The sequence below is a fragment of the Lottia gigantea genome (genome assembly GCF_000327385.1).
Source record: "Lottia gigantea unplaced genomic scaffold LOTGIsca_27, whole genome shotgun sequence".
Taxonomy (NCBI): Eukaryota; Metazoa; Mollusca; class Gastropoda; family Lottiidae; genus Lottia; species Lottia gigantea.
Window position 1 is genome coordinate 2,175,937 of NW_008708846.1, and position 144,179 is coordinate 2,320,115.

At 32.4% G+C, this 144,179-nt stretch overlaps 12 protein-coding genes across 12 annotated transcripts in view; 8 read left to right on the forward strand and 4 right to left on the reverse strand.

The window, feature by feature from the left end:
* Window positions 1-334, forward strand: part of LOTGIDRAFT_95290 (hypothetical protein) — a gene marked incomplete at both ends in the record, with an annotated part of 690 nt that extends 356 nt beyond the window's left edge. The window contains one exon of the mRNA XM_009056327.1: window positions 1-334. This exon is cut by the window's left edge and continues 356 nt beyond it. Within this exon, the coding sequence (XP_009054575.1) occupies window positions 1-334 (334 nt within the window).
* A 13,504-nt stretch (window positions 335-13,838) lies between these two features.
* LOTGIDRAFT_117895 (hypothetical protein) lies at window positions 13,839-48,699 on the forward strand (the record flags this gene model as incomplete). Its single annotated transcript, XM_009056328.1, has 2 exons — window positions 13,839-14,585; window positions 48,454-48,699. 2 exons carry the CDS (start codon window positions 13,839-13,841, stop codon window positions 48,697-48,699), a joined length of 993 nt encoding a protein of 330 aa, XP_009054576.1.
* A 6,121-nt stretch (window positions 48,700-54,820) lies between these two features.
* LOTGIDRAFT_215365 (hypothetical protein) lies at window positions 54,821-66,064 on the reverse strand (the record flags this gene model as incomplete). Its single annotated transcript, XM_009056329.1, has 23 exons — window positions 54,821-55,076; window positions 55,833-55,969; window positions 56,233-56,332; window positions 56,860-56,995; window positions 57,115-57,288; window positions 57,490-57,584; window positions 57,829-57,932; window positions 58,492-58,591; window positions 58,928-59,033; window positions 59,572-59,632; window positions 60,066-60,271; window positions 60,574-60,650; window positions 60,947-61,120; window positions 61,724-61,833; window positions 62,175-62,325; window positions 62,797-62,915; window positions 63,167-63,293; window positions 63,496-63,605; window positions 63,923-64,007; window positions 64,297-64,371; window positions 64,695-64,860; window positions 65,161-65,309; window positions 65,957-66,064. The coding sequence occupies 23 exons, from the start codon at window positions 66,062-66,064 to the stop codon at window positions 55,044-55,046; spliced, it is 2,703 nt and encodes a 900-aa protein (XP_009054577.1). The 3' UTR covers window positions 54,821-55,043.
* A 2,964-nt stretch (window positions 66,065-69,028) lies between these two features.
* Window positions 69,029-69,307, reverse strand: LOTGIDRAFT_79495 (hypothetical protein; the record flags this gene model as incomplete). Its single annotated transcript, XM_009056198.1, has 1 exon — window positions 69,029-69,307. A coding segment is annotated over one exon (279 nt), but the record flags the coding sequence as incomplete, so codon positions are not given.
* A 330-nt stretch (window positions 69,308-69,637) lies between these two features.
* Window positions 69,638-85,811, forward strand: LOTGIDRAFT_232269 (hypothetical protein; the record flags this gene model as incomplete). The annotated part of the gene is made up of 13 exons (XM_009056330.1): window positions 69,638-69,800; window positions 70,293-70,359; window positions 71,025-71,165; window positions 72,306-72,419; window positions 73,180-73,310; window positions 73,935-74,157; window positions 75,763-75,902; window positions 76,460-76,606; window positions 76,721-76,840; window positions 76,955-76,996; window positions 77,111-77,152; window positions 77,434-77,573; window positions 85,745-85,811. Exons 1-13 carry the CDS (start codon window positions 69,717-69,719, stop codon window positions 85,809-85,811), a joined length of 1,458 nt encoding a protein of 485 aa, XP_009054578.1. The 5' UTR covers window positions 69,638-69,716.
* Window positions 85,812-97,246: 11,435 nt separating this feature from the next.
* On the reverse strand, window positions 97,247-99,171 carry LOTGIDRAFT_232270 (hypothetical protein; the record flags this gene model as incomplete). The annotated part of the gene is made up of 3 exons (XM_009056331.1): window positions 97,247-97,366; window positions 98,408-98,464; window positions 98,865-99,171. 3 exons carry the CDS (start codon window positions 99,169-99,171, stop codon window positions 97,335-97,337), a joined length of 396 nt encoding a protein of 131 aa, XP_009054579.1. The 3' UTR covers window positions 97,247-97,334.
* Window positions 99,172-103,796: 4,625 nt separating this feature from the next.
* On the forward strand, window positions 103,797-112,319 carry LOTGIDRAFT_232271 (hypothetical protein). Its single transcript, XM_009056332.1, has 5 exons — window positions 103,797-103,859; window positions 105,845-105,978; window positions 107,271-107,429; window positions 111,419-111,572; window positions 111,797-112,319. The coding sequence occupies exons 3-5, from the start codon at window positions 107,303-107,305 to the stop codon at window positions 111,897-111,899; spliced, it is 384 nt and encodes a 127-aa protein (XP_009054580.1). The 5' UTR covers window positions 103,797-103,859; window positions 105,845-105,978; window positions 107,271-107,302; the 3' UTR covers window positions 111,900-112,319.
* A 3,479-nt stretch (window positions 112,320-115,798) lies between these two features.
* Window positions 115,799-120,350, forward strand: LOTGIDRAFT_189089 (hypothetical protein). Its single transcript, XM_009056333.1, has 4 exons — window positions 115,799-115,965; window positions 116,832-117,182; window positions 117,433-117,603; window positions 117,911-120,350. Exons 1-4 carry the CDS (start codon window positions 115,876-115,878, stop codon window positions 118,169-118,171), a joined length of 873 nt encoding a protein of 290 aa, XP_009054581.1. The 5' UTR covers window positions 115,799-115,875; the 3' UTR covers window positions 118,172-120,350.
* Window positions 120,351-121,906: 1,556 nt separating this feature from the next.
* Window positions 121,907-127,764, reverse strand: LOTGIDRAFT_189091 (hypothetical protein). Its single transcript, XM_009056334.1, has 5 exons — window positions 127,696-127,764; window positions 125,253-125,381; window positions 123,918-124,052; window positions 123,023-123,128; window positions 121,907-122,077 (listed from the first exon to the last, which is right to left on the reverse strand). The coding sequence occupies exons 2-5, from the start codon at window positions 125,367-125,369 to the stop codon at window positions 122,049-122,051; spliced, it is 387 nt and encodes a 128-aa protein (XP_009054582.1). The 5' UTR covers window positions 125,370-125,381; window positions 127,696-127,764; the 3' UTR covers window positions 121,907-122,048.
* A 1,115-nt stretch (window positions 127,765-128,879) lies between these two features.
* LOTGIDRAFT_117952 (hypothetical protein) lies at window positions 128,880-131,065 on the forward strand (the record flags this gene model as incomplete). Its single annotated transcript, XM_009056335.1, has 5 exons — window positions 128,880-129,041; window positions 129,474-129,551; window positions 130,025-130,222; window positions 130,475-130,555; window positions 130,829-131,065. 5 exons carry the CDS (start codon window positions 128,880-128,882, stop codon window positions 131,063-131,065), a joined length of 756 nt encoding a protein of 251 aa, XP_009054583.1.
* A 4,645-nt stretch (window positions 131,066-135,710) lies between these two features.
* On the forward strand, window positions 135,711-140,215 carry LOTGIDRAFT_232275 (hypothetical protein; the record flags this gene model as incomplete). The annotated part of the gene is made up of 6 exons (XM_009056336.1): window positions 135,711-136,164; window positions 136,818-137,068; window positions 137,620-137,857; window positions 138,060-138,316; window positions 139,488-139,611; window positions 140,017-140,215. Coding segments are annotated over exons 1-6 (1,485 nt in total), but the record flags the coding sequence as incomplete, so codon positions are not given.
* A 462-nt stretch (window positions 140,216-140,677) lies between these two features.
* The window catches only part of LOTGIDRAFT_232276 (hypothetical protein), a gene marked incomplete at both ends in the record, with an annotated part of 21,167 nt that continues 17,665 nt past the window's right edge, over window positions 140,678-144,179 (forward strand). Inside the window, 6 exons of the mRNA XM_009056337.1 lie at window positions 140,678-140,776; window positions 140,823-141,149; window positions 141,799-142,113; window positions 142,697-142,855; window positions 143,353-143,438; window positions 144,050-144,179. The exon at window positions 144,050-144,179 is cut by the window's right edge and continues 45 nt beyond it. Of these exons, the coding sequence (XP_009054585.1) occupies window positions 140,678-140,776; window positions 140,823-141,149; window positions 141,799-142,113; window positions 142,697-142,855; window positions 143,353-143,438; window positions 144,050-144,179 (1,116 nt within the window). The remainder of the gene's footprint in view (window positions 140,777-140,822; window positions 141,150-141,798; window positions 142,114-142,696; window positions 142,856-143,352; window positions 143,439-144,049) is intronic.

Below are 144,179 nucleotides of genomic sequence, written 5' to 3' on the forward strand. Positions count from 1 at the left end.
ATCACGTTCAAAGTATGTACTCTTTACGATATGGGTGGGTGCAATAGCGTTATCGTCTGTGCAGTTAGTGGTCAGCCGAGCTGAGGATATATATGTTGGGAAATATCATATTGTGTCATGTGACGAGGTGTGGCCTTCGGAAAACGCTCGCAAAACATTCACGTTTTTTGTTTTGTTAATAACATATATAATACCCTTGTGCATTCTGTCTGTGACTTACTCTATAGTTGGAGTATTATTGTGGCGACGAACGGCTCCTGGAAACGCCGACGAAGCTCGAGATTCCAATCAGCTACGAGCTAAACGAAAGGTAAGTTTTATGACTCTGTGTATACACTTATTATTAATCGAAGTTCTGTTATTGCCCAGGAAACCAATGAAATCGTTTAAGTTTTGCACATAAAAAAAAATGAATCGAATACTGTTACCTTTGATCCAAGAAATGTTACTTTCAAATACAAAATTAAGCCCTTTCTCGGATATAACTGCTCTTATCCGCGTACTAAGAAACGGTCTTCAATATAGCTTTTCGATTCATTTCGACAGTATAACCTATCTTTGTGTTAAAACGCAGTGATGTAAATTTATTAGAATGTTAAAGATGGATTCCCTTTATGAATAGAAAGTGGAGGTGCTCTAATGACTTGAAAAAATACCAGTTTGTCTCTCCATATTTAATTCATAATTTGCTAAATTAGAAGAGAATTACCAGCAGAATTCCAATGAGTGGCCGATCAAGAAAGGTCAAAAATACTTTTTTTGTTTATCCAGACTGTACATACATGGACATTTCTGATTGGTTAAAACTCTTAATTATATGCAATAAGTCCTTTTTCTGACTCTACTCACTGTCAAAATGTCGAATAGAGGCTAAAATAAAGACAGATGTTTCGGACTAGAACAGTGCGTACAGATAGCATTAAATGTGGATTATTTATAGTCTGCAGTAATAGTGTAATAATAGTGACGTCAGTAGAGCTAAATGTGGATCATAAATATGAAAAGATGTGATAGAAAGTCTTTCATCTTCCATTATTAATAAATTATTGACATAAGATAATGGTGATAGATACACTGTTACTTCACGGGTTTAGGCAATAATTATGTAAAGCGGGATCCAAACAACAGAAGACAGATCCTTCATCTTTTGTAATTATTTTTCGATTGAATGTACGCCTTCTTTAAAATTTACAGACTGGGCGCTACATAACAATTTTGGTGGAAGGGAATCGACCTGTCTTATGTTTGGTCTTGGCTGTGTTGTTTTTTTCTGTTTATCTATTTGTCTGTGACATGGAATTAAAAGATAGCTTGTAAGACAATGCCAACTGTCTGAAATTATCAAATACAAATCTTTTCATACTGACGCCATAAGCATGACTAAAAGCAGATAAAATGTGTAATTGTAACTTTTTAACATTATACCAATTTTAAGGTTTAAATTTAAGGTTGTTGCCTGTAAAAGTTGTTCTCGTTTCTTGATCTAAACATGTTTTTGACTGTTATTTAAACCAGAACTATACATTAAAATATAAAAATCAAACTCTGAATTCTCATCTATATTCATATTCTCTCTTATATTTAAAACTATTTAAAAACTGTATTTTATTATAGATCATACTATTACAATACATATACAATACCAAGGCGTCATAAACATAATTATAAACATTCTTTAATTGTGTCTACAATTTAAATTTGCAATTCATGATGGGATTAAAACTATACTCACCGTCGAAATTTATGGTGCCTAAAATTATTCGCGTTTGAATGTTAAATCTTTTTCCATATATATACAAATGTTGATAAGGAATTGTGAACCAGGCAGATAGCTAGTGGACAAGATTTTACCCCAAATCTCTAAACTACTAGTTTCAAGCTCTTTAGTCATGGTCCAAAACCTTAATTGAATTAAAACTCCGCTATGATGAGTGGAGGGTGTTTCTAGAGAGGTACTGCAAGTTCAGTCTTCTGGTTCACAATTTACTATTTTATAATATATATACATGTAGTTAAAACTTTTGAAATGCTATGTATCACTTCAAAATATTATATAACATGTGTTGAGAATATCGATACAAATGTTTTTGAAAAAGGTAGAAAAACGTGTAAAATTTGATGTTTTTCATCAAAGACATTTTTATTTTTCTGACCAAGGAGAAAACCTGTTATTTCTGTGTATGTAAATGTTCCAAAGTGTTAACACCTGAACAGGTGCATATAATTGTAAACAGTAGCAAATAATGACGAGATGGGTTAAGTATATCTTATTACGTTAAATAATCGTGCGATGAGATAACTATTGTTGGTTGGTCTATTGTCGTACAATAACGGTGGCTATGTAGCTAAATTTGTTCTGGGTGTGATCATTGGTGATTTGGATCCTTTGCTATTGATTTGATAATGAAACTTGGCGATAATTAAGTCATATAATTTCAGAGAGTTTGTCTTTAAACTGAACAGATAGTCAGTTCTGATAGTAAAAACGCCATGTTATCTGTGTCTAACATCTCTTTTATGAAATCACTTTCAAAGTTAATGGTAAACAAAAACTTGCTTTGATATAGTCGATGATCGTATAATCAAACATTATTTTATCATAATAAGAGATAATGTGTCTATTTACACTGGCGGTAATTATTAATATACATATATTAAAATTACTAGGTCTTCTTTCTAGCTTCTTCTTCTTCCGTCATTTACAGACCTTTGTTCTCGACAGCCTGACAATAGTATTTGTTCGTTTGGAAAAAAGACAGGAAAACGTCCATTACGTTTAAGGATTAAAATAGAATCTACTAGTGTCGGTGTGTTGGTGGTTTGGTACCTTGAAAATCGAGAAATTGTGTAAAATACATATATGGTATATATGTATCATTACTAACATTATGACCCAAAGGTGTCTTAAAACTGACCGAGCAGGAAAACGACCTCAAAATACTTTGCGTTAAATTTTAAGCAAGCTTTATATGACAAAATTGAACTCCCTGGAAAATATGAAAGACGTCTCCCAATAATAGGTCAATGAAGTGCACTCTTCCCAAATGCACATTTTCTTAAAATGAAGTACATGTTCAACCTGATTAGCATGCGTAGAATTCATCGCATATTAGTTTGAAGTTGTTTCCTGTCGCTTCCTTGTCATTTCACATTTTCGTCGGTCGTTTCACGGTTCATGCCATTTCATGTTATAGTAAGTACAGTCACAATGACGTGTGGAAACACAAGGGAATATAATATTATGGTATAACACACGTCTTTAATAACAAAGAACATAACGTTTCAACAGAATGTACCGTCATCAGATGAAATGAAGTAGGAGGTTTGGTTGGTTATTTGGTAGTAAAATGGAAATATAGAGCAAAAAATAGGAGGGGGGAACATGAAGTAGAAAGGCAGGTAATAACAGAACAATAGCAATGAATAAAAAATAGATAAAACAGACAGGTAAAGGATGAAAAAAGGCTAAAAGTTGAGGTTAATGAAGCCATATTTTGAAGATGTAATGTCCAGTTTCACGATTTAATTCAGGAAAACGTCGGTTTATTTCTAAGGCTTCACAGATTCTTCTTTGCTTGTCTTCAGTTCAGTTTCTGGCAAGAATTAACTTTTTGTCCCAGATGATATAGTGGAAGGGGAATTTGACGAGGTGTTCTGAAAGAGCTGAAATGGAATCTTCTTTCCTGGTTGATGCAGCATGCGCTGTAGTGCGGACCGATAGAGGGACTGGAGGTTTCTCTAATATTGGTAGCACGTCGACACTAGAAAAAGTTAGAAAAGCTATATAATAGACATGCTTTGTTAAAAACAAAATTGAAAATATCCGTATTTCAATAATGATGACGCCGCTGATTTTCCGTCCCGAATCATCAGCTTCGATCTGTTGGTCCGCTATATCAGCTTTACCGATATATGTGTAAGTTTTTACTAAACAGTGCGGTTTGAATCTAATAACAAAAAAGTTTCCAGATCGTGATTCTGCTAATGAGTCATAACTGTTCCTTGCTAGTAAATGAACTTTTCAGTAAGAATTACAATGTTCAAGTCTGTTTTTATTTTCATAGTCTCTTAGTTCTTGAATCTCTTTTACTTTTAAAATACGTTTCGTAACTTTATCTTATGGTCTGGTAAATGTTTCGAAATATCTTTTAAGATTTATGACATTCAATAACACTTCTTGATTGGCTCTACTGACTTTCATAGGTTTTAAATTATAAAAAGCTTGTGAACTATTATCATCTATCGTTTCTGTAGTGTGATATTCAATTATATTCTTTAAAAAGTTGCTTTGATTTGACTTTGCAAGCAAGACATGAGTCGTCCAATGTGTAAATAATTTTGAATATATTTTGCGGCATAGATGTCAGATATTTCTCGGTTTTTCGAAGAAAACGTCTAGTCCAGAACAGAATAATGATAAATCACGTATTTAGCCTTGGCTACTTATTCTTGGCTTTAATAAATGAATAAAATATGAGACATAATGGCATGTTTGAATAATAATCACAACTATAAATATATCATGTTTGTATCAATACTCATGAAGTCGATTCAGTTAACGTATTCTATAATCGTCAGATATTTTGAGCATATTCAGAGGCCTTTTTCTCGATAAATCCAGAATTTACGAAATATAGCAATCTAATTGGAAAGGAAAACTCAATTTTAAATCAAGTTTAATGATTGACCAATTAGATGACCGGATCACTAAAATCATTGTCTGTCTGCCCCAGGACAGTTCAAAAGAAAACAGTCTATCACACCATGTATCAATTTATCATACACACACACTACTGATGTATCATACACCTATCAATGTATCATACATACAGCTATCATAAATACATTTAATCATACATAAATCTATAAATATATTTTACACACACTATCAATAAATCATACACACATTTAGCTATGAATAATAATGCTATTTATGTGTCATACATACATCTACCAATGTAGCATACATACTCAAATTTATGATACCTGTCAATGTATCATACATACATCTATTGATATATCACATATTTTTCTATGAAATATAGTAATATACATTTATGTATCATACTTACATCTATCATGCATATTGATTAGAGAAATTATTCCTAAAACTTTTGTCAAGTTATTGATTATTATTACTTTATAATTATGTTATTATTGTGTTACAATATTTTATGCAATCCTTAACTAAGCAGGTGTCAAACACAAACTGTTGTATTTATGAACGAAGCATCAATTTCAGTAATGTATTACTGCTTTGCCTGTTACGCCAACTTGATGAATGTGGATTAAACTGACTTGGAAGGAGAGTAGGTGGGGAGCTAGGTTTATTCATGCTATTGCATCATTATGGAGTAATTCGATAAACATTATTGAAACTTTGACATTCTTGATGGACATGTTTCTCTTTCTTTATTGTTTTTCTCTGGCTTTGTTGCAAACCCGAGTTGTTTGAAAATAACCACAAGAATTGTATGTAACAAGAGATTAAACGTACTTGATAAACCATAAATCTTATTACAAAGAAAATAGTTTTGAAATTTAAATCCGCTCAGAAGATAAGAAAAGAGTGTTAACTCTAGTAGTCGTCAGTCAAGGTTTACGCATCAAAGAATAATACGGTACGGAGTTTTGGAAGTGCCATTTTTTAAAGTTACTTCTTCTTGTTTTCGAGGGTCGGCTATGAAACAACCGAGGTCAGTTAATATAGAATTATGTAACTACCAATGCCGTCTAAAAGATTCGACTTAATTTATCAAAGTAGAACTCGCTCAGTTCGTAAGGTCAAGGTAATACTTTCAACTGGACCCGGTTGATAAGACAATAATCCGAGTCCATGTTCACGCAAGGCTGTGCATTTTAAGAATCCTCCACAAAAAATTAAGGGTAAACTGCTTCCAATATTTTTACCTGATCTTACCTGGTCTTCGATCTGTATTAAGCACTTAAAGATTTTAGATCCTCAGCAGACATATTTATTTGTTCTGACCTACCTTCCATTGTAACATTCATTGGTTTTCTTCTCAGGATCCGATAAGTAGGACGTAAACCTCTATTCCATTTCGTTGAAATAGCACTATGGTAGCAAAATTCAGACGAAACATTCGCTCTTAAAATCAAAAATAATCTTACTGCTAACTCAGTAGATTGTTTGTCCTCATTAACCCATGGAAGCATTTAAAATTCTTTCATTGTAAAAATATCATCGTCGAAATAGGTCAGTACTGTTTATTGAGGTCTAAGATAAATAAATAAATAATGTAATCAAGAGCAAGTTAATTGATACTTCCCTCGGTGTAAATATCATGTCGATACTATCATTAAAGGCCAGTTCAGGCCTAATGCTTAAATGGAAGGTCAAGTAGAAAAACAAAATGATACTAAAAGCTTGATCTATCAAATTCTTGCTGCCCAAATGGATTTTTTCTGATAGCCTTTCAGCTGGAATTGCGGGATAATGTTCAATAATAATGATGATATATCATACTCATACAGACGTTCTGTTTCTTATCTGCCGCTCAGTGAACAAAAATTTCTACATGATTGCCTTTTTCGAACGTATTTTTTAGCTATTTCTTTTGAAGACATCAATATACATATGGTTGTGCTAGAGGGTAATCATGTTGATCTTAATACACTACTATTTTACAAAAAAAAGGTCCGAATTGGCTTGTTGACCATCAAATGATGTTTTTTTTTTTTAAAAAAAACTGAAATTACAAAAGTATTATAGCAGTATTTGTGAAGGAGTATCGGAGTTTAGCTTTTAAATTACGGCTATTTAACTTTTCAGCAACGTATTGTTTGCGATAATCCAGATATTGTACGCCTTCGCACACTCTTGTCTTTATACTCTCCTACAAAAATTATAAGCAATTTTCGGATCGATAAGCAGCATTGTAAACTATGCCTTAGTTTACTATAGATCTTTAGATGTTATTGATATGAACATTCCGTTTGATCAGTCAATCGGTTATTAATCTGTATTATTCATCTGTAAGATTGCTATCTTTGTCCATCTTTACATATTGTACCAAGGTCACGAGATACAAACGTTAGTTACACAAATGCCAATAATAGGGACTTTTGTGTTGAATTTAGTAGAATACTTGGAAGTATTAGCCTTAATTATTTCTCAGAGAGCGAAAACCATCTTTAAAATTGTCCGTTACAAACATCAAGTCATTTACAGCCGACCTTTAACAAATTTCAGCAACATTATTCAGAATTTCATATCTAATCTAACCATTAGCTTGGGCATGACGACATCTGACTAGCCTTGTAAGTAATAAAATCGTTTTTCTCACTAAATGCGATGTGCCATGTTGATAATAAAGTGAATATGGTTTTCATTGGCTAAAGGAAAAACTAAATTTCCTAAAATCTACACAAGTTTTTTTTTGCTGAACTGTCCGTGTAAACCTTTATATCAAGATATGAGCAAGGTTACCGCCTGGCTGACTGTCCTTGTTAACCTTTATATTAAGATATGAGCAAGGTTATCGCCTGCGTGACTGTCCTTGTTAACCTTTATATTAAGATATGAGCAAGGTTATCGCCTGCCTGACTCTCCATGTTATCTGTATGTTCGATATGAGCAAGTTTACCGCCTGCCTGACTATCATGGTTAACCTTTATATTAAGATATGAGCAAGACTATTGCCTGCCTGACTGCCCTTGTTAACCTTTACCGCCTGCCTGGCTGCCCTTGTTATCTTTGTTTATTTAAAGATTATACCGAGTGTCCTTGTTAACCTTTTTATTAACATACGAACAAGGTTATAGACTACATTTCCTTGTTAATAGTTTAAGTTAAACCAATGTAAAAGTATTGTGTTCCAATTAAAAATAAACTAGGTATACATTTGATTTACCCCACATGTAGAATTATTGTGATTGGAGATATTCCAGAGAGAGACCAAGAGAGTTGTGTTTTGATTAACTAATAGATTAAACATATTTAACTCTCAGTACTTATTTCATACTATACTGAATTGATGTACCAGATAGACAAATTGTTTATGTCCTTTTCACTTGATGTCTACTAATATTCGAGGTATAAATTCTAATGGGTTCCGTTTTATTTGTGACGACTTTGAAGTATATATTTTAATGATCATTGCAATCAATTGATCAACTTAATTCTATCTACTCCAAATATATGTATATGTATATTGTAATAAGAACATTTAGAAAGAAAGACGCAGTGAATACTGTTCAAATACTGTCCATTCTGTATACCTGATACCATTTTTTCATTAGGGAATACTTCCTCATTCATGATTTATATACTTCATCTATGAATAGTTCTTTTTCTGCAACCAATGTTTTGAATCTTGTTTACTTTTATTTTTTAAAGGGACATTCCGCGTTTTTCTAAATCTAATTAATTTTTTGCTCTAATTTGTGAAAAATATACACCAAAATCTGGGGAAATGTGCCCTTTAATGTATCTGAAAATATTAACTAACAACATCCAGCCGTTTATTTTCAAACGCCAAAAATATTTAAAAAAAAAATTACATAAGGTTTTTAAGTTCGTTATGTTTTTTGAAAGGTGTTAAAAAACTAGTGTACGGATTTGAGTAAAATAAACGTCTAATTGTAGAGAAATATATCTCCTACGCATTCTAGAGGTTTCAACTAATAATATCAAGCAATTATAATGCCAAACACCAAAACTATGTGAAAATGTTTAATTAACAATTAGTACAGTCTGTTTTTAATTAACCCTTTTAAAATAAATTCAGTTTGATCAAAAAGATACATAGATATAAATAACATACTATTTCCGGTATAATTTACGATGTTTGTGATATTGAAAACTATCTTACAAAAAAAGCGGAATTCCCCTTTAATGCAGGTCTGAGACCATTTGACATGTTGCTAATCAGTATTCCTTTATATTTCAGGTAAGAACAGTAAGATATTACATTATAGTACAAGAAAGTGACTAAGATCTAGTAAGTAATATTGTTCAAGAAATATTTCTGTATGTATAACTTATGTTTATACCTAAACCACATTTTTTATAGTGAATGCTGAAAACAAAATTCAGCTTGCGTAGTTGAAATGACTTTCATTCCCAACTCAAAATCAATTGCAAGAAATATAATAATAAAAACAATAATATTCGGCTAATTTGTTTTTTATTACAACCATTACCACATATCTTACATTTATATAACAATTAATACATGTAGATAAACCGTTATTAATTATATTACTTTCATAAACATATGTAGGTAATTTATCTTCCTCAAATTGATATAAACCAAACAATATTGTTAGTCAATTTCCTTTATACGTCAACAGAGTTCAGTTGTATTAACAAGATTGTAATATTCTTAGGTTTGTAAGTGAAGCGAGTTAAGAGTATGCTTGTTAACCTTACGAGAGCTAACTGAAAAAAAACTCTAAGCTGACTTTGAAGAGCTCATACCAGGTCGATGGTTTTCATAATATTTCTGTACATAGTCCCTTTTCTGTTTTACACAATTTGTTAGCAGTGCTGCAATGTCTGGATGCAGGTCAAGAAAGGATTTTTTGCAGCCATCCTAAAAAAAAGTCATTCACAGCGGAAATGATGTTATCATTAAATATATAAAAAATTTATTGTCACGGGGCGCCAGGAAACTGTCACGTTTAAGATCCGATATCAAGAGCTTTGGCATTTATCTTGCAGATGAGTAGGTTCTTAAAATGGTCTGGTACAATGACAGTTGTACTTCTTATGTCTATGATTCATTTAAAGTGAACTTGGTGGTAGTAAAATATATATATCCCCCTTCCCAATCCACCCCCAATTGGAAAGTTTAAGAGTAAGTTGAATACAGAAAAAGAATAACAATTAAATTGATATCAGACAAAACTGAAAAACAGCCGTCGAACATTTGCATATTATTTCAACTTATTGAACTTATGCAAATCTTGAATGCAAATCTTAATTTTGTTTGTGGTCTGGACATTCCAGCCTATTCTTAATCAAATTCCAGCAGCTCCAGTAGTAACAAATACACACGAGACCGGGATTCGAATTGGAACAAGTATAATTCATTATTTGGTCTAATTTCAAAAAAGGAAGGAGCAAAGTTGAAAGGGCCGAAGTAGGACAAAATGGGCAAGGGGCGAACTGGGAAAGGGGCTTGTTGGTAAGGGGCGATATGGCAAAAGGACAAGATGGGAAAGGGGTTAAACGGAGAAGATGCGAAAAGAGAGTAATTTAGATAAGGATGTAGGAAGACACCGGAAAAAGTTTGCTTCAATCCGAATGTGATCGCATACTTCGGCCTAGAACTCTTCCGCCAACACTCGTATTAATTCGAGAAAGAAAAGAAAAGAACACCGTTAACAAATTATTTTAATGTTATAGAGTTCTGAGATAAATTTATATACTCTAGTATGCCATCTGACGTTTGAGATCCGCCCAATGCTGTTGTTTATGTCAATCAGTAATATTATTACTGTTGTTCCCAAATGGTCTAATGTCAAGGAAACGATTGAGATGTAGAACACAAGATAAATTTATCATTATTATTATAGTGCTAGAATGATGTTGATATATATTTCTGGTATTGTCTTAACTAATTGTCTGACCTTTGAGAATAGAAGCGGTGAGGAAGGCGGTAAAGATGAAAGATTTATTATTGCTATCCTGTGACTAACCTTTGAAACATTGATGACAATTTTTTTAAGTATCGCAATGGGTGATAATGTACTTACTAACACTAATTACATTACTTTGTTGACTAGTACTAATGGGTGTATTTCGATACGACCATCGACTACTATATCCACCAAGTTATTGACGAGTTACTGAAGGATGTAGACAAAATTAACTACGAAAATGTCGTTTTTTGTTTCCACCGTGGAACAGAGTTTGCACTGTTTGTTTGTTCACTTATGACATGTAAATATATAAAAAATTCGCCGAAATCAAATTAAAGTGTGATCCTTTTACTAGTACCCGGATGTGCATAAATACTTTGCTCGACTGAGCAGAATGTGAAAAGAAATAATTAATACCATTTAAACTTTTAATATCTCAATCGATTTACGTGATGATATGGAAACCAATACATGTGAATGAGTACTGAGCCTTCAAGGAGGAAGCGATCGATGTTCAAGTTTTATATGTTTGGCTATAGAAAATAAAGAAAATATCCAGCAGCATCAAATTATATAATAAAATATTACAAAGAGAAGTTTATTTCCTTTCTCGTTTGATTCATGTTCAAAAAATGTTAACATTTGTTTTAACTGTCATATGTTGTTTCATTATTTTTAAAAAGAATTGGCAGAACATAATGGAACAGTCAAAAGAAATGAATAATTGAATATCAGTAATTCCGAGATTAGATATGTATAAATTGTTAAATTGTACTCAATCAATGTCAAGAATAAGGAAATTAAACAAAACTCGATAAACACTATGCCAGATTATGTTAAGTTAGAATGGTTAATATTTGTAATTCCATGCAATATAGCCAACGTTGAGCTGCATGCTCCACGATGTTATTCGTAGCTTGTGGAGGTAGATTGTAAATGCGCATTCAAATTGTCGTTAAAACTATAATCAACACCGCTAGTTTTATCGTCAAATTGTTTAGATAAATTTGAAAAAACACAATCCTTTACATTTTGCTTGTGAACTTTGAAACGTGTCCCTTTATTTAACTGATTATGAACGTTGAAAATTGAGTACATGGTCTTTATTTTCTTGAAATATCTTTAGAAACTTTGGACCTTTGGGTTTTGTGGTGTTTTAGATTGATCATCTTGTCAGCATATTGCATGTTAAATGAGAGTACGTTGTTCCATAGTGTCTTGTCAAAATAAATCTTGCCTATTTTGAAACTCATCTTGTAATTTGATTCTTATTCTTATTCGCAGTCATCTAACAAGTTCGATGATTTGGCTTCAGATATTGCCATGTAGCTGATTTATTCTGTAGACATATATAAGCATAATTTCTTACTATAGGACCGTATTAGACATAGCACAATTTCTCTTTTTCTGATCGTGTAAAAAGATTTTTCTTAGTTAATTTAGTATCGGGTGAATTATCCCATTTCTGTATGTCAACAATATTGTGTTAATACTCACTTGGAAAATTGTTTTCTCACTATGATTGCACGTTGCTCTTTAATATCGTTATTATTTTAATTCCACATGCGACGAGTTGATAAACAACGTAATAGAATAGTGATCTTGCAACGTAACATAATCAATAGCATGCGGGACGTTGAAATGGATCCTGATGTTGCAATGCTATGAAAAATCAACCGTATGGACGTGGAAAAAATAGATTTCTGCTTATAGATGGGTTGACGCCCGTCCCTGTGTGGTATTATGTCACTTTTGTGTTTTATTATGTGCATTTTGTTACCTAAAGACATCATTGCGGAGAACTAAACTATTATGGTGATAATGGTAATTATAAAGGTACTACAATTTATAAGAGTTTTTTAAGTGCGGAATCTCTTTCTCGTTTGTTTACGTATTCTGATAAATATTAAGTGCAATGTGCAAATTTTGACGTAACACGTGCGATTACCGGTTCTTTTAACGTAAAGTAAGATTAAAAACAGAATACTAAAAAAGAAAAACAATCAATGACGGCATCTAGTATTTATTTTTTCTTAATTTAGGATGGTGATTAAATGATAAATACTCTTTGGAGGCTTTTAATGAACAATGCCAATTCGACCGAGTTGTGGAGCGGAATTTGTTAGTTAATTTAGATAACAAATCATAACATATGTATAAATAGATAACGATGATGACGAATTATGAATTCAGTTCTGAATTTTAACACATAACGAGCACGAGAAAAAAAGAAAAATAAATAGGTTTATGAACTGTTTTTTTTAGTAAACCAAACGTTTAAGTTTTTCAACAGAATCTTACAGAAGGAGTATCTATCTTTCAAATGTTAACGGCGAAATTCAAGTGTGACGTGATATTGCAAATTATGGAATTGGTTATTCTTCTAATGAGAACTTTTCCATTTGTAATCGATTCATTTCCAATCAATTACTCTCTAGTGGGCTCATAAATGGAATCTGTCATCCGTTCGATCACGGTGTAATCAGTTTTTAATGTTCCAAATTTATATTGTTGTGGTCGAGAAAACTTACTGATAATTTGATATAACTAGTACTCACGAAGGAAACAGTTGGATTTAATTAAAAAATGAATCTGAGGAGCAACTTTTGTTGATGGAACCCCTTTTGATTGAAAAATAATGACTTAGATGGATGTTATAAACAGTTTCCTGTTAAATGATATTTAGCATCTTTGAAGCTCGTACTATAAATACTTGGAATGGGTGTGAAGACAGTTACAGAATAATGTTTCGTTTCATAATATTGTGTAGAAAAGTAATTGTCGTGCAGAAAAAATAATTTCAAAGTGAAATTTTTTCCTATAGACTTGTCTACTTGAGTATTTGATAATTATATTAGCGAATATACTTGGTAAACATGCTATCATAATATATTCAATGTAAGTAAATATATCAATTTTACATTGAACTTTAGCATTGCTTAGGAGTTTGGAGGATTTCATAAGTGCATTTAAATAAGGGATTACAAAAAAAAATTGAATTTTGAAGTGTGAAGGAAGCAGTGTTACTTTTGTAGAGACTCAAATGGTGTTCAGCAAATAAACGCAATGCTAATTAACACTTGGATGGTTTTCGGACTGAGAAATTTTGAGATTAAGTTTCGAAATTACTTATTCTTGTTCTCTTCTCAAAGTGTGGAAGCCTAGTTTTAAATTTTCATATGGGCCATATCAAATTCGTAACAGCTTAGGGAAAGGTTATGAAATTTTCCATGGTGAACATTTCCAGTGAAGTTGGCAATATCTCGGGGGAACTTGTGAACAATACAGCTACCGAAGAAGTACCTTTTTTCTTTATTAATCAAACTTCTCAAATTGTATTAATTCTATTATATACGGTCACTGTGATGTTGGCTATATGCGGGAATGTGCTGGTCGTTGTTGTCTTCACCAAGGGAAAAGGGTGTCGCACTGATATTCGACCATTCCTCATCAATCTTGCTGTTGCAGATTTGATCATGGCGGTGTTTTGTTTGCCTTTCACATTCTCAGCTACAATGTTAAGAACGTGGATATTCTCAAAACCGATGTGTCCAGTTGTTCTAGCTTTGCAGCATTTATCAGTATCTGCAAGTGTGTTCACGAACATGGCCATAGGCACAGACCGTTTTTTGGCAGTGACGTTTCCACTGCGGTCACGATTAGCAGCGTCCAGAGCTAAATTGTTTCTAGTGGCTATCTGGATATTTTCTATAGGCCTTGCTTCTGTGCAACTGTTTGTAAGCAGGGCCAATGATGTGTTTTTTGCGGATTATCATTTCATTGTCTGTGATGAAATATGGGAAACAGAAAACGCTCGGAGAACTTTCACATTGTTTGTACTTTTTATTACGTATATTATTCCGTTATGTATTTTATCTGTAACTTATAGTATTGTGGGAATATTGTTATGGCGACGGACATCTCCAGGAAATGCCGACCAGACTAGAGATACTAATCAACTACAATCCAAGAGAAAGGTAGGGATATAGTTCCATTTGTAAGAACTCAAAAATACGGAATTTTCCGACAAAGATTATTAATTTTATCTCATATTTGAAACAGTTATCAAATATAGTGGCCTTCTGAGTTATTTTTGATATTGGTCGTTTTCATTTTGTCGAACAGTTCTCTATTTAGATCTGGTATTTTGAATGGATTGTCCACGGCATCATAAGGAAATTTATGTAGGAGATTTATTAGCATTTGTCCTTAAGTAGGGTTATTCAATCAATATCAATCAGTACCATTGTTAAGTCGATTGGTCAGCCGGACTAGATTCGATTATAAACTTCATAAGGATTGAATTGGGAATTTAACTGCTTTTTGCGTATCTTGGAGATCTTAAACAAACTGCAAAAACTATACATTCCGAAGTTTGAATTTGACAGATCAATGGCCGCACCTCTGTGGGTTTTTGTGACTCCTGAGTTCGTTTTTCTCATGTTTACTCTACTCACAGTGAAAACCTGTAGAGACAACCTAGATGAGCAAGTGCACTAGGTACAGGGAAGCACTACTGAACTAGTCGAACTATTATCTGACAGATCTGATTTGTAACCACGTGTAATGTCATTGTAACTTAGTCCAGGACAGTTTATGTCGACACTATTCGTTAGAGGACTAGCAATAACATGTCTGAAGAATACCATCGGGAACACTTAAGACTCTCTTGATAGACCTAACAAGATTTTCTTGGGATAGAAATACGTGACGATGTTTCAGATATATTATCATCGTAGGAGTGGAATTTAATCCTAACCTGTAGGCCTATAATTTATTCTACTATACATCTTTACCTTTTCAACCTACCCGAGCCTTGGCTGAACGACATCGAATCCAGGTCGTTTTTTTTTGTTTACACCATTAAGAGATATCACCCGTTGTATTCTTTTATATCGTCAAAATTTATACATTATACAAGAACCATATAAATTGTGCACATTTTGTCAGCATTCCGCTGATGCTAATGAAGATGTTTCAGTTCAGTAGCTTAGTATTGTAAGACAGAAAGCTTCATATGTTTTCTTTCCAAAAACAACTAGGAAATGCCAATCCTAAAGCCTACAAGAGCTTCTTTAAAGAGTAATTAACCAGTTGTGCACCTGACATATCCCAGCTGTTGATAACGTAATTACATTTTAAGATATAATCTTGAATTCCCGAGAATTTGTATTTATTTAAGTGAACTAAAACTAAACATTATTTGCCCTGAATACTTAAAGGATGATAGTCTACAAATGTCAGTTGTCAAAAACTTTGGTTATATTTTTGTCTATGAAGAAAGCTACCTTAAGAACTAGTCAAATGAATATATCAATGATATTCCCTTTGGGGAAGAAATTATGGGGGTGAGAAGGAAATCTAATTTTTTGTTTCGTTTTTTTTATCCTAAGGACACACCAAAGGGGAACGTTTTAAAGGTCTTGCCCATGACATTGTGAAACCAACATGTTTCCATGTGAATTCCGCATCTGACAAAACTAGATCAGATGAAAATAGTCTTGTAGTAACTTATGGAAGAGAATATAGAAAAAATTTTAAATGATTTTATTTACGTATTCAATTGTCATGGCAATAAGCCAGATTTTTTCACGGTGGGTATGCGCATGCCATAAAAAAGTAAATTGGCCCCTACGAATACAGACAATTCTCCTGTTAAATCAGGAAAGAAATGAAGATGCGAATAGACGATGTACTGTATTATTGATACAGTTGAAAATAGAAATGAATCGTGTCTGTACCGTATCCGGACTCGTACCTCGTGTGTTCACTTCTGCTATTTTCGTCTGCATTGATCATTCCGCACCGTACACCACGCCGGAGACCGTACCTTGTCTTTTCGCGGCTTTATACGGCTGTGGTCGTGGTAATATCCTACGAATGGGTACAGATATACAATGCTTTTTTTCCAATTAATTTCAAGCTTCAATCAACTGTAGTAGCACCTACCAGAAATATGTACAACTTAATTTTCTCTTCGGTCGTGCTTTCGTAATTTCAATTACATATATTTTTACAGCCACTTTCATCTTAAATACAAAAGCATTGGTTAATTTCATGTCTCTCATATTATAAATAATGATTATATGGTATTTTATTAAAGACGATGGTCTAGACTCTTATTAGCAATATGTTTATAGTTCTAATTTATTCCCATCTTCATCTGTATACTGGATAATTACATTAGTTTACTTTATATTTTACCATTCATAGTGCAAGTAAAAACGTAGTGAAATCGGTGATCAACCTTTTTAGCACCTTATTGGGCAAATTACTAACTAAAGGTACTAACCTTTGACACATCATTAAGCAATTTCACTACATTTTCTTTCCTTTTTATATTTGACCGGGGGATGGGGTTGTACCCGTAGATATCGGATCTTCGGAACAGAAGAAATGAAACGAAAACATGATGGTTTTATAATTTCTTCATAAATATCACTTGATAGTCACAGACAAAGCCCCACGGGCTTGAAATGTAAGGACTATTTCATTAAAACATCAATGCTTTTTTTACAGGAACTTGCCGGATTACAGAAACAAGACTCCATAAATAGAGAGTAATTTAATAAAAGTTGCAGTCGAGCAACTTGTAATCAATGTGCTTTAGTATGTAAGTCGACATTATATGCCTTTTATCAGGTTTACCAAGATAAATTTAATATTAATCTTTTATAGCTTACAGTAGAAGCTGAATACTAAATTGCACTCGAACATCGTAAAAAAGTTCATGATTTTAGAAAATATTTTAAAATTTTTTCTTGGAAATTGTAGTTTTAATGATTTAAAATGAGTCACATCTATATATTATGCAATATAATTAGACAGTTTACACTTTTCGTACATAAGATCCGCGCAATTGTTAACGTGGGTTGTGTCGATGTTTGTGCTTTGTACACAAAGTAAGTGATATTTTTGCAGTGTTTATATTATTATAACTGGACTTAGAATTGTCAGATTAACCATAATTGAGAATTGCCCTCCGTTCAGCATGGCTTTGACTTTCTTCTTTTTAGTGTTTTGCACGAAATTCAAACTTTTAATAGTTAAACGAAACTTTTAAAAGACATGTATAGCGACAGAACTTCAACAATATGGCCGCCATTCTCAGTTTTTGGCTGATTGTTTAATGATAGGAACAATTTTGACTTCCCTACACGACATTAAGTTATATAAACGCGGAATAGACAAACCAGACACCGTTTATCAAACATTAACCCATTATTACCATCAACTTAATCTATTGGAAAATATTAAAATAGCTGCCATTTTTCTTTGATTATGCCGTGTAGTGGATTGGAAATGACTCTAAGCAATTTTCTGATGAAGTCTGCAGACCGGGCCATAAATCATCAAGATACTTAAATTCGATACCTAATCTTTATAAAACTGGCCTGTTAAATGTGTTATCGTGGCATATTGTGGGTTGAATCAGTCATATCTTTGGTTTTTACTCTTTGTCTTCTTTGCATATCTGCTAGTAAATTCCCCTGTGGGAACGAATTTGTAATGCTTATGAAATTACCTTTTCTGGGAAGCGAAGACTTATCTCTCTGAATCTGGAAGATTATAGATGAGTTTCCGCATTGGGAACGATAACCAACGATAATCCTTAAAATTGAATAAAGTGTGGTTGTGGGTTCTAATCTTAGTTGAGAGTCAAAAAGTGTGTGAATACGTCATTTTTACTCGTTATTCCATATGATCTAGCTGTAAATCAGAACGGATAATCGGGGAATGATTAAAACCAATGTCAATGACCAACTGGTATTATTAGTTTGTGTATATATGTATGTTCTTTATTACCTGAATAGCAGTTAAGAATACCAGGACACAAAACTCATTTTTGAAACAAAAATATTAAAATGAAAAATATATAGGCGTATATAAATGCCTTCTGAAAAAGAGACTCTTATTTATTATTAACAAGTAGTAAATGTCCGGGGAATATGGTAGAAAGATACTTTCTGCACATAAAAGATTCTTGAAAGAATCCTAACATGTTAAGAATACATCTACTCAATCTTTTATGTATATTGAAACCATTGAACTGAAACTATAAGTGAATTTGTTTTGAAAATGAATTGAAATTTGACAATATTATGAACCTAAATTGATGTAAGAACATAATTTACACTATAAAATGTTCGCATATTCCATGTTTTATGATGAAAATGTCATATTCGCCGTGTAAAAGTATGATGTATAACAACTTGAATTGAATATCAATAAAATACAATTTCTGCAAGTAGGAGATGGAAAATTTTATGGTAATTGTATTCTTTAAGCGATTGTCAAGTATTATTCATTATCGTCTTTTTTGGCTTGTTTGAATAGTAGTAGAGGATTATTACACTGTTCTTATCTAACAAAATCAGAATCCGATTTGCTATAGACATGTTGGAAGTTGACAATATTTTAATGAAGAGTTATTTCCTGTAATCAAATTCATTAGTGTGAGCACAAAGATAGTTCTGCTTGAGTGAGTAACATTATTAATTGAAGAATTTGGTCGATTTTGATGTCCGAGAGGTCATAACGCTCGATTAGATACAATTAAGACATCATTTCATTAACCCAGTAACTTACATGTTTAAAATGGATTGACAGGCAGTTGGTCGATATTACGAATACATTTTCATATCAGTCACTGATGAACCCCTCGCTACATTTGATAAAGCGAACATATTCTCTACCTGATGATGTTGGCCATTTTATCATGGGACATCGAATCCAATGATTCATTCCATTGGCCCAAGGGCATTAAAGGCTACTTCAAGAGATTGAAACAAACGCAAGTGATATATTTACTAATATTACACTACCTAATGTCAGAAGTTACTAGTCAGCATTATAATGGGTCATTTGAACCAATCCAAACTCAATCTGATAAACCTATTGACATACTTTATTAGTATCTTGCCTGATTGAAACAACTGCGTGACCATTTCAGGTTAGTTGTCTATGATAAATGCTATTCTGTATCATTGGGACCATTACATTAACCCATTTGGTATTTGTGCAAGATATATAATAAGATATAACATGACATTGGCCCGTAGTGAGTAAGACGCTTGCTCGCTGACCTGAGGGTCAATGATATGGTTCCAAAAGAGGTCGAGATGATAACCGCGTTTCCACTGAGAATTGTAAAGTAAATCTAGTTTAGAGCCAGTTTTACTGCCGAACGCATTGTGTTTACACTGAGTTCATCAGGTTCCCAACGATTTTAGCATCGATCAAAAAGTCGCACATTATTGACAACTCATGATATACAAGACTACTGTTTAGACCAGTAAGAAATGCAATAGACCGGACAGGCCAGTACGAGATAAAGCTTTTTTGAGACGGTAAAGGTGTCTAGTCGTTCATAAAATAGGAATAATCACGGGCCTCTTCACCTAAAGCTGTGCAGGTGAATCTACAGTTGAGAGTCAGTCTTTTGTTTCTTTCTTGACAAATTTTCCACCATGGCATATTGCATGGGCAAATCAATCATTAGCCCAATCAGCAGATGATAATACACAATTTCAGGTGATCGCTTACATCAGAAACATCATGCGCCGTCCATTGTCAACTGAGAATTGGTTATGCCTGAATCACACATGTTGTCTTGTAGCTGTATTGTATGTATCAGATGTCCATCTATAATTATGTCAATTGGTGCTAGGTACAGATCAATCTATCGCACTAGCTATCAATATAGTTGACAGCTGATCTGGTGCGAACTAATAATTACAAGTAACAAACGTGTGCAATTGATGAAAGGTCACTAATTACGACTATTTATAAACATTAAGACAGAATCAATAACCAATCTCTCATACAGAGTTGGTGGTCCTTTCAGTTCCCTTTAATCTCTGGATGACTCGGTGGGTTCAATCCCGGCATAGGTCGAGATTTTCAACCCCGTTTCCCTCTGTCAGTTATGGAGGTAAGAGGGGATGTCGTTCAGATGGGACAATAAACCGAGGCCCCGCGCGCTACAGGCTGTGCAATTTAAAGATCCCACGACAGAAAGAGCAGGCTAATGCCGCTGTCCCCGCAAAATTTCTTTCATTTTATTTTTACCCTGCATGACGTTGCCCGTCTTCATTGGCCCACATGGTGCAGAAAATTAGGACGTAAAACTCCATTTCATTTTTTTTTCAAACTCTGGAAATGTCTCAAAACTTTTGATCATGTAACCAACGTTCATCTGTTTGACTACATGGCTACAAGGAAAGATACCTTCGTATGAGATATTAAACTAATAATACAGACTCACTCCAGTAATTGATATCTCTTTCCATCTGAAATCACGAAATCACGTAACTTTTTCAGAAACGTTGTAAAAATCTCAAATATGTTTAATGAAAGCCTGACCATTGCTTATTGTCTCATCAAAAACAAAAAAAAACAAGTAGCCTACTAACGATCCGAAACTGCAAAACAAAACTCAAATCCAAAACAACATATTGACAGCAGATAATTCAACACGTCATACCTCAGGTAATCTCGTTATTTAACAATTGAATGCTTGCAAATACTGATCCATGATACAAATATTATTGAAAAACTTGGCGGTTGATGGGTGTGGTTACGAGATTCGCAAAATTGTAGGAAGCTGTTTGACTTGATTTGTTTATTGCATAACATTTCCAGTAAATACACATTGCATTTCATAAATGAGTAAACTTCAATACGTCTTCAATGTTTTCGAAAGACTTTTGAATTGATACCACTATTCATGGTTCTTCAAAACAACTTCAGTATTTCGGGTATCATCTTGACAATCGATTTACATGTATTCTGGTAATCGACAGTTATGAATGAGAATTGATTGTGCACTTATTTATATTGAGTACGTGAAGCGAGAGTGTTATTTTATCAGTCAGTATTTTGTATTGGCATGTACTTTCATTGCAGTAGTTCATTAGAATAAAAAAAATAGCATAAAAGAGTGTTACATAAACCTACGGAGCCCCTAAGGCACAATTGTAAACATATTTATTTATTATTTCGTTTAAACGAAATAATTAATTAAATATAAACCAGTAAATGAACTAGTTAATGCTAATTTGTGAATCCACAAATGAACATAATCCAGAAAGGATAACAATTCTAGAACGGATACCAAGACACCGACAATGTAATCAGATCGTGTTTTCACTACACACAATGGAGTGTTAGGAAGCAAATACATCTACAGATCTATTTATACATCACCATAACATGTATTAAGTCTGTACTGAATAATAAACGTGTTCGATCCCACCAACACTTTTGTCAACCGGGTTTTTCATCGGTGATGCAGGTCGGGGACATTGGCAAGGAATAACCGTTTGGATGTAACAATAAAGCCTTAGTTTCAGGCTGTAAGATCCATCAACAGTTGGAATCGATAAGAGAAGACTAAGGCCGCTGCAAACTTTTTCTCATTTCACACCTCATTGCGTTTCCTGTATTCATCTGACTCAATCAGATGCAGAGAACTTGGACGAAAAAGTTAATTTAATATTTACATTGCATTGTGCATTCCGGCTAAAAATGACTTTGACGTCGTGTGACTATAACGTTGTTTACCCATACCAACATCCCAAGATAATACGTTATCTACGTCAGATTCCTAACATCAAAGTAACGGTTTCCAATAATTGGTAACACTTGCTTGCTCAACATCAATCATTGCCAACCTTTCATCACTTGAAAACATTTTATTTGCTACTCTATTACTGATGACTGACTGACATGACATACTAATTGATTGACGTAAGAAAATGGTATTTTAATTGGTAAAATAGGTCACGCGGTGATTAATAAACGGCCTAGTGAACTGGTCATTGGCTATTGATTAGAGGCTAACTAAAATTGATTGAAATAGTTTCCAATAGTTGGTGGATCTCCGTAGAGATCGAGATAATACCTTCGGATTTTTCAACATGCCTTCTTCTTCATTAGTCTAGTTAGGTGCAGAAGAGAAGGACATAAAAATTCATTTCATTCTCATTGCATGTCTTCATTTTTATACGCCTACATGAAATGTGGAGCGTATATTGCCGTCACCCATGTCCGTAGGACCGTCCGTCCACAATTGCTCGTAAACACACTACAAGGCACAATTCTTGACTGATTTCGACGAAAATTAGTATGGTTGTTTGTAATCACTCAAGGATGAACACTCTAAAAGGTGCAATTCATGGCGGATTTTGATGAAACTTGGTGTGAGTGTTTCTTATCACCCAAGGCTAAACCCTATCGAAAATCAGAAAAATTGAAAAATATTTAGTATTAGTTATTGCCCTTGTTCTTGAAAACGTGTTCAATTTTAAGTTAGTAAACACTCTAGAAGGCACAATTCTTGACGGATTGTGACGAAACTTGGCATAAGTGTGTGGTTATCACCCATGGATAAACCCTATTGAAAATCAGAAAAATTTAAAAAATATTTAGTATGAGCTATTGCCCTTGTTCTTGAAAATACGTTCAAATTTTAGCTTATAAACATTCTAGAAGGCACAATTCTTGACGGATTTTGGCGAAACTTGGTGTGAGTGTTCGTAATCACCCAACGATAAACCCTATTGAAAATCAGAAAAATTGAAAAATATTTAGTATTAGTTATTGCCCTAGTTCTTGAAAACTTGTTCAATCTTTAGCTCATGAAAACTCTAGTTTCGTCAAAATCTGCATAGCTGATATTAGTTTGTCAACTGGACATCGTCTTCTTGTACTCTGCATAGCTGGTATTGGTTTGTTAACTCGACATCGTCTTCCGAAACTCTGACTAGCTGATATTGGTTTGTCAACTCGACATCGTCTTCTTAGACTCTGCATAGCCGATATTGGTTTGTCAACTCGACATCGTCTTCTAAAACTCTGAATAGCTGCTATTGGTTTGTCATCTCGACATCGTCTTCTTAGACTCTGCACAGCTGATATTGGTTTGTGAACTCGACATCGTCTTCTAAAACTCTGAATAGCTGATATTGGTTTGTCAATTCCACATCGTCTTCTAAGACTCTGCATAGTTGATATTGATAATAAATTGATATAATTCAGTTCCATGAAAACGTGTCGTATTTCACGATTATAACAAAATACCTTTCATTCATTCACATGAAAACAACCATGATTTATGTCAGTATATCTTAACACTTTTACTGTTCTGTTGAATATCACATATCTCTGTTGAATATCATGTATCGTCTTATCTACAGCCTTGTGATAACAAGTTTCTGGCCCATTAAATATTATTCAGACGTGGTTAATTGTTATATACATTGCATGGTAATTTAAATAGATCAACAATTAACGAAATTGAGTTTCTCAGCATGATACTGCATTTTAAAAGCCCCAGAGAATTTATTATTCAACGCCTTTACCTGGCAATGTACATAAAAATAAGATTTTGTGCTGGTTTTCATTTAAATACCAAGTCTTACGTTTACTTCAATTGCAGGTTCGCTTTCACATACAGTTTCAGTACAGATTATCAGCGTAAGTTCAGCTTTTACTAAGGGTTCAGATGAAGGTCCTAGTTGAAATTATAGGTCTAGCATAATAGTGAAAATCCTCGGCAGTTCCTCGTGAAAATAGGTCTCACATATAGTTCTATTACTGATTCTCGTCGATGCTGAGATGAATATCAGGTCCCACAAATAGATCAGTGCTGGTTGTCGTTGGAATACCAATACCAAGTCCCACATATAGTTGAAGTGCAGGTTCCCTTTGGAAACCAAGTTCCAGTAAGATTCTCCGTAGATCATGCCAAATATACCCGAATAATAAATATCATTCTGGATATCGTTGTAAGTACCAATCGTCGCATGTGAGATGAATACGTTAACGTTTTTCCGCTTGAGATACATTATGCTCAAAGGTCAATTGCTAGTAATGATAATTATGCATTACATGTTAAGCGTGTAGATACCTAATGGATAATAGAGCCACATAATCTGAAATTAGTTTCAATAACACTATTGCTACCTATTGCTAGGCAGAAATATAAGAAAGAGATGTGATACTGCACTATGGATATATTATACACCAAGCAATCTAACAGGAATAATTAAATTCCTGCAAATACTATGGTCATAAATTTCAATACATTGAAATTGAAAGCTTATTCATAATAAAATGAATAATATGTCGTATTGTCGTGATGCTGAATAACTTGGGTCATCAACACAAGACAATATTATGGAATAAGCACACTTCTTTAATGAAATATAGCGTGTGAACACAAGTTACACGTGTAGTCATTAGATGAAATAATGAGAGAATAAACCATAACAAAATATATAACAAGGAAGGATAATAGAGATTAACAGAGTTAATACATCAAAGGGTAATAACAGTAATATTGCCTTGTGTTTTTGATTATGTACTCCTCCGCATTTCTAAATGTCGTTCAAATCTGAAAAACTTTTGTTGAATGTTTGGATCGATGATTACATGCAATACCGTTTTCTGTATATCCGTCCACTTTCGATTGGTGCAAATATTTGGTTGACTTTTAGTACCAACTCCGATGTGAATCTAAATACGGAATATGTTATAGGCTTCATTATATCCGCTCGCTAAAATGCTGATTTCAACCAGTTTTAGTCATGTTGAACGTTTTAGCTTATTTGATCGATTCGTCTGAAATGTAGATCTACCTACATCTTTCCACTCCTTTTCCATTTAGTCAGCATTTAATGTGGTTTATTGTTTAGTAGAATCTTAACTATTTCTTTGTAATTATTTTTAACAATAAATTTATGCTGATAATTGCAGGTGTACAATTGATCCTCGCCATTAGTAGAACAACATGAAAGGTTTTACGATCCTATCATTCAGATAAAGTTGGTAGCGGGGCATGTGAAATTAATTTTTTTTTTTTTCAGATACAAGTCTGTTTTAATTTCCTTGATTTGGGATAGGCAACGACCAACCTACAAATAGTTATAACGTATATCACTGCGAGGGCTTCATGTTTTAGGTTAAGGAGCGATTAGTACGCCTACTGTTTTGTCATTCCAACTACAAGCAAGAGTATCAGAATTAGTCAGATAACTTAATTTCGTTTTATGAAGAAGAATTCATGGTATATATTTTTTTTCTAAGATACATCACTTTTTGAACGGCGTGACTAACTGTCTCTTTGTGTGGAAGTTTGTTAGGGTTCGCGTACTCATAACATGTTGTCAAAATGCCTATGTCCTGTACAAATTTGTCATGCAGCACATTTTCTTTCAATAGAAAACATATAACAGAAAACACGGGTATTGAAAACGTCTTGTAATAGCACTGATTTTCTGCGTATTTTAGGTTATTGTGTTAAAATAAATGTCAAGACTAAAGGCTACCTTTTTAAGATCAAATCCTCAAACATGTGTTGTATGTTTGACAACGCTCTTACACATTACACATGAGTTGATAGTCTAGAGTTGTTTCTCATCGTCGTTGATTGTTTGTTTCTGTTCAGTGATGTACGCATACTTGATCAGAAACCTTCTGTTGTGTGTTTAACAGCTTACCTCCTTTTTCAAAAGTACCTAATAATTTTGCACTCAAAAGACATGTCGGTAGCAACTTTCCGATACAGAATAATGGTTATTACAATACAGAACTCTGTGATGCAAGTTAAATAACTAAACATTATTTCTCACTTCCCTTAAGCCATTAAGGATGTATTATGTGAATGTTTTCTTTTCGAAAATGAAAGTTATATTTTTGTTTTCCTTTTTCTGTTCGCTTATCATGGTTTTCATATGGATCGAGTGTTGGTCAATGAGATACGTACTTAAAATTATCAAAGGAAATATTTGTGTCTCTAACGATCTCTTGGCAGCAAGCCTCTGTCGTGAGCGTCAGTATGACTGTTGTTGGGTTTTTTTTCCTTTAATCTTTCGATATGGATTCAATCGGCAGCGGTTGTGATCTTTTCGTCCAAACATATCATCACAAAAGCACGTGGCTAAACGATAAAACATTAACACAAACATTACAAGTAAATTGATAAGATATGAATCAATTCTGTGTTTTTATAAGTCAATTCACAGTTTCTGCTTAAGATTTCTGTCTCCTTTCTTTTGTAACTTTGTGGCATGTTCCATGACAATTAGAGAAAGATGTTGTGATCATGTAAAGACAAACGTCTCGTTATTTTGTCAGTTTGTTTTTACTATACAGAACCAACCATAGATTAGATGTTTATTAAGGTCTTCACCAGTAAATTTCGATGCGATTTGTTTCCACATTTATGATAAAAATTGTTTATTGCATTCCATCAGTTATACGATTAATTGGCTGTTCATCTTTGATTATTAAATACCATTCCACTTGGACCTTAAAGCTGAATGTACCTCGTAAATAAACGGAACGAATCTGTGTGCCTTCTGCGACGCAACTCTTTACCTGGCACATGATAACAAGGCGATTTAGTGCCTTAAAGAGATAAATCTGACTATTCTGATTATTATATGACGTCTTAACAACTGCTTATATTCCCAATTTACCAGAATAATTATGTTGTTTGAAAATTATATCATGTGAAAATCTCGAAACATTACCGGTAAAAGTGACAGCCATTTAACACCGTGATATTACCTTGAAGAGCGCAAGCTAAACTTTCAATGAGGACAGTTTGATGGCGTTATACCATTACCAGTATCTCACTGGGCTTCTCAGATGTACCGACTAAAAAGATAATTAAAATCGGTTGGACAGACTTTGTCAAGTCGTGGAGTGATCGGATGGAGTCGTAACATGGTCATCTGGGTTGGGAGGGATGCCACCACATCTAAACTAAATGTTCACGATTAAAGTCGGTACTTGAAAGCTGAGAACGACTTGAATCAGTCGTGATGCAGTCGGATTTGTCATTGCGGGGTCGTTGACCTTACAAGGGTTTTGTTTCTCAAAAAGATACGGACATGATAAATCAGGGCTGTGTCGTGGTGAAATTGGATATATTGTGGCCCTGTCTTGATGAGAACTTGACGAGTAATAGTTCTAGTCTTGAGGCTCAGTCGTGGGTGGTAATATTCTGGGTATAAGTATTAAATGAAATACGCAATTGTGCAACAAGTTTCCTGAAATAAAATCATACCATTTAAAACCTACGTGTCAAAAACTCCAATATTTATAACGAGAAAACTGACAGCTTTATGGCGTATGTATATATAGCATCTTTTATAGTTAACTTGCTGTTAATGGTATTTGGTAGTTTCAGTATAGAAAAGCGACAAAAAGTCATTCGTGATAGTGAGAAAACTATATTATTACGTACTCTCCTTAGCGAGACAGAGATAATTGGTGTTCGTTAAAGTCAGTCAATATGGGGATTGGTATAAACAATATTTAATGGTAATTTAGCATGGTATTTGTAGACAGTGACGATACAAGCCTGGAGAATAGAGTCAGTTACTCATTATATCAGTGCCATCCACACAAATGTTTGGCGAAAAATATCTTACGACCTAAAGCTTGCATCTTTCCATCAATATTTTCAACTTCAAGCTTTTTGGTCTCGGCCAAGAGCATTCATAATCTGTCGATTGAAATTATAACCGTGTTTACATTTCAAGAACCCCTGATGTCACTCTGCTATCTTCAATCATTCCTCTATACGATACGTATCGTGTATCGCGATACAAGAGTCACAATACGATACACCGCGATATGGGTTAATGGGGTAAAAATTAACATTTTATCTTCAAAGTTTCTATATATATTAATTCATAACTTTATAACAGTGATATTCGGTAATATAGTAAAAAGAAGTGGTTAGCGTCCACTGTCTTTTAAAAAGTTTCTAACAATTTCAGTGAAACCCAGGTATCGATACAGGATATCGCGATACAATACGCGTATCGTGGCATGTCGTATCGCGATACATCAATTCACCAATATATCGTTCCAGCACTCCACTTTACGACTGGATTTTAAATAAACACAAAATTCATATGTTACTTCAAACGCATGTTTATAAAATTGTGCGTGCAATTCAAGTCACAATAATTTAAACAATTACCAAGAACTATTTGAGTGGACTTGTCTACACATGTTGTCAATAGTAATCGTTAGATTCAGTCAATCCAGTCCGTCTGGAATGTATAGCTTCATTATGTCCTAATCAGATAATAGAATAAAGCAGTGAATGGTATAATTACAAATAGACTGACCAAAACGAAGATTAGACAACTATCATTGAAATACTATTAGACCAGATGACCTATTGAATTACGAGTTTTTAATGGTGAAGAATGGCTCAAACATATGTTGGTAATTGAATGTGGCTTGCACGGATAATGTCGTTTGTACTGTCTCGAGAAAAGGTTTCTCTTTACTTACCGTAGATGGCTAGTGGCTTATTAGTTTCCCATCTGCTTATTTTTAAGATGTTTTAAGTAATGTATGATTTTCAACATGCACTTTGACGACAAAAGACAAAATAATATTTTCAACTAAACATGAAACGCCAAGAAGCTGGCATCATTTTGAGAAGGTTCATTGAGGTCAAAATCGTGACCCAAAATTAGGTTGCCTAGCAAAATCGAAGAGCGATTGTTATAGCTAAAACATTGATAGCAACTGGTTGCATCTTAGACAATCATGTCATAGCTCAATCTAAAAATGTTAAAAGCGTCTAGTTGTTCCGATTGAGACGGAAAACCGGAACCCTGTTAACTTAAGACCATAAACGTGAAAGATCTCTATAAAGTTGGGGATCGTAAAATAAAAGAGTAATACTTAATTTTAAAGAGAATCGGAAGTCTATAAATAGTTTAGACACAGTTTGGAACCGGCGTACATTTGTACTCTCATGAGTTGCATGTTGTGAACATCATCTACATAACATCTTGATATGGTTTTGTCTTTGACAGGTTGCAGATATGATCCTCGTCGATGACATTTGTGTATGTGATTCTGGCGTGATACGTTGAGCAGGAGTTGATAACCCGCACACTTATGGATGACACTGCACGTGATAAGGACTGGATAAAAATCGAATTATATAAACTATGGAAAGTTGAATAGCAGTTTCTTTATCAATTATTGACGCCAATACGCACGTTCTTCAAGTATATAGTTTGCAGAAGTGCGAATTATCTTTGCTTAGTTTGCTTTTGATATTTTTATTTGGAATCAGTTTCAACACCTTCCATGTTATTATATGTGCGTATCCGTGTAGACTACACAGGCTGTTTATTTTTTTTTGGCAACCGGACATTTTCCTGTGAAATCTGATCTTGATTTCCCCTTGAGCGAAGCCAGAAGGTCGCTATATTGACATGACGTTTTGCCTTTCAAATACATTTTTTGGTTTTTCTGATGATTGCCATAATATTACAATGAGTTCTATCACAGAACTGTAATCCATATAGAACTACACTTGATTGACAGCTGAATGTTTCAACTTCAAGGGAGGTAATTTAAGAGAGAAAAACTAAAACTACAAGAACATTAAGGTTTAACACACTTCAAGGGAGGTTATTGGGTGAAATATTACAGTTTACTGAATACGAGATCGTTTTTTATATTTATAAATTTAATTTTTTTTTTTTTTGTATAAGTCAGAAAATCAAAAATTTACTTCAAGAGGGTAAGTTGGGGAAAAAAACCAATATTTTGATAAATTTAGGTTAGAATTATCTTGCTTAAATTAAGGGAGATAACTATGATTCAATTCAAATTCTAAAAGTAAACAAAAGAAGTACGTTAATAGACCATGGCTGATTAATTAAACACTTATAAGAAGTAATTAAGGGATTATCTGATTATCGGGTTGATTATGAAGTTATTATTATGACAAAAAGTGATAGATGGCTTTCTATTTTTATTACAGAGATATATATTTTTCTTTGAAAGACTTCGACATGAAATAGCTAACCTGTACTCTTGATGTCTGACGGAGGATATAGACCGTCGATCATTTGAACGTCCCCGTCGGTCAAAGTAGGCATATGGAGCCAAATCAACTTTGAATTTCAAAGCATAAACACAAACATGGGCCATGCCTCCTCCCCTCTCAGGCTAGTGAAAGGTAAAATTTTGAGGTGAATATTAAGCTCTCTTACATTAATGCATATAATTCAACGTTGGTTTCTGGGAGGCCTCTGGCAAGGGGAATTCAAGGGATCCGACATGGGGGTCCAGCTCTTGGAAAGACGCATCTCTTTTTGGCCTTTTTTTTCCACCCATTGACCAGTGCTCGTGGTTGTCAGACTATTTCCTAGACAAGTAAAGATATACCAGTTTCATTATTTCATTTTTGTTGATGTATTATTATTAGCAGGAGGTGAAAATGAGACTTGTCAAGCAATGTTGATTGATGGAATAGTGGTATGAGCGTGTCTTTTATGATCGTACTCTTCTAAGAAAACGGGGGTGATTGGGTTAATATCCTCATTGCTCAAATTTTTACGAATATCTTGACTACGATTTTTATTACCATCGAAACATGATTTACAAGCAGTTTTATTCGATGATTTACTTTCATCGAGAATTCGGGCAGATTTTTTTTCTTTTTTTATGGGCATAATTAACTAGGGATCAGCTAATGTTGTTGAAACGTGTTAGGGAAAATATCCCACACGGGACATTTTTTGAAAATATAAGTTGGACTTCGGTATACGTGCAAAGTAAGCAAACATGGATCTACCCACCATCATGTCAGTCGACCCAGCTGTAAAATGGGTACAGATAATCCAGGAAAGATCAATGCCTATAGGTTTGGCCAAGAACCAGCTGGTAGAAAGGATCCTTAAATGTGAACCTAAGATGTTATTCTTGTAAAATATAGTTGTTTCTTTCTTTGTTGCCGACCGAATACCTTATTTATTGTTAATCAGGGCATGGAACGTCTTAAATTAATATTATACGCAACCCTCGCTAATTTGTCGGTTTTGTTGGTTAGTTTGCACACTCCAGAAAGTCGTGGTTTTTTAAGCCTTCTGAAAATCCTTTTACCTGTAAAAACGAATTCTATAGTACTTGGACCTTCAGTTGCAGTGCCTTTACACTTCAAACAGAGACTTGTATTTTCTTTAAGCCGTCGTATCCGGCTTTTCCCTAATTCTTCTCAGCAAACGTTACTATACATCAACTCAAACCAAGTTATTGACAGAAGATAAGGTAACTGAAAAAATACACGTCTGGGAATGTTTAAATAATATTTGTTAGAAATATCTGCAATTTGTCAGATTTCTCAATCTTTTTAAGATTAAGAGTTATGATATGTGTATACATATTTACCATTCTGTTATCCTATGATATATGATAAAGTTTTGATATGAGTGATGAATGACCTCAAGGAATCTAACCACCTTTGATAGATTTAGACAGCTATATTTCGAATGAAATAATCGGGGATCGGTTTAATGAAATATCAGTCGTGTTTCTTTTACTATTCCATAATCCACATAGAATTTTTTTTTCTTAAACGCAACACCAACCACAAAAAGTACAAACTTCTTAAAAAATAAATGATTTTTGCATTTTGGCCGATTTATTTCTTCAGGCATGAATGGATCTGGTTGTATCTCACGAATTTGACCAGTTTGTAGTGGCGGTTGTCGCGCACGAAGCAGGTCATGCCTACTCTTATCGATACACTGATGGTACTACTTATCTTTGGAGTCCACGACTATACACTTTAGACGATATTTCATATTGACGCAATCGTCTTGCTTTATTATAAGCCACGTACACAGCACTAAGTGACATTACAGATTTGGCCGAGTTTATAATATTAATACTAACATCTCCCTTTATTTATTTTTCACCTTTGAGCGTTTCTGACCATGATCATGTTAAGAACAACATATCAACTTTTGCTTTCTGGTTATCGATTCTTAATATCTATTACCATCTGAAATAGATACTCAGTTAAATTTTATGAACTAAAAATCTGTTATCACTGTCGAATAATTGTTGACTGTAAAAATCAAATTCTCTTCGGAAAGTGGTTTTTCGAGCTCTACCTGAAATTTTGATCTATGAATTAATTGAGTCAAATGATATTTTATCACCTCTGGGGAAATCTATTCAACGTCAAGCCGCCCTCCCCCCTCGCAGCCCCAAATGCAAGTTTTTCGAGCATGACTCTCATAACTTGGTTAGAAATTCGGGCAACCTCAGATAATTTGTCCCCTCTCGGACGTCAACCTGGCTCCGCCACTGTTTCTACGCTGATCATATTAACGATGAAAGACAGTTTGATTGTTATTTTTTTTCACACGTATTTATACAAAAAGCTATTCACTAATAACTTGGTTAGTTGATCATACCGTTTAGTAAGCCAATTGAAGACAAAATGATTGGCAAGTTAAATGCTGATAACAAGACTATTAACCGATCTTAACTGGAACTGTCTTGGCTTAATGTTTAGTGTTAAGAATTTATCTTGTTGGTTTCGCCAAGGGGATATTTGATTAGACCACCAATTTAGTAATGATATAGGTTACCAACACAAATAATCAATGGCGTTGAAACAGTTTCCAGCGACTTTCACTGATTTGTTCGTTAGATAAACATTTTTTAACGTCAGCTTTTTCGTTCTAATTCTCGATTTTTGGTCTTATTAGTTATAGGATGTTAAGGTTAGTCATTATTGTTAAAGGGATACACTCGTCATTTCACTGATTTCATTGAATTTATGTAAATAGCCCTCAAAAGTACTAGAAATGTTCGAAAATCACACAATTCCCTCAAAAATACCCCAAACTAGGAATTTCACTTGTCTTTTGCTGTATATGAGTCTCAAGAAAAGACGAGTCGTCGTTTTAACTTTCAAATCCGTATAATTCTGGACACACATGGATTTGAAGGCTCCAATTTCTACGGTGAGCTTTGAACACTATTACTGGTAAGCTTAGCTAAATAATTCCCGTTTCTGAGACTAAGGTACGATTGGTAAAACGGACGGGGAATCTGTCCCTTTTAGGTTTAGACAGTAAAAATTGTGGGCTTTTCCTCATGATGAGGTAAATTGGGCCCTTAAATCACATGGGTGACGTCCTTTTTATGTGGGCGTATAAAATTGAGATGGTACTTACAGTCCGCATCCTGGACAGACCTTACCTCATGATTTAGAGGTATAAGTCCTTGACCTGTTATTACTGTTTAGTCGTGCTTAATTATTTCTTTTGTTGGAGTTAATCGACTGGTAAACGTTTGGTAGAAATATTTTGAATTGAACTAATTCTCAGATTGAACGAAGTTAATTTTTCCAGGATGTGCTACAGATCGACGTTCATCACCATTCTGGTATCTGGAGAGACTACACGCTAACTATTGATTCTGTTGTTTAAAGTGTTAATTTATTTTTTCAAGAAGAACAAATTGTCTTCATCTAAGTAGTATTCGTTTCTTTTTTAATCTAGATGAAATACTAAATCCTTTTTTTCATGCTAGGAGATCATTTTGATTTTTTTTTTGGTTTGATTATTGGAAGCGTAAGACGAACATGGGCATAAAACGACTAAATCTCCCAGTTTGTTTATTTAAATTTAAATCACGAGATTCCTGTCTGGTCCTTGGTCAAACCTCTTTCCCGAATTATCATTACCATTTACAGCGGGGTGGACTTGAAATACTATGAAAGATGATTTTCATTGTCACCAAATATCATACGCTGACCGAGATAAGAACAAACGACCAATTACTGTTCTACAACCCTTCTGAAATCGATATAAATGATTTGGATCTGTTGATGCAGCATTATCCATATCGAGTATTTTAGCACTTAAAACGTTACTTCTGTTTGTCAGATATTCAGAATAGGGTGGATATAACTATGAGATTCGTTAGTCACCTTAAGAAAGTTGATTACTATTTTGTTGTATATTTGGAATTATCTGCCTTTGTTTACATAGTTCTGACAAATAAGTTATGAAAACTTGTTAATACATATAGGCTTATATTGTCGGCTATTATGGCTTGTTCCCAGGCGTTAAAAATTCTTATCACTCTTGATGTATAAATGTCACTACATAGTTTGTAAGAATGCCCGTCTTTATCTGAATTTAGACGGATATGTTATCAAACAAATGTTATTGTAAGCCAAGACAAATTTCAAGATGTAGATCATTTAATTCTGTCAAACGAAACAATCATATTAACTTCCATAACCATTCATTTCATTACGCTTCCTGATCAAGATATTTGTCTTCTTGTGTGTATCTATAAAACAGTCGCATACAACTTCGTATACATGTATATAAAGAATGACCCAGACTAGCTTGACAAGGGAGATTACTAGCAATGACTTTAAACCAATGGATCTTGGTTGTATAGAAACAAGAAAGAATCAACATGTTCAATCTAACTGGAGTAAGATTCTCTCCTCAGAAACTTTCATTGTGCCAAGCTATTGCGAACTGTCTTGATGGGATTGTACGCTTTGCTCTCTACAAAAATTATGTATACAGTAAGGTATAAGACGAAGTTCGAAGTTCGCTTTGATGTGAAGATATGAAATCACATGAAAACTTATATATGATATGAACATTATCTCCCTATATTGAGTTCAAAATTTGCTGGATGGAGCTCAGCTAGACCTTGTCCAAACCTCTTGAGACGAATCTTTCTCGAATTATCTGTTCCATTTAGAGCTGGAAATACTATGAAAGATGACTTAAAATCACTAGAATTTCATTTGCCGATCGGGATACTTACGACCACCAATTGTTCGACATAACAATACAATTGAAGCCGTGTATAGATTGTAACGCTCTAACCCACTGTTCTACGACCCTTCAGGAGTTGATATGAATGATTTGTATGATACTCTATATTGAGTTCAAAATTTGCTCATAATACCACTAAATCAATTGGATTTTGCAATGAACAATGGAAGATTGACTGCTGAGTTGTAAGTTAAAACACCATAGTTCCATAATCCAGCCCAAAAGACCGTTACCTTGTCCGACATCTACACTATTATCTGACCGAAGGGCTTGATTAGTAAATTATTAAATTTGTCGTGACAACGTTGATTAAGTAAAGAGTTTGATGCTTTTATGGTCGTGACAATATTTGAGAATCGTGTAGACGCCTTATCAAGACACAGCCGCTAGCACAGTTCTGTAAAGTTGTTGATGTGATATACATGTAAATTATTTAGGTACTCTGTCTATAATTTGACATAGTATAATGGAAAAATGGAAATTAAGAATTTATCATGAAAAGTGGTTTTAGACGACGGTAATCGCAGCAAAGGGACAGCAGAAAAAATCTGTACGTACGAGCACCAGTCACTGGGCCTACCGAAATTTCAATAAGGTGCAAAATCTTTTTCCTTGTATGATGAAGGTTCATGGTTCATAAAGTTATTCCTCCCCCCGCTCTCCCTTACTGCTTTTCGTGAGCTTTCTACTTTTGAGCGAACTCCGCTATAGCTCATAATGTAATTTTTATACGCCCACATGAAATTTGATGAAACTTGGTGTGAGTGTTTGTAATCGCCCAAGGATAAACCCTATCGAAAATCAGAAAGATTGAAAAATATTTAGTATGAGTTATTGCCCTTGTTCTTGAAAACGCGTTCAATTTTAGCTGCAAACACTCTAGAAGGCATAATTCTTGATGGATTTTGACGAAACTTGGTGTGAGTCAGAAGAATCGAAAAATGTTGAGTATGAGTTATTGCCCTTATTCTTGATAATGCGTTCAATTTTTAGCTTTAATACACAATTCTTGACAGATTTTAACGAAATTTGGCTTGAATGTTTGTTATCACCCATGGATAAAGCTTATTGAAAATCAGAAAAATTGAAAAATATTTAGTATTAGTTATTGCCCTTGATCTTGAAAACTCGTACAATTTGTAGCTCGTAAAAACTCTAGAAGGCATGATTCTTGCCGGATTTTGACAAAACTTGGTTTTATTATTCAGTACCGCGCTGAAGATTGAATATTTGTCTTCTAGAGTTTTCACGAGCTAAAGATTGAACACGTTTTCAAGAACAAGGGCAATAACTCATATTCCATATTATTCAGTATCGCTCTAAGGAGTTCAAAAGAAGTGTATGACTGAAGGTTGAATTTTTCATACTGGTGATTGTTACTGTACTGCTAAATATTTTAATTCAAAATCAAAGCTGCGAGTGGGCGTATATTACCTTGCCTGGCAAGCTATCTTATATAAAGCGACTGTTGCCTTTATTTCTTTACATGATATAAGTACTGATCTGAACCTCGAAAAGCATTCAACATTCTGTTATCATACCGATAGCTATCAGCGAAATTGTTTATTTCATCTGCATGATTTACAATTACTTTGCCTGTTATGCCAATGGAATTTTATGATGCTATAAAAAAAGGTTATTTTGTCGTAAAAATAAAGAGCATCTAAAGTGGAATTAGTCTTTTATTGGCAATATCTTGGTATTACTAAATAAGATTACATAATAGAATGGCATATTTGAGTTTTTAGGACATTTTATTGTCAATCTGAAAAGTATTGTTCATGTTTATTTTTATTCTTATTATCATTTTATTTGTGTCTCTGCTTTTATAATATGTTATTTGTACCGTGACCATCTTTATAATGTCAAATTACGAATCTATCTTCCACATAAGTTTGTAAAAGCACCGGACATCGTTGCATGATTTTTCGTAACGTTCAAGCAATTTCGAACTGTGTCTAATACCTTGACTGTAATAACCACCTTTTTGTATCACGGTGGTTTGTTAAAGCAGCGATTTGATTAGATTGTACGCTAGCGGATACATTCAAGTAGAGCCCACTAGCGTACAATCCAATCAAATCGCTGCATTTATATTAAGTATAAGTTATTGCCGTTGTTCTTGAAAATGCGTTTAATTTTTAGCTCGTAAACACTCTAGAAGGCACAATTCTTGACGGATTTTGACGAAACTTGGTGTGAGTGTTCATAATAGTATGAACCCTATTGAAAATTAGAAGAATTGAACAATATTTATTATGAGTTATTGCCCCTGTTCCAGAGAACGCGCTGAATGCTGAAAATTTGCCTTCAAAATTAAAGCTGCCAGTTTGGCATATATTATCTTGCCTGGCAAGCTTTCTTTTCCCCCTGATGATCAATATCCATCATGTTCATCGACTAGTTTAATGTGGATTTAAGCCGATAAGCATTAAAAACAATCGGATTAAAAACTGTTACCTTCAATCTGATAAGAGGTTTTACGTCATTTATTTCGTTAAATTGGTAAATTATCGTTTCAATTACATCAAAACTTGTCAAATTTATCATTTCATGTATTTTGTTTGATAGGATGTTTTTTTTCTTTGATCAATACTTTTCATGCCACTGGACATTTTAATGTTGATTTAATATGTGTAGAACAATAATTATAGCTTATTTATGTTTTGTTGGGATTGATCACACGCAAATTCATAGATCGGTTGTTTTTATTTAGAATAAAATGATATTTAAGGATGTTTTTCCGTTACGACAATCATTGTTCCCCCTATCAATACATCTATCATATTTAATTAAAATCATGATCAGTTATTCACAGGTCTTTAAACTCTATTTAGCCATATTCACTTAATCAGATCTATAAACTCTATCGAACCATGCTCAATACTTCATATCTATAAACTCTATTGAGCCATATTCACTTATTCATATCTATAAACTCTATTGAGCCATATTAACGTATTCAGATCTCTAAACTCTTTTGAGCCATATTCACTTATTCAGATCTCTAAACTCTTTTTAACCATATTCACTTATTCAGATCTTTAAATTCTATTGTGTCTTATATTTCGATCTTTAAGCTCAACAGAACCATGTTCACTAATTCAGATTTATAAACTCTATTGAGCCATATTCACTTATTCGTATCTATAAACTCTATTGAGCCATATTCACTTATTCAAATCTATAAATTCTACTGTGTCTTATATGGACTTTTTCAGATCTCTAAACTCTATTATGTCTTAAATGGACTTATTCCGATCTTTAAACTCTATTGTGTCTTATATGGACTTATTCCGATCTTTAAACTCCATTGAGCCATATTCACTTATTCGTATCTATAAACTCTATTGAGCCATATTCACTTATTCGTATCTATAAACTCTATTTAGCCATATTCACTAATTCAGATCTATAATTTCTATAGGAGTCATATTCACTAATTCAGATCTATAATTTCTATAGGGGCCATATTCACTAATTAAGAGCCGATTCACCGATTCAAAGATCTATAAACTCTATTTAACCATGTTCAATACTTCAGATCCATAAACTCGATTTAACCATGTTCAATACTTCAGATCTATAAACACTATGTAACCATGTTCAATACTTCAGATCCATAAACTCTATTTAACCATGTTCAATATTTCAGATCCATAAACTCTATTTAACCATGTTCAATACTTCAGATCTATAAACACTATGTAACCATGTTCAATACTTCAGATCCATAAACTCTATTTAACCATGTTCAATACTTCAGATCTATAAACTCTATCTATACATGTTAATACTTCAGATCTATAAATTCTATCTAACCATGCAAGATTTGAACGACATGTAGAAGCGAGGAGCACATCATAGAATATAACACTTCTTTAATAAGGTTCGGCACATAACGTGTCGTCATCAGATGTTATAGCAAGAGATTGGTAGGTAGGTAGATGACAAGTTAACGTTCGCTTCCAGCGGATGCTGATATCGCAAACTAAAACAAGAGAATAAAACATAACAAAAAAAAATATATAGCAACAAGAAACAATATAGAGATTAAGAGAGAATTAACAAGTAAGGTAACAATGCGAAGTCATTGAGCAGGTACTGGTAGGAAAACGTAAGCTAATGAGTTTATTGTGAGGAAGACAATGGGAGGACCTCACCTCACCATAAACTCATAATTTCTATAGAAGCTATATTCACTAATTCAGATCTATAATTTTATATTGGAGCCATATTCACTAATTCAGATCTATAAACTCCATCGAATCATGCTCACTAATTAAGATTTATAAATCCATCGAAGCCATATTCAATAATTTGGATCTATAAACTCTTATCAACCCATGTTTAGTAATTCTTAGATCTATAAATACTAGGTGCTATATTCAATAATTCATATATATATTCGAATTTAGAATTGTATAACCGAATTTGGAACTGCGTGCTGTCGTTTTAAAACAGGTTGTAAACGTACTGCAGGTTATAATTAGCGTGTATAAGAAGTTTGTTTAAATAATTCTGTTTCGATTGGAAAAACTCCAAAACGAATAAAGTGAAGTATAAAAACACTGGATTAGTTTGAAAACATCTGTTTAGTTTACAGATGTTAGTTTCAGATACTGTAAATTACTTAATAATTTGCATGTAATAAGATTTATCGTGGTTTGCTTATTTATAATGTACATTTACGCCCAACTTCATCTCTTTTTAGATGAAAATGACATGTTTGCAATTGATTAAATTTCGTTTCTTACGAGGTTTTACTCCCTTTGATCTGACATTTGGGTCAAATCAATCATATTTTCAATTGTCAGTTTTAAGGCCTGAGAAACGAGTCGAAAGTCGCCTATGCTATAAACATAAATGTTTATTTCTAATTTTTAATTTGTTCCATGAATATCTGTAAACATGGACCTTTGTCCAGCGAGGCAGATTCAAATAAGCATTCTGCTTCTTTCTGTATCCCATATATGTACATTGTAAATTTATCTGTAAATAAAGAAATACTGTTTAAAAAAAAGTTTCCACGCTGCAGAAGTATCTACATAAGTACTTCCTTGAAAAATGGTTTTGGGGTTGAGTTTTCCTGAGAACAACGATTACCTTGAAATTCAATTTATAATACTTGAATCAACCTAACATTGATCTCAACGGGATTAGTCGAATTGCTAGAACCACAGACGTCTGATTGAAAATTGGAATGGCGCAAATTTATGCTATCATTGCCCCCGATACATATACATAATTTATGAAAACCTCTTTACAATCCGACAACTATGTTGTCAGTATCAGAGCCTCAGTAACGTAATAGAGATCTTTATCAATGTTATTTAAGTAAAATAATTAAAAGGTATTCTAGAGATCTCTGACAACTAATAGATTCAGTCAATAGATTATAACGTTAAGTAATTTATTATCGTAACTTATCACCTTCAAATCTAAAAAGAGGAAGAAAATATATTCAATTCGGCACTCTTAATAGGATTCTCATTGAGGCCAAAAAACACAAACTTCAAAATCTATTTCTTTAACTCAATCCAATCTTTCCGACCGTCCATTGCTAAAATAGAAATCATGATATTTTTAGACCATTAGGATAATGGAATTGGTCTTCTAATACATGTACTTATCATTGAGTCTGGATTTCCATTAAATTTTCATGGATTCAGTCAGTGATCTTTTTCTTTCTAGATTACAGAGCATTAGATAATAGATTTATATACTTTATTCTTTTATTTCAGGTATGTACCAATTTAAACAAATATTGTTATTAATGTGGTTCACGTAAGTATGAAAGTATATATCGAAGATATTTCGACATTCCGTCTGCACGAAGGTTTACATTGGGTAACAGTTCAGTTCCAAACTGTGGCCTCAGATGTATCATTTATATCCTTCATGTGTCTCAATCATATGACAGCGTGAACTTGATTTTGGTACTTTGTTGACAAAGTTTCTCGTGACCCTGAGCAAAAACCTTGCTTTAATAATGCATTTGGATGAAGTTGGTATTGAAAAGAGACAATTTTTTTCCCTGGAAACTTCAAGCAAATGCGAATACAAACTGAGGTAGCAGGCAATATCCAGAGGCATTATGTCGCGTGACTGGACGTAGTGCGTCACAAATTAATGATCAACAACTCTATTTGATATATGGGCAAGGGCAATAACTCAAATTCCTTTCATCGAAAAATGGTCAAATCGATCAAACAAGATCTCATTGTAATATAAGATGATCACAAAAACCAGATGAAAACTTTAGTCTTTATAGTGTTCACAAACAAATTTCTGACGCGCTTATACTTAGTCAAGGGCAATAACTAAAAAACCATAATCGTCAAGTTTGAACTTGACCTAGATCTCATCATTTTAATGATCACATCAAATTTCATTTAAATCAGATGAAAAATGTAGTTTCTAGTCAAGGGCAATAACTCAAAAATCGTTCATCGAAAAATCGTCAAACTCAAACTGTCCAAGAGCTCATCAATACAAATGATCACACCAAATTTCATTAAAATAAGATAAAAACTGCGATAACTCAAAAACCGTTCATCGAAAATCGTCAAATTCGAACTTAACCATGATCTCATCAATTATAAATGACTACTGAAAACTATCTTTTATCCAGCATGATTCACCGCAAAGGACAGAAACGGCATTTTTTTAATTTTGAAAAATATAAAACATTATTTTACTACTATAATTAATGGTAAATTTATTATTTAAGATATGAATGCGCCACGGAAAGAAACTTCTTCAGTGAACTTTGGCTACCTAATATCAATTGTCTTGCACGAGTGCATTTTGTGTTATCAAATGAGATTTGTGATCAATAAAACGCTGATATTCACATCTTTTGTGATCGAAGTTGGGATAAACCTATTCCACAGACAAGTGAACCAGCTATATTTTATCTGCTTTTCGCCAAGAGTTTGTTTTCAACTGTAATAGTTGCTTTGTAGACATATTAATTACCATACAGACAAGGAAGTGTTTTATTATTATATATTATCATTTCTATGATTTATATGTTGTAAATATCTCCTTTCAATTATCGTGCACCTATCAAACCAGATATTTATAGTGCAATACAATTATGAAATTATTCCGTATTAAAGGGAATGTGTAGCATAATTTTATCGTTATCTAAGTTATATGTATCTTTCAAGTGACTTTCCGCCTTACGAACGTTGGATATCCGAAAACAATAGTCCCTAACCAGGGTTATAATATTGTTTTTTTTTTTATACACGAAATGTTCAGCGTATATGGCCGTCACCAATGACCTTCTTTCGTCCGTTAACAATTGAGTTCCTGAGGGATTTGAAATCGATTGTTATCACCCATGCATTTACCATATCGAAGATCAAAAAATTCGAAAAATATTGATTTGGTGTTGTTGCCCATGTTTTTAGCTCGTAAACACTCTACAAGGCACGATTCTTGACTGATTTAGATAAAATTTGATGAAATTGTCATCTAAGAATAAGCCAGTTTCGAAAACAAAAACTATGGTTTATAGTTGTTGTTTGCTAAATTTTTCTAAATCAAACCAAGCTGCTATTGTGCTTATGTTACTATGCCTACTAAACAGGGACAGGTACGCCATTTTCGGAGGTTGATGTGGGTCTTGAATATACGTAAATTGTCTTCAGGTGTACAGGGAATGTACAAAAATCGCAAAAAATTCCTTCAAAAATAGCTTAAACTAGGAATTACTCTTTCTATTGCAATATATGTCTGTGTCGGAAGAAATGACGAGTCGTATTTTAATAATCAAACGCGGATAATTTGGACATTCATACATTTATTTGAAGTCTAAAATTTCGACGGTTAGCTGTGAACAATATTATTGATAAGCTTAGATAAAAAAAAACCTTTCTGACACTGATGTATAATTCGTCAAACAAATGGCTAAACTGTCCCTTTAATATTTGTTTTGAGTTGATGAATATAATTATCTCTCTGTCAAAGAATACATGTGTAGTTGATGGAAGTCGTCTGTGTTGAATATATATGTATAAATATGATGACAAAAGCTATCAATTCAGACATGGAACCAATATTTGAATTTTCTCGCAGCAATATATCTTCTTTAGGAAATTCTCCGTTGGCAGATGTCACCTAATAGTATGTATAAATCTTTTTCTTTATGGAATTCCCTACTGTACGTTATAAAACTAACAACCTTTTTTGATATTTATTGCTCAATTACTACTATAAAGTTATCTATCTTTCTGAGTGGATACTTCTGAGTTTCAAAGAAATTATATGATATATTATTCATACATTAGATAAGACCATTTTATTTATAACTTCTCCTTAAGTCTGTAAAATGGCAATGGCTAATTGACATTGCATATTTTAATATATTATCATAGTACAAAAACAGCTCAAACTGAATGTAACGGTGAAAAATAAAAAAGAAAATACGAGCATATGAATTTCATTAAACAAAACTTGCTCTTTCTTTTGGCATTAATGGTAAAACTAAGAAAAGATTCTACAATTTTAACAAAAATTGATACATCTGTTTATTAAAGAAGACAGAATTTTCACACACCTTTTATTATTTTGCAGATTATATACTTCCCCTTTAAAGGACATGTTCGCCAATTTTCGGGGGTTGATCTAGGTCTTAAAAAATAGTCTTCAGAAGTACCCAAACTGCACGAAATACTACATAATCCCGTCTAATATACCTCAAACTAGAAATCTGAAAAGACAAGTCGTAATTTTAATTTAAAAATCGCAGATAATTCTGGACACGCAAGGACTTGAAGGCCCAAATTTCGACTACGAGTTGTAATGCTATCCTGATCCCGTTTCTGAGACTAAGGTACAATTATTGGTTAAACCTGTCTCTTTTAAGGATCACTACACATCATGACTGTTACCATTTCAACATTACTGGAAGATTTTCAAATGAAAGAAGCACTTGTTTCCAATGTAATCCAATTAAAATCAGACGCCGATTTGCCTACAACTGAATAGTAAGTTTCTGTCAGAAATGAAGAAGTTTTTAGGAAGATCTTTGCGAATATTATTTTCTGACAGTTTTTGACGAAACTTGCTGATATTAATAATCGGCAGGGAATGAGCCATATCAAAAATTAAAAGAAGATGAAAAACCACTCTTTTTATCTGAGCACAGGTGAAGAGTACAAAGCTGAACAATGCATGTTTTATTAAGACTTTTTGACATATCTTTGCCCACATCATAATATGGAGGTATATAGTCGACACTATTTACCTCACGTTTGACGGATGGCATTTCCTGGTAAACGAGCGCATAACTCTTGTGCTCTAGTATATTGATAATGCTATTGCTCTTTTAGTTTCCAACTAATCGTTAAAACTTTACTGAAAGTTTCTCGTTTTACCTACCTACTCCATTCGACAGTGGGCGTCTTTGGACGAGATCCATTATATCTTTGAAACGCCCGAAAACACTCTAAAAGACACAATAGTCTTGAGAGATTGTGACAAAACTTGATGCAATTGTTTCTCATCCAAAGATAAACATTATATAAAATCAAAATTTTATATCAGGAAATATTGCCTGTGTTCTTAAACACACGTTTGACTATTTCAAGATCGGGCGGAGACATGATCCCCATAGATATATCTTAGACAGCTCTAATTGCTGCCTTCTCGAAGATGGTAGTTGTATCTGGAAGTTACTTGGTAAGAACAACCTGCAGCGTCTCCTCATACAGACTAATGCTTACCAGGAGAAGGGTATAGATGGAGCTTGGAGATTGGCATAGCAGTTGCAATGCCACCTTGATTGTGAAGACTGTCACCCACCAGCTTCTAAAGTAAAAGATTTTAATATAAAAAGTAGGAGATGATGCGCCTTTATTAAAGTAATAATAGTTTACATATATTTACTACAGTCAGGTAATTACCCGACTTATTGATTAAGTGATAATGATTTATTAATAAATATAATTATCGATAAAATCACTATTATTAATATTGAGTGAATACAGTAAGATTATGTAGGTGGCCAATGTCAGGTCTCAGACGGGATTTAAGAACACCTTGACCTCCGAATTCAATGAAACGCCGGGGTTTAGACTCGATCACGGACATTTTTCAACCCATTAGAGAAATCGGCTTGGCATGGAAAAGGCCTCCAGTAGTTTGTTAGGACAATAAAATGGGGTTTTACACGTAAACTTAACAACCCTCAACAATTCTAACAAAATAGTTGGAAATCTGAACTGAAATCTTACGTCTGTCTGTTCACATTAAAGGGAAAGGTTCGTCAGATTGTTGACTAATCGTACCTTAGTCTTAGAAACATTATTTCTTTTTAGCTAAACCAATCAGTAATAGTGTTCACAGTTCACCGTCGAAATTTGAGCCTTCAAATCCATGTGTGTCCAGACTTACCCGCATTCTATATAAAGAAAAGATATATATATATAAATAGAAAGTGAAATTCCTAGTTTGAGGTATTTTTGAAGAAATTATATGAATTTCGTACATTTCTGGTAGTTCTGAAGACTATATTAATATGTTCAAATCAAGCCCCGAAAATGGAAAATCTGTCGCTTTAACTTTGGCTATTACAATTCGACAGAATTTTTCAACATCGGAGTTCGATTGTCCAAAATTTTGAAATTTCGAGCTCTGTGTATAAACAAACTTTGCTTGACATTAAAATAAAGCCCTAATAGATGTTTATGTGTACATAGCTCTCATGTAGTGTAATCCTAGTCAAATGGATGACGCTACTAACGTAATACTTGAATAATCGGAAGTCTCGATGACCTATGATAAAATTATGTATTTACTAATGGCCAGTAATTCTGTTTAATCACAGGGCTTAGGTCAACATGAAATTGGCATCACGTTTTATTGAAATATGTCCTGACTATAAATTGTCTAGTCCTGGGGACTGAATAAATATCGAAATAAATGTTTTCTGTGGTAATTTGATTCGGTTTGTCTTCTATTGTACTTTTTATAGTTTCTATGAATTTGTGTCATTTAAAGGCAGAGATACCCCCTTAATGTTTTCGTTATAAAATTATAATATGAACCTGTACAGTTACCTTCGGTAAATAACGAGCTTGTTCTCGGTATCAGATGAGCTTGATCACTAAACAGAAAAATATTACGAGATTATTGAGTTAACAGGGATATTTGATGAGCTTGATGTGTTCACAGATAAATTATGAGCTTGTTGAATTAACAGAGGTATGTTATGAGCTTATTGAGTTAACAGGGAAATTTTATGAGCTTGACTTAACAGAGACATGTTACGAATTGCTTGAGTAAAAAGACGCTTATTATGAGCTTGTTGAGTTAAAAGATGCTTATTATGAGCTTGTTTAGTTAACATGGGCATATTATGACTTTGTTGAGTTAACAAGCTTTTTCATGTTTTATGGTCGTGTTCTTTCATCTGTACATTATATGCCATTTTATACCAATCATACTTTAGTCTCAGAAATGGATTTTTTTTTAGCTAAACTAACCAGTAAAAGTGGTCACAGCTCACCATCAAAATTTGAGCCTTCAAATCCATGTGTGTCCAGAATTATCCGCAATTGCGATTTTCGTACATTTATAGTACTTGTGAAGATCATATACATATATTCAAGACTCAAATCAACCCCCAATATGTCCCTTTAACGGTTGGTTATATTATGTGCACGTTGTTTGTTTTACAATGGTATATTTGTATGGAATTCCGTGAGGTTAAAGTATTGCTCTTAACCCGGTGTAACGTATGTTAGGAAGAGGTCTAGACATGGTTTATTCGTAAAATCTACCAAGATGGAAATTCAATGTAACCGGTAAACGGAAATATCCCGTTAATTTCAGACATTTAATAAAGTTTAATTCCGAAATTATTTATCCATTCCGACTAGATGGTATATAAATCCTTTCAAAGGTTTCTCAATCACGCAATGTCACTTGTACATATTAGACAGTGTCGGTTATTCCAATTTAGAGGTTATAGCAAATGTTGCTCTATTTTTATATGGTCGTGTGTTTGGTTTGATATGAGATTTTGATCTTTTATTTGTTTGTCACGTAACTGTGTAATATAATTTACTATAGCAATGTATGGTACATAACGTAAGAACTATATTGTACCTCACGAGTGCCACAGATCATCACGCTCGAAAAAAGCCTGGAGGTTTATTACTATATTCTTTAAGGAAAGCTCAATTGTATACTAAAATGCTATTTTTTTATATCCAATTTTTCGAGGAAGTTGGAAAAAAATCAGCTTTCAGGATGTTCTATATTTACATATATACAGTCAAATCCACGATGGCAAGAAAAATTGGATTCCTTTTTGTGACTATCCTGATAAGATTGCGTGCTGTTATTTGCATTAATTAGCCAGCACCAGCAATCAGATGCATAAAAAGGACATTAAACCAAATTACATCTAGGAATAAACCTTGCGAAGCTATTTTCGAAATTTGATTTATACAAGAATTGATAAAGGAGATTAACTTAACTCGAGTACAGTGAAATCCCTCTAAACCGGTATCCTAACGGACCTATGGAAAATGGTTTTACAAAGGGTGCAGTTTACTCTGTATTACTGATTGTAAACATTTGGTACGTTTCTTAAACTTGAGAAAAATACAAACAGAGTGGTGCAAGTGGAGGGTGCCACTTTATGGCATCTTTTGATCGTCTGATCCACGGCTTCAATTTAAGGAGTATCGCATATTGACTATAATCTGCGAATCAAATCAAATTGTTCCTGTCGATTATTGGAATTATTCTATGGCAGTGGTTCCCAACCTTTTTCAGCCTCCACACCCCTGGAGTAATCATTTGAACCCCTCACACCCCCAAAACAATTGACATTCAAAACATTGTAAATTTTATAATTTTTATTCAAACTGATCACATTTAATCATGGATATATAAGGATATATAATCATGCTACACACTCTAATTGACTGCATACAATACATGTGCTGTCATAAAACATTGAGACCCAAGTCAATTATCCTGGAAGAATCTTCAATTTTTCCATGAAAATCCTCAAAAGACGCCGAAGCCGACCTGTCAGCTGATGGACCTGTAGTGGGAGGTCCGTTAACTAGGACTAATTTCCTACATTGAATGTTCTTTACCAATTTTTTACTGCTCCATTGATTGTACAGAAATAAAATGATTGACTTTATGATTTCAGGTCGTTAAAATGTTAATCATAATCATTTTGATGTTTGGTTTATGCTGGTTGCCTCTACATACATTCTTCCTCGTCATAGATTTTAATCCCGAGTTGCTCAATTACAAGACCACAGCTCAAGAAGAAATGTTTACTGCTATTTATTATTGTGTTCATTGGTTAGCCATGTCCAATAGTTTTGCTAATCCAATTATTTATGGCTTTTTAAATGAAAGTTTTCGGGTAAGTATTCATATTCAATTTTGACAGCGTCACCGATTGTTTTTATAGAAAAAGGTTCATATCAGTCGGGAAGTTACTTTCATTTAAAAAGAACAACAAGGGATCCAGCATCTCTGACGTAAGAGACCAAAATAAGACAAACTGCATGCAACATGAAATTTTCAGAATGTTTAAAATGTTCAAAAATATTTTTTCATAGAAAGTAATGAAAGGAACAATAGAGACAAAAAATTTAGAAATAATACATACAATGCAAAAGAAAATATCCATGTTAAGTTCCAAAATTATGAGACGTATGTAAGGTCTCGTCGTGATTACAAATATATATGGCAAATACAAACATTATTGACTATTACTATAAGGTACGAGGACTGGCTTCGTTTTGGGAAGCAAGTGGTAGTTTGGAATATCCAAGCGGGTTGTATATTCATAGGCATATATTTTATTGTCACGGGACGTTATCCAATTAAGAGTTATCACACTTAGGCTTAATACTTTTCAACCAACCCTCGTACATGCACAGTTGACAAATCCAAACGTAAAGTTGCTTCAGCAGCTATTAATATTTTTTTAAATATTGCTCATTCATTTATCTTTTCAGGCTGATTTGGCATCAATATGTTATCTCTGGTTCCCATGCTGTAAATGCCTAAAACGAATAGCGACAAGAAGATATAGTGTGAGCACCAACGACACACGGGTACAAAGACAAAATGCTGTGCGCAAAAATCAAACTGTCAATGTAACAAAACAATCGTTACGAAACGGACACAAAGTGTATTTTGAACTTCGACGATCAATATCAAAAGAGGACGAAACGTCGCGACGAGCATCGACGAATACCAATACCAATAATACCAATCATGTCAATAACAATAACAATAGATTAGGTATTGATGAACGAACAGAGCTGAATGTCAGTAGTGGTGAACTCAGCAGTGATGATTGTTGATTAGGGAGTCTGAATCGTTGCGTATATATTGGTGCACTTAATGATAAATGTAGCTGTTGAGAATTCGGGCCTTGCTGTTGTGTTCAACAGATTTTGAGTTCGCATACAAGTACATCGTTCATTTTATGATTGACAAAATATGTCGTTATCATCCAGTGATTTGAGCAATAATGTGATCAGTTTAACGCCCAGTTGTGACATACGTGTTGTAACTTATAAACTATAATATGATTCGTGATGAGAGTTCGTGATGTATGGTGTGCATTTAACAGTGTGACGTCATGTTGTTTGTCGCGGAATACATGTCTGTATGTGATATCACTTATACCCAGTATTAGAATTGTCCCAATTTGAACTTTCTCAATAAAATATCAATATATTCAGTCAGAGCGATGGCGACACTCGTTACAGTAATTAATAGATGGCGTAGACCTCAAATTTTCTTAACTTGCGATTTGTTTTATAATGCTTTGTTCTCATCAACATCTGACACTTAAGTTTATGGGCTTGGAATTTAGAACATAAAAAAAGAACTTTCAAAAGACAAAAAAAAAATTTTCCTTTACCATTTTTTATATAGAACATTAACAATTCTTCAATTCTCAAGACGCCAAAAAGGTGACTTATTGGTTTAGTCTATTTGTCTATGTTGGCTTATATTCATTAATGCATTTCAAACAAGAGCTTCTCAGAAGATCTCACATTTTACACATACGACAGAAATTGATCGTACGATTTTTCGAGAAACGAGACCCTGATACTAAAAAGTGATATCATTTATTTTTATATAAACTTGATTCACATGTAATATGTGTATTTAGGGAACCATACCACCAGGTTAAAAGATTCAAAAGAGATTCTTTTTGTATTTCTGTGCACCATTCTTATTTCCCCTTCATGGTTGAGTCAGAGAAAAACTTGCCCACAGTATTCTTCTCGAAAAAAAAACTCAAAAGTGACGTTAGAATAACATTATCCACAGACGTCGCGCCGGAAATCAGAGATTTCCTGACACCCATACTATCTTCAGCGGAGATCTTTCGTTGCAGTTTGGGTATTGAAAAGAACTGGGTAATAGAGTCTAGAATTCAGAATGGTGCAAAAAAAAGCTATTGATGTCCCAGATACAGAAATCACTCTTTTGAATCATGTTAAGTACAAAGAAAATAACCATTGTTTTATCTGAAATTTTTGGAACAATCCTATATTATATCAAATTGGTTTTGAAGATAAAGCTTATGCCAGTTCGTTTAATCGAGAATACAGACGGGGGTAGACGAGATAAGGTGTCTGGTGATAAGGAGAAGCAAATATCTGAGTACGGACCTAAACATAATGCGGATACTTTTCGCATTAAATTTTTGTAGTTCTTAAATAATATCGCACTCGACACCTTGCATCGTCTATTCGCAAATTTACATAATATAATTCCTTATAAACGAGTGATTTCCAGTTGGGAATGTTGTCCCCAAAAAAAAATTAGCCCAACTATCCATGAGAGACAATATGACCTATTTGTTGATAACATTATAATTTAGCAATCTGGTTCAATACACCTGTATCGGGGTTACTTATATTCTATGATCTGAAGACATTTTAAAAAAAAATGGTTTATGATTATACCAATCAAAATGATCCGTTCAGTAAGATCTCACATGAGAGGTGATTCTGATATAATCATTATTGAACTTGTGGGCCCACGGTTTCGATTGGTTAATTATTACTCTTTGTTCCAACTTGAGTTTAGGAAATATGTTGCCTCGTGTAGAATAAGAAAAGTAAACCAATATACACAACGAAATATCAGATTGTATAGTCATGTTTGCTGCCCAAAAATAGATCAATTGGACTAGATCACACTGAAAAAGACTTAAAGCATATATAAACCAAGGAGCTTATAAAGCTCTTTGATATAAACCATTAATAACAATTTATATTTATATAAAATGATGATATAATTAAGGTAATGAAATACATTAAAGTGAATATTATATTATCGTTATCTTATCTTGACAATGTTGTATGTGGAGGAGAAGGAATGGCAATATAGCACGATAGGGGGGCATCTAAGGAATTGTGGTGGACTGAAAAAAGACGCCTGGTCCGCCAATAATTTGAAACAAAACAGGCAGTTGAGAGCAAGGGCGTCCGATGAATTTTAAGGAATTTGTAAGGCAAATACCCTGAAATGATACATTCTTTGATATAACTCAATAAATAAATAACGTATATTTCGGAAAATCTGAGCCTCTATCGTTCAATTGGCATCATGTGCATGCCCAATTCAGAAAACTGCTAAAAGGTTATGCATGATTTAGCTTTTTAAACTTTAATCCATTTTTTCATACCCCATAGTGCGGACGCCCATGTTTGAGATAATATATTCGTACGGTCTTTGTGAATGTTCTGCTAGCGCTATGGCAGGCATTATTTACAGGATCTATGTCATTATTGTCAGGTGATCACATGATTCTGGTGATTTAAATATCAGAGGCTGGTCGTTCATGACTACGGGTATTTGGAAACAAGGACAATAAAAACGAAATCTTTCTGGGATGTGGCTAAAAAAATGACAGTAAATGCAAATTAGTAAACCGATAGTCACCTTAAAATATTAAATGCAAAATTTTGTGTCAGAATATCCCGTGAAGACTCTAAATTTAGGAACAATATTCAGTTAGCACAATCATTATTATCAAAGAGTCTGGCCCAAGAAGACACATCGAAATCTACCATTCATTACCGATTCAGCTTTACGGAAACTGCCAAAGATTACCGGATGATGTTCTTATAAACCTTAAACCAGCATATTGTATTTCATAAGTTTTTGCATTGTGATTTAGATCAGTGCTTTTATATGAATTGTTCTTATCAACAGTACTGAATGGTAGATGCAGCTAACACAGTGCCGTAAATCAAAACAGACCATTCCCTTAGTTTCAGTTGATCATATAAAAACGCATTCATTGCGTGAACAGATTCTCATTTCGCCGAGTTCAAACTAGGTTTTTAACAGTCGTCAATGTAATTTTACGCTCTCTGCCTATCTGATATGTAAATCTGGAAGTTTTTTTTATGATGAGAATCTTGATAATGTCACACAGGAGACAATAAAGACATATTGGTTAATTTAAGTTGCGTTAATTTGGAATTTAGTTTATCTACTAACTGTGTAGTCATCGATTTTGTTTGGTTTTAGTTAAATAAGTGATTCGCTGATTATCCACTATAGTAGGGTTTGCAAAACTGTAAAGAGTAAAGACGTTGAATCAATTAACGTAGGACAAGCATATCATATCTGTAAACCCTCGAAATCACCAAATGTTACTCAGCACCAATCTGAAGGAACAACTTGCCATCTGAACTCCGATTTTCTAAATCTATCGAAGAAAAACATAAAAACTTGTTCTTCATTAAAAGTATTTCTTTCATTCACAGAAATATATTGATCAAGGGCGCAATAAACTGATTTGTGCCATATAAAGTTATAATTATCAAAAATGATGTAACGAGAGTGCATTTATCTAGAATATTTCAATATTGTGAAAAAAGGTGCGCACAAAAAGAAATATCGAATCCGTCATTATAATCAAATGTAAACCACATTACTATGGAATAAGATGAAAAGGCTTTCAGTGATGTTTCTTCTTATTGTGAATCGAGTGGGTGTTGATTTCATCTCCTATTCCTTTGGCACCCGCCGATTCTAAATTATAATTGATTGATCCACCTTTATACGACATAAGACTGTGTTTCAGATCGATTTCCCAAAGCCAGGTATAGTATCATCTTCAAGGGGATATTCTAGTATTAGCCCTTGTAGTCATCTGTTAGACTACGAAAGAAAAAGAAATAGGAGTCTGAAATAGCCTCAATGAAAGACTCATAAATATCTTTATGTCCGAACCAAATCTAACCCTTTACAAATACCATTGACCAGTATTTATTTCCAAGTGAATATCGGACTGATTCATTAAAAAAAGGATAAAGAAAAAGTGTATAAAATATAATAGGGTGATTTTAAAGTCTCAAAATATATTGAGAAAAGGGTGTAAATTGTTTTTAATCCTCTATCTTATCTGACCCACATCATTTTAAACTTAACATCCTGGCCAATGACTTTATTTGTTTCTCTTTTTTCCACCACATTGTTTTTGATTAAACCACGATTTCTACAATAACCAACACATCAAAGTTGTATTACAGTTATTTTATTCGAAATTCCATTCTATACAATTGCATTATGTGTTTTCATTCGCAAACAATATTATTTCAGTTTTTTCAGAATTTCAGCAAAGTAAATTTTATTGTATTTTCAATTCAGTCTTTTTTACTTAAATTTATAACAGAAATGCAAAAATGCTTCTATAGGACAGTTTCTTCAATAAGACCCAATACCACATTTAACGAAGGTGTAGGTCGCAATTAAAGTCTCGACTTGTATCAAGATGGCTTAAAGGAAAACCAAAATAAGAACAATGTTTCAAGTTCAAGAGAGGTAATTTTTAATGCGGTTGTTAATTTGGATCAAGCACGTATTTCAGTGCGCAATTCCCAATACCTTTCAAGATGGAAGGTCATCAAATCATAACCTTGTTTTCATTATGTTTGTTGATTGACAAAATTTTACGTGGTAGACCCAACGAAATATAAGACCTGTGAATTGCGAAATAACAACGAAATGTAACAACGAAATACCTACAAAAACAACACAGAAGTCGTCAAAGACTGTAGCCTACCAAGGGAAGTAACAAGTTAATGTTGTTGAGAATCACCAAATTTAGTACAGAGCATTGTTTATAGTTGAGAGTAGCATGATATCTAGCACTTGCGGGTAATCACATTATGCCCAATACAAGGTCCATCACATCACGGTAAACAGGGATAAAATCAACCTATCATCATTAAAATCCACAGGCATTATCCTTGTCTTACAATCACCAAAATTATAATCCATAAATGAAACAATGCATCAAATATTGTAGTCTGACAGGGGAGCTTTACGATGATCATGTAAATATGAAATGAAAGCTATCCTAAAACTGTAATCTGTAGAATGAGCACTTCACTGAAAATCAGTGAAAGGAATCCAGCAATTGAGCAGGAGATTGTTATGTATTGTGAAAAGACGGACGAACGGATCGTTGGAAAGCATGACAACTTCGTCTGGGCGTATTAAGACATAATAATTTTCCCATTAACCAGTCTTTAATATAATTTTACATGAATAAATAATAACAATTTTTTGTGATAATGCTTGGTTTTTTCAGCCCAACTTTTCTGTTTTTCACCTCATTCTAGTGTCTTGGCTCGAAAATTATGTTGATTGTTGTGTGCAAAATCGTCCACAATCGCCGATTTCTCAAAATCTCCACAAATAACAACGACCGAATGCTGTAATGTTGTAATTTCCAACCTATAAAACCGGGGATACCATTAGATCTGGTATCTGAAATAAAAATTAGAATGATGAAGGCAATTGTTCAAAGGCTGTATGCGTTCTTTAAATAACATACGAGACTGGCACTAGAAAAATATTTTAGGGAAAGGTTTCTGTTCAATTTAGTCAATAAATGATAAGAATACATGTACTAATACAGGGAAAAGTACACCAGTCTCGTAAAACAGAAATTGTAGCTAAATTCTCTCTCGGAGTTCATCAAAGCATAATCTTTGTTTTAAGAACAGTATTTAAAATAGATTTTCAAAAAATATGGTCAGATTTTTACTTTTACCATTACAATTATATCCATCTCTTCATAACAACGATTGAAATATTTTATAAAATATCTTGTGCATACGTCCACATTTATATATCCAGTTAATAATACGGATACTTACATTAATAGTCAGTAAATAATTCGGATACTTACATTAATATACAGTTATTGGTACGGGTCCTTACATTAATAGTCAGTAAATGGTACGAATATATACTTAAATTAATAGTTAGTAAAAAATACGAAAACTTACATTATTGGTCAGTAAATAATACGAATACTTACATTAATAGTCAGGAAATAATTCGGATACTTACATTAATATACAGTTATTGGTACGGGTCCTTACATTAATAGTCAGTAAATGGTTCTGGCACTTACATTAATAGTAAAAAATACGAAAACTTACATTATTGGTCCGTAAATAAAACGAATACTTACATTAAGAGTTAGTAAATGAGTCAGTTATTTGTACGGATACTTACATTAATAGTCAGTAAATGATAGGGTATATGATATTCTTTGTTACAATATTGCACTATTAAGAATTTGGGTTTAGAAGATATTCCTGTTACTGTTACATCTTGACCTTTATCAAACACTAAACCTTCATAGTTAGCCACTGAAATTTACAGAATGGAAAACATAAAAAAATTCCAATGTAACAATGTCCCGGGTTTGTGGTGCCTTTGAAAGGAAGTCGAGTTTACAGGCTTAATCACAAATTGGCATCATGTGTGCCAGAAATGCGAGCATGGTTAACCCCGTTGAGGGAACAATAATTAGACAGAGCGTCATTAGTATACGTAATATTAAAGTTAATCTGTGAATTTATAAAAAAAAACTAAATTCTGAATCTTACTTTATTATTCAGACATCTCTTACCTTTAAATTTCTCATTGAACCTCCGTCTCTGTGGAAAAGGGCACTTTCTATTATTATGAATGGTATAAGACCTTAATTTTGGTAGTGGAGGTGGGTTACTCTATAATAGAATGTGTATAACAATTCAAGCTATGCAACCATCTGACATTGTCCAAACTTGCTTCGTTTTCTTTGGTGAGCATGAATTAAATATATTAAACGAACGATATTAGCTATTAGGGCTAACCTAGAGAGATTCTTAGTTGTCAGACCCTGTCGCAGAGTGGCAACAGGTGCTCTAATGTGTCAGCATGCCTGCTTTGTAAGTGAGAGCCGCCACAATAGGGAGCTCAAATTCAATAAAGTCTTTGGACATTGACGCTAGAACTTGAAGTTAAAGAATGGCCTACGGAACAGTTTTGTTTACTTGGTGCACATTATAAGTCAGTAGGTAGTGTTTTGGTTTGTAAATGACACATTGTCGATTTCCAACTTTTAAGGGGGCACTTCTTCTACGTCATCCTTTGACTCGCCCTAAATTATTGACAACGCAAATGTCAAAGACCAGTCAGGAATTTTCATTACAATGTAACCAGGTCTCCCATGATCACCTGACCAACTGGTTAACTGCTTCAGCTTCATACTTACCGGTAATGTAGCAATCAATTTGTTTACATAATCTGACAGTGGGTTACCAGTCTCAGCTATAGGGTGGTTCTCATAGATTGGTATTTCATCCTCTTCAAATGCTTGGACTGCTGCTGGTGGAGGTTGTTCTTTGATTCTGCAACATGCATAAATGGTGGACTGAATTTCCCTGGTTATACGTTACAATATGTACAAATGTATGAAGTCATTAAAATTTATTGTACTTTAATATAGGTCTATTACCCGACAACCTACCCTGAATAACGCTTCTTGGATGATCCCCTTCTCCTATTTAAATAACCTTTACTCTTCTTTCTCATCGACCATGATCTTCTGGCCCAATATCCTCTCCAATATGACTGGATAACCGTAGCAGCTTTAGATGTCATATCCAGTTTCATTCTATCAAAGCATTGTCTACTACTTTCACTGAAATGACGTTGTGCATTATATTATTCAAAATGACGTTACTGGGCTCTTCACATACTAAATATTCAGCCTCCTGAAAACTACGCAGGCAAGCATTAATGAGTTTGCCTACGATTTGTGCTTCAACGCACATAAGAAATACATTGAAAAAATCATAAGAAAGAACTCGAAGTGATGTAAGCTATATATTAGCATACTAACCTGTAGAAGATATGTTTTCTTCCATAAATCCATTGAGTTGTGGTATATGGTTGATTACTTTTATCCATTCTCCTTAAGAAACATTCCAATATTTCCTGAAGAGAGATGTTTTGGGAGATGTTTTCAGCATATTTGGTTGGAACGTTGTGTACAATAAAAGCATCACATAGAAAATGAAAGTAAGCCCCCCTTAAAAATAGTATCATGAAGCAGTGGCGGATTTACCAGCAACTCCAGACCTTAAGGGGATTCGGCCTTGGAGAGATCCACCTCCCCTTTCCACCGCCATTTCAGGCTTTTTCCCTTGTGATGAAGTCAATTGAGAAACATTTGACTTACCTTGGTTTCATCAGGAAGAGAATCTGGTTTATGAGAAAGACGATACAACATAAATAACTTATATCTTTGGTTAAATATTCTGTATTTCATTCTGTATGGTAAACCTGATAAAAGAACAATATTTAACGTTTACCCATTTCAGTATTAGGGGTGCCAATTCTTTAACGGAGCACCTTCACTATCTGTCGACCAATCATACCTTAGATTCAGAAACATGAATTGTTTACCTTACATAATCAGTAATAGTGTTCACAGCTCATCGTCGAAATTTGAGCCTACAATCCATGTTTATCCATATTCACGTTTGAAAGTTAAAAATTCGACTCGAATATAGTGAGACTATGCCATATATAGAAACACATATATAGGAATAGACAGTGAAGTTTCTATTTTGCGGTATATTTGAAGGGATTATGCGACTTTCGTGCGTTTTAGTACTTCTTAAGACTATTAAAGCACATTCAAGACCCAAATCAATCCCCGAAAATGCCGCCTGTTACCCTTTAAGGATTGTTCGTTTTGTAATATCTTGGAGTCTGATATAACCAAACCACCATAGGAACTCTGTTTGTAATGTTGTTTGTAATGTTTTGTATTCGCTCAGCTGTGGGAATTGCAGTCATTTCATAGCAACACAAGATTAGGTATTAGATAATTGCATACCTTCTACCATGAGCTGGACAGTTTCCTGTAATTGTATAGAATGTATCTGTCTTAGTATCGTTTCACAATCAAATACATTTTCCTTAAAGCTGTCATTACTCTGAAAAAAGAACCCAATTATTATGCTTATGATGTGATAAACTAAATGAACTCAAATCGTTTTATGGATAATATAGTTCTCTAAATCGTTACTGTTAATGCTGATGAAGCTCGATTTGGGTTATCCGTAACTTTACTCAGGATGGAAACCCATACACCATTCTCGGAATGGAAAATAGCTTAAAATTCCAACCTACTAAGAGCATTTTCTCTTGTAGATATTACTGACGATAAAATGAGATGTTATCAAAATCTGCTTCTAATGAAGATCTGGGTGCTTTGAACTTTAAGGTTTCGTAATTAAATCGAAATTTTAAGATTAAAACAAAGCTATTACCTTCAAACAGTGGATATAATGCGGTTTAGCATGACTTGTAGATTTTAATATAGCATCCATTCTTAACGGAAAATCATAGCTTAATATTCCTTTATTATCCATCTCACTACACAAATACAATTGATATGTAAATTCAATAAACGTGAAAAAGTATGGTGGGCATATATGAAACACAACATAAATATCTGCTCACATTGTAAACAGGCACTCCCAAAAGAATGGAAAATATGCTATCTAAAATGATCAATTATCTGTTGGTATGTGTTATATCCGTCTGTACTGATAGCTTCGTGGCGTATTTAGGGGGTCGGTCATTCAGGCGTTCTAAGCCTATAAATGCTCAAAATTCATCTCAGGCTATCTTAAATCAGTTGGCAACCCCAAAACCCCCAGAGAGAGAAACCTCTCATTATTGGTCTCCCCTCAGACATTTTCTAGATACGCCTCATATATGAGTTGGATTTTTATTCTGTTATTGCTGTGTGAACTGATCGACCAGTATAGGTTTTTATTCATGCTAAGAAGTATTATTTCAGTCGGGAGATGCAAATAATCTGCAGGTATCTAAGCTTGACATATAAGCTAATGTGTTACAATGTCGATCGATGGCACTTAATAACGTAAAATAAATGTTTGTTGCTGACCTTATTTCATCTTGATGACAGGAAGGCATTGTTCTGTATTTGCTACCCGTGATACCTTTACCTGAAAAAAGCAACAAATGAATCATAAGGGAAACCTCTACATATATATATACACGCAAACATTCGAATATAAATGTAAAAAGACAAGTGTTCCTGGCTTTCCAACATATAAATCAAAACAAAAAATTAAGTCATTGAATCATTAAGATTGTAAGTTACTAAGTACAATGACATTGGCACTTCTGGTTCGGTGGTTAGACTGCGCAGGAACGAAACCAGTTTGTACACTTATTTTTTTGGTTCGTCTGAAATATTTGCGAAATCATTTGTTAGAATTATTGAAACGTTTTTGGATGAAACTTGGCGAATTTTATAGCGATATCTCTCTGGATGTTGCAGAACACCGTCTTAGGGTTAAAGTGACGAAAGTTACGAAAATGAATGGAAGAGCGACTTCACTTTGTGTGAGTCCGAGTAACAGATCAAAATCATACTCTTACTTGAAATTTGCTTCAGTTCTGAGGAGAAAAGATGAGAAGCAAAACCGAAATTACAAGATCTCTTTGAAAACATGGCTATAACATCATCAGATAACTGGTCTTGGTTGGTCTCACCAAAATCTTCAGCATTATAATTTGCTCTGCCACCAAAATGTCGAACCCCAAATGTTGAGTCGGATTTTGGAAGAGGTTCGAAGAAGCTATGAATAAAGAATTTCTTATTCAAATAGAGCAAATTTCATATAATATTAACAGGTGTAGGATAACCTTAAACGTATGTCGTACAATATTAACACAACACAGATAGTGGTGTATACCGTAACATTTACCAAATTCTGACAAGCGACCCAAAATATGAAGATTTTATCAGAATTAAGTATATCATCCAAATACACTCCCCACTCTCTTCCAAAAGGACAAAACTGCATATTATATCTGTATGTATCATTGACCCATTGCCTCATAGATGTAATGCGATCTTCTAATATTCAGCAATGCTTACTAGTTATTCGTTCTGTGTTCTTTCTTTATTTGTGATGTACTGTTTCTTCTGCTTAATAACGGCATTATTCCATTCGGCTGAAAATTGAAATTAAAACTGAATAGAATAATCATTATCAGAACACAAAGCAAAGAGTCTCTTTTAGCCTCTATCATCCAGTACAACTTCCTCTTGTCCTGGTCGAAAACAGGTATCAGTCTTTTCTGACGGTAACATGGTAATCGATCAATAAGATGTGTAATACATTGGAAATATGGCCAGACAACAGCCTACATCAGAAAGGTCTGAAACGTGTATAGCTGATGACCCACGGTGTTAAAGGTCTCGAAGTATAACAAAATCTCACTCACTGGGAGCCATAAATTTGACTTACCTGTGAATACAGTAAATCTATAACCTGACTATTATTAGTGTATCTAATATCTATATCAGGTGAAACACATTCATCTCGTAATATTTCTTCTGGTGTAATAAAGGTATGTTTTATAAAATGGTGGTGAACTTTCTCAGCACATAGATTTCTACACAGCTTCTCTAGATTGTTCACCTGAAAGGTAGAAAATATTTCAGAGGTTAACATTAAAAAGAATTAAGAAAAAATCCATAAGCTATGATTTTCAAACAAAAACATATATTTTCACTGCTAAAATGGTGCTCAATACATCATTTGTAGAGCGATGTAAGAAAAAAAAACAGGATCTGAAACATTTTGTTACTCAGAAAACTGATCTGTAAGGCTGTGTCCCTACTGAAGTTTTACAAGGTATAGTCTTGTTCTCGTGACTGCACTTGTAGACTTCTATGTTAACTTTTGGTCGTGTTGATAAGCACAATCACAAGGGGCACAATGATTATCGGAAGGTTAAGAAAACTTCGCTACAAGGGTAGTACTGTCTGGTCAAAATGAACGGAACAATAATATAACACCAAACTTGAAGGACACTTAACAGAGCAAGTGTTCTAGGAATATGATCATGTCTACCAAAAGTCTTTTTTAGCAAATCGTTAAATGCTTCGTAACTTCTGATAGATTATAATCTTTGTATATAAACCGTTTCTAAATGATATGGCTTCGACCCAAACCATAAATTATCTTGCTCCTGCAGAACAAGAGAGCTGCTTCGACATGTTCGGGTCGATAATCACATACCTCATAATTTTCAAAACCAGGTAAATCTAATATTCCTATAAAACCATCAGTGAATTTTCTACCATGCCCATGTGATCCCTGGCTTAATGATAAAATATCTGGTCGTAAATCTGAAATGCAGATGTAATTGTGTGAATTGCATTCATAACTTTATTTCACACATAAACTAGATTGGTTGAATTTATTTTAATCAATGCATCAATTAACACATAAATTTTAAATTGAAAGTAAGTGCGAACATGTTCAGTTACTTTACTTTTGTATGCACCTGAATCTGCTGCGTGCAATTGTTGGATCATCGACTTAAAAGAAACGAATGGATATAATTTTCTACGTAAAGCATGAAAAGATCGTTCTTTTTTCCAAAAATATTTCTATTGAAGAACATGGATCCGTGGGTTTTTGATAACCATTAACCAAAAATAGATTCACGTTGAAGAATAGAACTAACTGTAGGAACTGCTGTTCTGTGATTGAAGACTTTCAAAGCTGGAATGAGAACCCTGCAAATTGGCTTTCTTTAGACTATTGACTCTTTTTAATATAGCTGATACAGTTCTAAAATACAAGGCTCTGGCAAGCGTCGCACAATTATGGTTAGCCTGAAAATAAAAGGCAAATGTTTAGACTAAACGTTGTGTGGTCTTTTGTACATTGTCCAGAGGTCATAGTGAAAAGGTTCTGATAGCTATTTTGAAATTTGAGGTTGGACAGAAAAATTAGGCCTTGTTGTATGGAGATTTTCCTGCACCTCCGAAGTTGCGGGGGTTTCAAACCTATTCATGTAAATCGGACTCAAACCTAAATTTATTCGGACAGATGAATATGTATATTTGTAGTTCAGTCATTCCATATCATAATCTCCCCTAAACTATGAATGTCACACCTCCGATACCATTATAGTTTTTTTTAACCAAACTCTCGTGGGACATTTAAAATTGCGCGCTCCAATCTTATGTTGTCGGCACCTGTTTTTTGATACAAACACAGTCATTAACATCAACATAGAATTATTATTTTTAACAGTTTTAGGGTTAAATATTATCCGAGATTATATTTAGCTTATACCATACCTGTTGCGATTCAACTGATGTATGACACATTTGGCCATCAGCAGTATGTGATCTGGACGTTAAACCTCTATACATTGCTACACTGGATATACCCAATAGAGCAGAGGCCGACTTCATTTCTGAAATTAAATGTCATATAGTGTTAAGTTTTTAGATTTCGTATGTTATTTGGCTAATCCTTTTTGATTCCTTGGATATCAATGGATCTATTATGAATATATACCATCGTAGCATATTGAACTACACTCCGCCTACTCTTTCCATCTTGAGATCGACCTTTCTGATTGAAACCAAGTAGTGACATCAAAAGTCTCTTATTGAAGACCTTTCTGTGTATTTGAATGGAGCTACAACAGTACATATATTTTACCGCTTTGTCCACTAATTTCTAAATCTGTGTTTCCACCATCTTGAAACTTGATGTTTCCTAATAGTAACACAGTAGATAAAATTCTTAATACATCCATTACTGGTATATCTAATGATGATAAACTTTTCTGAAACAAAACAAAGTAAAATAAATTAAAATCTTTTATTTCGGCAGTTTTAATTCTTCTTGCGTACTTCATCTTATGAGAATCCCATCAATATTAAATACAAATAAGAAAAAAGAAAGAAGGTGCACAACAAAAGACAGACACGCTAAGCGATACCCAATAACTTTTCGTAACTTTTAAACAATGTAGAAAACCATCTTACCTTCCATTCTAGAAATCTGTCGTGATAATATTTCTTATCATGTTCAATATCGTTGCCAGTAGATAAATAGTTCAAATCATTAAAATCGTAATCTTCAAGATGAAGTTTTACTGAAATTAAAACAATATTGAATAACCGAAACACTTACCAGATTGTTCAAAGTCCAAACAGTATCTTCCTACCAGCAGTTTAGATTAAGGATACAAAGATATAGTCTTGCATATCACTGATTATAATACACATCCTACAGTTTGCCCTAGTGGAGGTTGATTACTGACTTACTGCCACTGTTCTTAGAACAAATGCTATCATCTATGGACAGAAAAAGGTCTTATAATAAAGTTCCGTATCTGAAATACAGACACTTTCTTCTTTCTTTTGGAAAACAAAATTGTAGGTTGGGTGCAAGACAAGGAGAACTACTTACCCCTCTCTTCTTGTGTAAGACCAGATAATAATTGGTAAAAGATATGAAAGTTCTGTTCTCCTATTGGAACTGTATTTATTCTTCTCTGAAAAATAGTAAATGGTAAGTAAGTGGCGTTCCGTTGTTAAATTTCCCAAATTTCTTGTTGTGCCTCAAAAGTGTAACGTTCGGTCTTTTTTTTATATTTCGAAGAGAAAAAAATTGAAAGCTACAGTATGAGGTTGGAGACGTCGGTCCAAGACAATTATGGCTAAATGTCCTTTTATATGTGCTTTATAGAATCTATTGATACTATCGGATTCAGAGAGTAAGTTATCTTGTCGCCGGTGTTAACTTGCATTCTGGTTTTCAAAATCTACTGAATGAAATATTACCTGATCTAAAAACAGACAATGTATCTTATTTCGGTAAATTTTACAATCTGAAGTCATCAGTTCTACATAAACACCCTGGAACATAAACCGTTGAATTGGAACAAATAGTAAGAAGGATTAACACAAACAGATTAAAAACGATATACAAATAAATGCAAGATATGCACAGGACAAAATTCACTTATTTTCACTGAATGTAAAAGAAGTATGTTCTCTTCTTGTGACGTTGGCCAGTGCTTCTATAGGAGAGTATTTTCTATAACACCCAACACTGATGTTTAAAAATCGATGATTCATTCATTCATGATGATGACAACATATATAAGAAATACTGGAGGATTAAAAGCTTAATACTAAACTATCAACGAAATTGGTTAAAGATGTTTTGAGGTACGTACCATTCTAGAACTATGAGGATTGTACAGTGTCGACGCAGAACCAAAAGCTCTCATAACTGTCATAGCAGCTGTGAGTTGGTCGTCTCTTTCTTTATTGCAGTTTTCATTTCTGATGCATTCTAATATTTGGTCACATTGAAATGTTTTCCCACTACCAGTTTCACCACTGCCAAAAAAAAAAAATTCACAGCTAATGTTTTATTTTCATTTTAGGTGAGGTTTTCTCTTTCTTTTCCTATTTCACCAATATGATGGTTCTATGGTTACATACTGAGATGTAAGCTCTAGGATGATTTTTAAGCACAATTTTTCAAATAAAACAAAATATAAATGAAGGACTTTTCCTACAATTAAATCAATTGGAGAGTGCGTTCGAGAGTTCAGGGGAAGAACCATGCTTTCGCGTTTTATTTTACATTTCAGATGCCACAATGATTCTTTTAAATAGGAATGTAGAAAAACTTACCTGAGGACAAAGACTTGTGAATGTCCAGTATCATGATGCTGTGATAGAACATGTTGCACTATGGTTGTTATAGCTTTACCGGGTAGACTACCTTCTGCTGTGTCCAGAGTAAAAGGGTTGATGCTGATGATGTTGGTGCCAAGTTTTGTCTGAGGATTGAAACAATAAATAGTGGTAAGCCATTGACGTCCCATTACCTAGTCGTATTTTCTCTATTCTGGCAAAATGACTGCCAATGATTTGGTTATGTAAGTTGTTACCTGACGCTTTATTCACGACGTAAATGGATACAATGATGTATAGTGTTAGAGGAAATTTTGTGGGTCTGCAATGTAGTTTTCTGCACTGTCAAATACTATTCAATAGTTTTTTCGGTCTAATATAAGACAGTGGCAAAGTAAAGGTGACAAACGTGTAAGTCTACATCAGTATTGTAGATGTAAATTCAGGAAATTAAAAAAAGCAACGATATAATCATCAGCTTACTCAGTGAAAATCTGATGCCACTCAGCAACTGTGTTTGTCAACTTAGCATCCCTTTTTGAGGTGTTAATATTAGGCCTACTTTGATATATTATTTAGTATTATAGTGGGGAAGACATAACGCAAGTAAATAACGCGTTATATGTCCAAAATGTCAAATATGGGATTTTTGTTAACAGTATGTGATATTTTAAACGCTAAATTTTGGAGTATAACTTTTATCTCCAGCTAGTGTTTTTCAGTAGAATAATCCGTGTATCAAATGTGCTATATCCTCCTAAACAGGAACACATGATGCTCAAAACAGACTTACCTCGAATTTTTCTTTTTGGAATCTTGAATTAAGGTACCTGATGATATTATCCTCCGTTATTGGTCCCACAATCTGGGTCAAATCGCCAATTTTAGAGGAACTAGACATAATGTTGTGTTCTCCAATGCTTCGAGCTATCACCAAACACAGGATGGAACGATATTGTCTTTATTATTTCTCCCTCCCGTCCATCTTGGACAATTCACGAACCTATCTAAATGTGTGCTTTATGTTTGTCACAAATTAAATGTCAAAATTCAAATCAATTTACAATATAGGCTAGACTAGATAATTGTGTATTAGTATATCACACTATAATCGTTTCATGATATCACGAAATACCATCCAATTATTATTGTGAAAAAAAAAACACCTTTAACCATTGATTCCCGACTACACAGTCATTTCCAACGATAAATGTTGTGTTCTGCATCATATACACGATATGTAACAACAATCAAGTAGAATGGATGTTCAATTAATTCATTTTTATCATGCTTATAGTGGTTTGCTATCACAGTGGTATAAGTATATTCTGATAATATTCAGTTTATAGTTGTTTTTGGTTCTTCAATGTTGGTAAATATCACAATATCCAAAAATCACAACGTTACAAACAAGATGTTACAAATATAGTTAGACTAATGTAGAGCAGAAATGCCTTAATACATCTGTTGCATTTACTAACATCCACAATAGTCTACTAACCACAAAATATTCGTATATCTTTAACAGTTAAAATAAAAAAAAGCCTTATAGCAAATTCCCATAAAATGATATACACTCCTTTATGGCTAATTGACAAACTACGAAAAGGCCTTTATGAATTTATGGTTTGTCTTTTTGTTCAATGATTAACCTAAAACTAGGCATGCTTAACTAATCCACTATAAATACAATAGCGATACAATTATAGGTTATTTTGTTCTGTACTTATTATCTAAATCTCGTCCGATCAGATCAGATTATCTTGTTTCAAATTAATCCCATTTAAAGGGATATTACCGTGATATATTATATCTGACAGCAATGGTTTGGCTTTTGCTATGAATTGCATTATAAAGCTTTCATCCCCATTAAATGCGTGTTATCTATCAATTAACATGAAATCAAATGAAATGAAATCAAAGTCTGTATTCTCTTGTCAGAGAGGCGCTATCAACCTGAATTGCGAAATAACTGAAATGAAAAATTTCTACTTTTTGAAGCCTAATGGTTAAAGGAGATGGAGAATGACAGACAATATCCAATACAGAAGAGATATTTAAAAGAGCAGCAACATAAGAGATCCAGGATTTATTTTCATTATTGCCTCATCCCGACACTCTTTGAATGTCGACCTGCCAAGCCCGTAGCCAGACATGATTGTTCGAGGGCAAGTAATCTAATCAGATGGGAAATGGTGTATTGAAGCTATGGGCTTGCGACTTGTATCTTTTGGATTGAATCTGGGTTGAAGTATTTATAGAACCATCTAGATCTGAATTTAGCCCTTTCAGGTTAGCGCGTATAATCCCACTGATCTGTCACGGCAGAAACGCCACACATGGTGAGAAGCGGGAAACAAATCAATATGGGGGGTATTAGTGGTCAAATGATAAAAACTACAGACAGCATAGTTGATTCTGATCTTACGAAGGTTTATTTCTTTTCATTGAAATAAATTCGCAAACGGCTATCGCTTTAAACATCCAAGTAATCGGTTGATCGATTAGCTTGGCGTCTAATTGGATTTAACATCTTAATAATAATCTGGATTAGATCAATCCCATTACACAACAACATATAGTGTGGCAAATAATCAGGTGTTCAATAGTTTAGAATAGATACAAAGTGGCCTGATTGGTCAATATATATAAAGTTGACCAATGATCACTCTTTAAAACAAAACCGAGTTTGATATGCTTTCAAAAAACTTTCTGTTTGCTTTATCACGCTGTGCTGGAAGTGAAATTAAAATAAGACTCCTAACCTGACCAGTATGTAAGCACATTATGTCCGATGCTGTTAGCAAAACAGGGGTTGTCAAATTCTTGAAAAATTTTGAGTTATTCAGATTTGTCCGACTTCACATGTTTGGGACAGCCCACAAAGCAAATGATTTTCTTTTACCCAACAAGATAAACCATAATATCCGGAATCGAAGGCTGGCTTCTATGAAAGAGTTAGAACGTAATGTAATCAAATAATATAAATGGAGTCAGAAGGTAATGTAATCAAATGATATAAATGGAGTCAAAAGGTAATGTAATCAAATGATATAAATGAAGTCAAAAGGTAATGTAATGTAATCAAATGATATAAATGGAGTCAAAAGGTAATGTAATCAAATGATATAAATGGGGTCTGAAGGTAATGTAATCAAATGATATAAATGAAGTCAGAAGGTAATGTAATCAAATGATATAAATGGAGTCAGAAGGTAATGTAATCAAATGATATAAATGGAGTCTGAAGGTAATGTAATCAAATGATTAAATGGGGTCAAAAGTTTTATGTCCTCAAATGATGATACACCCAAAAAGTGATAGTAATGTAATGATACGGGTAATCAATAAATGCGGTTTCATGAACAACTTTATTCAACATCTTCTACGCAAAACAAAAGTTGGATTTGTTAATTTATTATAACAATGGCAAATCAATTCTAAAACAAAATATGTGTCCTTTAAACATAGAACTTGCATGGTCTACTATCAATTCAATTCATATTTTCTGCAACAGCAAGTTATTGAATATTAATATTTGCAAGAATTCATTTTAACTAGGAATTAAACTAATTGTTTATGGCCCAGATTGAGTTTTGATGTGCAGACTTTCTTCAGTACTGATTTTAGTGAAAAAACATTCTCTCAAAAGTTATCATAAAATATCTTGATATTCTCGCAGAGGGGCACTTTGGGTTTCACTTTCAGGCACTTCTTTTTGAGGCATAGACAGTCTAGATTTGGCTTCAAGGGATTTGAGTCTTTTGTCTTCTTTTTCTTGAAACTTTTTCCGTCTTTCCATTCTTTTTTCATTTGTCTGTTTCCTTATAGCTGAAGATTTTGCTTTGTGTCTCACATCTGCATAAACTTCACTTTCAATGGCTTTTCTGATATCAATGTGATCTGGAATCTGCACAAATCTAATCATAAAACCTTGAACAAAGAAATCTGTAAACTTTATGATTTTTCTAGTCTTGTTCTTGAATGTTCCACCTGTCATAGTCATATTCATCCATCCATCAACATTTGTGATTCTCCCCTTCACTGAAGTTTCATTTCTCAATTCCACAATGGCTACCTGGCCTTCCAAAGCTTTCAACAAGCAAATTAAGGTATTTTTAAAAGCAAATTTTTCCCGGTTACTTGCTGCCATAATGTGGAAACGTTCTTCAAACTTTTTAATTCAACTTTTCATGTCTAAAGTGTTTGATCACAATATTATTTTCCTGAAGTCAAAATCACAATAAAAATGTTTAAGAGAGTTATCTGCCCTATACATGTCTTCTGCCGCTTATGTACTTACAAAACATAATCTTTAATTTGAGTTTTCTGAGTTTTTACATTTTTTCTTGTTTTTTTCTAGCCAGATAATTTTGAAAGCTTCACTCAAATTTCAAACAAACCTTATTTGACTAGTAACTTTGGTACGCATGTAAATAATGACAAGAATCAGTGTTGATACAAGCGGTCTTAATGAATAATGGAGGTAAACACAAATTTGTGAAAGAATGATTAGTTCTATTTTCCGTACGTGACAACACAATATAAAAGTCATGGTCAAGTCTGAATTGTCTAAACTAGACACTGAACATGATAGATTGATTGTCGACTTTCAACAGAAACACTCAGTTGAAGAGGTAACCTCTGTCTATTTTATGTTTTTATTTGTGGTGTCCTGGTTTTGCCAAATTTCATTTAGGCATTTTCACCACTTTCTGTAATTTCTGATGTGAAATATGTGAATTGTGTCTGTCATGGAATGTAGAAATATTAGGTTGCTTTTTACACATGATTTGTTTATGAAAAAAACACTTTTCAAGAAATTTCACTTTTAAATGATGAGAATGTCAGTGGAACAACCAACATTTATAACTGAAAATCACTTTCTGAATTTTATATTTCCAATTTATTTTTAAATATCTATAAACTTTTAACAACCTTATTCTCTATGACATTGTTATCAGGATTATATTTCAATTGATCAATTGATGATGACTCAGCTTACTCCTTTCTTTCATTTTTTGAAGCCGAACTTTCAGATGCATGTTATTTGATATTAACTCTTAAAACCAGTAGGACTACGACATCTTCATTCAACTTATTTTTTGATTAATTTTTATTTTTATTAGTTTCATGCTGAGAGTGAAACTGATGGTGTGGTGAAAAACTTTACCAAGCTACTAAATACTTGCAGATGTAAGTTTTCTTGTTTTTTTTTGCCAATATAGGACAGTGGTTTATAGACCATAGAAATATATCTTAAAACATGGTACCAAAATGGCGCATTAATCTTCAAAGGTCTTGAGTATTTATGCTGTATTTGTTACCTCTGGGAAGTTTCCCAGTAGGAAGTTGTAATTATCACTTGATTCTATTAGTACAGAAATATACTTTATTTGCATAATAATTATATCGCGGGTGTCCATTATATAATTCTGATTGGTTGCCCAACATTAATACGTCATATGACGTCATATGTTATGAACTCTAAATAATTCTAGCTACGGGTACCTGAGTTCTCCATAGAAAACACGACTTCCAAGCAAAATTTGAAGTAGTGAATGCTATATACCATCTCGGAAGTCGTATTTCCCTATTTCCCAGAGGTAATAAATACAGCATTAGTCCCGTCTTCATTAGCCCACATGGTGCAGAAAAGTGGAACGTGAAAATCCATTCATTAATTTAATATTTTAAAGCTACCGCTAATATGTGATATCTGCATCCATTGGTCATTGTTCAAAAAACGAAGGTCAGATAGAACTAAACTGTACAACTTTTCCTTCTCAAGTTATTAATGTGTAGACTCTACTTCTGTTTATGATTCTCATCATCATATTTTATCTCTCTCATTATTTCAGGTCTGCCCTTATCCAAGCCAGTTGTGTGTAGTGAATTGTGTATATTATATAATTTGTTGTGTTGTAAAGTTTCTTGTTATAAACCATCTAATTGTTCTATTGTCTCCTATAATATCTCAATAAGTCGAAGTATACAGAGAGGTAAATGATTTTACTCATTTTTTGACTAAAACCTTGATAGATTTTGATTTACAATACAGTGGAGCTGGGTTTATCCGGTTGTTGCCGATAATCTGGAAACCCCGATATCCGCACGCTTTTTAACGGGAACGGAATATTTACTATGTAAAATTAACCATTAATCTGCTGTTTTGGTTTCCAGTTCCGCACGGCTGTGATTGGGAACCAATTATCAAATTCTATAGTAATTAGTATTCATCATCCGGTCGCGTGTTACTATGAGTTCTTCTATCTGGCTTCCAGATTAGCGGTATTTATGATGTCACGTGATTGGTGTTTAATAAATCCTCATTATGAGATTAAGCAATTAATTTAATCATCACGTGTAAGCTATCTTTCGTTCAATCATACCTGAATACCATTTATCGTTCAGTTAAACTTCAATGTCATCTTTCGTTCAGTCATACTTGGATTCTATTATTGATATGGAACGCATCAAACGTTACCCCTACAAAGTTTGTGTTTGTAAATAAGTGAAAGTGGCTTTCGGATAGGTATTAGTATGATGCCCTGTTGATCGGTGTTTACTTAATCGTTATTTGAGAATGTGTGGTTAATTTAATGATCATGTGTAAGCTATCTTTTGTTCAGTCATACCCGCATTCCATCATGGCTACAGAACACATCAAACATTATCGCTACGATGAAACAGTACAGTAATTTATGTTTATCCTAATTCTAAGAATGATATTATTATTACTTTACTATGATAGTGTGTATCACATGTTGTGTATAAGACGTTTGACAGGTTTTCTAATAGGAAGGGATATAACTCTAGTTATGGATGGCATGTTTCAACTATCCAGATTTTTGTTAAACTGCATGATTATATCTGAAACAGGAATGTGCAGATAAACTAGGCTCCACTGTATTTGGTAAATCTATTACAATTGTGGCAGGTGTGAAGTTTATTTCGGATTTTTTTTTGGTAACAAAACTCAGTTAAAACTAGTAGATCTTATCCTATGTCACAGGAACTGGTAGGGCCAGATTTGTCTGTGACATATAACACTTTCAGCAATAAAGCAGCCTAATTAGCTCTACTTGTTTATCTTTTTTATATTCTTCTTCTACTTAACTGCATTATATGTTTTATTTTAGTGCTATCCTTTGTGGATCATAATCCAGCTGTCTTATTTACACCAGATGTAACATGCTCAATAAGATTAGTCAGTTTGTTTTCTACTGTCTTAATGAAAGAGAAAATTCTCAGAAGTAAGTGTCTATCTTTGATGCATGTCTCAGAAACAGAAATGTTTCAGCTAAGCTATTCAGTAATAGTGTTCACAGTTTATTGTAGAAATGTTAGCCTCTTATGTTTATCCATAAGTATCTGTGAAAAATACATTGATAACTGGCCATTTCAAGACGCTACCATAATGTAGAATGGTTAAGGACTGCATAAGCGAATATTGTCTGTACACCTTTTATAGACCTTATCATCAAGACGTACAATTTGTGGGTCCCCAATTTTCAGGAAGAGAATAAACTGGTGAAAAAATGTGAATTTGTTAGTTTGAGGTATTTTTATAATGCTGCTTTCTTGTCAAAATCTCCTCATTGCATACTGCATGATATTGTCCGTCTTCTTTAGTCTAATCAGGTGCATTTCATTTGTATTTTTGAGTTAAAGGGATTGTAAAGAGGTTTTCTAAATTTTGTATGCATATCAGGGACACTGATAGCATCAATTTGCACCATTACAATTTTTAGTCAGACATCTGTGGTTCCTGCAATTCCACTAAAATTAAGTATTTTCTGACTTTTCTGACAAAATGTGCTTCTATCACATAAGACCTTTGTGGGGGTGACATCATAAAGTACTTTGTTTTAGTAGAATTGCGAGAACCACAGATGTATGATTGAAAATGGTGCAAATTGATGCTCCCATTGTCCCCGATACACATACAAAATTTAGAAAACCTTTTTACAATCCCTTTAATATGTAATTTTGAAATGGTATTATATTTTTCAGTACATGGTATATATAAGTATGTGATATTAGTTATAATTGAGTGGTGTTATATTTCACTTTTATATGAACAATTTACATTGACTCAACAATTAATAGATTTACTACAAACATTGACTATTCAAGATATACAGGTATGTATATTGAAATTTGCATTTGTGAATATATCAAGGAGAAAATAGAAAAAGAGAAATGAAAATGAATATTGACCTTGTTGCAGAATATTAAATTTTTCGTATTCCTTTTACTATGTTTCACAAGAATTGACGTGTTTGTATATTATTATAAAAAATGATTAGTATCATAATTAAAAACAGAGTTATTGCCCTTGATCCTGAATATCGAAAATATATATTACCGTTAGTTTTCAAAAGATTCGGTCTGGGTGCAACCAGTCTGTACTTAAAATATTTTGTACCTCCTTCTGTAAAAGGCCATAGTATTCCATTTTGTGGGCTTTATTTGGGCATTGAATATATGTAAATAGTCCTTAGACGTACCAGAACTATACGAAAATCGTATAATTCATTCAAAACTTTCGCACGTCAATGTAACTTTTCAATCACAGATGATTATGGATACATGACGAAGAAGGCTAAAATTTCGACGGTGAGCTGTGAACACTATTACTGATTAGCTCATCTGAATTCCAGTTTCTGAGATTAAGGTACGATTGATTCTAATAATGGCGAAGAATGTAATTAAAACACAATTTCATAAATTTAGTTTTACAATTTGTAATTAATGATATCTTGTAGATACCAGCACCGAGAGATGAACAGATTTTTACATTGTTACCTATTGAAGTTCTTAAACTTGATAAGAACTGTTTGTCCATTGATATTTTCATCAAACTATCTGATGTATTAAACTATGTGTCTGGTCTAGTGTATTTCAAAAACAATGAAGGTACAAGGTGTCAGGAATGTTTGTCAAATATAGACTATCAGCCATGGATACCATATTCTACATTACTCAGAGGTAATAGTTCTAGTTTCATATCATCTTTGGAGCCGTGGTGGCTCAGTGAGTTAAACGTTGCACGTTAAAGATCCCTCAACAGTTGGAATCCTTGAAAAACAGCAGACTAATATCGCTGTCCTGGCAAAATTTCCCTCGTTGTACCCTGCATGGCGTTGCCTGTCTTCATTAGCCTACATGGTGCAGAAAAGTAGGACGTAAAACTCCATTCATTTCATTTCATATCTATCTTTACTGCTGTCTTCATTGCTTTCGACATCATATCAAAATCTGTTGATTATTTTAATGTAATTAAATACAAAATATTAATCATGGTCCTTGAATAAATTTGCACTGATCGAAATTATACATAGATACATATTGACACCTTAAAATGATATGCGCAGAGAGCAATTTTTTGTAACCAAAATCAGGTATATTTTTATTTGAAAATTTTGGTGGAGAAGTGTGCTTATTTAAATTGTTAACCTACAAGTCTTACAATTCTAAGCAACATCCTAATACATCAGTACTATTTTGAAGTTGATATTGCAGTTTACTTAAAAAATATTAACTTAAATCTGATATACTGATATACAGTCAAGTAACCTAATTTCGTGGAAACCTATTATTCGTGGATTTTCGGAAATGATTAATAATTTACATGAGCGACCTTGCGCAACCTCCACATTAGTTTGTTTTGATAAACATGGGTTATCTCTACAATATCAGCTTGTAGAATGAATTCAGTAGTTTCAAGCAAGGTAAAATGTATTAATGTATACTTTGACAAATACAAAATGGCAGATATCACTTATTACCAAACGTCACCATTTTTTATCGGCCGAATTTTCTTATAATCCCAAGCGGTAATCAGTGTCGTCTGCTAGAATGTAGTCCAACAATGAAGTCACGTGATCAACTAGCAGATTCCGTGTCAGCAGAAAATTTCTATGGAACATAAAGTGGACCATATTCTTATGTTATTTCAGTGACTTTTAGCAATAAATCAGGCTACGTATTTTATTTTGTCAGTCACTATTTTTTTTTAAATCGTGGTTCTTTGAAGGAATTGTCACTAGTTATAATAAATTGATATTAAAGATAAATACTAAGAGAAGTTAATTATACCACCCGGTTTTTCTAAACTTATTTATAGATCAAACATTGTACACGAAAATAGGTGACGCATTCTGCCGCCGTTGCCGAGTTGGTTGCTCATGAAATATAGGTTAAAGTGAAGGATTCATAAAGAAAATCGAAATAAACCAAATTTAATTATTTTGTAGAATATCTGAGGAAACATCTAAGACATAAAAAAAAAATTCGTTTTTTTAACTTTGACGAAATTTGGTGTTGAATCCTTATATCCACGAAAATAGGTTACACCACTGTACTGTAGATCAATATGAATATTTGACAGGATTTAACCTTAAACCTTGATATAACCAAATTTATTCCATTATTAGAAATTGGTTTAATTCAAACAACATTTTTTCATCTTCATCTTCTAAGTTTATCTTCAGAGCAATATTTTTGAAATTTAAAAAAGGCCCAAAAGTCATTGATGTAGTGAAATTCCATTCAAAAATTGAAGCTAATTTGTTATACATGTAATTATTTCAGCATTGGTTTTATATGACAAGAAAAACTATAAAGAAGTGATAGCAATATGTCAGAAACTATTGTATATAGATAAACCAAATATATTATACTCCATCAAATCTTATTTATTAAACTTGTTAGGATTAGCTCAGTCAAAACAGGTAAGGTACAATCATTGATGAAATAAATGTAAATCCTGTCACTATACATGAAAAATTTAAAAAGTTTCTTATTCTGCACTTACAATGTTATTATGCCTTATGTTTCTTATAATAATTATATTTTGAAATATTAATTTGGCTCTTTTTTGAAATAACAATCTTGCTCTCATGGACATAAAAAATGCCTTAAAATCAAAGAAGGTGGAATAATATGCAAGCTGATTTACAGACTTTGTATCATGTACATACAGAAGCATCATATATTCCTGAGTGGAATTTTTTAAATGCTTAGTCCAATTTTGTTTTTAAAAAATGGATAATAGCAATGGCCGAAGACTTTTCTGTGTATTCATTTATTTGTCAATAATTCATTAATTTTCCTATGATACTTAAAGACTGGACTTGCATTTAGTCGTGTATTGGAATTCTTAACAAAATCTTTACAGCCTATAATTGTATAAGGTGCATTCAAAATTTATCTGAGTATTTAACCTTCTCCTTTAATATTGTCTACTTTCTTTTATAATAGTTAAATTTGATGTAATTTATGATTTCAGGCAAAGAATCATTCAGCCATTGAAAGTCATCGAGAGGCTTTACAGGAAGATTTCTCAAATTTGATAGCATTGTATAATATATCATTACAATATCAACAATTACAGCTATATGATCAACAATTAGAAACATTAAACTTTATCATTATAGTAAGTTTTTTATCATTACAATATCAACAATTACAGCTATATGATCAACAATTAGAAACATGAAACTTTATCATTATAGTAAGTTTTTTATCATTACAATATCAACAATTACAGCTATATGATCAACAATTAGAAACATTAAACTTTATCATTATAGTAAGTTTTTTATCATTACAATATCAACAATTACAGCTATATGATCAACAAATAGAAACATTAAACTTTATCATTATAGTAAGTTTTTTATCATTACAATATCAACAATTACAGCTATATGATCAACAATTAGAAACATGAAACTTTATCATTATAGTAAGTTTTTTATCATTACAATATCAACAATTACAGCTATATGATCAACAATTAGAAACATTAAACTTTATCATTATAGTAAGTTTTTTATCATTACAATATCAACAATTACAGCTATATGATCAACAATTAGAAACATGAAACTTTATCATTATAGTAAGTTTTTTATCATTACAATATCAACAATTACAGCTATATGATCAACAATTAGAAACATTAAACTTTATCATTATAGTAAGTTTTTTATCATTACAATATCAACAATTACAGCTATATGATCAACAAATAGAAACATTAAATTGATATGTGTATACATGAACCTAAAATGAAGCTCAAGTTCATATTCGAGCTTTTCTGATTAATAATCTAGAGAAAACTTAATATGTATTTATATGACAAAAAAATAGGATCAAGTGAGAAAATTTCACGTTTAACCAACCACATTCTGAAGTGGGCGTATTAGGATATAATCTTCTTTTATAAAGCTGGTTGATGGCTGATCTCTATAATTATAGGCTCTAGAAGATTCAGAAGGACATCACAGAAAACAAGATAGCACTAATCCACTACAGTTATCATATTTTATAGAGAAACCTAGTATATCATTACCTCAAGCCATATATACACTGGCACACAGATGTTTACAGTTAAAAAGGTCAGTCAAATTTAGACAACACGGTCGTTTTCTTGGAGGTCAATCGCATTCAGAATTAGATGCTATGTACTTATGTCTAATACATATGACACGATACATCTGTGCAATGTTCAAAGACAAAATACCTCTTTTACTTATGTCATAATACGTCTAATTCATAATGCAAATGTTAAATTACATAAAACCACCAACACAATACCTAAAATGATACGTGCAATGTCCTTTCACTTTCGACATTGTACATTGAACAAAGCATAATTGTCTTTGCGTCTTTTACATTGCACTAGTTACATTACATCTTCGTCTTAGTATCTCCTACATTGCATTAGCGAACGTGTTTTATCTCGACTGCATTATCTTTTTGTGACTTGTGGGCGGAGCCTATCAGCAATATTAAATTATACACAATAACTTCTCCCCACGGAACTCTGTGATGGACACTGACCACTAATTTATTTTACATCATTATTCAACTGTATAATTAGAAACCTTGTTTATCATTGATTTTTGTCTATAATTTGGACAAAAATGGACATTGCACGTATCATTTTAGGTATTGTGTCGGTGGTTTTATGTAATTTAACATTTGCATTATGAATTAGACGTATTATGACATAAGTAAAAGAGGTATTTTGTTTTTGAACATTGCACAGATGTATCGTGTCGTATGTATTAGACATAAGTACATAGCATCTAATTCTGAATGCGATTGACCTCCATACTTTTCTCATATACATAACAAATTCTTAAAGTGTTATTGGGAATTCCAGGATGATATCTGTGTTTTATAGCTAATATAATTTATTCTTCATCTACAGAAACCTTAGTGTATTCAATGAATTTAAAGTTACAGTACAAAAAAACCTTCATTATCAAAAATACCTGAAAAAAGATCTACAACGAAAACGCCCTTTTAACAGGATAATGTAACAAGTAAAATATACTAGTAATGGGTAGTTTTAATTTTCAATCAGGGAAATTTTCTGTAGAAATAGACAGTCAGACTTGGCATTCCTTATTATAACATTTTTTCGTTACCATATAATGACCAACCTGAGGTCACTGAACCTAAAAAAAATGTGCAATTATATATGTTAGCAAAACCCATAACACATTGGGTATTACCTACAGCTGGCATTGTTTTGATATAATCCATTAGAAAGATAGAGCTATTGTAAATCTTACCCAATCAATCATTTGAAGATCATCTTCATCTGTATTTACCGAGGAATTACAAAGGCAGAGTTTCTGAATTGATCAATTGCAAACAGTTGTACCTAACAGTCTAAATATCCTTCATCACAATCAAATTATACATTCCTTTACAACCTACAAGAGTACAACTACTTTCTTCAGAAATTTTTTTTCAAAATCCATAGTTTGTGAAATTTATTGTTTAAGGCAAGCTTCTTCTTGTCAGAATTCTAAACAAGAGCTTCTGTTACTTTGAAACCTCTCACAATTATTTTACTTGGTAAATGGGAGATAACTCTCTTAGTCCTGTTCATTATTTGCCAAGAAACTTCTTTGAACTTGCCAGAAATTGAAGGCTTTAGTAAATAGTAATGGAAATTTATTTTGAAATAGCCTTAGTTTTGCAAGGCTGTAAGAAGAGTATGTTCTAAAGTTTGATTTTCTTTTTTGAAAGAAATATTTTCATTTAAGATGGTGAAATTGACTTGTGATCTTTAGTTGGAAATTGATTTCTAGCTTAAGTCTTTAAGATCATGGTCTTATTAATAATTCATTTGATCAATTTTACTGATGATTGCCTTTTTAATCTTGTTTATTTCTGGTGAATTGATTCCCATGGATTTCTTAGGTTGTATGTAATTGAAAATATGCAAATCAACAAATATACTCCACAAAGACATACTCATGAAGACAAACCACAAAATTTATTGCCAATAAATGACTTTGAAACTTTTTGACCTCTGTGTCCCCTATTTCTAGAATATTCAGATGACCTATATAAAATACTCCCATTTGTTATTTATGATGTGTTTAGCCAGGGCCCTTATTGACTTAGTATACTTATACAGTATATTATCAAATATTGTTAGTGAACAGTAAATAATCTTAGTGATATCTTTACTTTGTCAACATCTTCATATTCAACAAGTTTCTTATCAAGGTTAGATTTCGGGATAGAGAGAGTTGATTAAAATAAGTCCTTCATTACAAGTATTTGACTTTATAGACTGGTTTTAGATTTTTAAATGAAATTGCAAGTCCATAACTTCTTTTTAAATGAAAATTTTGAAGATATATTATTGTATTAAAGGGATTGTCAAGAGTTTTTCTAAACTTTTTAAGGGTATCAGGAATACTAATAGCATCAATTTGCACCATTCCAATTTTCATTCTGACGTCTGTGGTTCTTGCAATTCCCAAAAAATTAACACGTTTTATGACGTTTTACGATATCTAGAGGAACTGCATAGATATTAATAGTTTCTTCCGGTAGCTCCCATCTAGTAAAACGCGTTATTTTTAGTGGAATTGCATCTGATTGAAAAGTGGAATGGTGTAAATCGATGCTATCAGTGTCCCCAATACACATAAAAAATTTAGAAAACCTCTTGACAACCCTTTAATTCAAAACATAACATGAATCACTATAAATTGAAAATGTTTAAAGAAAATTATAAAGACAAAAATGTGTGAAATTTTATGTTTTTCATCATAAGGACAATTTTATATTTTGACCCAGAACATTGTAAAACCAACAAGTTTTCATGTAATTAAAAACTAAGACAGTGAAAACAGCTTAATTTTAACCATTGTAAAACAACTTCTAACTATGGTTTTGATAGGACTTTTGCCCAACTTACTACTCCAATTATGCCATAAGGTCATACTGTTTCATACAATTGTTTAATAATTTTGAAATTTCTTAAGGGATACATTATAGAATTTCCTAAAATTTCCTTCATAAATGACTTAATACAAAATAAGGAAGTGTACATTAACAAGCAGTAGAGTATATGGCTGATGTAATATATATATATATATATATATATATATATATACAATAGAAGAGTGTTAAGAAGACAGGATATTTATGTAATGAATCATAGTCAACTGGGTGGGTTGATATCAACTCACTATTCTTATTTAAATATATACTACTATAAATACTGTTTTATTCAACGAACTACTGGCATTTAAACACTAGTCTAGTATAGTACTTTTCCACAGGCTCTATCCACGGGCTCTATCCTCAGACTCTATCCGCAGGCTCTAAAGGCTCTTAATGGAAGCTATTTGTCTGGGCCACGGGCTATATTCAAACGCTTTTAACAGATGATCAATTGAAGCAGTTCTACTGGGAGACGGTATAGAAAGAATTGTACTATCCACTCCTCCCTCCCTACAACCACATACACACACACCTCAATACAGATATTCTCAACCCACATTTTGTTGAGAAAAATAAATGATATATTTCTCTCTGATATCTCATGCAGATAATCTGAACAAAATCAAGGCCAAGAGGTTGTGATCCTCAATAACTTAAATTCTTATCTTAAAATATTGATGTTTCTAGGGTCATATCTCTTAATCTCAGCTTTGCAGTAATATAACATGTCTATAAAAACTTTTAAAAGGATTGTGAAAAGGTTTTCTAAATTTTTCATGTGTATCGGAGACACTGATAGCATCAATATTCACCTTTCCAATTTTCAATCAGACATCTGTGATTCTTGCAATTTCACTAGAACTGATGTAGATATTGTAAAAGCCGCGAGATAACCAGAATTTTCAATAGTGATGTCATATACAGTCAAGTATTTCTATAATTACAAGAACCACAGACATTTGACAGAAAAATGGATTATTGCAACTTGAAGCCATCAATGGCCCTAATACACATTTAAAAAGCTACAAAACTGGTTAACAGCACATTTAAATAACAGTCAAATTGATATTACATACAAATATAAGGTTATATATGACTACTTCATAATCAATATCTTTAAATTTCATGAGTTATCATACACTTACACATGTATCATTTCCTTTTGATCTTGACAATGTCCTTGAGAACTGCTACCATAGCTTGTACAAGTATTAATAGCTAACTTGTTTAGTGGCCAGATAAGTTACTTTTATCAATATGGTTTAAGGGCAATTGCAGTAAATTTTCTCTTTTTTTGAGTGCAAGAGATTAAGGTGGTAAACTTAACATTGTTTGATGTTGAATAAAAGGTATCATAATTTGAAAATGATTTCTGATTTTGAACTGGTCATTTCTTGACTTGTCTCTCTGAATTCATACAGAACATGTCCCTGTCATGTCAGAAGTGTTAGGATCATGTAAGATGGTGTATTTTCACCTTCTTCCTGTTATTGGATTGACAAGAAAGAAAAACAATTATATTTTACAATTTAGGTTCACAGGTGACCTTTTCTACCAGCTGATCCTTGATCAAACCTCTTGGCATTGATCTTTACCAGATTATCAGTTGGGTGACTGCAGTTATGAGTGAAGATGACTTATTCAAGGTCACTGTGCTTTCAGACGTCAGCTGAAATTAAAACCCACAACCACCATTTGTTTGAATTAATAAAGCAAATGACGTCATGTAAATAACAAAGCTACAAACATATTGTGCCATATTTTGGAAGAGACTATTGAATTAAGGAATTGTCTGGCTTCTACAGATTGTTATTTAATGTTATTTTAATGTCCTTGATAAACATGTAATATTAATACATTGACCGGTCATTATTATACAATGATATATTAATATCAGTAGTGTTTTATCATATCACTATATATCTAAGTGATTTAGCTGATATCAATTTTCATGATGTAGTCAAATGTATAAATTAGTGTATTTTTCTCTCCACTACAGTTATTATTCTGGTGGGTGTGGTAAGCAACACAGTATATGCTCAACCTTCTGGAACACTTGAGTCTACTCTGTGAATAGGTTTTCAAGTTTTTTGACCCTTTAAAAAGTTCATATACCTTGTTATGTTATTATAAGTTATTATATTCCCTCTGAGCTTTATAAATACCTTCAGATTTTTCAACCTGGTTCCCCCCTGTCAGTGATGCAGATAAGACATGGAAAAAGTGTCTAGTTGTTCAGATGAGACAATAAACCGAGGCCCCGTGTGCTACAGGCTGTGTACGTTAAGGACAGTTGGAAATCGAAAAAGAACAGGCTAATGCTGCTGTCCTGGCAAAATTTCCCTCATTGCACCCTGCATGGAGTTGCCTGTCTTCATTAGCCCACATGGTGCAGAAAAGTAGGACGTAAAACTCCATTCATTTCATTTCATTTTCTGAGCTTTATAAATCGATACTGATTTGATTTATATATCATGTATTTAAAAGCTGCGGTGAATTTTGTTCTGAAATCAGTTTTGAATATCAAGTAGCAGATAATTCAAAAATCCTATACATGTATAATTTGTAAGTAGTTGTATATAGAGAACAGCAAGCCAAACTAGAAATGTGAAAATGTAAGGAATTGAAAGAGGCTTTCTAAAAAAGATCATAATAATCAGGGACACTGATGAAATATGCTTGTATCACATAAGGCCTCCACGATTAGTGACCTCATCAAACACTAAGTTTGATAAATCTATATTTTTGTGACACTTTTCCTTCTTAAATTGATGATATATTTAGTACAGTGTATTATCACAGTTGTCTTGGTAGAAACATTAAAAGGTGTAACAGTATAAAATTTGTATAGGTTGTGAGGAAGTTATTTTAATGGAGATTTTCTGATTCACTATATAAATTTACTTTCACCATGTTCCTGTATGGCTAGGTTATACGGGTCACCATTTTTGAATGTTTTGGTAAAACCTGAATTAAAAAACCATACAAACAAAATTAAAGTATACAAAAATATAGCCATGTAATTAATTGCTTTACTAGTTAAAGGTGCAGTAAATTCTTAATATTAAAAATGTTGTAAAGAATAACAGATAACAATTTGAAAAAGTTTATGGACCATTCAAATGGTTGTAATGTTCTTAAATTAACAGCAAATATTTTTTGGTTAAAAGTTTTAGCTAAGCTTAGTGACAGCTTTCTATAGAATTTGATCTATAATCTTCATTGATTTGGGCACCTACTTATAAAATCAGACTGCCCCATTAATAGAGCTTAAATTAAATTATCTGCATCCCTTTCAGAGTTAAACTAGATTGGTTAAAACTGAGATTTAAAGTTTAAAATGTGAAAGGGAAATAAATGAGTTTAAACATTACGTTTAAATATATAATCAATGTTAATCTTTTAAATCAACAATACAAGATTGTTAATCTTCTAGCACTTGACATGTCACATAGTTAGTTATTTTACTAGTCACTTATGTTAACATTACACATTACTAACATACCCTAGTAGGTTTATTGTACCCAAAATCACATTCATCAATTATTTATGGATGCAAATAATATCAGGGTTGTTTATTTGCCAGTCTTGTCTGACTGGTGTTTTATTAAAGTATATTAAAACTGAAACAGAAACTATTAACATAACCAAAAAAATAAGAGGTTTTCAATCATTTCTTTTTTACCACTTAAGGATCCTTGATTGATTGCGTTACCCCTTTTGAGCTGTAATAGCTCAGTCAGTTTGAAAAAAAAGAAACAAAGAAACAATTTTTTTTTACAAGGATAACAACTTAGGTTCACAGCTAAGGATCCTTTCTATCAGCTGGTCCTTGGCCAAACCTCTTGGCATTGATCTTTCCTAGATTATCGGTACCCATTTACAGCTGTGTTGACTGGAATTATGAGTGAAGATGACTTCTGCAAGGTCATCGGTCTATCACACACTGATCGAGAATTGGACCGATGCTTGCTCGCTAACCTTCAGATTCAGTGTTCCATACTAGCATTGGTCGAGATAATACCTTCAGATGTTTCAATCCAGTTTCCCCCCTGTCAGTGATGCCTGTCTGAGGAGCTGACATGAAAAAGTGTTTAATCATTTGAATGGGACAATGAACTGAGAGCCATGTGATATAGACTGTACACATTATATATAGAAATGGAAAAAGGGTTTGCTAATGCTGTCATCTTCGAACAAAATTTTTCATAATGCACACTTCAATGTCCTTCTTCTTTAACTGAAACTTAAGTGGGCCATAAAACTTTATTTCATTTCCCTGAAGTATAGATAAATTATGTATTATATAACAATATTTTGATTTCTTTAGAATTACAGTATGTGTATACTGTATAATATATTATATATATACAAGGTAAATTATATACATACAGTCATTATAAACATATTATATAGGATTAATAATACTAGTCATTAAATGAATACATGACATAGAAGTCTTAATAGGGTCATTTGTAAGGCAGTATATTTATATGTTACGTTTTTAATTCATGTCTAGGAAATCCAACAAAATTTTCCCTTTTTCAGCTCTATAATATCATAATATGGTATTTTCAGATAATATTACCGATTTGAAAGCTGGATTAGGTCAGCATTCATATCAGACTGCTGATTGGATTCACAAATCTAACCAAATTTTCCCTTTTTCAGCTCTATAATATCATAATATGGTATTTTCAGATAATATTACCGATTTGAAAGCTGGATTAGGTCAGCATTCATATCAGACTGCTGATTGGATTCACAAATCTAACCAAATTTTCCCTTTTTCAGCTCTATAATATCATAATATGGTATTTTCAGATAATATTACTGATTTGAAAGCTGAATTAGGTCAGCATTCATATCAGACTGCTGATTGGGTTCACAAATCTAACCAAATTTTCCCTTTTTCAGTTCTATAATATCATAATATGGTATTTTCAGATATTCAGATTTGAAAGCTGGATTAGGTCAGCATTCATATCAGACTGCTGATTGGGTTCACAAATCTAACCAAATTTTCCCTTTTTCAGTTCTATAATATCATAATATGGTATTTTCAGATAATATTACCGATTTGAAAGCTGGATTAGGTCAGCATTCATATCAGACTGCTGATTGGATTCACAAATCTAACCAAATTTTCCCTTTTTCAGTTCTATAATATCATAATATGGTATTTTCAGATATTCAGATTTGAAAGCTGGATTAGGTCAGCATTCATATCAGACTGCTGATTGGGTTCACAAATCTAACCAAATTTTCCCTTTTTCAGTTCTATAATATCATAATATGGTATTTTCAGATATTCAGACTTGAAAGCTGGATTAGGTCAGCATTCATATCAGACTGCTGATTGGGTTCAGACTTAATGGCATTCGTTTTAAGGTTCTTGTCCCAAATGAAAATAGTTATACACACCAGCATACTGAGTGCCGTATATGGCCTATTTTAAACAGAAGTCATAGTTAGCCCTCCAATGAAAAAGTGTTGAAAAGGGTCCTCAAAGAGTCAAAGTGGTGGCTGTTCACACTCGCAGAAGATTTGGTAATTAGAGCTTGGTACCATTTACTCATAATAGCCAATAGCAAACTGATTAATTGGTGTTTCTAATGAATTATCTTGTATTCTTAATCATATCATGTTCTTATTGAATATAATTAAGAGTTTAACCAATCATAAATGTCAATGTATGTACAGTCTGGATAAACAAAAAAATTCTTTTTGACCTTTCTTGATCATTGGAATTCTGCTGGTAATTCTCTTCTAATTTAGCTAATTATGAATTAATTATGGACATGTGAGACAAACTTGTATTTTTCCAAGTCATTTGAACATCTGTACTTTCTATTCATATTTAAGTATTAGCATTTTCATTATCATGTTCATAAATGAAAATAAGGGAACCCATCTATAAGACAAGAGTTTCCAAAACTGTGTCAAAATTTTATTTTGAAATTCATGGTATAACATGTTGAAAGGTTTCAAACACTTAAAAAAAAACATATCAAACAAGAAAAATTGGTTTCTCTGACACTTGTTTTCATTCTCTATAAAAATGTCTGGAAACCAATGACTTTGTAACTGTAGTTTGATACTTATAAATAAATAAATCTAAAAGTCTTGTTTAGGTTAATTTGTTCTTGTATAGGTGTATTAAGGTCAAGAATGGTATTTTGTATTTGTTTATATGTCATTATTGTGGAGAAATTAACATGATTGCATTCTTTGAATCATTTGAATGACTGCATATGTTTTTTTTGGACCTTTGTCAAATATTAGAAAGGAAAAGTCATAAACATGTATTCATATTACTTCTGTTGTACTCCTTTAATATGATTAATTCAATTTCTTTTTGTTTAAAGTGTTATTTAAATAGCTGTATATCGGTGAATCAATGTATTGCGATACAACATACCACAATACGCTTATTGTATCGTATCGCGACGTTGTGTATTAGTACCTAGCGATAACTTTTATTCCATAAAAAAAAGTGGGGATTTTTTTCACTGAAATTGTAAAAACTTTTTATAAGACAGTGGACGCTAACCACTTCTATTAACTATATACCAAATATAACAGTTATAAAGTTATAATTAAATCACGATTCCGTTTACACGGTATCACACAATTTGATTGGATAACAGCAGTCACATGAATTCGGTTTATATCTGTGTAAACAGAATGTAACTATAAGCTCCGCCCCTTTAAGGACTACTTTTTTCATTGAGTTTGATCAATGTGACCACTACACAGCGTCAATGTCTTTCCTTCGAACGTCACCAGAGCCGAAATCTACACTCACTGAATGATTACGTTATTTTCCAAATTCCCTCGAATGTGCACACTCCAAATATCAACAAAATCATAATTTTTTTACTTATTTCGAACTCGTCTTTCAATAATTGAACTTTAAATGTGGCCACTCCGTCAACTTTCAAGCAATAGACAGTAGACTATAAATAGGTGACGTACTTATTGCTGATTGGCTGTTCTCTAGGACATCTCTATTGTTCTATACATAGCAATAACCAGAGGTCTGATAATGATAATGATATAGGTATAGCATCGCCTTTATTTTTTAATCTAGTTTTTGGTTTATGACAGAGGTAGCTGCTGAACTTTGGATTTTGGTTCAAATCAATTCTAAGGAAAGTCAGCAGGAATTTTTTTTTCCATGTCTTTGGGAATGACCCCCTCCATCTCTTTCCCCAGCCCTTACGGCCACTGATGATGCAAGTTAATGTTGTTTTTGGAGGAATGAATTTAGCTGAAACCATATAACAGAAGGGGTAATAACATTACAGGGCAAATTACCATGTCACCATTACATGCCTATGACATTCTGAATTCGTTGATAAAGTGAATATAGAAATAGTGAGAAAAGATAGGCATGTTTTCAGATAGTAAATAATCCACCCCTTTCTTACATACTTGAAGTTAGAATCTTTTGATCTCATGATAATGAGAATATTCTGGTATAAGGTATTGTATTCTTTATTGTAAATCATAAATGAAGCCTTTTTAAACAAAACTTGAACTGTCTTTCTTTTATTGTTATCATCTAGATTATAAATTTTCTCTTCCACATTTCTTATTCGGGAATCGTTTCATATGTAAGAAGAGAACCAGGGGTACTTATAGTTGATTTGAGCACATATGTTGACCTAGCCATTAATCGAAAAATGAATTTGCAACTGGTCTATCTGCTTCAAGGATCTATATTGAAATACAGGAATATATTCCTGATTAATTTATTTTAAAGGGGTAAGGCAGAAAAAAATTATATCTGCAGTGCAAAAACTGCAAAAAAAGACAATCTCAAACAAACTGTGCAACCAAGCTGATCTTTAATTAGGTCTGCCTCACGCATCCTAGTGATGTCTTAGATACTAACAAGTCTAGAAGCCCAGTTGATGTGATTCAAGTCACTTTTTAATGGTATATCATATGTTTCGGTTTAAATTTGAATTCAAGTAGAAGCTGTAAAGGAAGGGAAGATAGTCATTTGCCATTTTACTACTATTATAGACAAGCTTGCATGACTTCCTCGTAAAAAATTTGACAACAAATCGTTTTAAAAGTGAATATGAATTTATGCTTAACATGCTTAAAGTTTGTCCACCTAATATTAATAAAACTTGCCGTTGAAACGATTATTTTTAGTATTTTGTTCAAGTCTATGTTGATAATGTGTTAGTAGACATGGTAGAGTCCCTCTTTGATCATCTATCAGAGAGTTTCAGAAGATTAACAGAAGATATGCATAAAATACCGCTGGCTATATTTCTCTTTTTTTTCTTTTTTTTCACTTTTATATTATTTTGTTCAGCTGATGGGTATATATGTGATATCATATTTACAGTTCTTGTTTTTAGGCATGTTCCAGAGCAAACTTGTCATATTTCCTTTAAGATGTGTTAAAGGTATTATAACACTACTTTGGCTGAAATGAGTCTTTGTTCATCAGTGATTTTGTGACATAATCTCTATATAATCCATAAAACTAAGTAATTTTGAAACACGCCTAAAATCATTTTTCAATAATTACTTAGAGTTTAAAGGATATATCACGTTTATGGCACCTGGTAAGTCCAACTGATGAATATATACTCTTATTGACCAAGTTTAAGACTTTAAATTTTATGTCCATTCTAAGAGGTAGTAAGCTTATTCCTTTAAATAAAAACCCAAACTTAGGAAAAATTGACTGATGAATATGATAGAGTTCTGGTTATGAATGAAGCTTTTACTCTATCTTAAAGATGGGTTTCCTTATTTTTTAGTGTCAAATTAAGCAAACTATTTGATTAATTGGTGTTTCTAATGAATTATCAATATCATGTATTCTTAATCACATCATTTTGTTCTTATTGCATATAATTAAGATAATTATAACCAATCATAAATGTCCATGAATGTACAGTCTGGATAAACAAAAAAAGACTTTTTGACCTTTCTTGATCGGTCACTCATTGGAATTCTGTTGGTAATTCTCTTCTTATTTACCTAATTATGAATTAATTATGGACATGTGAGACAAACTGGTATTTTTCCAAGTCATTAGAACACCTAGTTTCTATTCATTTAAGTATTAGTATTTCCATTTTCATAAATGAAAATAAGGGAACCCATCTTTAATTGTATAAGCTCAAGATATAATATGCACAGATCACTCAAGATGTATCTGTAAGCAGCTTGACGAGCATAATAAGATAAAGAACAATGAGTATTTAAATATATTTGACAATCAAAGTTATAAAGGACACTCCTGGATATGTTGGTATGTATATATAATATATATGAAGTGATTATAGAGGTATCAGTATTGACACAATATAAAGTCTTTGTACTATAAAACAAATAACTTTCTAATATTTAACTACTTATATTACAGATAAGAAAGTTTCAACATGTTCATACATGCCTATTATAGTTAAAGGTCTTTAAAGGACATTCTATTTTGATGTTCATTCATACAACTGTTATAACTAAGTATATATTGAAGTATGAATAGTAAATGCAGGAAAATCAGACAATATATGAAAGTGCAGGCACACAAGCGGTATTGATCTGAGATTTTTGTCTCCGATTCGAATCTGAAGCCATAAAACGTCTAATCTAAATGGAATTGCAGGAACCACAGAAGTCTGATTGAAAATTGGAATGGTGCAAATCGATGCTATCAGTGTCCCAGATACACATAGAAAATTTAAAAATCTCTTTACAATCCCCTTAAATTCTTGCATTTTAACCCAGCTTAGTCAACTGTCATACGTGTACATTCTTATACATAATTTATATTTTTGCTAGCATTATTCATATATAGATATATTTGATATATCCATGTCACAAATAACACTCTTAAAGAATTAGCTAGAAAATAATCTGTTGAAATGTTATAGTGGCGCATGCATAGGTCAGAGTACAAGTTTCAAGTAGTATTTTTATACGCCCACATGAATATGTGGTTGTATATTGTCGTCGCCCCTGTCCGTCGGTCCGTCTGTCAACATTTCTTGTGAGCACTTGTGAGATATTGCCCTTAACTTAGAACGCCTTGAAATTTGTTAAAAATTGTTCGTGAGCAGGATTGAAGCTACAGTTTTCAACCGATTCTGATGAAACTTGGTGTGATCATTAGAATTCATAAGATTTCTGACAAGTTCTAACTTGGCGCATTTTCGATGAACGGTTTTTGAGTTATTGCCCTTGACTTTGTTAAAACGTGTCGAAATTTGTTAAAAATAGTTTGTGAGCGGGATTCAAGCTACAGTTTTCAACCTATTCTGATGAAACTTATTGTGATCATTGGAATTGATAAGATCTCGGACAAGTTCTAACTTGACGCATTTTCGATGAACGGTTTTTGAGTTATTGTCCTTGACTTTGTAAAAACACGTCAATATTTGTTAAAATTAGTTCGTGAGCAGGATTGAAGCTACAGTTTTCAACCGATTCTGATGAAACATGGTGTGATCATTGGAATTGATAAGATCTCGGACAAGTTCTAACTTGAGGCATTTTCGATGAACGGTTTTTGAGTTATTGGCCTTGACTTTGTTAAAACGCGTCGAAATTTGTTAAAAATATTTCATGAGCAGGATTGAAGCTACAGTTTTCAACCGATTCTGATGAAACTCTGTGTAATCATTGCAATTGATAAGATCTCGGACAAGTAGTAACTTGACGCATTTTCGATGAACGGTTTTGAGTTATTGCCCTTGACTTTGTAAAAACATGTCAAAATTTGTTAAAAAAAATGGTTTGTGAGCAGGATTGAAGCTACAGTTTTCCACCGATTCTGATCAAACTTGGTTTGATCATTGGAATTGATAAGATCACGGACAAGTTCTAACTTGATGCATTTTCGATGAACAGTTTTTGAGTTATTGCCCTTGACTTTGTTAAAACGTGTTGAAATTTATTAAAAATAGTTCGTGAGCAGGATTGAAGCTACAGTTTTCAACCGATTCTGATGAAACTTGGTGTGACCATTGGAATTAATAAGATCTTGGAACAAGTTCAAACTTGACGCATTTATGATGAACGGTTTTTGAGTTATTGCCCTTGACTTTGTTAAAATGTGTCGAAATTTGTTAAAAATAGTTTGTAAGCAGGATTGACGCTACAGTTTTCAATCGATTCTGATGAAACCTGGTGTGATCATTGGAATTGATAAGATCTCGGACAAGTTCTAATTTGACGCATTTTCAATGAACGGTTTTTGAGTTATTGCCCTTGACTTTGTTAAAACGTGTTGAAATTTATTGAAAATAGTTCGTGAGCAGGATTGAAGCTACAGTTTTCAACCGATTCTGATGAAACTTGCTGTGATCATTGGAATTGATAAGATCTCGAACAAGAGATATTTTTGATGAAAATTTTTTGAGTTATTGCCCTTGACTTTGTAAACATGCGTCAAAAGTTGTTTTTTGCCCTTGATTAGAGCTGTGTGATTTAATTGTTTGTTGTATTTGGGTTATTGATATTGATTTTAAAAAATTTTGTGGAATTATTGAGCATAAATAATTTCTTCAATATGAGAAAAGTCGTACTTTAGTCACTAAAGACTGTTTTATTATTTCTGACAGCTGCCAGTGGGCGTATGTTACCTTGCATCGCAAGCTATCTTTACATATTGAAGTAACGTGAGTGACAGGCTCTTGATATTTGTTTCATTTTTTTTGCATGGTTGTAAACTGTAATTTTTGAATTTCTGACTAGAGTAGCTTTGATATTTTTTTTTTCCATTTTTTTTTATTCATTATTATCTATATCCATATAAACTTAATTTGGTTAAAAATAAAGTTATGGATTAGGCTTAGATTGTTATCAAGTACATGACGAGCTTTGATTGGTTATAAATGACATCATTAGAACAATACAATGGTAGAAAACTTGTTAATTTAACCCTTTGAACCCTTGGGGCCCGAGCAGTCGGTATACCAACAGTTACTAAGTGACGTCATATATACGCTTTTACTTTTATTGCTTTGATGTTAGGGTATATGAAGTTATATTTCATTTACACTCAGGGTTCAAAGGGTTAAATAAAATATCAGAAACAAAAGAACTAAATTGAAATAATCTATATTACCAACCAACTGCTGGCAACAATTGGACTGCATTTGGATTTGTTTTATCAAATTTGATTTTTTTTCATTAACTGCAATGTATATAATACAAGTATTTTAAAGGAAAAATAAACTGAAGTAAATAAATCTGTTCCTAACATTCAGAAACTTAACTTGTGATATTTGAAATGTCATTAAGCTTAATACGGTATTTTATGTGTCTATTCTGTTTCAACATAATAAAAACCCTGGGGGCTCTTTACATATTTTACCTGACATGAGATGATATATTATACTGGTCATATAAATACATGTACGGTATACTGTTAGACAGATAGTTTCTATTTATAAATTCTTCTATAAACAGTGAAAACTATGCCTATGTTTTACCCTTTGAACACTGAGTGTAAATAAAATAAAACATCATATACCCTGAACTCCCATTTTAAAAAACTTGAAAGGCCAGGTAAGCCTTTTTGAGGAGTTGATTTTAATGCCCTCCAAAAAAAAACGATTGCCCCCCCTCTGACAAAATTATGACAAACGACCAATTTCATAACCACAACTAAACACTATTTAAGCCAGTGAAATGCGTTTTAGATTTCAACATTTAATCTGAAGATCTATTATTCATTGAATACCTGTAAGAAATGTGAATATATTTTGAATTGAAATTAATGCTGTATCACTCTTTGTTGTTGTGAGTTAAAAGAAGTCTAAATTTGAAAAATATTAATGACGTATAACTACAAACATTGAAACATTGTAACATCATAACAATCATAAGACTTTTAATTTTTTTTTTTAAGACTAATTTCTTATGTACTTAAGAGATTCAACATTTGTAGTTATTTTTCAAATCATTTCACCTGATGAAGTTGTAACATTATTAGTCTGAGTGAAGGTGAGATTTAAAAATCTCCCCATATTTTGCAAGGACTTGTTTGTCCAGTAGGTAGTCTATAATAGTCCTGGTTTTTGCGGTAACAACGACTATTGTTGGTTCGCTATTTTCAACGATATTTGTTGAGATAAAGTCTTGAAAATGTCTTGCTGACATTTTGCGTTTAGTTCTCACTGGTTTAAGACAAGGCTGAAATGGTATAACCCCTCCACTACCTTGAACAGGAAGGTCAGGAGTAGCTCCTTTCTGCGTGGTTGATGATGAAAGCTCGTAGAATAAGGTACTTTAGTCACTATTAAAAGGTGTCTTCTTACTTTCTTTATTATATTTTGAATTACTAACTTTATCTACACAAATCTACATGAAATATTTTTCAGGTGAATTTGCAATCTTGTGTCTTATTATGTTTCAGGTGTGGTCTAGTAATTTAAACTGCCCTGAATGATGGTTAAGACGTGCAAAACTTAGTGTTTACTCCAACACATTATATGCTTGTGTTGTAAATTGATAAACTGCATACCTGATGTTTTGTACAAAGTTATCCATGTAGAAAACTAACTCATAAAAACAATAAACTAACCAAAGTATATTTTCTATTGAAGGTTTAGATTTTAATTTAAGATAGGGTTTCTTTAAGATTATCAAATGCTCTATTTCATCTAAAAGAATTGAATAGGTTCAATTTGGCAATTTTTCTTACGCCCATATTGTAGTAAAGGTGAACGATGTTGTCACTTGGTTTATTTTGATCAAACCTGATGTGCCTTGTAAATTAAAAGCATAGCTTGGATGAGTTCAGCTTTGATATATTTCCAAATGGATTACTTCAAATTATCATAAACTTTAAAGTCTGAGTTGCCATTTAAAAACATATGAAGTGTGATATTTCAAAATCCAAAACATTGAATACATATATATCTTAATTTGTCAATTTTATGTGTACACTAATGATACCAAGTTACGTAACATTGTGACAGATAGGTAACAAATGTGTTCACTGATTTGAAAGTTGATTTGCAATGTAATTGATGAAGTTATCAATCAAATGTTATATTTACTATTATTATTGAGATGTCAATCAAAGATTTAAAAGTTGATTATGAGGAGTTACAAATTTAATCACAAATCCTATCTGTGACTTGAGGCCGTTTATAGAACACTTTCCGTTTTTGATCACTTACTTTGCCTCTGGCATTTCAAATTTTATGATTCAGATTTTTGTTGTAAAAGTAGGGCAAAAATTTGTTTAAAAGAAAATCTCCAATGATAGTGATGAAAACAAATATTGTAACAGTTGCACATTGAGTCGGTTTCAAAAACCTAAGCACCTTAGTGAGGTACTAGAGCACAGTCAGTTAGAAATGGCGGCTGTGGATTCCAATCTCAATCAACAAGTGAAAGTCAATTGACTCATAATTCCAGTCTCCCAGCTATAAATGGGTACAGATAATCCAGGAAAGATCAGTGCCAAGAGGTTTGCCCAAGGACCAGCTGGTTGAAAGGATCTTTAACTGTAATCCTATGAGGATGTCAATGGCAGCAAACAAATTCTGTAAAAAGTCTGTTAGAAACATAGACTGCTGTAATGTTATAATCATATGATTCATCTACAATCTTTAATAGGGCAGCTAAAGTCTTGACGATGTTATTGATTGGTTGGGTCATTGACAACTACCAAACCTTGTGGACCTCGCAGGGCTTCGCCTTAAGTTGGTCCAAATTGTTATGTCAGACCTTCAATGTAGACAGCTGTTTCGTCGACTGGAAAAAATGTGAAGGTACTGAGCATTGACTAGTACTTTACTATTTCCCGTAGATTTTTGGCCACGCCAACAATGGCAAGAACAAGTCTATGGGCAACACAATGAACTGAAGGCAGATTTCTCTTTCAAAAGGGCTGCTATGCTACCTTTCTTTCTCAGCATAACATCCGACCCATATCATAGATTTTATTGACATCTATATCATAAACAGTGAACAATGCAATCAATGATTCTGCTAATTGAATCTGCCCGGCATCATGAATGTCAATAAGTTTGAAAAAAACGTCTACAAGCACTGTCTTTCAATTAATTGATACTAGAATTAAATGTTTTTCACATGACAAGTCCGTCGATTCATCAATCATAATGCTTATACTAGGGCTATCACACATGTCACTAACAAGATCTTCATTTAGAACATTTGAAATTATCTGGAGGAATTTATACGCTGCTTTATGATTGCGATATAATTTATTTGTAATATCACTTCCATTTAACCCACTCAACAGATTAATAATAATGATTAATTTATGGAGAGCGTGCTATAATAATGATAATAATAAGTTCTTTATTTTACATGGGTCAGAATTAGGCCCAATACACAAAGACATGGCCCTGTCTTACATTCAGCCCATGGTGACAATATAATGAATGAAAACAAAAAATACACAAAATACCTCGATGGACAACCTGTTTAACAAATACACAAGTACATGTGTATTAAATGTACAGTCTACTTTGCTGTGATCAAGTACATGACCACAAAAGATGTAGGCGAAAGCCTGTTCCCCGATCGTATTATGTAAATAAATATTTATAATAATCGCGATATTCTCATGTGCTATGTAATACATATTCCTTTTGAATTTGAGTTTAATTAGCTGTATAACTCAGTATATAGATGACTTAAGCGCTTTAACAGGTAGTTTTATGTATAACATGGTTATTCTAGTTATTATAATTGTGGATTATAATGAGATGAGAAATAAATGAAACTGGTATACTATCTTAATATTGATCTATGATCTATATATCCAGTATTATATTTCTACTATTTCTGAATATTAATATTAGATAATATCTACTCAGCTATTCACTGTAGACTATTATAACAACATCTTGTATAATTATACCTATTATATTACAATATATATGAAAGCTATTGACCTATTTATTTTTTAATTGACATAATTTTTTAGAGATTGAATAGATGATATACTTTCTCATGGCATTAGAATGGTACAAAATAGATGATTAAGCAAAACAGATTATAATAATGCAAAAATTTGGTCACACTGTAGGAAAATGAAGAAGAGTGCTGTTGAAATGAATATATTTGAAGTGTATTCTTAGGAAGTTTGGCTTCATTCTTCTGGCTTAAACATATGTTTACTCTAGGGCTGCAATGATTCTTGAAGTTCAAAGATACAATCCAACGATACATCCAACGATACAATTTATTACGATAATTATCGTGATTCATTTATTAGAGAAGGAAAGAGAAAAAATTAGAAATTTGTAACATTACTAACAAGTTTGTCACTATTAAGAACTTCAGAACATTTAAAAGTAAGGAATTGTGATAAAAAATCTCAATTTTTAAAGTCAGAAATGAATTTTTGCAAATTTTAATGTGAAAGTCTGTTTGTCATTTGTTATTAAACGGGGCTAAGAATTTATTGTGCTGATACATCACGATTATTTTTATCCAATGCAATGCATCGATAAGACAGAAAGAATCGCGATCATCCATTCATCAGTGCATCGTTGCAGCCCTAGTTTGCTCAAAATGCTTTAAAACCAAGAATTAGTGACGAAATTTAGTCTAAATTCTCTAATTGAATAGGTCATCTTCACTAATGATTCCAGTGGACCCAGCTGTACATGGGTATGGACAATCCAGGAAAGATCAATGCCAGCTGGTTTAAAAGATCCTTAATTGTGAGCTTAAGTTGTTATCATTGTAAAATATACTTGCTTCTTTCTTTCTTTCTTAATGGGGCTGATTCTAAAGCAGAAATGACACATGAACATTGAAAATCATTATTGAAAACTAAGATAAATACTGCAGTAATTATATTTATTGCAAGTTGAGAAATAGAGTAGTTTGTGCTTCATTGAAGGATATTGGTATTTAATGATTCTGGGTATTTATTTATCATCTATCATCCCACTTCCACCAACTGAAATTTGAAATAAAATATCTCTTGTAAAAATTGAAAGGTATATGAGAGTTATAGGAATAAAGTATGAATTTTGTGAAAACCAATATAGTATGATCTTGTGAAAATCAATAAATAAGTATGAGAGTAAGAGAAGTAGAGTATGATCTCAAGTGAAATAAATAAGTATGAGAGTAAGAGAAGTAGAGTATGATCTCTAGTGAAATAAATAAGTATGAGAGTAAGAGAAGTAGAGTATGATCTCTAGTGAAATAAATAAGTATGAGAGTAAGAGGAGTAGAGTATGATCTCTAGTGAAAGATATAAGTATGAGAGTAAGAGAAGTAGAGTATGATCTCTAGTGAAAGAAATAAGTATGAGAGTAAGAGAAGTAGAGTATGATCTCTAGTGAAATAAATAAGTATGAGAGTAAGAGAAGTAGAGTATGATCTCTAGTGAAAGAAATAAGTATGAGAGTAAGAGAAGTAGAGTATGATCTCTAGTGAAATAAATAAGCATGAGAGTAAGAGAAGTAGAGTATGATCTCTAATGAAATAAATAAGTATGGTAGTAAGAGGAGTAGAGTATGATCTCTGGTGAAAGAAATAAGTATGAGAGTAAGAGAAGTAGAGTATGATCTCTAGTGAAATAAATAAGCATGAGAGTAAGAGAAGTAGAGTATGATCTCTAATGAAATAAATAAGTATGATAGTAAGAGGAGTAGAGTATGATCTCTAGTGAAAGAAATAAGTATGAGAGTAAGAGAAGTAGAGTATGATCTCTAGTGAAAGAAATAAGTATGAGAGTAAGAGAAGTAGAGTATGATCTCTAGTGAAATAAATAAGTATGAGAGTAAGAAAAGTAGAGTATGATCTCTAATGAAATAAATAAGTATGAGATTAAGAGAAGTAGACTAAGAGAAAGAGAAATATAGTATAATCTCTTGTCAATAGGCATTAAAGAAAGAGGAATTGTGTATGATCTGTTGTAAGACTGACAAATGAAATGTTTTGTACTCTGCCACAAGTGTCAAAAATAAATTATAACCAAATTTGATCTTACTGTCCAATGCTACAAGCAAGAGATAATATTCCCATTCATTATTTATGACTCCATCAGCTGTTAATAAAAAAAACATGGAAATTATATAATTAACAAAATATGACTGGTAGTTTGAATTGAAATGAAATTGTATGATCAGTCCTTACTGTTCTATGACAAAATTTTGCTGTATTTTGCTGTTGATTTGGGTCTTGAATGTACTTAAATAGTTTTCAGACATACTGGAAATGTATGAAAGTCTCATAATTCCTTGAAAAATATCTCAGATTATGAATTTCATTTTCAATTTCTATAAAAATGTTTTCTATAATGTCATTGCTTTGACAGGTCTAAAAAAAATGACTGGTCGTCTTTTTAACATTCAAACGTGGATAATCCTGTACACACATGGATTTGAAGGCTTAAATTTTGACAGTGAGTTGTGAACATTATTACTGTTCTGTTTAGCTAGACGAACCTTTCCCTTTAAATTGATCAATTAAGAAAAGTGAAATAAACTTAAATTGATTACCATTAAGATCAGCTGCCAGCATAACTGGATTCAATTCGATATCATTTAGTCCTAATATTAAAACTAATTCATCTGGTGTTATAGCTCCATCTAATCCTGCAGCATAAAGTTGAGCAAGAAGACTAGCTTGTCTCTTCTTCACAGTATGTTGCCCTTCTCTTTTCAAAATATCTGAGCTTTCCAGTGCAGAATTAAAAGCTTGACTTAACATCAACATAATCATGGCAACGAAAAAAATGGCAAGGGTCTTCATTCTGTTATTTCATGAATATAAATAGAAACATTATAAGTTAAACATATTATGGTTGCAATATAAATGAATTTTCATCTCCAGTAAGAGTTTTCCAATATTCTGAGTTCTTTTCTGGAATATAGAACTTATGTGTATAGATCACCCCTGGTTCCCAATTACTTTATTTCATACCCTTTCTACTCTTAGTCATCCCTTGAATCCATTAAATAGAAGGAGCAACAATGGAAGGATCAGAAAATGTTTGTTGCTAGACATATATATTTCAATCCATTGCTATCATATCTATTCATCATATTGGCCTCTGGTTACCACAATGGCAGAGAAGGTCTTTATTATGATGCACTAGATGGGAATGCAGGTTGAAATGTTTCTGTACGTTCCCACTTATAGATGAATATTATGAAACTTTTGAGTTCAACTCTGTAACGAGTTATATAGACGGATTTGATATTGGTGCTTCTATAATTAGCATTTTTTCTTAGTGTGACATAGTATCAAACTACCACCAATTTAAAGGATTGTTAAGAGGTTTTCTAAAAATTGTATGTGTATCAGGGACACTGATAGCTTCAAATTGCATTATTCCTTTTCCAATATTGCCTATCATAGCAGCTTTGAAGATAGTAATGTCATAAAACACTTGCTTTTAATAGAATTGCAAGAGCCATATGTATCTGACTGAAATTTGGAATGATGCAAATTGATGCCATCAGTTTTCCAGATACACATGAAAAGTTAAGAAACCTTTGTAACAATCCCTTTAACAAGAATATATAAGTAATGAAGAATGTTCTGTAAAAAGAATAGAAATAGAGTTATACTTACTTTACTTTGTATAAGTTTCAAATTACCTATGAAATTCTGCTGTTTTTCAGTGCCATTTATATTATTTAGTGGTGACAAAATTCATTATATTGTTTTTCTTGTTATGAAATATATCTATTTGATAAAATCATACTGAAAATAATATGTACACAGTATTTGTGTGAAAAATTAAGTTTTGTATTATAGAAGAGTATTAAAGTAACCATTCTAGATGGATCAATGCCAGTAATATTCAAGACTTTTTTATGTCTTATATACTTGTTTGAAGTTGTAAACAACAAGAAATTGTACAATTCTGCATCTAACAGTGTAAAACACTTTTTGAATCCAAGTATATCAAAGCAAATTAAAGCCAGAGAAGTCTCATTATTCAAGTCTATTTCTCCCTGCAGAATATTAATTCCATATTAACAGCCTTGTTTATCAAGACAATATTTGTTTTACTCTGTACAATGGATTTTAATTTAGATTCCAGGAGAAAAAAAAACAAAACATTTTTTCATAATGTTTCTTTACTCTTTGAGAACTTTAAGGCAAATGTCATCTTCATGACTGAAATACATGCATTATGGCTTATCGATTTAACTATTTTCATTGAAATCACTGACGTTGTACCTTTTCAATTTAGAATGTCACCTTTAAATTGTAATTCTGAATTGATATCAGATTCTTCTTAATATTTAAAACAATGTCATAATTATATATGCACATTACATATGGAAAGTGAAAGTTGTAGAAGAACTGAAATACCTACTATACTTAATGAATTTTACACTCAAAATAATCTCTCACTATACCAGATAAATAGCTATCACAACCATCAAAGCAATAAAATGTTTAAAAAATAATCACAAAATCTTGCAATCAAAATTTATGGTTATTGGAAATTTGAACATGTACACTTTCACACTTACATAACAGTTCTTCAGTAAAATTTAAAAAAAAAACATAGAAAATTATCTAAAAAATAGAAATAATCTTGATAGCAAATTTATTGAAAAAATAAATTATGTTGATATCCACTTGATATTAAAAATACAGACATTGATATCAATGTAAGATTTAAGATATATGAAAAAGTACACATTGATATCAATGTGATATTAAAAATACATAATAATAGACATTGATATCAATGTGATATTAGAAATACATAATAATAGGCATTGATACCAATGTGATATTAAAAATCAATGTGATATTAAAAATACATAATAATAGGCATTGATACCAATGTGATATTAAAAATACTTAATAATAGGCATTGATACCAATATGATATTAGAAATACATATTAGTAATAGGCATTGATATAAATGTTGTATTAAATATACATAGAATAATACACATTCATATCAACCTGATATTACAAATACATATAGATAATAGACATTTATATCAACCTGATAATAGACATGCATATAGATAATAGACATTGATATCAACCTGATAATAGACATGCATATAGATAATAGACATTGATATCAACCTGATAATAGACATTGATATCAACCTGATATTAAAAAACAATACTGTTAGTGCATAAAATCAGCATGATAGTAAATTCCCTAAATAAATTATGTTTTGGGGACAAAAATGGATTTACAGTTTATATTGAAAATAAAAATTAATCAAACAAGTTAAGGAACAAGAATATCAGATTGTGTGGTTTCAGCTCCAAACTTTCCTAATGAATTATTGAAAGCATGTCATTGATTGAGGTCAGTAATATAATGAAAAGAATATAAAGTGACATGTTTTTCTAATATAACTTGACAGTCAATTAATTGGTTATGACTAGATTCATCTTGAAAATAGTCTAATAGATAGAAGTGGAAGAAAACAAAAACCTGAAATAGGTTTAAAAGAAAGGGATTGACATGGGAATTCTTTGCTATTTTAAGTACATTTATGTGTCGAAATTTGCAGGATTTGCTTAAATCGACTTTGCATTAATAAAATGCAAACAAGGTATATTAATTTGTTGGAAGCACTTACTGTTAAGGGCCAACGGAATATTTTTTTTATCTCGATTTCAACCTCAATTTAAACTTATAGATAGGAAAGCACAAGAATCGAACACTGTTTGGTTTTGTTCATGATTCGTTATATTCTGAGGATTACTATAACTTCTTAATGGTTATTATTTTCCATAAAGCCTTCTGCTGTCACATGTATAAACAGCAATATTATGACGAAAGTCAAGGTTAGCGATCTTCAAAGTTAAAAACAAAAAAGGGTCACATTTGATGAGCTGTTGCTATCCACGCTATCCACCATGACACATAACAATATACCAGTCCAACATGGTAAGCGATCATATTTTGGCATCGAATTATATGGCTAGTGTCTCAAAAATGTATATTTGTGGAATAGAAACTAGAATTGGTATGATACAAGACTATCAAGTAGACCCTATCATCATGATATAAAACATTTCAAGCAAGAATCAATTTGCTATTTTAAGTATGTATGAAATAAATGCACCAACACGACTGGCAGAAAATGTTGTGAATTAATAGCCCTTGACTGGAATTTCGTGCTTGTTATGGGTATTTTATTGGTACATTTCAAGCAAGAATCAATTTGTTATTTATATGTTAAGAATATTTGGTAGATATGTTACTAACATGATGTGAATTAATAGCCATGAACTGAAATTTCGTGATATATAAGTTGGTGATTTATAACATATGGTCAGTTCATGACAGGATATCACACATCATGTTATATATATAGATATATCAGTATAACATGATATTCTTTATTACTCATTATATACAGATGTTATAACATATTGTTTCAGAACCTAAAGGTTAGATTTTTGTAGTCTTCACTAAAATCAAATGTTTTATCTTTATTGAGTCTCTATATATAACAATTACTATATTTCTTTAACCATACATGTGAACAGGTTAAGAAAAAAAATCTGGAGATTGGGTGAAAAGTCGGGAGATTTTTCCAAAGTGCGTAAATTCGTGATTTGAAACTCCAAATTTATTCTGTCTTTTTTTTTATGTAAGCCTTATGCCGTGTAAATGAATTAAATTGATCATAGACCTACATGACACAGTAAACATTAAAAAAACTATAATTAGGGATAGGCCTTCCCAGGTAAAATAATTCTAGAAATAATGCCTGATTTTTCAAATTTAGGGTCCCAAAAAATTAATATTGTCATTCTTCAGTATTGATTGAATCAAAAATGATGTCAAGGTGAAATGATGTTTGAAAACAAGAAAGCAAGCATGATCCCAGCCCTCTAAATTGAATGGTACCAATAGGCCTACGACTTAAACACGACATTTAGACAAGATTCCACTAGTCGTCTTATTAACATATAATATTGAATGAATTGGACATGTCTGTACAAAGTCAATTTTTACCATTTATATTTTTTCGAATTTCTAAATAATACATATTAATTTTTAAAAAATATTCCTGAATTTATTATGATAGCATAAAAAATATGACTAGAGATCACCACATTCTGCCAACACTTTCCTTATCAGGTCAGGAAATAGGGGTTTACTTTCCTAAATTTGATTTCAGACAGAAGTCAGCCAACTCATTGAACAGAGGCAAGGTTTTTCTCATATTAGTGTCTGTTCAAATCTGTTCATCTTTATACATAATTCTGTAATTTATTGTTATCAACTAGCTTGAAGGGATTCTCCTTTGTACTGTTATGGTAATCTTGGTGCTGTAATGTCAGAATATTTGACTAGATTTTTGAAGCCAAGTGTAACATATACAAAGATGAGAATATATTTGATGTATATTTTAGGTATAATGAAGCAGGAGACAGATATTTAGATTTATTGGCTATTATTACAGATTCTACATATATTCCACCATATCAGGTACATATAGTTCCATTGTATTTGATTAAAGATGGGTTCCCTTATTTTCATTTATGGAAATGAAAATGCTAATACTTATATGAATAGAAAGAAGATGTATTCAAATGACTTGCAAATATACCAGTTTTTCTCACATGTCCAAAATTAATTCATAATTAGCTAAATTAAATGACCAGCAGAATTCCAATGAGTGGCCGATCTAGAAAGGTCAAAAAATCTTTTTTTGTTTATCCTGACTGTACATACATGTTCATTTATGATTGGTTAAAACTTATAATTATATGCAACTAGAACATAATGAAATGATTAAGAATACATGATAATTCATAAGAAACAACATTTAATCAAATAGTTTGCTTAATTTGGCACTAAAAAATAAGGAAACCCATCTTTAAATTGAATCAAACAGAGTTTAGTTTTCATAAATTTGAACAAAAAAGTTTTTTATCTTACAAAAGAAACAGAATGCCACATTAATAAGAAAAATCTGTCATTTTTATACGCCCACATGTAAGATGGGCGTATATTGTAATCACCCCGTCGGTCCGTCCGTTCACATTTGGCTCGTGCTCACTCTACAGGCTACTTTTGATTTTTATTTTGTATGTCAATGTTGTTATGAAGATGATCCCTATTGATTTTCGTGATGATCGGATAATTTTTCACCGAAATATCGTGTCTGACTTGACGTTTCACTCTATTAGCTATATTGTGCAACCCTGTAGTCACTAAAGACTGTTTAATCATTTCTGACAGCTGCCAGTGGGCGTATGTTACCTTGCCTGGCAAGCTATCTTTTAATATTGTCACTGTTGAGTTATTACTCTGTTGGAAAACATAATTTCTATGTGATGAATATTTGTTGACTTCACACTTAAATACATTTTGTCGTGTATATTTGATCTCTATGTATTTAGCTATTCTTTTTCAGTGCCTTTCTTCAGTACAAAATCTATTTCTAAAAGAAAATAGTATAACTCTACCAGATATAGCATCTGTTTACCTTCAAACTTGTCAAAGTTTAAATCTTTCACAACAATATGACCAATGTTTGACAGTTTCTGATGCTGCACTCTCATCATATACTTCTGATGAACATGAAGCTTCTGATGATGATACTGAGGATGGTAATGCCAGGTCTCCTTCAAGTGATGCATTTGATGATTTGTTTGATGATGATGATGATGAACATGACCAGCGTAAAAGACATAGGTCAGACTCAACCAGTAGTAATAAGTTGAGATATAGAAAATGGCAGGATGTCCATTGTCAACTGATGTTAATGTATTGTAAAGCTGAAGCACTAGTCAAATTAAAGAGAACTGATCAAGCTATCACTGTCTATGAAAGGTATTTTGTTGTTTTGTGAGTAATTGATTGGAAAAGATTGCTTTCTACATTACTTTTTTCTTTCCCAAGTAAACTGCATTCAAACTACATTAAAGATGGGTTCCCTTATTTTTATTTATGAAAATGAAAATGCTAATTCTGATATGAATAGAAAGTAGAGGTGTTCTAATGACTTGGAAAAATACCAATTGAGTGACCGATCAAGAAAGGTCAAAAAGTCTTCCTTTGTTTATCAAGACTGTACATACATGGACATTAATGATTGGTTAAAAATCTTGATCATATGTAATAATATTATAATGATATGATTAAGATTACATGATAATTCATTAGAAACATCAATCAATCAAATAGTTTGCTTAATTTGACACTAAAAAATAAAGATACTCATCTTTAAAGTGACTATATTCTATAAGATGCAGTTGATGTTTAAATTTTTCATTTGTTTTGTTCATGTTAACTTTTTGGAAAATTGAATAAAAAAACTAAATACTGAAAAAAATGGTTGAGATTTTTGAATAAATGAAATAAATTTCCTTCACTGTATCTAAGAGTATCAAATTGATTGTATGTGGATTACTATTGTAGACTTCTTTCACACTTTCTGATACATAAACATCTCTTTTATTTTGAAGAGTAATCGAAACACTCCAAGAATTTCCAACAACTGTCCCGCAGTTGATCACAGACACTTCTGCTGTTAATGGACAAACAATTGAACAACAAGCTAAAAGGCGACGAATCAGCTTAACTGGCCAACACATTTCTGGTATGTTCTAAAATTATCTCTTTCAATGGTTTAGAGATAGAAAAGCTTAAATAAACAAGAGCAACCTTGACACGTTTTTATATTTGACGGTCTGCTATTCAGTCGCAGTATAACACAGGTCGTCTGCAGATGTACATGTTAATTTCATGAATGCAACTGTGAAAAGTCAGAATTAGAATTCGGTCCTCCTACACAAATAAACCTTTTCTACAATAGTTGACAGTTTTAGTTGATGTTTATTTTGGCTCATCCTTAACACATTTTTTGGACTTGTTTTTGTAACAAAATATTTCTGGCTTTTGTTAGTTGCTTACAAAAACTTTTGGTGCAGTGTCACTTGTGTGAGATCTAGAAATATTTTTAACAGAGAAGATTGACGTTAATTTTTTTAGTGGTAAAAGTTGTGACTCATTCTTCTTTTTGAATTATTTATTACAACTGATTAATGTGTCATTCACGGAGAAGCAAAGTTTGCACTCAAAAATTTTACTACATCAGCTTGAAAAAAGGTTTATTGGGATTGGCACTTCCTGGTAATTTTCCCTAAATACAGCTCATTTAAAATCATGCATGATAATCTATAGATAATTAAAAGATTTTTGAAACGTTGTCTATGTTATATAAGCCTATTGACCTCACAGATTGACAGTTAATATAAAATACTATGAAGATTTCGTTTTTTAGAAAAAGTAGAGCTACCGTAAAATTTATCGTAAAAGTGAAAGTAGAATCTACTGGATGTTGTTATAAAAAGTGTGTCACGTGGGTCTGAAATACACATTATCAGGTGAAATTAGCTCAAATTAACATCTTAATTGGGGGATTAATTAATCAGGCAATGGTAATATTATTACGTGATGAGATTAACACGTGTTACCGGCAATCAAGATACAAGTAATGAAAGATATATCGTTGATTTATGGTACAGAATTTGGACATTGAAAACGGTAGGTCCCGTGAGTGAAAATTTGGATTAAGAAAAAAATGAAAAATAGGTAGAATTGGACATCCCACCGGTGGACATCATGCAAAAGTGGTAGAAACCCGACAACATCGGTAGATTACATGTATGTCATTTTGCTTCACAAAACTGACAAACCACATACCAAGTAATGATTTTATACAGAGGTCCATGGTGGAACAAAAGATCTAGGCATTGTTCCAGGTGATTGGAATGATACAGAATATGCACACTTTTGTTTCTAATTCAGTGAATGGTACAATCATCAGAATGGTTACCACTTCTTGTTTACCATCAAACTATTTCTTAGAGGAATATCTCTGTCTTTCAGATGAACCTGCATCATGTGAAGATGAGCAGTTCATGGTATCAACAGAATGGCAGAGCTTAATGTGGTCAACATGTCATCAATTAACACTAGTTTTATACTCATTATCTAAATATGATGATTGTTTACATTTCACTAGACTAGCTTTACAACTAGAACCAGGTAATTTATATCAACTAGACATGCTTTACTTTACAACTAGAACTAGATAATTCATATCAACTAAACTAGCTTTACAACTAGAACCAGGTAATTTATATCAACCAGACATGCTTTACTTTACAACTAAAACTAGATGATTTACATTACTATATTGGCTTTACAATTAGAACTAGATAATTTATATTACTATATTAGCTTTGCAACTAGAACTAGATAATTTATATTACTATATTAGCTTTACAACTAGATCCAGGTAATTACTAAACTAGCTTTACAACTAGAACTAGGTAATTTATATTATTATACTAGCTTTACAACTAGAACTAGATAATTTATATTACTATATTAGCTTTACAACTAGAACTAGACAATTTATATTATTATACTAGCTTTACAACTAGATCCAGGTAATTACTAAACTAGCTTTTCAACTAGAACTAGGTAATTTATATTATTATACTAGCTTTACAACTAGAACTAGATGATTTATATTACTATACTAGCTTTACAACTAGAACTAGATGATTTATATTACTTAGCTTTACAACTAGAACTAGATGATTTATATTACTTAGCTTTACAACTAGAACCAGGTAATTTTTATTTACTAGACTGGCTTTACAACTAAAAGCTGGTAATTTATTATAAGATTTTATTCCTCCACATAATATGAAGAGTCACATAGTGCATACAGATAGAAAATTAAAAAAAAAAACATTTTTACAAAAAAAATAGTGGAACTTATTAGAATAGTTTAACATAAGTGCAATTCTTAGATATAGAACTAATGAAATTGAATACTAATTTTCCAAATATGTACAATTTTTCAACATTTCCAACAAACATTGCTGGATTAAATTTAGGAGCTCAACTTTAAACTGGTAATATTTTCAAACAGTGTGAAAGGGCTTAGTGCTGTACTTGACTTGTTTTGATTTTTTTTTACCATATACAAGTGGTGTGTTTGATGAATTTCTCACATAATCTGCTCATCCTAAACATTGAATTCATTCATAGCACATAAACTACTACATGTAGGCCTCTGAAGTATTTATACAAGCTAATTGTTCTCATCCACTGGTAGCTATTAATTGTGAATCACATTTATTCATGTTTACATTTGATTGCTTTTATCTTACCAATAAAACCTTTTAACTATCAGTTCAGGCGACAAGTTTCCATTGTAGAAGAGATAACTATGTCAATAAAATTGACCAATTTTAAAGTGTGTAGTAGATACATTTATTCATTCATTGATATTAAAATCATTGTACCAGATAGATTTTTAAACCAAACTTTTGTTGGTGAATTTTACTTATTATTTTTATGCAGGTTGAAATATCAGCTCATGATAATTACTCATAGTTCTAAAATAACTTTGTGTTAATTAGTTTTACAGGTTTATATTTCATATAACAAACTTCCCTCAGATTTCAACTTATATCTCCAAAATTTAACCTGCTTTTATCTGTAAAAACTAATTTTAACATAATGATAAATAACTTTGCATTTTTAACTGCAAGGTCAATCAAGTCAAATGCATAGCATGTAGCATATCCTACTGTGTCCAACAAGCCAATTTTACAAAAGCATTGAGTAGCCATAGATCCCATAGAAGAATGACGATTTAGTATTTTCTGAACAAAACATCTGTAAAGGGACAGGTGTGCCATTGTGAGGGGTTGATTTTAGTCTTGAATATATGTAAATAGTCTTGAGAAGTCACATAATTCCTTTAAAAATACTTCAAATTAGGAATTTTTCTCACTATTTCTATATGTCTTTTCTATATATCACAGAGTATCATAACGTGACAAGTCATCATTTTAACATTCAAAGTAAGATAATTCTGTACACACATGGATTTGATGGTGAACTGTGAACATTATTACTGATTGACTTAGCTAAAAAAAAATTCCAGTTTCTGAGACTAAAGTGGCCCTTTAAAAGTTTGCCAAGATCTTTCTTTCATCAACTTCATTTAGTTATTATTTTCAAACCATTTTCCACATAATCTTTATTTTTCAAATCATCATTATATGAATATGATGTAATTTGGTGCATATTGCCCCCTTAATGTTGATATCTTTAAATATCTGCTTCACTCAAGTTATTTGAATGAATGTTAACTATCACCATTCACAAATAGCTTGAATGGATTGGTTAAAAAAACTTTCTTCAATTGAAAAGCAAACACATTAACATATAGCTGTTATAAGATGTTTAGTATAATAGTTCTTTAACACAAATATGTTTGTTTTCAATTGTACAACTTCAAGTAGTCTAAAACTTGTGGACCCCTCTGATAGTTTATTGAGAATTTTCAACAAAATTATCAAAACTATCTTCTGGATGGTTTTACAAAGATGAATAAAATCTTTATTAATTGTGCAAGTGCAAGTCTTTTTACTAATTAATCATCTTTTAGTCAAAGGTAGAAACAATGATACAATATTTGACATCAGCTTATCAACAAGCTATAGTCTATGACATGCAGTCTATGAAGTTAACTCTAAGATGGTGACACATGCCTACCCTCTTAAAAAATTGTTATGGTACACAGAGTTTGTTTTACATCTCCACAACAAGATACCCTTTTCAATCTGCATCAATGATACATTGAAAAAAAATGCAATGCGATAAGGCACACCAGCATCAAAACAGGCTTTATAAAGCCAAATTGACTGATTGAAGTAAGGATGTTTTGCTTAGCAAACTCACTAAGTCACCCAATGTCACTCTGTTAAAGGTCTTCAATTGGTATTGTAGGGTTATCAAAGTCAGAGGTGATTGAAATTTGAATTTTTATAATGTTATCTTATCTTAGAGATAGTGAATATATATATATGTCTGAAATATGTATGATAACAGTACAGAGATTAGATAAACACACTTAGCCTTATTATATACCTATTGTTTATAAAAGGTGGGGTTATCAGATAATTACAAATCCTGTTCTAATTAGACCTTCATTGTCTTCTAACACTTTCAACTTTTCTTCTTAAAGGGTAACAGTCTGAATTTTCGGGGATTGATTTGGGTCTTGAATGTGCTTTAATAGTCTTAAGAAGTACTAAAACGCACGAAAATCGCATAATCCCTTCAAATATACCGCAAAATAGAAATGTCTCTGTCTCTTTCTATATAATATGTTTTTCTATATATGGCATAGTCTCACTAAAATCCAATTCGAATTTTTAACTTTCCAACGTAAATATGGATAGACATGGATTTGAAGGCTCAAATTTTGATGATGAGCTATGAACACTATTATTGATTATATAATCTTAAAAAAAATTCCTGTTTCTAAAACTAAGGTATGATTGGTGGAACGGATAGTGAAGGTGCTCCTTTAACTTTGGTTGATTCTTGAAGACAGTAGAAAATTTCCTCCTATTGACTTTATTAATTGGATTCTCGCCTTCTACCTTGTGATAAAGTTCTTATCCCTATTTTAGTTAAGGTACTGAAAATTCTAAGATATACCAACAAGTACCAATTATAATCTATATTTGGGCTCTGAATTATTAAGATGATAGATAATTATAGTCATGGTAAAAAAAATCTGGCCCTGCCCGTTTCTTGGATGTGATATACTGATGGGATATTGGCACATTTAGGGCCAGACATATAATGTCAATTCTTATGTGACCCACTTTAGACTGGCTTGATTTTGAGAATGTAGCCATAGTTAAAGCCAAATTTTGCATAAAATTTTGTATCTATTCAAATCTAATCCAAATGAGTTCAAGACATTGCTCGATATTCTACAATGTCTCGTACCAGAATACAGTTGATGGGTAGGTTTAATTTACACAGATGTATGAAGAAAGGAAAATCCTACTGTGTGATACCATGTAGTACCATTTCTGTCTGGCCCTAATTGTGTCAATGTCCCATCTGTATGTCAGGAACAGGTAAGGCAAGATTTGTCTGATAAACTGAGTTGTAGTCAAGTGTATGATGTTTTTGTGTTTATTTTACTATAGAAAACAGTGAGAGTTGGTATATATATGTTGAGATCCAAGAGAAATTACAGAATGAAAGAGAAGGATATAAAAGTTGGTTGAATCATAGAACTATACCAGATAATAATTCTTCTATTATAGCTAGACAAATACAACATAAACAGTCTTCAATAAGGTGACATATTCATAATGATCTATTTCATAAATAAAACCTGATAAATGTCATCTCAGCATCCCTTTTGGAGTGTGCACAATGGATACCTTTCAATATACTGTTAATTGGAAATATGGGGTCAATTCAAATTTAATGAGCTTTTTTTTAGAAATATTAAAACAGAACTTGAATCATGTTGTTATTTAGAGTTTCAGGCTATGTTTTTTTTTAATATATAATTTCAGGTCATTGGAAGATAAGAAGAATGATGAAGTCCATCAAAGGGAAAGAAAATATCTTCAATTAGATGTTAAAGCTTTACAGTATTTTGCCCAACAAAAAAGGTGATACTGACTTATCAAAGGTCCAAAAAGAGAAGGAAATGCAATTCATATTGCTAGGGTTATGCTAATTTTGCAGGTTTGTTCTTACATGCACTTCCAGAGTAAATTACTTCTTTGTTATGAATCCTTAGAGGCAAAAGAAGAATTGGAAACCAAAAGAATGAGTATCTATTTCAGTTTTCTACTATCTTTGTGCTTTGGTTGGTAAATTTGTCAATTTTGTCTATGTGATGTTGAATACTTGAGTCAATAAAAATTATAATTTTTAATACTGAATGAATAGAAACATCCCTCACATAAATTTCATCTGTACCATGTGAAATACAATCTTTAAGTGAAAATTTGTGGTCATGTTTATAGTTCTATCAATGCAAATTAAATGGTCGTTGTTATTTTTTGGTTATTGTCAATAAATCATGTTAAATAGATGTTAATGGTGTGTATTAACTTAGGGTGGAGTCTGTGGGGGCTGACCCCCAGTAAATGAGAATTAAGTCCAAGCAAAATCTTCTTCAGTTCAGAAGAGATTGCTTCGGTTACAGTGTCTTTGTACAAAATTCAAAAAGATATAGATTTTGTTATGTTTTTGGCACCTCAAAATTGACAGAAATGAGTTCTCTGTGTCTTTAATTCTACAAAATCTGAGCCAAAGTACCCATACATTACTGGCGACCGGGCTGTATAACTCTTTGAAAATTATGGATATGATGTATCCCACAAATTGTTATCACCAATGTAGCCCCTTTTTTCAAACTTATAAATGGCAATCAGGATACTTTAAGGTCTATTACACCTATTACGTTTTCTGGGCTGATATTTGTGGTTTCTGTAATTCCAGTAATCTTGACAGATCATGATGTTACTATTAAATTTAATCTCATTTAACCAAAATGGAAATAACTACAAAGATGAACCTCAAATATTGTTCAAAAATAAATTTTGCATGGTGCAAGTAGTTGCTGTAAGTGTCTCCAGATAACATACATTTCTGCAAGAAAACTTTTATGGAGTCATGACTCAAAATAAACCAACAAAACTGTTAAAAAGGTTATTTCATAGCTATATATTACAGTGTACTATTAAACCAAGCATAACCAATCCCTAATGTATATTTTAACATTGAAGTAATTGCTAACTTTCTAAAGAAATGTTATTAACCTAGAGGTATGTCATCTACCCAATGACCTTTGAACTTTATAAACTTGGAATAAGAACCACAAAGGGTGTGGGTAATATACTATACCCTATGTGACAGTGTTCATATTAAAGTACAAAGTAATATATTGAAAATAAATCCAATTGGGGTATTTGTCTTTACAGCCCATACCAGCTCTGGGTCGTACCTCAGTTTTATTTGAAAGGCTGAAAATATCAGCCTTGATAAAGAAACCCTTATTTTTTATGATAACCAAAAATACCATAGATCCAGACCAAAAAAAAAAAGTTATTGTAGGGAATATAGTCTTTTCCAATATTGACAATTTCGCTTTTATGCCCCTCCTGGAAAATGAGGACACAAATATTGAAACCATCATGCCAATTATCGAGCAGGTTTGGCATTATATCTCGGATTATTAATTGCCAAAGGGCAAGTTAGGCATTGTACACAAACCATCTAGAAAAGTCTAGAAGGGGTGCAGTGAGTAATGAATGTGTTACGCCACCAATATCATGAATGGAGAAAATAAATTAGACCAACCAATTGTATGTGAAATATTTGACTGGAGTGTCTGTCAAACAGAAACGTAAATTATACAACTTGTTTCAATTCTGACTTGGTTGTTGTAATTTTTTGTTTGATTGATGATAGGGCCGGTGGTTAGAGCTATTAGAGGGTTTTTCGAATTAGGGTTTAGGGTTGGTTTACTTAGCCACATAAATGAAAAATATTTTTCTGGTAGGCCTATGTTTTCGTATTACATGATGCAAATGAATATGAGCATTTCGGCTACCTTGATGAATTTAAGAGGGTACTAGTCGCGGTGAGAGGGGGGTGGGGGGGGGTGGGGGCACCCCGGGAAAATGTTCTAATCTAGGAAGGCGGACGATACATCCAACGCGATTTGGGGGCAACCCTGTATCTTGACCAAACTACAATATAACTTTTTACATAATCTGACATCATCAAATGTCACATATCAAAATGAAACGACGCCTATTATAAAACGTATAAACAATACGTTTGTGTTTGGCCATCACCATCAATTCTCTTATTGTGGTTTGTTCGTATAAAACATTACACCTTACGGGTATTGCTATACAATATTTAAAAACTTAGCATGGAACAAATGGAGATAGTGAGAAACATATAGCGGAAATCTCAGTTATTTATATCACTTGGGAATTAAAATTTCTCACTATTCCCTACAATCACTTCCAGGACATTATAATAAAAAATTGTTAAAAAATGCACCCGCCCTTGCTCCCCTGTATCTACGGCCCCGTGTTAAATACACACTATAGATAATCCCAAATCCTAAGACCATCATATTGCATAGCTTGAATAATAGCTGAAAAAAAGCCTGTGTCGAGTTCTGCTCAAACGGTCAATCGTGAATGTTCCACCAGTATTACAGAAACTGTTGAGGCACACTAATATTCAGCAACTCATGGCGAATAAAGTGTGCTATAATTTGAATTTTCTGGAAATTGGATTTTGTCCTTTCACTGCATTTTCGCATCTGACTGAAAGCAATTTCTGTTCCGAAGATTTGTTATTACTTTCAATATGACCTTCAAAAGACGAACGCGCGAAAAAGACATAAATTGCTAGTGGCGAGGCAAGCCTCTGAGACATGGGGGTACTTATTTGCGGCAGATTGACTGGGGAACAGGTTGAGATTAAAATGCTGCACCTCTCTGGAATCCTTACATGAAGCGTCTAAGAGGGTTTTCTCCCGGGAACATTTTAAAAAATTAGAATTGTTAAGGTACATTTTGGCACATATTTATATTTTTATATTTGTTAGAAATAAAGTCGGGGTAAAAACGGGGGAACGAACCAATTTTCTTTGGGAAAATGCCCTGTACCCACACTGCCGCCGCCATTCCACTTCCATATGGAATCATATAATAGATTTTTTTTTGATTGATCGAATATCTGCAAACATTCCGTGGTGTTAATATATGAATTGATTGAAAGTATATAGACCTTTATGTATATCTGACAATCTTTAACAGATATTCTAGTCTTATCTCATTCTTAACTTTGTTAATCAATAGATCGGTACGAAACTCTTCCATATAAGGAAATGCTCCATGAATATTATTCCTTATAAGGCTAGAGAAAATAAACAATAGTCTATATAAAGTTGACTAATATTTCATCAGGTATTTTTTTCTACATTTTTCTAAATCTGCCTATTTTTTATGAAAAATAAAAACTGACTCATTTTCAATGTTACACCACCCTGCTCTACAATTTCTAAATTTAGCTCAATAAATATAGGCTTAATAGACATTTTAGTAATAATAGATCCGGCACGTTTTGAGTTCTCTGGATGTTTTAAACTACATCTTTTATCTTGTAAATGATGATTTATTAACAAAATTGAATTACAAATCGTTCTCCTTTAATACCTGTTTCATATCATAGCAGATATTAAGCCAAGGGGGCAGGATAATAGCCTAAATAACAAGGATACGGTAAGAAAAATCAGGTAGGCCTAGCCTATCTCGTGTCCAGAATGTGGATATATAAAATTATGGCTCGAAATCAGTAGCCTATATACGAAATACAGTATCCACGTCATTGACAGTGTACATTAATTTGTACCACCCTCAAACTAAGACGTAAAAATGATATATACATGATATATATTTCAACCCCCGATACAAGATGTAAAGTGAATCATGTGACCCTACCATATCAAAAGACATGCGCAGTGGTGTCCGTGACATTGGGCGAGGTTTCTGCGTCATCGTAAAGATAAGTACGGTTCACAAATTGTCGGACATTTCTACAAAATTTGTCTGCCAAAATGAGCGACGAAGCGCCAGTTGTTTACGAAAATGATACCGCTAATGGAGCTAGCGATGGACCTAAACAGGAATTTGAATTATATATTAAGGTGAGGAGAATTTTTCTTGCCTTATTTCAACAGTACAAGGAGATTTTATGGCGGATTTAGCGATTCAGTACATTCAAGGAATCTGTGTCACCGAATGGCAACTTATTTAGGTAGATTTCACAGATCAATGCATTAGTTCTGAAACTAATAACTGTATGTCGACAACAGACTATCCGCTTTGTTATTCCATCTAAATCATTTACTAATTGTATCCTCTATTTAAACCGTTTGAAATGTGATATGTTTAGATCGAGGACATACGGCGCCATTTTACTGGGATAGTGACAAAGCAGGCAATCGAAAGTTATTTACATGTATTTGAGAAATTCACACTATGTTGCACACAGTGTTTATGTGTATGCATTCTAATTTCAATAAACCCATTATATTGATAAATAGTATTGCGTTAAAATGCCTATTTTAATATGCAGTTTACACTGTGTGTAAAATTTAAACCAACTTCATATTCGGCTTACCTCGCGACCTTGGGTATTCAAGCAGGACATCTTTAAAATAAGACATCTTTAAAATCAGACATCTTAAAATAAAATCCTGGTTGACAGTAGTCATATTATATAGTTCATTATGTGTGATTCATCTATCTGCACATTATGGCTTATAATATCTATTAATTATTTTGATTACTACTAATTAGTTCCAATACTTCAGCACATCAATTGCTGCTCCTGTTTTTATTAGGGTATATAAGCCATAAAAAGATACCACTTCTTGATTGGAGGCTGCTAACTAACTCAATAGATATTATTTACCATTTAACAGAATAATGATTATGGCTAATCCATGCTTAGTTTAGTCTTTATTGTCATATTGATTGATTTCAATAACTTTATTTCATTTAATTTCAGGCTTCAGCTATTGATAAGGAAACAAGAGGATCCTGTCCAATATGCCATCAGTGGTTCATGATTTCTTATTTAATGGCTGAAAACCAGGAAGGTGTCAATTTCAAAGTTTTCACAGTGCAAGCGGATTGTCCTCCTAAAAACTTCCTTGAAGAAGGCTGGAGTAAAAAATTCCCTGTGGTCAAGGCACGATCATGCTTCACAAAACTTGGAAAAGACATTTCAGGAATGATGTACGATACATTTGAAGAATTAGAAACATTCTTTGAAAGCATAAACCGAGATTGTCCAGAATTGAAACGTCATAATGCACCAAATGTTGGGGCCATGAAATGTATAGAAGATTTATACAATGTAAGTGTAATCTTATTTTTAAAGTCATAGAAATATAGACTGGTTTCAGTATTCATGAGGTGTGCATTCTTCACATGTGAAGTTTCTGTGCGTTTGGTAGTGGTAGAGAAGTATTTTCATTGGTACTAGTGCAGTCCTCCTTCATGTATATAACTGAATACCACCCAAAATTTTTTAGGTGTAAAGGAAACTTGTTATAAGACCTGCATAAATTATCTCCCTTCACCCTAATTCATTTTGTTCATTTCAGGCTTTTAATAAATTCTTGTCAGGCAAAAGTGAAAGCTTACTCATTACTGAATTGAAAAAATTAGAAGAATTTTTAGAATCACATGAATCCAAGTTTTTAGTAGATGATGTCCTGTCATTTTCTGACTGTCATTTGTTACCCAGATTACAGCACATCAGAGTTGCTGGCAAGGTAAGTCCAGTCATAAGACTTATTTATAAATAAGACAGCAGTAGTTCTTAGACACCTGACAATATTCAGCATTTATATTTGCCAAGTCTGCTAGGGGTATAAATACTATTATTTAGGTCACACATGGTATGTATTTAGACATTTCAATGTGTTGAGATATGGGTCTATAGACTATGGTGTCTGGGTCAGAAATTTTGAATTCATCCAATTTCTGCTCTCCAATTCATATCTTTGGCTGATAATATTCAGTAAACGATTTTTATTATTTTTTTTCTATTTAATGATAAGTTCACTTTTATGCTTTTAGGCTTATAAAGATTTTGATATTCCCAAAGAGTTCCCTCTTGTTTGGAAATACCTAGCAGATGCATATGAAGTACCAGCATTCAAATCGACCTTGCCATCAGACCAGGATATTATCTATGGGTATGAGAAGAAAGTGACCGGTGCTCCTGTGCGTGGAAAGGGACCTAAGCCTACCTTAGAGAAATTTACCTACACAACAACTGTGCCACAAGAGTACCTTGACAATGGAACAAATCATAATTCCCATGATGATATGGAATAGATTAGCTTCTTGTGACACTCTAGCTTATAAAAGATTTTATATAAATTGACTTTGCAATGAAAACACATCAAGTTTATTAACTAATACATGTAATTGTTGGGGGACCAAAAGAAAACTTTTTTCCTGCCGAAAAACATAATGTGATTTAATACCAATATGATTTAGGGGTAGCTGGAAGTCAATGTATTTTCTACCACAATGAAGGTTGTCTTGATTTGGACAATTTAGTGTGGAGGTCACTTGAGAAATTTGCATACACCAACCTGTTTTTAGTTGTTCTCCATGTTATGTTACATGTATTTCCATTGAGGAGTAATTTCCAACCAGAAAGTGTTTTTAATTTAGTGCAAAGCTGATGATTTTACTGCTTTTGTAACCTAATGCTGCAGTGGTGAAGAAAAATATTTGCAGTGACGTGGCACGAATCAACTGGCTTCCATGTGGATTACAAGATGAGGATTTTCTTTTCTAATATATTGTGGACCAAAGCTTTTCAGAGCATATCTTCATTATTTGGAGTATAATTTCGATTCGATTTTAATCTGCTTATTTTGAATATTTGAGGAGATGTCTTATTTGTTGTTCTGAAAAGAAAATTCTTGTATTTGTATCCTGTCCAGCAAGAATTATTTAGGATCAAAACTAGTATATGAGGTTATGATCGATATTTTTTTTGTCTTTGTTATATTATTTTTGAACAAATTTATGTGGTTGTAGGCGTTATAATTTTGTTGAATTAAAGAATTACTTTTAGATCAAAATAAGTCATGGGACTGAGATTCATGAACTTCTGAACCTTTGGCAACTAAAAATATTACAAAAATTGGCAAGAAAAATCTTCAAGATTTCAGTAGCCCCATTCCAAAAGAAAATACTAGATTTAGATTTCAACTGATTTTCTGTCAGAAATCCTGATCATTCCATTTTATATAAAAAAATCTAGTCCTGAAATAAATATTGCAGTTGATACTAAAACATCTGGAGTTATTTTGTACCACAGTCTCAGAAATTGTAATATTTCCAAAAGGTAATAAAATAATAATTTTGTTTATTAAAGATTATATTATTATATTTTGTACATTAGATTTCTTTTTTCTCTAACATCACTTCCACAAAGTCAAATAGATACCATTAAAATTGTTGGATCGTTCCTTGGACCTGCATTGATGTGTAAATATTTCAAACAAATAACCTGGCTCACAAATTTATGAGATGTTCTGTTCACAAATTAAGCAAGCAAAATAAACTTTCTTGGCCTGAACTGTTCTCATTTAGTAGTTTGGGTCATTATGCAGAATAAAATTACAGGGTTTGGGTAATATTTGAATAAGGAAAGTTAAAGAAATTTAATTGTTAGAGAATATTGAGATGTTTATAGAATTTGTATAATATTATGTATCTAAGATTATGTAGTATATTATTAGACCTAGATTTCTAGAATTATAAGCCAGGAGAATTCTTTTTAATTTTATGTTTTTGTTTTACCAAATTATGACATAGTTAATTTAATGAAGGATAATATAATATCAAGATTTGGCTCCTGCATTTATCATTGGAAATAAATATAATTCATATTTTGAAGTATGTGATCTCCTGTCAGCTATCAAGTGATGGCTAGGCCACATAAATATATAAAGATTTTCTTAACAAATGCATTCAGAGAATTCTATATGAAATATCATTGCTAAACTGTAAGAAAATGGCAACAATAGCTTCCTAAACCCGATGGCTATGTTTCACTTTTGGTTAAGGTTGGGTTGTTGGATAATGAATATGAGAGTGCCTTAATATAGCGCAACCAAGATGGCTGTTAAAACTGCACCAATATCTTTTCAATTCAAGCTGCTATGTTTTGAATGTCATGCGTTCACTTTTTTGATGGCTCAGTGGGTAACTACAAATAGAATACAAGTAAATTTCAGTAGCCAATCCCTTGGCTGTGCTTTAGACAAGCCACATACGAGTAGCTTTTATATTTGCTTGGATTGTATCAAGCTTGACACAAAACCATTGAATTTAAAGTGATCTAAGTTGGTGTAATGTAAATTCTTTGCTTCAACATTTTGCTTCATAATAACTTGATTAGAAACTAGTTATTGCCTGTTATTGTTTCTTTATAACTATACATGTATCTTCATGTAACCATTGAATAAACTCTGTTAAAACTTTCTAATTGCAATTTTATGGTCTCATTTCAATGCAGGAAGTCAAAGTGATTCTCTCTATTTTGAAGGTCCAAGATTCAATCTTGTCAGAGGTTGAAGTAATACCCTCGGGTTTTTCATCCCATTTTTTCCTTGTCAGTGATGAGAGGATAGAGATAAGAGATTCCTCAACAGTTGAAAATTAAAATTAGCTTTTTGTCTTTATACAACCACAAATATTTTGGGCGTATATTGTAATCACCCTGTCTGTCCGTCCATCAGTTCACATTTGGTTCGTGCTCGCTCTACAGGCGACAATTCTTTACAGATTCTTTTGATTTTTATTTTGTGTGTCAATGTCATTATGAAGATGATCCGATAATTTTTCCCTGAAATATCATGTCCAACTTAGCGTTTTCACTCTTTTAGCTATATTGTGCAATTTGTGCTTGCACTTCAAGCAACAATTCTTTACAGGTTCTTTTGATTTTTATATGCCCACATGTAATATGGACTTAAATTGTTTTCACCCTGTCTGTCAGTCTGTCTGTCAGTCTGTCCATTCACATTTGGCCTGAGAACACTACAGACTACATTTCTTGATGTATTCTTCTGATTTTTGTTATACGCCCACACGTAAGATGGGCGTATATTGTAATCACCCTGTCGGTCCATCCGTCCGTTCACATTTGGCTCGTGCTCACTCTACAGGCTACAGTTCTTTATGGATTCTTTTGATTTTTATTTTGTATGTCAATGTCATTATGAAGATGATCCCTATTGATTTTCGTGATGATCGGATAATTTTTCACCGAAATATCGTGTCTGACTTGACGTTTTTCTCTATTAGCTATATTGTGCAACTCGTGCTCACTCTACAGGCTACAATTGTTTACAGATTCTTTTGATTTTTATTTTGTATGTCAATGTCATTATGAAGATGATCCCTATCGATTTACGTGATGATCGGATAATATTTCACCGAAATATGGTGTCTGACTTGACGTTTCACTCTATTAGCTATATTGTGCAACCCTGTAGTCACTAAAGACTGTTTAATCATTTCTGACAGCTGCCAGTGGGCGTATGTTACCTTGCCTGGCAAGCTATCTTAAATATTTTGAATTTCGTCATAAGATCGATATTTGGGTAAATAATTGATTTAATGTTTTGCAGTGTGTTCAATATTCACAATTCTTCATCTTTCAGATACATGTATTCATTTTTATACAATCTACTGTCTTATTTGCAAGAATCAAGACATGCGTTAAAAACCGGCCATGATGCGATACAATAAAATTTGCTGAAAATTCTCTATAGACTAAACACAAACCGAATGTGAATGGACAACAGACAATGATTTGTGCTTCACAAGGCTATCTTTTTATTTTAATTTAGCTGGCTTGGAATTGGGGGGTTCAAATTCCCAACTTTTGGACCACTCTATTTCTAAGCTTTGATTATTGAAACTACAACAATATTGAAAGTATTCAAAAGTTACTCCCCTAGTTTTGAGATGTTCTACAACGAAATAGTTACTGCACTTCTCTAGTTATAGAGCAATGGACAAAATACTCAATACCTCTCCACTCAACAGAAGAATAATTATTTTTTGTACAAAATAATGTTTTTCAATATATACAAATGCATAGAATGATTAGTAACAGGAAATTAAAAAAATAATACATTAACAAATATCACAGTTTGTGTTGCATTAAACTGTCATGGTTTCATCATTTTCCTTTCTCTTTGAAGTAATCAGCTGAAAAATAAATACAAAGCTTGGATTAAGTCGAGGGTTTTGATATATTTAGGTCCTATTAAATAGAGCTTTACTTTTATGTTGCAGAAATAGTGCAGTTAATGCTGTTGACATGGTACAATTTACGCAATTTTCTTACATTGAGACCAGTGAAGGTATCAAGGTAGATAACTCCTATTTCTGATACAAAAATGCATCAAAATTTGTTGGCTTTTCAACAGTTATTAGATAATCTAACCATACCATACCAAACCAATCAACAAGAAATACCATGATCAGAACTAGTTTGGAAGAATGAAGGAGATCGAGTAACTCACACCACACCATCTAGGGCTGAGTTTCACTGCCATGTCATTAGACCCAACCTGATCTTTCGAAGAATCAACAACACAGAATCATCAAATTTGAACCGATCCAACTACCAACTACTATGACTACCAACAACTACCTAGTTTGCGATATCAGCATCCGCTGGAAGCAAACATTAACCTATCATCTACCTACCTACCTGTTGGCTTGGCAACGCGATAGAGGCGACAGTTTATGTCAGAATTTTATTAAATTTTGTGTGTACTAATTAGATTTTTGGTATGATTGACACAGATTGGTGACTGACCTTCTTATACTGAAAATGTATCAGGAAAGTGGGCGTATCTTGCTAGGCAACCATTTGTTAAATCACTTAATTGAAATTATTTGTGAGACTTTCACAATGTATAGGGCCTACTTGTGAACTTTTCAAGCATTTGGATGACATTTTGTTATATCTATAATTATATACATTTTTGTCTAGTATACCTGGTATTGTGAAGTATCGATACACAATCACTCGATATGATACTAGTATATATGATATGTTGTATAGTGATGTATGGATTTAGTGATATATATCGTGCCAGCAATGGGTAAAACACCTCAGTTACATTTATTTTGATCATTTCTTACCTAATTTTTCTACAGCTTCAACACAGACACTAGGATACATACTCTCTGTATAGGTAGCAACAATTAATAATGTTACAGTTCTCACTAATATTAAACCTCGGTCATCCTGAAAAAAATAAACTTTTCAGGTTTTATCTGTTTTACTAATTTCAAATTGTTACTAGTGTACATTTTGTGTGGATTCTGGGTAAGCCAAATTATTACTAGTGCTCAGTTTGTGTGGATTCGTGGGTTAGGCAATTGACCAATTCAATTTACATGCATATAAATTAATTGCAATTAATTAATTGTTGTAGTATCATTTGTATCATTTTTCAGAATTGGAAATTACGTAACTTTCTCAAAATCATGACTTCATTATTCATATCTGCATGATTGTGAGAATATTTAAGAGCTAGTTATGGCAGTAAAATACTCCTTCAAGTATGTAAGGCCAAACCAATTTATTTTCTTGTTTTACAGATTTTTCAGGCAAAAATAATACAGGCAGGTGGAAAAATAAAAAAAAGACCAAAGTTTGTGTGAAGGGCAGAAGAATAATAAAAAAAATAATAAATGTTTTTAATGATGTTTTTTTTTCTTATCAGGTATGAAGAAAGTTTTTTTATCCAGTGAAGCTGACTTTGTTTTCTTTCTGATTTCTGGAAAATCGAGTTTGGATGATCCATAAAACGAAGAAAAAAAAATTGGTCTGGCCTAAGGTATGTCTGTCTTCATTAAAGGAACCAAAGTTCAACTTTAAATTCTGAAAAATGATACAGATAACTAAAAGCTCTTTAACTGTACTCTAATTTTGGAAAATACAATCAACATATAAACAGACATACATCCCAAAAGTGTATCAGATCAGTATAAATAAAATTTAGTCTTGCTGATCTGGTCTACGTCTACTTACACATTTTCCATAAATTGAATTTTTATCTGCTCTCACACATTTGTATTGTCTATCATCAAAATATATTCCCTCTTCTCTAGTTTGTGGTGGATTTCTAAATGAATCTAATAATAGTTGTACTTGATCTGGATATAACTACAATTACAAATCTTCAGTCAAAGCATATATTTTTAGTGAAAGCAGTCATATATTTTCAGTGAAAGCATTCATACATTTTCAGTGAAAGCATTCATTAGCTTATATTTTCAGTGAAAGCATTCATTAGCTTGTATTTTCAGTGAAAGCATTCATTAGCTTATATTTTCAGTGAAAGCATTCATACATTTTCAGTGAAAGCATTCATTCATATATTTTCAGTGAAAGCATTCATTCATATATTTTCAGTGAAAGCATTCATTAGCTTATATTTTCAGTGAAAGCATTCATATCATTTTCAGTGAAAGCATTCATTCATACATTTTCAGTGAAAGCATTCATTAGCTTATATTTTCAGTGAAAGCATTCATTAGCTTGTATTTTCAGTGAAAGCATTCATTAGCTTATATTTTCAGTGAAAGCATTCATACGTATTTTCAGTGAAAGCATTCATTCATACATTTTCAGTGAAAGCATTCATTAGCTTATATTTTCAGTGAAAGCATTCATTAGCTTGTATTTTCAGTGAAAGCATTCATTAGCTTATATTTTCAGTGAAAGCATTCATACATTTTCAGTGAAAGCATTCATTCATATATTTTCAGTGAAAGCATTCATTCATATATTTTCAGTGAAAGCATTCATTAGCTTATATTTTCAGTGAAAGCATTCATATCTTTTCAGTGAAAGCATTCATTCATATATTTTCAGTGAAAGCATTCATTAGCTTATATTTCAGCACTTTCACCTTTGCTGATAAATAAATCTAACTTTTAGTAATTATTTGTGATTACAATTATCAGATTTAAAATATTAATGATAGTGTCAGAATGACTTTGTGCTTATTTTAGATTTATAAACTTGTGTAAGGAAATAAACACACTTTTTCTTTCCAAAAATTCTATCTGAATTTAGGCTGAATATTTTCTAATAATTATATGAGCCTATCAATAAGCTTATATACAAATACTGTTACTACCATTTTTGACATACAAATTTTCTGCACCATTTTGGGCTAAAAAATCTGGACAATTCAATACAATGCGCAATAAGGGGAACTTTGCCAGGACACCATCATTTCTCTAAAAACCTGATATAAGCTTATATCTATTTGTCTTTGTTACGTGACAGCACACACATTAAAAACAGTCATCAATATTTCAAAGTACCAGTATTTTATGATATTTACATAGCACTTACATGAAAACCAACAGAACTAGCTCTAATAGATAAATCTTTTCTTCTAATAATAGCACATTGTTGTACATTATCAGTTGATATCAAAGCATCATGTAATAAATTCTGTAGTTGATTCATTTTCACCGAATCCTGAAACAAAATCAAATGTTTTAGAGCTGAGTATGTTTTATAGTTCAGCAAAATTCATCCTGTTCAAAAGATTCCAGCAACAGTTGTTTATATGTAAGATTTATTTAAAGGCTTTAACCAAACAGCTTCATTATATCATGTAGACTTCACTAATGACATCATAATATCAGCAATCATGATATGAGAAAATATCAATAACACTCAATAGACTTATCTATAGTCATTTCTCAGGAGATACAGTGGTACAGGGAGGAGGGGGGCACATTCAAATTTCAAAATACAAGATTAACCGGTATCCAAAATGATGATTATTTCATTCCTCCATTTTGTGTCTTCCACCCTTTTCCTCTCATTCGCATACATATCAGAACATTTTGATGGTGTGAAAAGTTACTTAGTTTGTATGACTACCAGGATATGAGAAATAGAAAAGTATTAGTGTAAACTTACACTACATACAACAATTCAAATATTTAATAATGTTCATATTTCTGTTGGGCTAAACACAATAATGATAAAATACGCCAGCTCAACAAGATTCAAGTTAACTTCGGCATGTAAGCTTATATGAAAAGGCTGGGGCTATTCGAACCTAACAGTACAAAAATGGGCATTAAAAAACATATGGCCATCCCTTCCTAACCCTAACATAGTCACTTAATATCATTCTTGACAATTCAAATGGCTTCACGCTTTAAAAAACCCCAAAAACTAGTCTTATCTTTTCTGAACCGTTTATAGCAGCCAAAGAAGACAAGCACCATGACCTGCAAATAGCCAGTGCAATATGAAAAATATAAGAAATAACAAAAGAGGAGGCAGAATCGGGAGGTGGTATTTATCCCCGACACAAACTTTTTTGGCAAAACTGTACAATCATATAATCTTACCGGAACACCTTGAACTTGAAACTTGGCATTTTTTAATAAGCTTAGATCTGACATTTCTCAATTTTTGTTAGTCTTCTCCAAGTGAAAACTCAATTATCCTTATAAAGTACACAAATAATCCCTCACTATTGACAATACTTATATAGTGAAGCAAAGAAAACAATAATAATAAAATCAGATTATTTGGAAAGGTTATTAAAACACATAACAATGAACTATAGAACCTGTCTCATTAATAAACAGGATTATCGTGTTCAGGCAATATGCCAAAGTCATAAGAAACCAAGCAAATATCTTAACAGTTTATCAGGTGAAATTGAGGACTTGAGTTTTGTTTACTTATTGCAAATGAGATAACCAATAAGCTTATATAGGTTATATTGGCCTGGATTTATTTGTCAATATACATGACTTGTGTGGATTATCAGAAACTTACATCAAGAAACATGTCTACCTAGGACATACCACAAAAGTAAGTGGTTTACTAAATCATTCTGAAAATATGCCTTGAAGAACTTAAAGAATGGACTAAATAACTTTCTGTTGAAGCTTTTGGCAACCATAGAAGTCAACGGTGGAATCCATAGTTCTTTGTAACTATGAGAATCGTTGTGATTTTTTGCCCACCCTGTCTTGTTGATGGTTCTCTTTAGAAGAGTATAAATGACTTGTAAACATTTTATACACTCACAACCACCTTCAAGTGGTAGTCTGATTTTTTTTTAGCTAAAATTAATAAAAACTTAGCTAAAGCTTATACATCAAAATCTAGAGAAATGTTAATTTTAGAACATTTCAATGTAATTTTTAAGAGCATTTACTGTCACTTCACTTTTTAGAACATTTTGCTGTCACCTTTTAGAACATTTTACTGTACTCTTACTGTCAATGTTTTTTGGTTGCTGTTGGATATGTATGAATTTTAGCAAAATATAAGCCAAACTGTATATTGAATAGTTGGTAAAAAGCTATATATATTTAAAGTAAAAAAAACAGGAAAATCAGTATGTATACTAATATTCACTGTTAGGTTAATCAGGACTTAGGCTAAAATTTTGACTGGACCAGGGGACGTTTCATTAAACTTACGATCATTCTTACGCATTTTTCATCTTTAAGTTTACAGTTACCAAAATTTCACGCATGTAGTTCACAACATTGTTTTCATCAATAAACAGAGGGAGCCGCGCGTGGAAATCGAAAAAGAGCAGGCTAATGCCACTGTCCACTGTCCAGGCTAAATTTCCCTCATAATACCCTGAAGGAAGGCCCTAATTATTAAGTTAATCATACTTCATTTCATATTTCCTCATCATGTTCCAGATTTCCTTTTTTTTTAATGTCCTTTCAAGCAAGAAGTTAAGCCATTTATTCAATAAATTTTTTCATGTATCATAATAAGTTCTGTAATTCTAAGGGCCTACCTTTTATTACCATAAATTTACAAAAAAAAAAAAATATCTCATCTGTGTTTGTTGACAGTATGATAATAGGCTGGATATTCAAGTCTACATTGTTTACCAGAGTTATCTTTCCTTAAAGCCGTTGCTAGGGATATATTATATTTTCTCTTTTGTTCCCTATTTATCTGTGATTTATTATCAGTATGATAGCTTTTAAAATCCATTAGAATAATGAAACGAGCCGAGAAATACTTTCACTTATCGTAAATCTGACAAGATATAGAAAACAACCGATTAAAACTGTTACTATGTGACGTCATTTTATATACAACATGGCGTCCAAATGAAAGCAGTTTTTGGAATATCGCAGGTTCCCGAGTGTTTCGTTCAAATAATTCGTGAAGATGACATCTCTATTGTGTGTCAGGCACCCTGGTGGAAGTGTTAAAGTTCACGATGAAAATTTAGCTAATGACATCAAGGAGTCAACTGATAATCGACATCAATTACTGGTTTGTTTATTGTTGGAAAAATCGATTTTTAAAAGGGATTTTGAATAACACTGCTGTTAGAATTAGAATGACTTTGCATTGATGAATGTTTACTTTTCATGCAAATCAAGATGGAATAGAAACTTTTCCCCACCATGGCTCCCAGAAATTTTATCAACATAGATATCCCAAATGAAATAAAGACAGTAGGCCTATATAAGCTTAGACATAGAATAGATTGATCATCATATAGATGATAGAATAAGAAGATATGAAATACTATGATAATCATAAATAAATTTAATATAATAATATAATAAATTGTATAAATTACATTCTTTATATATATACATCTTTATTCAATATTTTATCATCTTTATTTCAATATTTTATCATCTTTATTTCAATATTTTATCATCTTTATTTCAATATTTTATCATCTTTATTTCAATATTTTATCATCTTTATTTCAATATTTTATCATCTTTATTTCAATATTTTTTGTTCATGAGTTAACTCAAAGTAGCAGACGAGTTAACTCACTTTTGACTTTTTGTGACGAATTGATGAGTTGACATACATTAGACAAATTGACCAATCACAATGCTTATATTCTTATCAAACAAAGCAATGACATTTTAAGATCTACAATACTATTTTGAGGGTGATGTTGTAATTTAATGTTATTTTTTTCTTATTTTCTAGTATTCAGCCATGTTAGAAAGACAAGCTTCCAAAACTAAATCAGCAGGTGGTTCCAGAAGGTCATCATCTGTTAGAAGTCGTTCACAGAGTGGTGTTGATTCCAATAACCTTCTAAATCACACATTAAAAATACAAGATTGGTTAAATGAGAAAACAGTCAAAGATCTGCAGGTGAGTTAGATCAAGGCGTACCAGTACTTTACATTGCATTTTATTAGGGTTTTTTTTTTTAGCATTTTTGCTTTATAAGCCCATATGATTTATGAATAACCTTGAAGTTCACAATTTTGGACGATTACTCAATGGTTCACAATACAGATACAGACAAATCTTCACAAGTTAGGGGTGGGTAGAGTAATAGTTGGCCTTCAGAGATTGAAAAAGAAAGTGTAAGCTCATTTATGATTTGTTCTACATGTATTTGCAATTCAGACAGTCCTAATTGGTCCAACGGTGTTTTGAAACATTGTGACGAGTTTCCCCATCGTACCTAGGCACTAATGGCATGGCATGTTTCTTTTTTTATTAACTAGAAAGTCATAAATTCTGTCTACTATGCTACTAATTTTTTTAAACCTCAGCTTATGCATGTTTATATTTCAGGAAAAAGCTGATGTAGAATCTAGATCAGTAAGAAAACTCTATACACCTTTGTTAGATACAGAAGAGACTTTTGTCAAGGTAATGTTTGTTTAAATACAAAAAAAAAGTTTCTAAAGTAATGTATGAGTGAAAAATGTTTTCTGTTTTTTCAATGGATGTTTTTCTAACGGTAGAAAATGCCATTGTTCCAAAGAAAAACCTCAGAAATTTTTGAATATGATATACATGCAGGTAAAATTTGTGGCATATTAGTCCACTATAATTTGGATCATTGTCACAATCTGCTTCCTAGTTGGGTAAAATACAATACAAGAACTGGGTTGGGCATTGAGAAAGTTGCTCAATACAATAGTCTCTTTTTATCCTGGTGTAGCATTGAAATGATACCTCCTGTAGGCACTTACTTGGAAAAAAAAAATTGTATTGCTTAGTGCACGCTGAAGATTCTTTGAAATCTGCACACTGAATGGTGCTGCATATTTTCATTACAACCTGGAGCAGGAAATTACAACCTTCAACACAATTTCCTTCATTTTCTTCATTTCATGTAGGATGTCGATGATTTTATCAGTCATAAAAAGATGTTAGATTTAAGAAAAAAAGAAATGTTACATAAACAGTGGACAGAAAGAGTCTATGAACCATTACGACATAAAATTGTTCAAGTTATGGAAGGCCATGATTTTATGGATGCTGATAGAAGGAAGAGAGAAATGCACAAACAATATCTGGAATTTGTAAATAAAAAGGTATGAAATATTATTTTTTCCATTTCAATTTCCATTTATAGCTTTAGATATCAATCTGAATTCTCATAGTCAGTAGGCTAATGTATGAAAAAGATTTGGCAAAGACATATGGAAATCCAAAAGGGTAAGGCTATTGGAAGAGTGTTCCAAAGACTATTTACATGTTTATTCAAGGCTTAAGTCAACCCCAAAAATGGCTAACCATGGACTTTGGTATTTTTTAGTGATTTGTTTACTTTTTTTTTTATCCAGGGTCATGTGTTTTTAGATACAATAGACTCTAAGATTTATTATGCACAAGCTTTAAATGGACATAGACCAGCACCATTAATGGTAAGTCAAGTCATTTTACATTTCCGTACGTTTTTACATAGGAACTATTTCATGGCGACTCAGATCTTTTATTTTGATCTCTTCTATTCAAATTTGATTTTGTGCTTTATAAGCTTACTTGGTTTTGGTTTTTTCAATGCAAAAGATTACACTCAATATAAGTAAAGATTACAGTAAGAGTGTGTTCACACTGCCACTTTGTATCACTATATTTTTTCATGACACTCAAATAAAACTTCAAGGAATTCTAAATGAAGAATATTTATTCTGTAGATTGAAACAAAACCATTACGAGATCCCCTTACTTCACAAAGTCGTTCTAGAACAGAAGAAGAACGAACTATATTAAGATGTACAACTGGTGTCCGATATACTGATAATGATATCAAACAAGTTCAGCTTCCAGCATTACCCATGGCACCTCTTGGTCGTCATGGTACCAATAGTCATACTTGGTTAGAAATGCCATTAAGAGATATTGAAAGTCAACCTAGAAAATCTAGCCAGTAAGTATTAAAAGCCTAAAGATTTCTGTACTCACTATCTGTATATCGCTATATGCACCATATATATTATTTATAATTTGTGGCATAATAAAAATCTTCAGGGATTTCAGTTAATTTTCCAAATAAATGCACTTTCTATTTATGTACACAAAATATTCCAAAATGATGTCTTGACTTTTGCTAGTTTTGTTTCACTTGCACTGTTTCTTGCACATTTATTAGGAGACCATTAAAAAAGAAGGCCAAGTGGTAAGTTTATATAGATGAATCAGTTAGAGAATTAATATTATAACTTTTTTTCCTGTTAGACATTTTACATTAAAATTAAATTAAAAAATTCGGAATCTTTTTTTGTCGATTTGCCTTTGGAAGCAATATTTTTAATCTGTTTTTTTTTTTTTTTTTAGAATTAGTTATTTTCTTGCATTTTTTTTTTCTTCAAGTTTTATTTTCATAATTCAGTTAAAACTTGATTTAGTTACAGTGGTCATTTGAGATAGCTTAGTTTGATAAATGCATTTATAAAATGATCTTTTAAGATGATAACAAATATAAAGTTTTTTTTTTTATTAATTATTGTGGATGGAGTCTCATCATCACACTACAACATGAATGCACAGAGTTGATGGTCATTCTGCTAGTTTGGTTTATATTATGATTAGATGGGTTCGCTTACTTGTATGAATAGAAAGTAGAGGGGTTCTAATGACTTTGAAAAATATAAGCTTTTCTCACATGTCCCAGTCCTAATTCTGCTTTAATCAATCAAATTTCTGCCCTTCCCAGAGCTGGCATTTTATGAGAGTGAAGGAATTTGATTGGTTAAAGCAGAGTTAGGTCAAAAGATTAATTTGACTTATGTTTAAGAGGCCAGTCGTTAGACCGTAACTGAAGTCGCTATGTTGAAAATGAAAGCTAATATAAAATGTATTGCACATTTTTTCAGGTTGCGAATGAGAAGTGAGAAGAATTCTTCTAAACTGGATTATGATGCTTGGTTTAAAATTCCTGCAGATGAAAAAGCAGCTGAAATAGAACTGGCTTTACAGAAGAAAAAAATGTTTACTGAAAAACCGCCATATGGAATTCGACCTTTAACCCCAGCTCATATAAGAGAAGAGAGATTAGCTCAAAGTAATAATCTTGTTACAGTTTGAAGACATCAAAGAAAATAGGGAGATCAGTTAAAAAAATATTTCACTTTCATTTCAATTTATGTTCTATTCTTCAAAGATCCTTCTACAGTTTATCAAGATGGGTTTTCTATGTCTGATAAAGTGGTATATTACTCAATCATGATTTATATATTTATTATTCAGAGCTCTGCTAAGCTAGTATTTTTCTAAATTCAAAATTTCAAGAATAATTCTAGTTAATACATGATCACCTTTTTCAGGGCATAGTAAATGCTCATTTATATGCTGAAGATGAACAGTTGATGTAATGTTTTTATTAAAAACATCAATTAAACATATATAAATTTTAAAACTTTTAAACCTCAGTTTACTGATTATGTGGTATTGTAGTTAAAATGGAGCTACCAAATTAGAGACTTACATGAGAAAAAAAAGTAAAAAATAAATCTGAGCTCTGAGTATCTCAACTTTATTATGGTAGACTGGTATTTTACTATACAATTAATCCATTAGGTCCATTTAGGATTTTACATCTTCCAAATGCAATTTTAAAAGGGAAAGCTAGTAATTTGGATAAATATATAGTAATGGAAAAAATTATCCATTTCTTTCTGAAGATAAGTTTCTAGTTCTTTAATTTTACTTTTGTTACTGTTTGAATATGTATTTTTAACACATCATGTGATATTTAGATTTTATTTTTTCTCACCTGCTACCAATGTTTTCGCCAATATGTTGTTTTGGTTGTCTTGTTTTTTATTGCGGTTTGGATCGTTAGTACTTGGTTTATTTATATATATTAGTATTAAATAAAATTTCATGTCCGTTGAAGTCAATTGCCTCAGCACATTGTGATACTTAGAATGCATTTATATTATATGATGAGGGTATCTCTTTCTATCTACTGCACTATTAGCTCTAACGAATTGGATTTTTCATTTGAGTTCTATTTTAACTTATTTTATATTTTTGAATATTTGAAATTAAAGGAGTGTTCCGCTTTTTTGTAAAAAAGTTTTCCTTATCAAAAACAACGTGCATTGTATCTTCTTGATCAAACTGAATTTGTTTTAAAATTGTAAGTTAAAAACTGAGAGTACTAATTGTTAATTAAGCAGTATTGGTGGTTGGCTTTATAATGGCTCAATTTTATTTGTTTTAATAGGGTTAATTAAAAACTGAGAGTACTAATTGTTAATTAAGCAGTATTGGTGGTTGGCTTTATAATGGTTCAATTTTATTTGTTTTAATAGGGTTAATTAAAAACTGAGAGTACTAATTGTTAATTAAGCAGTATTGGTGGTTGGCTTTATAATGGCTCAATTTTATTTGTTTTAAGAGGGTTAATTAAAAACTGAGAGTACTAATTGTTAATTAAGCAGTATTGGTGGTTGGCTTTATAATGGCTCAATTTTATTTGTTGAAACTTTTAGAATACATAGGAGACATATTTCTCTACAATTAAGCGTTTATTTTATTTAAACCAGTACAGCTTCTAAAATGCATAACCTTACGTAAAATTTGGCGTTTAAAACTTAACCGCTGGATTGGACCAGGAATAGTCTGTGTAAACAATGTATTTAGTTTTATTGCAAATTTGAGCAAAGATTTTTTTTTGACCTACAAATCTTCCTATATTCTTACCTCAATAAATCTATTTTAAGTAAATCTTCTTATTGTCATTATCAGTAAATCTTCCTATATTTCTTACCTCAGTAAATTTATTCTTAGTAAATCTTCTTATTGTCACTACCAGTACCTCTTCATATTTTCTAAAATCAGTAAATCTACTTTCAATAAATCTATTTTCAGTAAATCTATTTTCAGTAAATCTATTTTCAGTAAATTTTACTTATTTTCTAAAATCAGTAAATCTATTTTCAGTAAATTTTACTTATTTTCTAAAATCAGTAAATCTATTTTCAGTAAATCTTACAATTTTCTAAAATCATTAAATCTGTTTTCAGTAAATTTTACTTATTTTCTAAAATCAGTAAATCTGTTTTCAGTAAATCTTACAATTTTCTAAAATCATTAAATCTATTTTCAGGAAAAATCCTTATATAACTGTCATTTTTGCAATCATCAGTAAATCTATTCAATCTTCCTATCTATTATCTATTTTCAGTAAATCTTCCTTTCTTCAGAAATCCTATTTTTAGCAAATCTTCTTAAAAAATTTCAATATTCCTCACTATCACTTTGTGTGCCTTTTTCTTGTAGTAATTACTTGGCTATGTAAACAACGATATATATCTACTCACTAATAGAGTTAGCTATCTAAATAATAACCCTACAATATGGACAACTATGTATATTTTGTTACTAATTATGAAAGATTCAAATTTGTTAAGAATTACATCACTACACCGGTATTGAAAGTAGAATATTATTAAAGCATCTACAATTGTAAACTAGTTTTGATCTCCTGAAACTGTCTGCAGGTAATTCAATTGAAACTGATTTTCTAGTCTGTTCCTGATTGACCCCTTCATGTTATACTTTGTTGAAATCAGGCAAACTGATTTTTTAAATTGGTATATTTATCATTCAGATGGAATAAACAAGGTAGAATATCTAAGCCACCTTGGCAAATTTGCAATCAATGCATAGCCTACTTGTTCCGATTGGATGTCCAGCAATTTTTAGAACAAATTGATGGTGAAATAGTCCAGTATTTTCCCTTATAGAACTAGCTGATGGTGAAACAACCCAGTAATTTCCCCATATAAAGCTAGCCAATGGTAAATCAAGCCAGTAATTTCCCCTTTTAAAACTAGCCGATGGTAAATCAAGCCAGTAATTTCCCTTATAAAACTAGCCATGGTAAAACAAGCCAGTAATTTCCCTTATAAAACTAGCCAATGGTAAAACAAGCCAGTAGTTTCTCCCTATAAAACTAGCCGATGGTAAAACAAGCCAGTAATATCTCCCTATAAAACTAGCCGATGGTGAAACAATCCAGTATTTTCCCCTTACATAACAAGCGAATTTTTCCTTTTAGAGAATATAGCTGGTGGTGAAACAGTCCAGTTAATTTCTCTTATTAGACTAGCTAATGGTTGAAGTTGTCCAGCCAGCTATTTCTCCTTATCAAATTGGCTAATGATGAAACTGTCCAGAAATGAGTCAATTTCCCCTTATAAAAAGCTGATGGTAGGCTGTCAAACGTTCCCCCTTATTAAACTAGATGATAATGAAACTGTCTAGAAATGTTCCCTTTTAACTTTTATATAAAACTAGATGATGAAGCTCTCCTCATTACAGAAAAAGACATTGTGCCCAAATGAAAAAAAAAATTCTGAACAAAATTTACCTAACATACAATACTTGCTTGTATGAAAGCCAATGTCTATTTTTCAAGGATTTACACAGTTGTGGTCTGTAGTGGTATTATCTTTTCATGAAAACTAAAGACGGCGTTGTTTTATTAAGGGGGAAATAACTCATGCTATTATTAGTGGCATTGTCAAGAAATAAATGTAAAACTATGACGAAGTTTCGTGTTTAGTTGAAAAATTAATTGAAAGTTCACGAACAGATGGAGAAATGAGTACAAATACTGTCCAAGAAGCCAAAGAAGATGGCGAACTTTCTGATGACGATATTTCTTTTGATGAAGTTTTATTTTTCAGTCAAACACTCCACGATGACAGTGCCAGAAACATAACAGGGAACATCCAACGGCAACAGGAACAGGCTGTCCAAGAAACTATTGGAAATGTAAATAATATGCATAAAGAGATCAATAGAGGGCCTTACCATAACAGAAATAGAGGTCCACGTAACAAGAAATTTAAACCTGGACAGAACCTTCATCGCCAAAATGCCAATCAAAAATCTTTTAGTAGACCTAACATCAGTCCAAGAAACAACCTCTCACAATTTCGACAAAATAGCAATACCACCTGGCAACCGAACAGGAACTTCTATCAAATGGGTCCACAGCAAACACCAAGTTCAAGATGTATCCTTTGTCAAAGTAGAAATGCAAACATATTTTAATGATCACAGTTAACATGACCCATTTGTTCCAAACTTAAAACACGTTTGGTTTAATATTTCTGTTTTCAGTTCATGAATTGATATTTTGATATTTAGTATTGTTTTGAAATTTGTTTTATTTTCATTTACAATCTAACTAGGTCCTTTTTCAGGCCAGGGGTAATCGTAATCTGTAATTGTAATATCAAAAAATAATTTTCAAGTAGGCCTTTTCAGATGTTTAAATATAATCTATAAGCTTATCAAATTTTTTCAGTTTCAAGTTATAGTCTTGTAATTGTTACCCTAGTCATGATTACTTTGAGATTACTCTTTCAATTGTTTTGTATTTGATTTAGTGCGTAAGCTTCTAGTAAATAAGCATTCTTATTGAATTTATCAACAACAAAAAATTGAAGATGTATATAAATTATTTGTTCAGCCTATCACTGAGTGCGTGGTCTATTCCAAAAAGTGAAAAAAAAGGAAATTTGAAAACCTTCACATCTAAATGCTAAGATCGAATACTTTTTTGTATCTAGAATAAGCTTATAGAATTTAACTTTCCATGGTATTAGATTAGTCTAATTAAGTGATTGAGTAGCCTACCTGCTTTTTATTCCTTAAATCACTCAGTTGGATGGATGAAAGGCAAATTTTCTTCAAATGCTGCAAAAATGAAGAAACCCAGCGAAGAAAACTTTGAAGATTTGTTAATGCAACATAAAAAGATTCAGGAACAAATTGCTTTGCTTGAAGAAGAAGAAGAAGATGAGCCACTTGTTACTAAAGTGGAAGATGATGCTACAGATGTAGAAATAGTTAAAGTTGAAAGGCCAAATTCAGAAAATAATCAGAACATTGCACCAAAAGCTCTGACAAAAAAGGTGAGTACTTGTAATTCTAATCATGCATCTATGTTAATTAAAGATATGTTACCTTATTTTTGATAAATTGGTGTTTCTATTATCATTATGTTCTTATTGCATATGATTATAAATCATAAATGTCCATGTATGTGCAGTATGGATAAACAAAAAAAAGACTTTTTGACCTTTCTTGATCGGTTACTTATTGAATTCTGCTGATGATTCTCTTCTAATTTAGCTAATTATGAATTGATTATGGACATGTGAGACAAACTGGTATTTTTCCAAGTCATTAAAACACCTCTACTTTCTATTCATATAAGTATTAGCATTTTCATTTTCATAAATGAAAATAAGGGAACTCATCTTTAATTATGCTTATTCCTGATGACAACGGGCAAGGTATTTGAAATTCTTCAACTAGTCTCTTGCAGTCAGTTATACAGGTTGGAAGAGCTGACGTGAAAAAAGTGTTTGATGGGAAAATAAACTTCGGACCTTTAATCTCATTTCATTTTCTTTTTGGTAATTTTGATTTGATTGATTTGATTGATTTTCGTTATATTAAGGATGATGATGATGATGATGATGACGTTAATTTAGCTGAATTGAGAAGATTGGCTTTAGCTGCAACATCTAAGACATTGACATCTACCAATAAACTGCAAACAACTCCATCTGATCTTGGTGCCCAACGCCAGCGTCAAGTTAGTGGTCAGAGCAAGAAGAAACCATCACCAAAAGTCTTGAAAAATAACACTTTCAAGCGAATGGCGTCTGTTGAGAAAAAAAGGAGATCTCTAGAGGGTAGGCTTAATATCTTTTAAAGCTCAGAAATTTTCTAAGAATTTCATTTGTGTTTTTTCCCTCTGAATTTTCATAATATGTGTTCTTTAAAATAAGCACAGCTTGCACAGATTTTGGTAGTCTGTAAAAAAAAAAAGCGGGATATATGTATCTAATCTTAGGTAAGTGAGATCTAAATAGTTTCTTTTAAATTGTGTTTTAGATAGAGAAAATTTTGTTACGCAGAGAACACCAGTGAATTCCGCTAGAAGACATCGACATTTTTCAGAAAGAAAGAGATCTGATATGGAGAGTGAAAAAAGAAAACGACAAGAATCGGAAAATCAGAAACGAGAAATCCAAAAAATTTTAACACTAGATGACCCGAATGAACAATGTCAAAGATTTTTGAAGTTATTAAATCATAAAAGAGATTCATCAAAGCCTGATGCTTTTGATATTCTAACCAACGAAACTATTGTAAGTTATTGTTATTTTTATACACCCACATCCGTCTACAATTGCTTGTTAACACTCGAGAAGGCACAATTCTTGATGGAATTTGACAAAACTTGGTGTGAGTGAGTGAGTTATTGCCCTATTTTTGAAAATATGATTAATTTCTTGCTTGTAAACACTCTAAATGGCACAATTCTTGACATATTTTGACGAGATTTGAAGAAATTTTGTATTATTAAACAAGGATGAACCCTAATGAAAATCAAAAAATGTTTTATAGGAGTTATGCACCTTGTGCTTGAAAACGCTTAATGTAACTTTTAGATCTTAAACACTAAAAGACAAATCTTGCCGGATTTCAACAAAACTGTAATATTGTTCAATATCACCCCAAAAAGTTCAAAAGAAGTGAAGGTTTAATATTGCATACTGGCGATTGTTACTGTACTGCCAAATATTTTTTTGTCAAAAACAAAGCTTCCAGTGGGCGTATATTACCTTGCCTGGCAAGCTATCTTTATAAATATTCAGAAGTCAATTTTAGTTTAAAAGATATGTTGGAAGGAGTAATCTTTTTCATGAACCTCATTTGTTTAACAGGGTCTGATTTTCAAAATGTTTTTCACCAAAACGGTTAAGTTTTTACCAAAACATTCAGTTTTCACCAAAACATTCAGTTTTCATCAAAACATTCAGTTTTCACCAAAACATTCAGTTTTCACCAGAATATATATTCAGTTTTCACTAGAATATATATTCAGTTTTCACTAGAATATTTACTCAGTTTTCACTAGAATATTTACTCAGTTTTCACTAGAATATTTATTCAGTTTTCACTAGAATATTTACTCAGTTTTCACTAGAATATTTATTCAGTTTTCACTAGAATATATATTCAGTTGTCACTAGAATATTTACTTAGTTTTCACTAGAATATTTACTCAGTTTTCACTAGAATATTTACTCAGTTTTCACCAAAACATTCAGTTTTCACTAAAATACTCATTTTTCAATCACACTTTCATCAGAAAGAATTCTTTTTCAAACCCCTGCAGTCATAATCAATAACATGGCATAATGTCTTAAGGTAAATATTTCGTGCAATTAAGGGTGCAAGTCACTGTTGTTCATTACTTATTGGTATTTTGAAGACCTAAATGTTTTGAAGAAATAGTTTTGATTTCATTTTCAGAATTATGGTTTGCCAATGAAGAAGAACTTGAAGTCTAATCGTAAGAATGATGTACCATTACAAGATAATTATGAAGAAGTAGAAATGGATATTGATAGTAATCCTAATTCTCCCATTACAACTGGTGCGTCTCAATTTTGAGATTTTTTGTAAATGACTCCACAAAACTGTCGGTTGCTATATATTGATAATGTTTCATTTTGACTCTTTACAGTTCCTAGTTTTATACTAATTGTCAGATGTAAGATTGCTGGAAAAAATCTTATCTTTTTATCTTGAATTTCTGTGTTTGATCTTTTTCTCATTTCTTATATATATCAAATTAATTGAAAATTGAAAATAATGTGAAGTACTAAAATGTTTTATTTGTATACAGACATATTTTTTGATTTACCTTTGATAAAGTGACATGTTTGTTTGTTTTAAAAATGATCAGGGTATATGAAATTCTGATAATTAAGATAATTTTTTTTCATTTATGACCAAAAATGCTGCCACCTTTCAGTGCTAGTCTAATGTATGATTTCAGGTGCTGCTAATCTAATAGAAGAATTCCATGATGCTGACTATCAGAGTGCAATGCAGCCAGTTCCTTTAATGGCAAGATTTGTCATGATCAGTTTTATGCTGTTCATGAATTATTTACACAAATTTATTTATTTATTGCAATACTTCGATGTATTTTGTTTATCCTGCAAGCGCCTACTCTCACAAATAAAAATCCCCCCAAAAAACCGAAAATGTTTGATACAATGCCAATTCTGTCAGATTGTTTGTAGCAAGTGGGGTCTACCACAGAAAAAATACGAAACAAAACATCAAATTGTTAGCCAAAAGGAATGACAGAATATAAATCACACATTATTCCTGTTTTAAATGATCTACATTGGCTTCGTGTTTGTGAAAGGATCAATTTCAAAATTTAATCGCTGACGTATAAGACCGTCAACAAAACTTCCCCATGCTATCTTCAAAATCTACTGTCATTATATAAGCCTAAACGTTCATTAAGATCTGAAGGCAAAATGTTGCTTGAGTTTTCTTCTTACAACCTGAAAAAATTTGGCTCCAGAACGTGCATCAGTTATTTGGAATAAATTACTGAAATCAATTCGACAATGTGAATCTGTGTCTGCATTTAAATGTAAAGTGAAAACTTGGTTGTTTGGTTCCTAATCATTAACTCACCAATGGAGATCACTGGAGTGGGCCTTGAGAAATTCCACGAGGATTTAATTGCTGCGCAATATGAATATCGTCATTATTATTATTATTATTATTTTAAAAAGGTTAATTAATTTCTCATCGTTAATATTTTTTCATTTCAATTTCCAGAGTATAGAATTTCCAGAAGATTATTATTCAAGTGTTAACTCAGAACAGCAAAACAATGGAGCTACCTGGGTACAAGATCCTGTATATAACACCAACTCAGTGTATCCAGGGCTTCAACAAACCACATCTTTGATTCAGTCTACATCTCTGATTGATGGTGTTCCTCTAATGATTGACCCCCCTCCCCCACCACCAGATGTACCTCCAGAACCTGAAGAAGAACCCAGGCCACCACTTCCTCCTCTAGAAGATGATGATGAAGAAACAGCATTAATGAGAGAACAACTTCTTAAGTCTTTGATGGAGAAAAGGAAGGAAAAAGAAATGGTAAGCATTTTCTTAAAGGAATTTTATGGATTCATCCTATTTTGCACGAATTCTGTTGTTTAGATATAAATGACACCAGGTAAGCCCACTAATGAATATATACTCATTTTGGCCAAGTTTGAAAACATGAATTTTTGGACATCCTTAGAGGTAGTATTCTCTAGAGACAGTTGCTATAGCAACAAGATAGCTTGTTTTAAGGCCAATGATGAAAAAAAAAAAGAAAGGAACAACTATATTTTACAAGGTGACAACATCACAGTTAAGGATCCTTTCTACTAGCTGGTCCTTGGCCAAACATCTTGACATTGATCTTTCCCGGATTATCCGTACCCATTTACAGCTGGGTGGACCTGAATTATGAGTGAAGATGACTTATTCAAGGTCATCGGACTTTCACACGCCGATGGAGATCGGAACCCACACGCCATCCATGGGATCCATGATATAAGTACATTGAAATGTTCTGAAAATCTAGAAAAAATGACATTTAGATTAAAAAAAAAAACAGCCATAATTTTTATCACTGAAATGAATAACTGAACTGGGATAAACTGACAGATGCAAAACCAAAAATTTTATAAAAATAATCCTTCATTTTGTTAGTATTAAACTTATTTGTTTGATAATGAAACTGTTCCATTTTCAGAAAAATAAGAATGTGTCTGTTACTGTACAGGAAGCTGCTTCAGTTACAAATTACGATAAAGGGGTGACAGACCCAAAAACAATGGCAGAATATGGCGAAGTCTTTCCTGTTACAAGTTATGATAGAATCGTTCCTGAAACAAGTTACGATAAAGAGATTCCAGTTGTAAGATATGATCCAGCACCAATGCCTTCCCAAATTCAGAGAACCGCAGTATTTAATGATAGTCCTACCTACAGTCCAACATATAGTACAATATATACTACTACTACTATACAACAAGTTACTTATAATCCTTATTCTACTTTATCATCGGTAAGTTTCATTAGTTATCAACTCCTGTTCAATGAGTGCGGTTAATTAAAAGTACTTATGAGGTGAACAGTTTTGGTTACAAAATGAAAATATGAGACAAAATTTATTCACAAAATTGTCATTCTGCACAATAATAATGATGACCTTCATGGTGCGTTTCATGCTGTTTCTTGTTCCATACATGATCTGACGAAATTTTTTTAGCTCTTTAAATCTGGCCCTACCTTTTCCTCAGACTTGATATACAGATGTGATAACATCACGATTAAGGCCAGACTCAAAAGGCTTAACTTACAGAGTAGTACAAAGCCTACACCTGGACTGTATTGCGGTACAAGGTGAGGCACAGAGAATTGCAGAATGTCCGAAAATGTCCTAGTGGATTCATTAATGGTGCAGCTTTGTATCGATTCCAAAAGTTTTGCCGAATTTGATGATATCACATCTGTCCGAGAATGGGGTAGGGCCAAATTTGTCAGGTTTATCATAGATAGTGAGCACTTATATCAGACTGCAAAAGTATGAAAAAAACAACAGGTTTTCTTCTATTCACCTGCTTATGGATGTTTTCATTCCTTTTTAGTTGCCAAAACATAAACCAGTTGTGATAAATATGTATGATAGTTCTAGTGAGGAAGATGAAGATTATATGATGAATGTCAATCATTTACCTGCCCCGCCTTCAACTTCCTTATTAGGTGGTTTAGATGATTTCTTAAAAGAGGCTCGCAAGTCTGTTGAGGTAAGTTTAAAAGTTTTTTGAATATACATGACATTGTCTATATTTGATAAAAAAAATATTTGTGAGTCTCAACATGTGTACAATTTGAAAGGACTTATTTGACAGATTTATCTTTATGTATGTACAGTCTGGATAAACAAAAAAAGACTTTTTGACCTTTCTTGATCAGTCACTCATTGTAATTCTGCTGATAATTCTATTCTTATTGAGCTAATTATGAATTGAATTATAGACATGTGAGACAAACTGGTATTTTACCAAGTCATTAGAACACCTCTACTTTCTATTCATATAAGTATTAGCATTTTCATTTTCATAAATGAAAAAAGGGAACCCATCTTTAATATCTTGACTATACAAAATTGATAAATATATGAAACATGAAGCAACAGTCTCAATGAAAGTTTTTTTTACTATAATAATCATTCTTTATTTTGATCATTTCAATTGATACAAAATTATCATGACTTAAAGTGTTTTGGTGTTGATAATTTTAGGTGAATTCTGCTGCAGAAAAAACAAAAATACAAATGTTGAAAGTAAAAGAAGTACAAGGTTTTGAGAAAGAAATGTCAAAACAAAGGTTGGTAATTTCTCAGGCTTACTTTAAATTTTGGTCATCATTTTTTTTTTTTTATCAAACCACATCTCAATCTTCATTGTTCTTAATCAAAATTGGATTCAAATTTGGGGTTTTTAGTAACAAATCAGAATTAATACTACCCTACTTAATCAAGTATTTGACATACTAATCTTAATGTTTTGGTGAATATTTTCATTGCCCTCTGTGCCCAGGGGAATCATGTATGTAGAACACTTAAAAAGACTGGATGATATGTAAAATCCAATGGTGTTTTTTTTTAACGTCTTAATTTTTTTCATCTCAAATGTATGCAGTATTTAGTGATGGATATTGTGCAAGTACAGTGGCAGCGGAATTAACCTACTTTGTGGGAATTGCCAATTGTCCAGGGCTCTTTAATGTTCATAGCCTTTAGCACACAGGGCCTCGATTTACAACTGCACGCTTTTTCCATGTCAGCCTGTCTACCTTTAACAACTAAGTTGAAAATCTGAAGGTATTATATTACCCTTTGCTAAGTTTGAACCTTGAATCTTCTGGTTAGCCATTGCTAAGAACCTTGGAAGGTATAGATAACTTTGTATATTAATATTTTTATGTTCTGTATTTAGAGAAATGATAACTAAAGATCAGACGATGTTAAAATTATATACTGGTAGAGCTAATAAATATCTAACTAGTTTAAAAACAGCTACAGATAAAGTCAAGTCTTTACGTGAACAGTTGTTAGCAGCAGAGAAA

Bases quoted from the DNA above. Each gene is read 5' to 3' on its own strand.
- LOTGIDRAFT_189089 (XM_009056333.1), top strand. From the start codon at position 115,876: ATGAGCGACGAAGCGCCAGTTGTTTACGAAAATGATACCGCTAATGGA. The intron at 115,966-116,831 runs GTGAGGAGAATT...ATTTAATTTCAG, and splicing joins AATTTGAATTATATATTAAG to GCTTCAGCTATTGATAAGGA. The intron at 117,183-117,432 runs GTAAGTGTAATC...TGTTCATTTCAG, and splicing joins GTATAGAAGATTTATACAAT to GCTTTTAATAAATTCTTGTC.
- LOTGIDRAFT_232271 (XM_009056332.1), top strand. From the start codon at position 107,303: ATGGTATCAACAGAATGGCAGAGCTTAATGTGGTCAACATGTCATCAA. The intron at 107,430-111,418 runs GTAATTTATATC...ATTTTACTATAG, and splicing joins AGCTTTACAACTAGAACCAG to AAAACAGTGAGAGTTGGTAT. The intron at 111,573-111,796 runs GTGACATATTCA...ATATAATTTCAG, and splicing joins CATAAACAGTCTTCAATAAG to GTCATTGGAAGATAAGAAGA.
- LOTGIDRAFT_189091 (XM_009056334.1), bottom strand. From the start codon at position 125,369: ATGAATCAACTACAGAATTTATTACATGATGCTTTGATATCAACTGAT. The intron at 124,053-125,252 runs GTAAGTGCTATG...TTGTAATTGTAG, and splicing joins CTAGTTCTGTTGGTTTTCAT to TTATATCCAGATCAAGTACA. The intron at 123,129-123,917 runs GTAAGTAGACGT...TATTTTTTTCAG, and splicing joins ATTCAATTTATGGAAAATGT to GATGACCGAGGTTTAATATT.